The 144,179-nt window shown below is 41.5% G+C and overlaps 1 protein-coding gene and 1 long non-coding RNA gene across 2 annotated transcripts; both read left to right on the forward strand.

The window, feature by feature from the left end:
• Positions 1 to 15,871: 15,871 nt before the first annotated feature.
• Positions 15,872 to 100,006, forward strand: SLC1A3 (solute carrier family 1 member 3). The gene is made up of 10 exons (XM_003899585.4): positions 15,872 to 16,248; positions 17,872 to 18,147; positions 40,621 to 40,758; positions 82,424 to 82,628; positions 85,456 to 85,498; positions 88,302 to 88,594; positions 91,019 to 91,252; positions 91,787 to 91,981; positions 95,580 to 95,714; positions 97,781 to 100,006. The coding sequence occupies exons 2-10, from the start codon at positions 17,967 to 17,969 to the stop codon at positions 97,983 to 97,985; spliced, it is 1,629 nt and encodes a 542-aa protein (XP_003899634.1). The 5' UTR covers positions 15,872 to 16,248; positions 17,872 to 17,966; the 3' UTR covers positions 97,986 to 100,006.
• Positions 100,007 to 101,515: 1,509 nt separating this feature from the next.
• LOC116274881 lies at positions 101,516 to 112,265 on the forward strand. The gene is made up of 3 exons (XR_004183690.1): positions 101,516 to 102,403; positions 102,592 to 102,715; positions 108,833 to 112,265. It is a non-coding gene; the product is annotated as an uncharacterized LOC116274881 (long non-coding RNA).
• Positions 112,266 to 144,179: the final 31,914 nt, after the last annotated feature.

Genomic DNA, 144,179 nt, shown 5'->3' on the forward strand with positions numbered 1-144,179 from the left:
TTCCACAGCCTTAAAGGCATAGATAGATCTCATTCAGGTTTGCCAAGTGTTCCCAGAAGCACTTAGGAAAAAATGCTTATAGATGCTCAGTAAATGTTTGTTGAGTGAATGATTGATCTTAGGAAAACTTTGTGAAAATTTCTAACTAAAATAATGTGATACATGGCTGGGCGTGGTGGCTCATGCCTGTAATCCCAGCACTTTGGGAGGCCAAGGCGGGTGGATCACCTGAGGTCGGGAGTTTGAGACCAGCCTGACCAACATGGAGAAACCCCATCTATACTAAAAATATAAAACATTAGCCAGACATGGTGGTACATGCCTGTAATCTCAGCTACTCAGGAGGCTGAGGCAGGAGAATCACTTGAACCCGGGAGGCAGAGGTTGTGGTGAGCCGAGATTGTGCCATTGCACTCCAGCCTGGGCAACAAGAGCAAAACTCTGTCCCAAAATAATATGAATAATGATGATAATAATAATAATAATGTGATACAGTTAACTGTTTCTGGTCACCAGCAGCCTGCATCCCTATTTTATAGAGACCATTATTGTGGGTGCTTAATACCAACAAATCTCTTCGCAGAGAATACCATGTATTGGAGCACTTTTTGTCCATATCACTATTCATCTTACAATCAACAGAGAGTCTATGTGAATTGATTGGGGAAAGCGTTTAGCCTGTTTCAGTCATCTATATTTGTTTACACAGATGTTTTTCCCCTTGTTCAAGCAGAAGACTGTGGTTCAGAAATCAGAGACGGAAATAAAATTAGGGGCTTTTTGAAGACTGCTGTGTGGTATCCTGCATCCTGGGCTCTCAGCAGGGATGTGGGGTCCAGGGACTTTCAAAGTCTTTCTTTGTGCTATGTTAAGGGTCCTGGTAGAAAGTGAATAGTGCTGAGAGCTTGGGGCTGTGGGAGAGGTTATTATAAAGTACCGGCATCCTACTGTGAGGGCTGAATGTGTTCCCTCCTTCAGGGCTCTTATCTGGAGCGCTTGGATAGAAAGGGAAGAGAACAGAACGCCTGAACTGTTCTAGGGTTGTCTTCAGCCCTCCTCTGGGAAAACTTTTAGCAAGAAACACAAATCAAGGGGAAGCTAAAGAATGATTTCTTAAAAGGGTCTTCAAACAGTAACAGCCAGGCTTTGTTTTTTTCAATTAAGGGGACCAAAAGAAGAAATTACAGCCAATTTTCTTTCTAATTAAGTCCCATGGACCTCCCAAAATACAACACAGATGCTGTGACGAACACTAACGCTCTTCAGTGAAGTACGCTTGAACTCAGTGGCACTTAGAGAATGATTTTTGAAACTAAAAATTTAAAACAAAAACAAAACACAGAGAGAGAGAGAGAGACAGAGAGAGAGAGAGAGAGGCCATAAAAGCTTATTGTAATCATGGCTTGCACTAACCCTTTGGGAGGTTATGCAGTAAAGTTGAATTCTTTTTCATCAGTACATTCAAAGTAAATTCATTCTTCTCTTTCACTTCCAATACGGATATACATTTAAGATGATTCTTCCTCCTATGTGTACCTACCATACTGATATTAATATATCAATTTAAAACTAAGCATTATTTCATATTAGAACATATGTCTGGTGAGAATGCCCATGCCCTAGCATTTCATGAAGCCATGTGTCCCAGGAAGAAGTTATATGGATAAGAAGGCTAAGATGATCCTACCACCTAGAGGACATTTACATTAGGAGGAGCTAGACAAACATTGAAGAGACTTGCTTGACCCAGTGCTGGTCAGTTTTAATGAGGCCAAATCTCATGGAACAGGGGCAGAATGGGCGGAGAGTGGGTGATCAGCCCTGGCTAATTCTAGTTTCAGTTCAGCAAATCAGAATCACGGTTCACAGCAGCAATCCCATGGATGCCATCAAGTGTAACCACCCAAGGGTTTCACCTTGCCTGCTGCCTAGACAGAGCTGATTTATCGAGACAGGGGAATTGCAAGAGAAAGAGTAATTCACACAGAGCTGGCTGTACAGGAGACTGGGGTTGTATTATTACTCAAATTAGTCTCCCTGAGCATTCGAGGATCAAAGTTTTTAAGGATAACTTGGTGGGTGGGGGAGAGCCAGTGAGCCAGGAGTGCTGATTGGTTAGGGAAGAAATCACAGGGAGTCGTAGCTGTCTTCTTGGGCTGAGTCAGTTCCTGGGTGGGGGCCACTAGATGAGATGAGCCAGTTTATTGATCTGGGCGGTGCCAGCTGATCCATCAAGTGCAGGGTCTGCAAAATTTTTGAATTTTGAACCACGTGAATATATTAACTATTCAAAAGATAAATAAAATGGAAATTATTTAAAAATACAAATTGTTCACTCTCCTGATGGTGGTAATGGTTTCACAGGTATACAGCTATGTCAAAACTTATCAAATTGCACACTTTAAATATGTATAATATTATGCCACAGTAACGCTACTAAAAATATGATAAACCTGTTGAAACCCTGTCTCAAAATATATATATATATATATGTGTGTGTGTGTGTGTGTGTGTGTGTGTGTGTATGTCTCCAGTAGAATATATATCCAGTTGAATATATCTTTAGAGATAGCAGGGTCCTCCACCATTCTGCACCATGGACCCCTATCACAGTCTACTGAAGCGCCTTCTCAGATGACATCTGGAGATATATGAAACAATTGTAAGGTGATATGAAAATATCTGTGATTTCTACGGGTGACAAAGTCTGAGTACTGCTAAAACTCATGTGATTTTCTGCCTACATCCATTAGTTGAAGGAATTGCTGAATTTCAACTAAAGGTTAATGAAAATAAAGAGGTACTGTTTCTCCCATTCAAGTTCACAGACCCCTGGAGCCTATCCACAGAACCTTTGTAGGGTGTCTCCAACCCCACAGGCAGTGTTCCAGGGAAAGATCTTGGCATAACCTCAAAAGACAAAGAAATGCAAAGGGTAAAATGTGAAAGTCCGATCAAGTGGTATAGACCCCCTGGGGTTGCTTAAATTAGGTGCCCTCAAGCCTTCAAATTCATAACAGAGAGACAGAAAAGAACACCTTCCTTCATATGGCAGCGTGGAGGTAAGAAGCAGCACCATGTGTGCCCAGCTCCACATGTCACACCCAGCCAAAATCTCTAGGCAATGGGCACATGACTAGCTGAAAACAGAATTCCAAAAAATTCCCCTAGGAAAGCATCCGAAAATTGTTTGGATGACATAATTATTTTCTTAGCAGGTATGTATCTATAATCCTGGGGAGATTTAGAATTAAATGCAGAGGTGAAATAAATAAAAGACAGTATTCTTTGCTTATGCCAAATTAGGGGAGACTCTGAGACTATTTGATGTTTTCAGTTCTTGTAATTTTAAGATAATTTGGCATGTTAGATAGGATTTCTGCTTTTTCCTCCCTTACATCATTATCTTCCTTCCAATTCCTCGATATCTTCTCCACTTCCAGACATTGGAGAGCCCAGGGCCCAGTCCTTATCTGTTCACTAGCTACACTCACTCACGCCCCATAGGAACACTATCTATAGCAGATAAAACCAAATCTAGTCTCAAACCAGACCTCTCCCATGAATTCATTCTCTCATATCTAACAGTTTATTCAACATCTCCCCTCGAGTATCTCAGATTATGACTTCCTGCCCACAAGTCTGTTCTCAGTCCTCCCCAAATCAGTAAATTACAACTACATTCCTACAGCTACTCAGGCCAAAAACGTTGGTTTTAGAGTCATTAAATCTTATATAAAAATTTGGCTAACAAAATGAGGCAGAATAATATAATAGAAATCAGATTAGGTATAATACCAGCTTTTGTAATCGTGTTTGTTGTACTACCATGTGTAATGTTAAATAAAACAACTTTTCCGGGCGTGGTGGCTCATGCCTGTAGTCACAGCACTTTGGGAGGCTGAGACGGGAGGAACACTTGAGGTCGGGAGTTCGAGACCAGCCTAACCAACATGATGAAACCCTGTCTCTACTAAAAAATACAAAAATTAGCCGGGTGTGGTGGCATGCGCCTGTAATCCCAGCTACTTGGGAGGCTGAGGCAGGAGAACCACTTGAATCTGGGAGGTGGAAGTTGTACTGAGCCGACATCACATCATTGCACCCCAGCCTTGGCAACAAGAGTGAGACTCTGTCTCAAAAAAATAAAAAATAAAAATAAATAAATAAATAAATAAATAAATAAAACAACTTTGACCATTTAATTTTTAGTTATTCTACCCCATTTTGGTTTTGAATCTTCTCCTCCATCTTCATTCATTGTCATGCTCCCTTGGCATGATTACACAGAGCTTTAAATTCCGTGTGTGTCACAGGTCCCAAATGTAGAGCTCCAGGTTCACCTCTCTCGAGAATGCTATTGCCACCTAGAGATTTCCAATGGAGATCTATGAGCATTCAGAGCTCTTCATTCCCCTGCACCTAACTTGAACCTTCAGCCCTCCACCTCATTTTAGTTAGTCTATTTACCTCGTTGCTCAAGTCTAAAACTTCAGCTATATCTTTCACAGCTCTCTTTTCTTATTTTGTCCAATTTTTCATCAAATCCTGACAATTCTTCTTCCAAACTGTATCCCTAAGTTGTAGCACTTCTCCGCACATTTATGGTTGTACCTTAATCCAAGCCACCAACAACTCTCACTAGGCCTTTTTCAATGGCCTCCTAGGTAGTCTCTCACCCTGCTAACCATTTTCCACAAATCAGCCAGTTAGCCTTAAAAGAAAAAAAAAAAAGCCATTTCATTCTTCGTGATGTCCTACAATGTCTTCCTATTTCACCCTGAGTGAGCTCCAAAGTCGTTTCCTAAAGCAGTGTGCATTTATTTGTTTGGGGTCTGTCTCCCCCCACCAGAAAGTAAGTTCCATGAGAGTCAAGATGTCCTCTCCTTTGTTCACTGCTTTATCCACATCTCCTTAAACAGTGCCAGGCAGAGTGGGGCTCAAGAAATACTTGTGGCACAAAAGAGAATAAACTGCTGAATGTGGAGTGAAGGCTGGGAGTATAAAGCAGTGGAGGAAGGAGGGAAACACTAACATTTTAGTCTATATTTTGTACACTTTTGCAAAGAGATGTTTTGAAGACTTCAGTCTTCAAAAATCTAAAAGGAAAAGAAAATTTATTTAAACTTGCTAACAAGTCCAAGTTCTATATAACGACTGAAAGGGCAGTATAATAAGATAGCAAAATCTGTGGGGCCACTGTGGGTAGAGCTGAGGAATCTGGAAATGTTAAATCAACTTTAAGAGGAAGAGGCTGGGCGCAGTGGCTCACACCTATAATCCCAGCACTTTAGGAGGCTGAGGTGGGCGGATCACCTGAGGTTGGAAATTTGAAGACCAGCCTGACCAACATGGTGAAACCCTGTCGCTACTAAAAATACAAAATTAGCCAGGCATGGTGGTGTGCACCTGTAATCCCAGCTACTCAGGAGACTGAGACAGGAGAATCACTTGTACCCAGGAGATAGAGGTTGTGGTGAGCTGAGATCACGCCATTGCACTCCAGCCTGGGCAAAACTCAGTCTCAAAAAACAAAAACAAAAACGAAAAAGAGGAAGACCAGGGCTCGGTGTGGTGACTCTTGCCTGTAATCCCAGCACTTTGGGAGGTCAAGGTGGGAGAATCACTTGAGTCCAGGAGTTTGAGACTAGCCTGGGCAACATAGCGAGACTCCATCTCTACAAAAATTAATAAAAAGTTAAAAAATAAGAGGAAGAGCAGATAGAAGCCATGCTGTAGTCTGTATTGACTTTGTAATGAGATTCAAACCCCAGCTTTGACTGGACACTGTATCCCTGAAGAACATCTGTGCCCTTGTCCACTCTTATTTGTTCTTTTCCATTTTCTCACCTTCACAACATCGATTTCAACTCATACAGCCAATGGGCATTTTAAAATGTTCAGACAGCTCCTTTTGAGTTAAGATACACCTGAAGGAAAGGTTTGCTTCCATAAAGCATCAACATATCCAAATAAAGATTGCAATCTCATCAAAAAGACCCAAGAGAATACTTCAAAATGGACAACCAGCAACCAGTGAATTCTGCCTAGCTAGAAGCTCCAGACTTTGAGGACTCGTGGATTTGTGATGATTTTTTTCTGTCTGTGATGAGGAATTGGGAAGATCAGACATTCCTGGTGGGTAAAGGAAATGCTAGAGAGGAAGCTCCAGGATTACCAGTAAGTGTCTCTTGACAAGGGCCAGTTTTGGAAAGGTGGGATTTGCTAATGCCTGGCTATGGTAATGAGTTTGCAGGAAATGACTGATGAAAAGCAGGGTTAACCTGAAGTAAATTTACCCCTCAGCAGGCCTCCTTTCCTTAACTCCCCCCCCCCACCCCCATATTTTAATCAAGAGGCAAAGCCCCTGGCTGGGATTAGACAGGGACCACATTTTAATCACTAAACTTCTTCATAACAATAGGCGTCACGTAACAGTCCTAACTTCCTGGAAGATTTTGAAAGCAGAACTAGGGGGTAAAAAAAACAACTCTGAATCCTTTGGGATTTAGTGAAGGAAAGGTCCAAGTCCAAGTAGCTCTCCAGAAAGGGGAGACTCCAGCTACCCTGTGCAGGGCTTGAGGGGTGAGTTCCATCTTAAACATTACATTTGAAAAACATAGCAAACATCTAAAAAGAAGTTCCCTAATAAAACTATTCACTCTCTTCTACATCTGGTGAAAGGTGCTTCTTCTAGTGTTGTCTCTCTGCCTTGTGAATGTTAGCAATTGTGACAATTTGGTGGATCTATTGTCCTCTAAGACAGGTCTTCCTCTAATGGAAGAGAAGAAAAACCAGGGTTTTGATCAGAGCATAGTGGGGGCCTGTGTCGGCTGATAGATATCTTGGAATATGGAAGAATGTTGGCCACCTGGGGGTTGCTCCCGTGGTATCTGTGTCACATTTGGATGTTTAGGTTTTTTGGTGTGTTTGGTTGGTTGTTTTGTTTTGTTTTTGGCTCATGGAGATTGGGTAATTCTTAGAAGTTCTTGAGGCTGATAGTGTTGTTGGTCGTGTTACTGCTTGTTCTGCCAGGTACTAGAAAAAAGACTTTAGCGTGCTCCAAAGTGCATTAACACAAACTGAAAACTTCTTTTCAACCCAAGAAATGCTGTGACTGCCTTGTCAAGAAAGCAAGGTATACATCTTATTTCAGCTTTGTTTCCACTCCTCAATTTGTCCAGACTTGGAACTCTCTCCTCAGTCTTTTCTCTGGTCTCTAGCCATCTGGGTCCCCTTGCTTGTCCCCTCACAGGACTTGTCGTGTTCCTGCCATTTCTTCCACCCGGCACACCTCTCCCTAGCTACTCCTAACTCCAGAAAAACCTTCCTCATCTTTAGAGTTCTTTCTGAAATGCTGCCTCTTCCATGAAACTCTCTCTTTCCCCCCACAACTGGAATGAATTCGTGTCTGTCCTGTCCGATGAGGGATTTTATGTTTTCATCTCTCTCATGAGGTCTTCCTCTGTCACGTATTTCTTTGCACATGTTTTCCCTACCATAATGTCAGATCCTTGAGGACTGCCACGATTTTGCCCCACTTTGTGTATCCCACCTTCCCTCCAGGGCCTTCAAACATAGTGGGAATCTGTAGAATTCTGAGGGTGGTATTTTTATCAGGACTGTTAGTCCCAGCAAAGCAGAATTGTGTAGCACTTAAGTTCCCAGGCTTTAAATGCAAGAGGACTAGGGTAGAATCTTGGTCCAATCACTCAACCAGCTTGTGACCTAGGCGGTTGCTAATTCTCTGAGAATCTCAATTCCTTCATTGGGAAAGTGGGAATAATAAAACTTAGTAACAATAAGATTGTTGTGACAAGTAAATGAGGCAAATATAAAACACTTGGCATGGTGCCTGACACGTAAGTCTTTTCAAAAAGACTTAATAAGTGGTAGACCTTTTATTATTGTTACTATTACCATTAGCCGTAAACTTCTACGCAGAGACCAAAATATTCTTACTACATGTTAATCTATTTAAATAAATTAAGAGTGATTGCTCTGGAGAGAGGATTTCATGAGCCCCACCAATTCTATCTTTTTCCAAAGACTCTTCTATAAAGAGCAATCACTTTCTAACAGTGCTGACCAATAGAAATATAATGTGAGTTATATATATAAATTAGAAATTTCTACTATCTACACTGAAAGAAGCAAAAAGAAGCAAGTGAAATTAATTGTTTTCTTTGTCGCCCTGGCTGGAGTGCAGTGGCATGAACACAGCTCACTGCAGCCTTGACCTCCCGGGTTCAAGTGATCCTCCCATTTCAGGCTCCCAAGTAGCTGAGACTATAGGTGCCCGCCATCATGCCCAGCTAATTTTTGTATTTTTTGTAGAGACTGGGACTGGGTTTTGCCTTGTTGCCCTGGCTGATCTCAAACTCCTGCACTCAAGCAATCTGCCAACCTTGACCTTCCAAAGTGCTGGGATTACAAGTGTGAGCCATGGTGCCCAACCAAAATTAATTTCAACATATATTATTTAATTCAATATATCTGAAATATTACCATTACAACATGAAGTCAATATAAGTATTAATGAGATATTTTACATTTTGGGGGTACTAAGTTTTCAAAATCTATTGTATACATAACACATAAAACAGCGCATCTCAAATCCTACTAACTCTATTCAAGTGCTCAGTGGTTACATGTGGCTAGTGGTTACCATACTGGGCAGCACAGATTTGTAACATAGAATTTGAAAACCTCACCCTCATAAATGAATCCTGTCATTCCAGGCTTTCACAGAATGTAGTTGGTACTACAAGAGAATGTGTTTCTCTGAAAATGGTTAGGACTGGGAGTGCCAACTCTAGGTTCTGGTCTGGACTCTGTCATTTACTTGGATAACTTTGGGTAAACCACTAAATTTGGCAGTTTTATTTCCTGCATTTGTCCTGGGGCTTAGCTAGCTCACAAGTCACAAAAAATAGGACTGGCCTCTTCAACTCAGTCTGTCTCATTGCCACCTCGCATCCCTAGGAATAGGCCTAAGACCTGAGACAGAAACCCCTAGACATCCTACCTACGGTTGAACTTTTTTTTTTTTTTTTTGAGACGGAGTCTTGCTCTGTCACCCAGGCTGGAGAACAATGGTACTATCTCAGCTCACTGCAAGCTCTGCCTCCCTGGTTCAAGCGATTCTCCTGCCTCAGCCTCCTGAGTAGATGGGACTACAGGCCAGCACCACCACGCCCACTAATTTTTGTATTTTTAGTAGAGATGGGGTTTCACCAACTTCGTCAGGCTGGTCTCGTACTCCTGACCTCATGATCCACCCGCACAGGCCTCTCAAAGTGCCTTTGTGGGTGAACTTTTAAAACAAGCCATGTTTTGAAGAAGATTGATTGATTGATTTTGAGACGGAGTTTCGCTCTTGTCACCCAGGCTGGATGGAGTGCAGTGGTGCGATCTAGGCTCACAGCAACCTCTGCCTCCCGGGTCGAAGTGATTCTCCTGCCTCAGCCTCCTGAGTAGCTAGGATTACAGGCATGTGCCGCTATTTATTAATTGAGGTATCATGAACACTGTGGAGTTCTTGGAGTTTAACTCATCCTTTTCGTTTTTCACCCAGAGGTTATTCCAGTTTATGGAAATTTCATTCTTAGAATTTGAGTACTTTGAGTTACCCGATCCAGTCATTTCCAAATCTTGCCCCAACAACTTGGAACACACTCAGGGTCCAGATGCTGGTGGTTGGGGTTAGGGAAGAGAGAGGAGGAGGGGAAGCTAGAGGAAGGGTGAATCAGTGGCTCTGCCTCCCGACCCTTCAGGTTTATAACTGATGTGTCATGCTGCTTGCTTCATCATGAGATTTGATTGGAACAAAGGGTTAAAAAAATTGAAACCCAGACCTCACCTCACTATTCAGTTTGGAGGAGAGGATCTCCTACAATACCATATTTGCCCAACCTTGCACCACTCAGGTCTCCTGACCCCCAGTCTCCATGCATTTTTCTCTAATGTCACATGACCTATGCTGATTTCACCTGTTGATTATTAAGCGATTTTGAAGAATCTACTGGACTTCAGCAAACAAGTGAGGACAGGGGTAGGTATAAACTAGCCATCCTGCGTTAATTCTATTTCAAGCAAGTGTGATCCTTCCTTCCTGGGGAGGCAGCGGAATGAGGAAAGAGGCTTGCATTTGCTTCTTCTATGACTCAAAAATGAACTGCCTCATAATTCAATGGGAATTCCCTGCCTGGCCAAGGAAAAGGGGATTGTTAAGCATTCTGAAGTCTTTCTTCCCTGGTCTTTCAGCTTAGAATCAATCCATAGGCACGACATTCACAGAAGATGGAATTTTACTCAGGAGCACAGCCCAAGTCTTGAATGTATGTTTTAACGCATAAACTAACTTCATTCTAACCTTACCCCCAGATTACTATAATTGCATCCAATGTCCAAAAGTTATTCCAGCCACTAAGGTTGATTTGTGCTCAAGGCCCAGTTTCCACAGTTCACCCTGTTTTCTCAACCCAAAACTGAATTTTCTGTTGCTTTAAAAATTAGCATATTTTCTCAGTGCCTGTTTCTGACTTACAATAAACAATGCCCAGACCTCCTGCCAAAAAAATGTCCAAACGCGAAATAGTTGCTATAATAGTCGTTTTTGTGATGGCAACTTTGAGCTGTGTGCTTTTAAATTATAATTACTTTTTTTCCTTACAAAAGATGTGTATCTGTCTTGATTGCTGTAATTATGATTCTATACCAGCAAACAGTTATAAAACATTCATGTCATCACTGTGCTTCATAAAACTCATGCCCTTCAATAAGCTTCCTTTGGTGACTGTATTATGTTTGTGTTTAATCTGTGGCAGGGAAATCCTAATGAGAAGCCATTAATCACTGAGTGTATATGAAAATTTGTGTCCTTAACTAAACAGACCAAAGTGGATATGGCAAGCCCGTTATTGGCATGACATGATTTAGAATCAGGAAAGCGACTTGAGAAAAACAATCTGGTCTAACCTAGTTTTATGGATGACATTCAGAATTGGGAAGGGAGAGCATGTGGCTTAGTGACTGCACACATGGGACCAGGAGCCCAGAGATTGAGGTTCGAAACCTGAACTTGGCAGTAAGGAATTATGGCACAAACTGACTTGACTTCTGCATTCATCCTCGCTTCCCAGCTGTGATGTGTAGAATCCACACATTAAGGAGGTGCCTCACCCAGGGAGCTACTTGGGGGCAAGAAAAGGGGGACGCTGACAAAGGCTGTGACTCCCACTCACCCCACATTCAATTAGAGCAGCCACACTGGGATCTATTTTACATTGTAATGATTGAAGAAGGAACTCATTGGCTTTTTTTTTTTCCTTTTAAGTTTGATGTTTACTGACTTCCATTCTCCAAGTCTTAGGATTGGAAATAGACAGATGAACCCTCTCATGTTTGTGACTGTGTTGCATCTGCTTATTGGTGCAGCAACTCTTTTCTGAGCACCTTTCATTCTGGTTCCTGAGTAACCAGTAGTAATCCATACAGGCCCTGTGCTCAAGGACCCTACAGTCTAGACAGGGAGAATTGCAGCACAAAGTGGTAATGACTCTGGAAATTTAAACCCAGGGGGCCTTGGGAGCGCATAGAAAGGGCAACCAAGCCTGTTGGATTTGGAGAGTGGGAGAAGATTAGAGTTGACTCCCCAGAAGAAATGACAGATGGTAGGGCTTCCTTTTAATGTTCTTTCCTTTCTTTTCTGTCTTTAAAAAAACACCTGGGGACTTCTTTTGGGAAAAGATGAGAAATCAATATGAAGAACTCTTGTCTTAGCACTGACTATAATCCTCAGCGTGTTACTCAATCCCTACTGATCTCCAACATCTGGGTCTATAAGTAATAATAGAGTAGAATATACCTCAAAGTATTATCATGAAGATTAAATTAGATAATGTGTGTAGAAGTACTTATAAAACTATAAAGCCTTATAAAAATGTCTGCTGAAGGCTTGAATTCCAATCAACCTACATAATCTTTCCCAGCTAAACTGATATTCTTGGTTCTACAAAGGCTTGACTCATGTTGAGCAACTGGGGAAAATGTCACTTTTCAATATAAATAATAATTGATAACAATAATATGTGTGAAGCCTTCACTAAAAAGCAGACCCTCTTTAGCTTTAGAATGGAGAAAACATGTTGTTTTTTAAGGCATCATTATGTCCACCTGTTGGCTCGCTTGTGATAAAAAGAACAGTTGGTTTAACTTCTCGCCATGTGGGAATCTATCTCGGGGGGTTCCTCTTGCTGGTCTTCACCTTTGTGTTGGGGTTCCTTAGGTTTCTGCCCTTGCTCAGTCCTCTTCTGAAACCTCATCACAGGTCAAAACAGAAGAACTTGCTAGAGCCACATGCTGATAACTAACTTGAGTGAAGTGGGCAGGCCTAGTGGGCTGGAGAGTGCACACTCCACCTACAGTAGGCAGCCTTGGCTCAGTGTCAGCCGACCCCTTCAAGGGCCTCAGTATTCTCAAATGGTGAGTATTTTTCAATGTGAAAGTGAACTCACCCAGTTTGTAAATGCTCCTCCTGCCCCTTGACTTCCTAACCCAAGTCTTAGTCACTTCAAGGCTTTGCATTTTACCTAAAATGAAAATTACTCCCCTGCTTAAATCCTGTGGCTGGCTCCCCGTTGACCAGGAGTGGAGTTCAAGTTGTAAATTTGGCCCCTACTGGCCTGTTCTCCAGCAGGAACCGCTACTGGCTCCCTGCCATGCCACGCTATGCCTGCTATGGGCAGGCACCTGCTAGAAACAGTATACACAATGTGGATCCAGGCGCGGCTGCTTCCCTCAAGTTGCTACCAGTCTTTTTGACAGACTAACTGGAAAATAGGCCTCAGCACACAGCAATCTCATAACTTTCTGTTGGGCCCTGTCCTGGCCCACTGCTTAATAATTACGATGTGTTTATGGGCTCCTTGAGGAAAGAACCTGGTATTTGGAGCACAGTGGTTGCTCAATGTTTGTTGAACGAATAAATGAATGTGATAAAGTTAATTTTAGTTCACCTCTCTGTAGTTGGATGTTTTTAAGCTTCATGTGACTATGACTTTAAAATAAAACCCAGTTATTTAAAAATTCAACTAACTAGACTTCACCACAGGTTTTTTTTATTGTTCTGCTTTTTACATTCATATTTAAGAAGAAAAAAAAATCAAGACAAAATGGAAGACTACTACTACTACAACTACCACAATTTCTTCTACACCTACTGCCTCTAACACATCCACTGTTACACCCTGGGGTTAAGTCGGGTCCTGTTCATTGTCTTAGTATTCTACAATTTCCAAATTCTAGAAGGGGAATTGATATTCTGATGATCCTGAAATGCAAGCTATTTAAACAAGGATTGATTTTAAAACTGTCATTAAATTAAAAATCAACGTGGAAAATATTGAAAAAAGATTAAAAGGTTTTCTAATCCATTTTGTTGCTCAAAAAAAAATCCAATTAACCAGAATTTCCTAATTTTGAATGGTGAAGTTCGACTGGCCTGTACCACGCTAAGATCAGTGCATGCTTATTACCGTAATCTCTTGTTCTTCAAACCAATAAATGATCCCTTTAAGGACAGGTTGGATTTGGTTATTTCTTGTTATACTGACAATTTTTTTCTCAAAAGAAAGAATTTACCTATAACATACTTAATCACACAATGTTCAAAGAAAGATCTTGGCAGATTTTTTCAGCAGGAAGAGCATTTGCTGCTGGTGTTTGTGTTTTTCTCATTTGATAATACTAACGTTAATATGATCCCCCAGTTCTGTGTCTCCCACCCTGAGTAGCTTTGAATGAAATACAGCATGCAGAGGCTTGTTCATAATTTCTTGATCTTTCATTTATTTAGTATTTCTATGAAGGAAAAAAAAAAAGATGTTTTAAAGCTCAAGGGACTTAACTGTAAAGTACCTTTTCGGCAGAAATACTTGTTGAGGAAACCCAGGGGGCCCCCAGGGCATTATTTTTGCTATAGCTTTCCAGAAAGAGAAAGTGGTGCTTAAAGAAATAATTCCCAATGTTTCCCTCCGGACTAAAATTCGGATGAACTCTGAACTGAGACTCTTTGCATCTCATTTTCTCATTAGGTTTTACTACAGCCAACAAAACTTTCAGTGGTGAATTACTTCCCTTCTCAACAGAATACCGGACTCCCATAATTCTACACAAACTGAAATAATGAAATGGTTTTTAACCAAGCTTTAGGGATTAGAGAGGAAAAAAAAAAGTAAAAAAGAAAGGGCACCAGGGTCTTCCCATCTCTATGCTAACCAAAGTGTGGTTTTCCAGCCCTTTTTCTTGCCTATTAAAAAAAATAAAAACAAAAAACGGAAATGCCACTGGGCTTGAAACCCCATTTAAAATCAGATTTCTCTTTCAAGTTCCCTTGCAATACAAATCAAAGTCATTTCTACCAAAAAAAAAAAAAAAAAAAAAGTTGGGGGGGGTTCAAATTAATCCTAAACCCATGGCTCAAATAGGACCTGGTATAGTAAATAAATGCTTTTAAAAGTAGTCATGGCATTGAGAAATGGTTCCATGCACCTAAGCCAGAGGCACCAATGTAAAAACTAGTAATTGTATATTAACACAAAAGATTGAAAAGCATTTTGTTTCACATCCTAATATTATTCCATTCACTTAAAAGAGTTACTTAATATTGACTCTGTATCAGGCATAAGACAGGTTCTTGCCCTCAAAGAACTTATAATTTAGTTGAGAAGCCGAAACCTAACATGAGCTTTAAAAGAAGGATGCAGTACAAAACATGGTATAATTAAGTGTTAAACAATGCAGTATAGATGCTCAGTGACCTAGGAGATCAGAGGAAGGGAAAGGTCACTGAGGGCTGGGAATGTCAAAAGCCTGTATTTTCAATAAGTTCTTAAAATGATAGCATGTTAGAAAGCTGTTGTTATAATTGCTGCTAATTTGTAATTTTAAAGTGTTGACATGATTCACCATTGCTTTCCAACCAGTAGCTGTTCAAAAGGACATACAGTTGAAGGTAAAAGGAGATATTTCTTTATGATCTCCAGAGATTTGTATTGAGGGGAAAAAAGACATACTTTCTTGTTAATAATAGACCAATAATTGAGCATATTTTGCATGGGGAATACTAAATTGAGTGAACAGGAATTCAAACCTCAGGCTGTGATTTTGGTATAAATTTTTGTTTCTAATAAACCATTTTCTTCCTGCTAAATAAGCTTAAAGTTTTGGGAATAAGTCAGCTCAAAAAACTTTTTTTTTATTTTCTAATATCTATTTTCACAATTTATTTTTCTTTTAAGAAAAGTGGACTAAAAGTGCAAGTCACATTCTCAAGGCAATGAGAATTTTTTAGCTCTAAAAATGGTGTGTGTGGCAGGGAGAACATTTAGCATCCTTTAAAATTGAGACATCTGAACAGCAACTTATCTTTTTAAATCACCAGATCTCAAGTGTGCTTTGCACTCTTGGTCTTAAAATGCGTTTCATTTTCTAGTTTGGCAAACATTCCAGTCTCCTTACATTTGCTACCTTTTCCGTCTTTGCAACACAGGCAGTCTGAGCTAAATTAGGTTTGTTATAATGAAGTTTTGAAGTTTAAACTGCTAAAATAGAGGCATGTCCCTAACTTTATACAAGTTTAGAGAATCGTAGTAAGCATTATTTTTTTCTCCATACTTGTCTGCATTCAGGGTCTTCCCAAGAAATGTCAGTTAATTCCCCTATTCGAAAAAGAGGGACTTTTTCGTAACAGTTGTACAACCAGGCTAAAGAGGCAACCTGCAGTAATATGAGGTAATTAAATTTAGCCTTAGAAAAGTCTTTGAAACGTTCTAATCAAGACTTTCAGCTTTCCGATTCTGTGCGCTTTATTTTTCAATTCTTGCTAGTCCCGGTTTTGCATTTCTAATGACAGTGAACTGACAACGCGTGAAAGCGGTCTGAGGAGCAAAACAAAGCCAGCAAGCCTGCTTCTGGTGTGCCAAGATTAATCAATATTCCAGAAACCTCGGGGTTTCCCCCTCCTCCCCTGTGCGGTTTCCATTCCCCGCTCCTCCTTTCCCGGGTACAGACTCCTCCCCTTTTCTTAAGTTGCACTGATAGTAACTTGCAGTTTCAGAGCACATGCACACTGTCAGGGCTAGCCTGCCTGCTTACGCGCGCTGCGGATTGTTGCTCCGTTGTACCTGCTGGGGAATTCACCTCGTCACTGCTTGCTATCTTTCACCCCTTACAAAATCAGAAAAGGTAAGTATCACATTCTGTGTTCCTGCTGGGTTTAATTTCTCCTTTCACTTCTCTGCCGATCTATTTTGCCTTCCAAGCAGAGAAGTAGCCTGAATCAAGGCTAGCCATTTTGGTAAAGTCCATGTTAGTCATCTCACGTCGTGAGAGTGTGGTGTCTATTTATGCCGGGTCCTCTGCTAATTTGGAGTTGAGTCATTCGGGGTGGATTGGGGGCAGACTGTGGCGCGAGATCTAGAAAAGGATCAAAGTTGAGCGGATCTGCTTAAAAGTGACTGGTAAGAGGAATCAGAGCTATTAGTTAAAAAAAAAAAAAAAAAAAAAAAAAGGTCTGGTCTCTCCTACTTCCCAGTCTTCATTTCTCCCTAAGCATTTAATCCGGTGTGACGTCTTAAACAAATTATAAGTCTTAATATCACTGACCCCAACTTGCAATTATATTTAAAAGGCAAACTGTTAAGTCTTTTTTTTCTTCCTGCACTGGGATTTGCTAAAAGCTTGTGAGGAGTCATTTGCGAGGAGTCCTTTGGTTTCCAGTTACCTCCCCCACAGGCGCACACGCTGGCTGCTTGCGTTGGCAGCGACACACAACCAGGGTACGGCTGGTTTTCACTCGGATTGATTATGGGAAGGGCTATGGATTAGAACTCCTGTAAAGCACCAGGAGGAATCCCTTGATTTTTCAGAACAGCTGATTTCCACCAGGAAAGAGATTTACTGAAATGTAGTTAAATAGCGTGAGTGGTTTAAAGAAACCAGAAACCACACGCTGTAATGTTTGGAATGAAAATTGGTTTCATCTCCTCATCTGTTCTAGAAATCTTAAATCTTAAAATGCTAAAAAGTCAGCGATGGTTTCCTTGGAAGACTCCAGCATGTGTGTCACAAAGAAAAACGCTACTTCATATGTCTACTTGTGATAAAAAAAAGAAGCTGAATTGTGATTTCAGATGATTTATAGATGTGCCCAGAGCGCTTTGCTTATTTCATGGAACAAAAATGAAAAAATTACCCTGTAAAATAGTCACATGTATTTCCCGTGTACTGTGGGCACTTGTGTTCCTTTTATGACCATATTTACTAGTAGATATTATTATTTTTTAATGAAGAAAATAGCTGGTTACTTCACTACATATAATAGAGAAACTTCCACCTATCAATATCTTAATTATTTTTATTGACCTGGTTGTGCCTTCAATCATGTATACAGCATAATTTGTCAAGTAATGATTGAGTACTTTCTGTGCATTCAGTTCAATTGGACATTTATTGAGTGTGTACGTTGTGCAAGGCATGGGCTGGGTTCTGCGGGGGATAGGGGATAGGGGTTCTCAGTCAGATCCAGCTCTGAAGAACCCTTTCATAGCCTCATTGGAGGGGGAAGGATGGATTTTTAAAAAGAAAATAGAACATAAGTTCTGCATATATATTCCGAATTTATGCACATTTCCCACACGTGGTCCACTAAAATATGCACACTGCAGCCTTGAAGTCTGGTATTGTGACTCTCCAGTCCTTGATTCCTGCTGAGATTATGCAATTTGCCAAGAGCTTGCCTGGTGTAGAGCAGCACTGATTTCTCACCCCTGGAGGCTATAACTCATGTCTCTTTTTCTCCCATTCTAGCTGTGTTTTCTAATACCAAAGAGGAGGTTTGGCTTTCTGTGGGTGATTCCCAGACACTGAAGTGCAAAGAAGAGACACTCCTAGAAAAGTAAAATATGACTAAAAGCAATGGAGAAGAGCCCAAGATGGGGGGCAGGATGGAGAGATTCCAGCAGGGAGTCCGTAAACGCACACTTTTGGCCAAGAAGAAAGTGCAGAACATTACAAAGGAGGATGTTAAAAGTTACCTGTTTCGGAATGCTTTTGTGCTACTCACTGTCACCGCTGTCATTGTGGGTGAGTCATTTGATTAAAAACAAACAAACCTGTATCTTGTTTCTCTGGGGCATCTGGCTGCCCAGGGAATATTATCAGATGAACTAGTTGTATCAAAATGATAGCCTAGGCTTTCCTCTGAGCTTGATGATTTTTCTCCACAAAAATGACTGTCTGGGCATGTTTGGAAGAATATATCATAAACACATCATTAGGCATCATTAAGCATTATGGAAATCAATTGTGTGAGGAAAAAAATAAATACAATATTTTCCTATTTCATGTAAGGATGAAGAAGCGATAATTTCATCATTAGGCATGACAAAGCAAGCATGCTAGATTTGGCCAAAATGTAATTATATACAATGTCAGTTCCACTTAAAACTAATTTATACAATTAGTACACCTAAAATGAGATGTTGGTTCCTAATATAATTATATTCTAACTGATGCTGACTTGACGCTAAGTATCAAGACTTAGACACAGAGGCCGAATCCTTTATATGTTTGCACTCTGTCACCCAGCAACTGGGAAAGGTAGATTGGGGAAAATGTTAACACAGATCTCTTTCATTCATTGCTTTGCAGAGCCTGCCATAACCAGCTATACCTTTTTTTGAGTCATTTCCATCTCTTACTAATTTAGCAGGGTTGACAGCAATCTGTACTAATAAAATATTACTGTTTTGTTTATTGATCTTAAAAGTTATAGTTTATTACTTACGGGTGGCATTGGTCCTACTTTAAAATATAGCTGAAAAAACCTACTTATTTGGAATTTTTGACCAAACCAATACAGAAATCCTTAGGTTGACAAACATACAAGCCAAAGGCAGGTTGTAAAAATGCTCTAACTTAACCTACCAATTTGCCACCAAAAAAAGAGCCATTCAGTACAGTTTTAATCTCTACTTTGGAGTTTGCCAAGATTTCCATCAACTTTAAAGAAGTAATGATTTAATAAAGATTAAGAAAATTCTGTAGTGTGTAAATATAATTATAACATTTTTCAAGGAAATTGAATTCTTAAATTGTAGACAAATGAAATATAGCAGGAGAGTGTGTCAGAAGACTTCAGATACCTCCCATTTTAACATGATTCCCTTCCATTAGTAATCACTGGTGATAAATGATGGTTCAATTAATTTTAGAGATATTCAAAGAGAACATATCCTAACTGACCCAGAGAAGTAATGGCTTTCCACAGTAGGTTTCCAGGCTTGAACATTTTCCTGGATGAAGTATTTCAGTCCCACATCATCATCCTGGAAGTCAATGCAGAATGCAGTCTGCTTGCCTCAGTTTTCACTCGGAATCAAAGTCATTGCCAAGCCAAGAAATAGCTGCATAGTAATAATTGCAAACATTTGTATAGTACTATTCCAGCTACTCTGTAGGAGTTTTGTTTATATCGGCTCACTTAATCCTCAAACAAGCCTATGAAGCGAGTGGGAAGGTATGATTACTATGATCTTCCTCATTTTGAAGATGAAACTGACTGTGGAGACATCAACCAATTTGCCCAAAGTCACAACACTAGCAAACTCTGGAGCTGGAAGTCAAATTCAGTCTAGTGTCAGAGGCCATTCTCTTAACCACTCTATTCTTCCTCTGCTCTAATGCTAGTTGACATCTTCTAAGAGATGTCAGGAAGAGAAATACCCTCATAAGTTGATGAAGGCCAGTTAGCTAGCAGTGCTGATGCATTCACATAGCATTGTCATTTAACTGTATGATTTACCCAGTTAAACTCAACATAAAACTTACAGTTCTCCTATAGACCGTTAAGCCACATCCTTCTCATTCATTTAACAAATATTCATTTATAATTCATGATCCTGTACATATAATAAATACAGCTCAGTTATACTGGAGTATATTTGAAAAAGACGGAGAAACACCATTCAAAATGGTGTTGTAAACACCAGAAGAGTTGAATTTCTAAGACAGAAATGTTTCATTCAAGAACAGAGGAATGGAAAGTCATAAAACTTGAACATGGAAGACAGATTGATGGAGAAGGAAGTTCCTAAGTGACTAGTACAAAGCAATAACATCTCTAATAAAAGGAAGATAATGCCAGTATTTAAAAGTCTGTTTTTCTCTAGGAGTTCTGGGATCATTCCTTACCCAAGGAGGGCTTTCCTAAGATTTGTGAGAACTGCAATAAGAGTTGGCTGAGCTAGGGTAGATAAGTTGGCCGGGTGCCCTCATGGTTGGCTTTACTAATGGAAACTGAGGAGGCAGAAGCAGCAAGAAGAAGGCACTAACAAAGAAACACATAAAAAGAGCTCATTGACAGTCCAAGAGACCACTGAGTCTACATCAAAGACTTGGAATAGCAAATAGACAACTTAGGAGCAAACAGATTTAGGAGAGAAGGAAGAACCCTTCAGTTATCTGTTAGTGTGTCTTCCACTGAGGGCTCAGTGGATATAAAGGCTCCATTTAGCTTGTCACTGGGTTCCATGTCTACCAGTCTTAAGAGATAGGAAAAGAATGTGTCTGTACACCAACTCTTAATTTATTTGCAGTAGCATAAGAAAAAACAAGAAATATGCTAGCAAGGATGGAGATAATTATTTTCCCCAAAGATGAGATGAGAAGAGCTATATTTATTACCTAGTTTTCAAATTCCTAGGTTTTTATTGCTTTTAGTGAAAAAAAAAAAAAATCATTGGGAAAACCTGTGTACTGGGTTGAATCTTTGGTTCAGTCTGTTTTTTTCTGCCTTTTTGAAATAAAATGTATATGATTTAATGTGTGGAAGTGGAAACTAGAAAAATATTATGATAAAGACATGTGAATCCATATATTCAAAATAAACTAGAAAATTATAAATATTTTGATATCAATTCATCTGCAAGCATAAGCATAGAACCATTTGTACAATTTTATGTAATTTCTACTGTCATTTCTAAGCAACGTCAAAGTCTGAATGTGCCATGCCATGACAAAAGCTCGTGTAACAAGAGCGGTTAGCAATCTGAGAGAACACAGTGCCAAGTTCCACATCCCTTAGAGGGCCCATCATGAAAGCATTAGGTAATGGTCTGCCAGGGCTGTTGTGGACATCTGTCTGACAAAAACCACACTGGGAAGAGTGGTTATTGTCTTTCTTCCTCCAGAAAGCAGTTTCTCCCTTCAGACTATGGTAAGTTGTGTTAGAGTGACCTCAGACATCTCGCTGAAAGAAAGGAAAAGTCCTTTGTCATGTTCAAGTCACAGAACACTGACTCTTTCCATGGCTAGGGAATGAATTACACAATAAAAGTGAGATGTCAGGCCAAACAATAGAAAGAAATGGGTCATAAGATCAGCTGCAAGGTAGGGAGATATTTATAAATAGGAATGCACAGAATTGAGTGGTGGTTTTACCTGAAGGCATTCACAAACACAGTAAACTAGCAGCTTTCTCTGACGTTGGTCTTGGTGCGTGCGCGCGCGCGCACACACACACACACACACACACAGAGTTTACATTTGAGTTATCCTTTTTCTGATGTTCTCCTTGCGCAGTTTACATTTGAGTTCTCCTTTCTCTGATATTGGTCTTCACACACACACACACACAGACACACACACACACACACACTCACAGAGTTTACATTTGAGTTCTCCTTTATATGGATTTGAAAAAAATTGGTGACCTCTCAGGAAAGAAATCATCCTGGCTAAATTTTTATAAAGCATTTCCCTCTGTTCTCTAATACTCTGGCTATGAATTTAAATTGCACTAAAATTCAGTGCAATTCTGTAATATCTCTAGATGGATATACAAGAAACTGGTCAGCATGGCTGCCTGTTGGGATAGGAGCTAGGTGTCTAGAGAATGGGGTGGAAGGAATACTACTTTCCTTTGAGTAAATTTTTGTATTATTTGATTTTTCCCCTTATTTTTATATTATCTACTGATAGCTATTATCTACTAAGTAAATAAGTTAAATTATTTATTTTTAAAAATTCAATGTTATTCAATTTAACAAACATGTTAAATTGTTATGTATCTTGGATGTTATGTATCTTGCCCTGTGCTGTGCTATGGGGACCCCCTGTTCTCAGGTAATTTCATAGGAGACATGGATGAAAAAGAAGATGAGAAAGGAATATCCAAGGATCAGAGGTGGTAATAGAGAAGTTTCTAATTAGCTGTAAAAAAATTTTTAATGAGATCGTATTATGCATACTGTTCTACATAATATGGCATTTTTCTGTGTTGGGACTTTAGAGGTTCCATTTCCTTTTAATAACCACATTAGGAGTCCTAGATGTGCCATCTGGAAAAAAAAAAAAAAGTGTGGCTTTTGATGAAGGTAGATCTGGATCCATGGGCCAGCTGTATTATTTAATAGCTGTGTGATCCAAAAGGAGGCATCTTTGAGCCTCAGTTTCCTGTAGCTATAATATATTTTTGCTATAGTTATAATATGTGTTGCTAACAATAATAGAGGCTGGGTGCAGTGACTCACGCCTGTAATCCCAATACTTGGGGAGGCCAAGGTGGGAGGATCTCTTGAGCCCAGTAGTTTGAGACCAGCCTGGGCAACATAGTGGGACTCCATCTTAAAAAAAAAAAGAAAGAAAGAAAAGAAATAGTCTTGTTGATGTTCACTATTTTGGGCTGGGCAAGGTGGCTCACACCTATAATCCCATCACTTTGGTAGGCCAAGGAGGGAGGATCACTTGAGCCAGGAGTTCAAGATCAATCTGGGCAACATAGTAAGATCTCATCTCTGCAAAAACATTTTTTAAAAAATTATCCAGGTGCACATGTCTGTAGTCCCAGCTACTCGGGGGCTAAAGTGGGAGGAGGATTGCTTAAGCTCTTTATCGCTGCAGTGAGGCTGCAGTGAGCCATGTTCATGCCATTGCACTCCAGCCTGGATGACAGAGCGAGACCCTGTCTCCAAAAAAGAAAATAATAATAATAATGATAATAGCTAACACTCACAATGTATGGAAAGCACAGTTGTATTTAAGTATGTTAACTTTATTTAATTCTCACAACAACCCAGAGAGGGAGGTAATTTTATTACTCTCATTGTACAGATGAAAAAACTGAAGCCCAAATCCTTATCACACAGCTGATGAATACTGAGTGGGATTCAAATCCTCCATTCCGGCTCCAGGTGCTCATTCACCACACTGTTCTAGGTGCTAGAACACCCATTCTGGCTTTACTCCAGCAATTCGCTGAGGGTCTGCCTGAGGTAGCAACGGAAGAGATGGAAAAGAGGGGTTGAACTGAAAGACCACTGGTGAGACTTGGCGATTGATTCAATGAGAGAAGGTGGACTGCAGACCGATGGCACGATTTCTGGCTTAGGTGGCAGAGTGGCTGATGACGCCACTGTTGAAGGTAGGATACAGGAGAAAGATTGGGGCCTTGGGAGTGCACGAGGATAAGTTCAGTTTGGACCTGTTGAGTTTGTGGGGCGGGATGCCACTGAGGTGGATATACAGTGGAAGAAGTTTGTTGCAAATCAAGATTTACAAGGTATTCCTACAATCTCCAAACTGAACGAAGACAGTTCTGTCTTTGGATTTCAAGTGAATAAGGATCAGTGAATTGGGCTATCCTACTGCAAAAGTGAGTCTACTCTGTAAGTGAGTCTATTCTCAGAACAGTTTCCATAACTCTAGGGCCCTCTCCTTCATGCTTAAAAGCACTAATCTTTCAGAAATGCTATAGTGATTTCCGGATGTAACTGGCCAAGTCCGTTAGGTCAGCCAAGCAGGTTAATCATATGGTTTGCTATAGGCTGCTGAACTGAACTGACAGGTAGTGGGACCACACCAGTCAACTGCTTGAGTTCGTGAAGCAGGCACAGTTGGGCACGCACACCTCTCAACTTCCTGAACCCCTGATAGCGGGGCATTTCCACACTGATTGAACAACAGCAATCCAAAGAACGATGGGGAGATATCTGGGTTCAGACTTACGGTTTCTTCAACACTTCCTGGAAATGAGCAGGGAGAGAGGAGCTTCAGGAAGCTGGGAGGAGGGGGAATCCTGAGTCCCCTGGTGTTACCAGAGCTCAGCTGTGCTTTCACTAAGCAGAGACTGGGAGGCAAGGAGGAGGAAGCTGAGGATTTGCAGAGTTTTGCTCTGGAGAAGCCACACTGGGATAGGGTATAAGAACTAGGGTCTGATTTATCTGTGCTTTATCTTCTCCCCTGGGAAGAAAAAATACAGAAAAATTGTCAGGGCTAGTGATGACACATGTGCTGCCCACAGCACATGCATCCTAGCCCTCTCCCGCCTTCTCCAAAAGCACTCCAGGAGCTGCCTCCTACTGTGAGGGTATAGCCCAGTAAGGTATAGTGGAGATCGGAGCCATGTGCTCTGGAGTCAGACAGCCTAGGTTTATGTCCAGTTCTGGGACTGAGCCTCTGTTTCTTCATGTATAAAATGGAATAATTATAAAAACGGTCGCCAAGATTTAAAGCTCAGTTCTGCTCTGTACAAGCCATGTCACCTTAAATGATTTCCCTAAGTGCTTGCCAGGTAAAGTGTTCATAGACATTGTAAACCCCACATCTTTTATTTACATCTCTGATATGGCTTTGAGCTGTCATATGCACTGATTTGATGATGCTGATCTTCTAGAGAGCTATAAGACCCTGGCATTTGGGGAGGCTGTGGGGCAGAGATGGGAGAAGATACTCACCTGGTTTGGGTTTAGAAGTGGCTTCTATTTCCTTAGCTAGAGAAGAGAGCCAAGAGAGTTGTAGGAAGAGCCTTAATAGTTGTAAAGGGCTTTTAGATGCAGAAATGAAAGCCTCAGAGTAAGTGATACCATCATTATCTGTCCCTTACCAATCTGGCCTCCTGAGCAGAACCAGAAAGTAATCCCCAGGCAGCCGTTATCACAGTACACTCCTCAGTGGAGGGGGCGCCTGAGAGCAGATGCCTCTCTTGGGAAAACGGAGAGGTGCTAAGAAATGTTTTAATAAGTATTGTAGTACTCTCAATAGTGAATTTTTTGTTCATACGCCTCGGGGCCAATCTGAGTGTTCACCACCTCCCTGGTTTCTTCTTTCCTCCACCCCTTTGGTGCCTACTGCCCATTAACTGCCACTCTGATCAGAGTGAGGGCTGGCTGGAACCCTGAGAAAACTGTGGCTGGTTTCCAAGAGAGTTGGGAAAGGTGGTTTTGAAGCAGTGGGTAGAAAACTTAATGTTGTTCTAAGCATATCTCTGGATTCTGTTTTGCTCTTTTTCTTCTTGTCAATTCAGATATTGAGGAAACAGAGCAAATAATTTCAAATTTCTCTTTCAAGTAGGTCATCAAATAAGCAAGTGTGTTCAGAACAATTAACCTGCAGTAATAATACCTTTCATTTTTGTGGTGTTACAGTTTACAAAGCACTTTCTGTTGCACTCTCTGTAGCATGTAAGCTACAGCCAGGCCACCCTCCTTCTGATTTGTAGCTGCAAATGTCTGGGATGCAGCTAAGAAAGCATTGAGAGCCTAAAGGTCCTGGGTACGGGCCCGACTCTACCATCAACTAACTTGATTTATGATGTAAGACAAATCTCTGGGTGTCATTTTCTCATCAGCAAAGTAAGTTTGGACTAATGTCTGCTTCCAACTCCAAAATCCTATCTTTTTAAGTCTAGTTTATCTTCCTCTAAAGTATCTGAATATATGGAATAATAAGCAGAGATGTTTTGCTTTATTTTGTTTTGTTTTGTTTTGTTTTATTTCCAGGGCATGACACTGTACCATTGCTAGAATCTTTTTCCTGGATAACCCATTCTGGCTGGTCTCTCCAGTCTAACAAATAGCCCCCTTCTCTCCCTTTGACCTCTTGAGGGCCCCTGGCTCTGGGTCTGAAATCAGTGTTTCCTAGCCAGTGTTTGAGAACACAGTGAGGGCACACTTTGCAGGAGCTCCTTCTGTCCTTCAGTCTCTGCCCGTCTCTCATAAATTAGGGGAAGAAAACCATAGGCTTTTGTTTTTGCTATGGAATAAATAAGATTGTGAAGAGCCTAACTTGTTTAGAGGAGGCAACCAGAGTTTAAGCACTGTCTTTTGCAAGCTGTATGTTCCAGGTACTTGATATTTATGGAACACTAGGATACTATCATTCATCAAGTATTTGCTGGCAGCTAGGTGAGCTGCATCATTGCTGGGAGCTGAGAAAACACACAGAGCGCTTCAGTGCACAAAGTTTAGCAACCGTACTCACTGAGTATAAAAATGATGAATTTTGGCTGCGTGCAGTGGCTCACGCCTGTAATCCCAGCACTTTGGGAGGCCGAGGTGGGTGGATCATGAGGTCAGGAGTTCAAGACCAGCCTGGCCAAGATGGTGAAACCCGGTCTCCACTAAAAATGCAAAAATTAGCCAGGCATAGTGGCGGATGCCTGTAATCCCAGCTACTCGGGAGGCTGAGGCAGAGAATTGCTTGAACCCGGAAGGTGGAGGTTGCAGTGAGCCAAGATCACGCCACTGCACTCCAGCCTAGGTAACAGATCGAGACTGCATCTAGAAAAAAAAAGATGAGTTTTGTGTCAAGCTTCAGTGCTATCAAGATTGCCTAGAGCTTATTCCCTAGGCCAAGAATATTCACATCACTATGCCCTATCAAGAGATAGGCTCAAGAGAGTTTGAAACCAAAAAGAGAAAGATAAAAGGCCCAAAAAGGTTTAGATAAAGGAAGATATACCCTGGATGAATTTAGGGAGGGCGCTCCCTTTTTCCCTTTGTATAACTTATCAAAGATTGGAGGGTAGATTTAGGAGCAGCGAATTGAAAGGCACAACCAAGTTTTGAATTTCAAGACGGGGTTTCTGTCTCCAGAGAGGGCAACTCCATTCTTCTTGTCCTCAGGCTTCTCCAGTTCTCCAACGATGATTCCAGGCTACAAACTGCTGCTTCACAGAGAGAAGACAGCGGGCTGTTAGTGAGAGACTTCTTATTCAGAACCTTGTACGAGGCTCATTTATCCCTAAAGAGAGTAGGGAGAAAAATACACCCTGCAAAGATGGTGCCTTCTTTTATACCCATTGCATTACTTGAAATTTCATCTTTCAAGCAAATGAAACAAAAGCCCGGGTTTCTTGTGCTTGTCTAGAAGCTTGCTGGTGTCTTCAGCTACTTGATGAATGTGAAGAGAAACATCAAGAAGGAAATTATTAGTCTACCAAGAAACTTCTTGTGAAAAAAGTAGTCATGCTTTTATTTATTTATTTATTTATTTTTGTTTTCTTAGATTTGCTGTCTTAGGGCAAATGAAGTAGTTCGTAAGCAAACCTGAGATTCAGCAGACTTTTCAGGGCTTTGTAAGTTCTGACATTGCAATGCTTTCCACGAGATGATGGATGACGAGAAGCTTGTCATCTTTGCAGAGCTGTTTCAGTTTTCTCATTCTTGCAACTTCAAGGGCTACTAATTGGTTGAAGCAGCACATGAGCCTATAATGATTGAGTTCAAAGTTTTTTCAGATTCGCTTCCTTGTCTCCAAAAAAAAAGAAAGCGGTTTGGTCAGAAAGTGATCTACTCACTATAAATCTGAGCACAGTGAATGACTTTCCTCTCCATGGCCTAAACTAAGTAAATTCTTCATTAAAGCAAATTAAAGCAGGATTGAGGAGAAATCAACCCAGACTCAAAGCGACATTTTAGAAAGATGCAGGCATCCAGCAGAAATATTGCAGAAAAGAATCCAGTAAGATTAAAAAAGAAAGAGGGAGAAACAGTTGTGAGCCTTTCTTTTTTTTTTGGCCTATTTTATTTTACTTATGTAGTAAATAAATTTACGTAGTCCAAAATAAAAAAGTACAAAAGCTTGTAAAAAGAGAGTATCATACTGTCCCCTGTCCCCCAGGGTTCCCGTTTATCTTGTTATTCATTTCTCATATGCCCTTGGAGAAATGTTCTGACTATAAAAATAAATATGTATTTATTCCTTTTTTAACTCTTTGTATACAAATAATAGCATGGTATACATAACCCACTTTTCACCTTGCTTTTTTCACTTTACAATATACCTTGGATATTATTCCTTAGCACGTAGAAAGGCCCCTCATTCTTGGGGCTACATCGTATGGGTATACTATAACTTATTTAAGCAATTAGCAATTGATGGACGCTTCTGTTGTTTCCAGTCTTTAGACATTTTTATTTAAAAATAGTGCAATGAATGATCTTTCACCCATGTATCTGTGGATATACCTAGAAGTGAAATTGCTGGGTCTAAAGGTATACTCATTTGTAATGTTGATAAGTATTGCTAATTTGTACCCCATAGAATTTGTGATCATTTGCTCTCCCAAATTGTGGGATTTAAAAAAAGTTAGCCTTGGTACTGTACTGCCTCTGCCAAAGGTAAGCATGAGTGGACTTTGCAGTTTGTGTGGGTTACGCAGACAAATGGAGGAAACTAAGGAAATCAGCACATTGGAAAACTGTAATTTCAGGATTGAATTGAGTAGATGCAGGTATCTCCCTTCTTCTAAAGCCCAAATTTAATCCAGACACAACACCCAAAGCTTTAATTTGTATGTTACGTTCAACTTTTGAAGCACTTTCACGTCTCTTACCATCTATAATCTTCACAATAAACTGTGAAAAAGATGGACCAGGGTTTCAGTTTTTATCGCTCCCTCTAAGCTTTACCTCGCCTCCTACCACCGATTTAACACAAGTTTAGAAAGTGAAACACTGAGCAATGTGTCAAGGGCACTTAGAAAAGAGATTGCCATTTGGCCGGGCGCGGTGGCTCAAGCCTGTAATCCCAGCACTTTGGGAGGCCGAGACGGGCGGATCACGAGGTCAGGAGATCGAGATCATCCTGGCTAACCCGGTGAAAGCCCGTCTCTACTAAAAAATACAAAAAACTAGCCGGGCGAGGTGGCGGACGCCTGTAGTCCCACCTACTCGGGAGACTGAGGCAGGAGAATGGTGTAAACCCGGGAGGCGGAGCTTGCAGTGAGCTGAGATCCGGCCACTGCACTCCAGCCTGGGCGACAGAGCGAGACTCTATCTCAAAAAAAAAAAGAAAGAAAAGAAAAGAGATTGCCAGAAATAAGACTATAGAAGCTAGGATCACCTTGCTCCCAGGCCAGCCCTGGCACTTTTAGGTGCAGTCTTAAGGGATGCAATCTGTCCATTAATAATTCCCCAGAATACTGGTGCTGACAGTCTGAGCACAAATGGGTCTCGGCTGGGCTCTACAGCAGAACATAAAATCAGGAAACAGGAGTAAACTTTACTCTTCATACTGCACAGAGACGTTATCAGTTACTAGAATAGAGGCTCTGAAAGAACAGAAGAGGGAATAGATGGAAATGGGAACACCCTTGCTGTGCACCACCATGTAACACACAAAGGCACCAGGGGAACGTGGGAAATTTTAAACATATTTCATTTCCAGTTTCTACTCACTCATAATAATATTTTTTTTCCAGAAAGGAAGGCAACAAGTCCTGCTTTTAATTGCTAATTCTGGAATAGAATATTTTTTTAAAATAACAACCGATTGGACATTTAGAATACCTGTAGGATTATTTGTAAATTAAATTATCACATCACATAGCCTTTTTCAGTGCAGTTTTTGGAAGAAAGCACCAGGCCTTTCTTAGAACTCCAAGGTTCTTCTGATGCAGTTGTCTCTAAGAGTCACACACCGCGTGCACATAAGTCTGTGTCTCCACTCTACTTAGTCATCAGTCACCCAGGGCTGGCTCATCTGGGCACCCCTTGTGGAACAAGGCTGGGGCAGGTATTTCCCACCTTCAGCAACAGGAAATACCAAAGGACAAAAGAATGAGCCAGGCCAAGGCCCAAATCTCCCAAGGATGTGGGAACAGAGGAGTGGGGGAGGGTTGAGAGGTTGCCTCCAACACCCAGTAGCTTCTCACCAGGAAATGCCTGGAAGTTTGACAGAAACAAAAGACCAGGGACCAGCAGAACTCTTACCCAGGTAGATTCACCATTATGGCTTTGTCTTCTTTGTAAAAATAAGCTAATGCAGCCTGGCACAGTGGCTCACTCCTGTAATACCAGCAACTCAGGGGGTTAAGGCAGGAGGATCCCTTGAGACCAGGAGTTTGAGACCAGCCTGGGCAACATAGTGAGACCCTGTCTCTAAAAAAATTTCTAAAATTAGCCAGGTGTTGTGGTGCGCACCTGTAGTCCTTGCCACTCAGAAGACTGAGGCGGGAGGATCACTTGAGGCCAGGAGTTTGAGACCAGCCTGGGCAACATAGTGAGACCCTGTCTCTAAAAAAATTTCTAAAATTAGCCAGGTGTTGTGGTGCGCACCTGTAGTCCTTGCCACTCAGAAGACTGAGGCGGGAGGATCACTTGAGGCCAGGAGTTCGAGACCAGCCTGGGCAACAGAGTAAGACTCTATCTCTAAAAATAATGAAAAGAAGCAAGTGGAAATTTATGTCCAACAGCTTCATCAAACTGGCATGAGACAGGCTTGTGATTTCTCCAAAGTGGGCCAATTCCTGAAATAGAAATTTCTATTTGATTTCTCAAATCATTATTGCATGCCTGCCATAATAGTTGTAATGGCTAAATTGCCAAAACATTTCTGACTCATTAAATGCTCTCATATGTATTATCAAGGAGTTTAGAATTCATTAACAGAAACAAGTTGAATTAGTATAAAGTAGCTAAGATTTATAATGTTTTTGATGTACATGGTTCTTTTAAAATCAAAACTTAAAGTTCAGGAGGATCTTAGACACCACCCATTCCAATTGGTCTCTCTCATTTTGCAGATTGTTTTAAAAAAGAAAAAAGAGGCCTGAAGAGATTGTGTGATTTGAAGATATGGAAACAGGCAGACCTAAGTTTGCAATCCCATCCTGTCATATCACTTACTGCAATGTGACCTTGGGCAAGTGACTTATTCTTTCTAGGCCTCAATCTTTTCATTAATGGGATGCTGATATTAAATCCTACAGGTTTGATGTGAAGATTAAATCATTTAGATAAAGCATCTCCTACCCTAAGTTACTGACAGGATCAGGCCCAGAACTGTCTTTCTACAGCATCACACTTGCTCTCCCTTCTACTCAAAAAAAACCTACCTTAGGAGCAAATTCGGGATCCATAGCTATCACTCCTCATTTGTGAATTTAGAAAGCTAAGCCTACGAGAAATCATAATTCAGTCAAGATCCAGTCCCACAGACCATGAGAGCGAAATCACATGGTTTTATACAGAGGGGACATTCCTTAGGGTAGGCTACTATGCTCAGGGAGTGCAGTAGGGAATCGGATTTACTGGGGAGCACAGGACAGAGAGATTCCTGCATTCAGAAAGTGTGCTCAACACCAGGTGGGGCCCAGGCACTGGTGGATCCTGCTTATCTGAAAGAAAATAAGTCATGTGTGTTCATTTGTTCAGCAATATATTAAGCACCTACCGTGTGCCAGAAACTGTTTGAGGGGCTTGATATAGGTCAGTGAACAAAACTGTCCAAAAAAACCAAAAAAAATTCTAACTTTGTGGAGCTTATATTTAGCAGGTAGAGAAAAATAATAAGCAAGCATAATAAACAGAAAATTATATTGTATTTTGGAAGGTAATAGGAACTATTAAGACAAATAAAGCCAGCTAAGGGATAAGAAAATTCAGGGTAGACCTCGTTCAGAAAATGACATTTAAGCTAGGTCTTTTTTTTTTTTTTTTCTTTGGCAGGCTCTCTGTCTGTCACCTAGGCTGGAGTGCAGTGGTGTGGTCTCTGCTCACTGCAACCTCCACCTCCCAGGTTCAAGCAATTCTCCTGCCTCAGCCTCCTGAGTAGCTGGGACAACAGGCGTGCACCACCATGCCTGGCAAATTTTTGTGTTTTTAGTAGAGACGGGATTTCACCATCTTGGCCAGGCTGGTCTCCAACTCCTGACCTCAGGTGATCCACCCGCCTCAGCCTCCCAAAGTGCTGAAGTTACAGGCATGAGCCGCCGCACCTGGCCGAACTAAATCTTAAAGGAAGTAAATGTTGTGAATGTGTGGGAATTATGTTTTAGGCAGAAGGAAGAGCCAGTGCAAGGAAGATAAAAGGGGATCATGTCTAAGATGATGGAGAAATGACTAGGAGGCAAGTGTAGAAACAGGTGAGAGCGAGCAGAGTAGGAGATGGGTTCTGAGCAAGGTGGATCTAGGGGGGCTTGCCAGGAGCAGCCACTGATTGCATAGCCTTGGGCTTAGACTGCAAGAGAGGAGGAGTCAGTGGAGGGAGTAGGGGAGTGAGAAGCTGACCTAGGTCTCAGTGTTCTTTCGGGAATAGGCTGGAGAGAGGTGAAGCAGAGGCAGAGAAACCAGTTAGAAGACTACTGCAGTAGTCCAGCCAATAAGGAGGGTGACTTGTAAATTTGGAGGCTTCTTCATTTACAAATTATAAAAAAAAATTGACGCATAGAAGGCAATAGAGTTATCCAGGGTCACACAGGGAGTTAAGGGCTAGGACTAGAATCTCGACATCATTCATTCCTTAAACATTTGTAGGGCATCTTCTCCATGAAGACAGAAGCAGCCTAGTAAGGATGCCCAGAGACTTTTGCATGTTAGGTTGACCTCTAACTGCCATGTATAGCTCACTTGTTAAGTGTGGGTGGGACTTGTGACTTCTAACCAACAGAATATAGCAGAGGTGATGGGATGGCACTCCTGTGATTATATTACAATTATACATCAAATTCTTGTAGCCTTGAAACAAATTAGTACTAGTTTGGTTTTGGTTTTGCTACCTAAATGGAAAGATCATAACTGAAATAGCAGCATGTTTGTCACGTAAAACCAGTGAGTGGTGTATTATCAACACTCTGATTTTCCTTGAGCCACTAAAGTGGACATCATGGTCTCCTTTCTGGCTAGGTATCAGGCTGAGGTTTTTCTGGCAATGGGTATGAATGTCTCCTGGCCTTCCTGTAGCACTAATGCTGAAAGAGCTGGCTGGCTCATCTTGGTCAGGCACTTAGTTTTCTCGTGGTTGGCCTCAGAGTGAGAGGTCTTTCTGTCAAGATCATTGCCTCTACTGCTTTGAGATTTCCTTTTGACATTTGAGCTCCTTTGGAGCACTACCTTGCTTTCTGGAAGATTTTGAATAGTGAGTGATATCTCTTAGAAGACTTTGGTCTGCCAACTTGTTCATGACAAAGTTTGCAGATAGAGGAGATAATGTAGTAAAATTTTACTATTTCAAACTCCAACATTTACCAAAAATTAAGTAGTGTGATTTGGTCTAAATTTTGCTTCAAATTATGCCTCATTCTTTTACTCTTAAATATTTTCTGGTATCTTAATATTTTCAATAGTTTTGTCAGATTAAATGTGGACCAAATTCTTAAAGTTGGTCTTTAGCTTTCAACTTATTGTATGTGTTTGGCCTTAAAGAGTAAACCTATGATATCTTCTTTCTGAGGCTCCAATGTGCACATTGTGTCTTAGTTGAGAAAGTGAGATGATATTTAATTTTCCAAATAAGTATTAGTTGTTGGCCGGGCGTGGTTGCTCACGCCTGTAATCCCAACACTTTGGGAGGCCAAGCCAGGTGGATCACAAGATCAGGAGATCGAGCCATCCTGTCTAACGTGGTGAAACCCCATCTCTACTTAAAAAAATTACAAAAAATTAGCTGGGTGTGGTGGCAGGCACATGTAGTCTCAGCTACTCAGGAGGCTGAGGCAGAATTGCCTGAACCAAGGACGTGGAGCTTGCAGTGAGCCAAGATCATGCCACTGCAACGCAGCCTGGGCTACAGAGGGAGACTCCGTCTCAAAAAAAAAAAAAACAGAAGAAGCATTCATTGTTAGGAAAACAAGGAACCCCTGAAGAACTCCTTTCTTGAACTTTCTACATTAGTAAAGAGAAACTATTTAAGCAAAAATACAATTTTGTTTATAGCATTCATCCAGCACAGTTAATTTTGATCACTTTAAACATTCTAGTCAATATATTTTCTAGATTCTAGAAATCTTGTTCAAATACTAACACTGGAGTAAACCAGAAATCTTAATTAATATTGATAACCAAAGGTGCATGATCTGAATATTGCTCATGACATCCATATATTGTATAACATCACCTAGATGCAAACTTTGCAAAATTTGTTTTAGCTCTAACAAATTCTGCTAGGAAGTTATTTTGATTTTCATTGCTATTTTTGCAGAGTAATCTATAATAAAGGATTTGTTCTTTTGCACTGAGGATCTGGAGTCCATAAAGCTTTTTGTCAGCTGTGGGACTATCAATCAATGTGTTTCAAATAAGTGACCACTAATGGAGCTCAGTTTTGCAAAGGGTGTGCTGCTTTGCCACAGAGAAAAACTGATTGTGGCCGGGCGAGGTGGTTCACACCTGTAATCCTAGCACTTTGGGAGGCTGAGGTGGGTGGATCATGAGGTCAGAAGGTCGAGACTACCCTGGCCAACATGGTGAACCCCAGTCTCTACTAAAAATACAAAAAAAAAAAAAATTAGCCGGGCATGGTGGCACATGCCTGTAATCCCAGCTACTTGGGAGGCTGAGGCAGGAGAATCACTGGAACCCAGAGGCAGAGGTTGCAGTGAGCCGAGATTGCACCACTGCACTCCAGCCTGGGCAACAGAGCAAGATGTCATCTAAAGAAATGGAAGAGAAGGGAAGGGAAGGGGAGGGGAGGGGAGGGGAGGGGAGGGGAAGGGAAGGGAAGGGAGGGGAGGGGAGGGGAGGGGACGGTAGGGTGGAAGGACAGAGCAAAGAGGGATCTGAGAAGTCTGTGCATCAGGCTGTGTTTCCAGGAAGGCATTTTTCATTGCTGGGCTAGAATGTAATCGGAAACCAGAACTGCCCACCAAGACAAGCAGGCTTCGTATTCACTGCGTTTCCTCTTGATTTGATGCTGATAGCTGGTCGACCCTACCTCTGGCTTCAGCTCTAATGTGGCTTGTAGGAGCAGAAAGCTGACAAAAAATGGCTTTTGTTGATTCATTCAGCAATGAGTTGAGAAAAGCTAGCTGCTGACTTCGTTAAGTAAAATCAACACAACTTTTCCTCAGCTTAAGCTCTAGATTTAGTTAATGTCATTCAAAATAGATTTAAAAATGGGCAAAATATTGTGTACCCATTTAGACTCCTTCAGTCAGTACCACAGTTGTTGAGAGGCTGTGAGGACAGTAGAGTGGGTGAGTCTGGACCCTGAAGCTGGACAGTGTGGGTATCAGGTCCACCTCAGCTACTCCATGGACTTGAGTGAGCACATGACCCCTCTTTAAGCCTACTGTGGTGGCAGCCTGCCAGCTGTGTGGTTTTGGCAATTTACCTGCCCTCTCAATGACTCTGATTCCTCATCTGTGAGGTGTGGATAATAATAATAGTCCTGGCCTCCATGCAATGTGTGAAGCAATGTGCTTGTGAGGACTTGGTATCTGCCACGTGGTCAGTGACTAGGAGCTGTTGCTGTTAAGGACAAACGTTGACACGCGTCTTCATTAAGTTCTTCATTAAGTGTCCTTTTCACGTTATTACCAATGGTTTCTAGTGACTGAAAATGTGTGTAGTGGAGGGAAAGGCAGACTATTTTAATTAATAAACTTTATATAAGTTTTATTAAATTATAAAAAAGGATTTGGTATAGCCATTTTTGAAAGTGGCAATACCACTTTTGAGATCTTCAACAAGTAAGAGGACCTATAAAGGGTTCCAAGATGTGCTGGGTGCTGACAGGACATGTCTAGGAGATCCAAGGTTATTCCTCCAGAGTGTTCACCTTGTAGGAGTTCAAGATGCTAAAGATCCAGGAACCAGGCTCTTTTGAGAACTATACTCAGGCCTAGGCTACAAGGACATGTTTGTGTTTGAGAGGCATTAAAAGAGTAAAGGAAAGAGCACTAGGCTTTGTGTAGAATCCCCCCACTCAACCACTATGAGATCTATAAGCTTGAGAAAGTTAACTGACTTCTGAGCATCAGTTTATTAATCTTTAAAATAGACACAATAGGCCTGGTGCAGTGGCTCACGCCTGTAATCCCAGCACTTCAGGAAGCCAAGGCGGGCGGATCACGTGAGGTCAGGAGTTTGAGACCAGCCTGGCCAACATGGCAGAACCCCATCTCTACTAAAAATACAAAAATTAGCTGGGCCTGTGGGTTCATGCCTGGAATCACAGCTACTCAGGAGGCTGAAGCATGAGAATTGCTTGAACCAGGAGGCGGAGGTTGCAGTGAGCCGAGATTGTGCCACTGCCCTCCAGCTTGGATGACAGAGTAAGGCTCTGTCTCAAAAAGATAGAAAAGAAAATAGATACAATAATATCTACCTCATAAAGTTGTGATGAGTGTTAAACACCACCATTAACACATAGTAAGGGCTCAATAAATATTCCCCTTTCCCAGTGTAACCTCATCTGTTTCAAGAGCAGAAATAGTTCGCCTGGTAAACCCAGAAATAGTAAACCAACAAAAGCATAGTCAGGGACAAAAATGATTCAAAGTGTGTCTGAATCTACTATCACTCTAAACAACACTTCTCTTCAAAACTTTTGACGTAAAACTATCCCTTATAAATACATGATGTCTCCTCTCTACAGAGAAGAGATGTCCTGCTTCAGAGAAATGATGCCCTCCTACCACAGAGAAGAGCTTTTAGACGATGTAGGTGTTGTCTTGAGGAATGTAAATAAATAGAGACACATCCTAGAGTAGCTAATTCCATGACTGCACTTCCCAGCAAGACAAGCTTGTTAACTATAAGGAGAGACACACACAAAATATCACTAGCTCTTGAGACTTTGCTCCCCTGACTGTCTTGCATTGTTCTGTTAGATATCTGTTTGGCAGGTAAGATTTTGTCATTCGCACATTACCCAGAATTCATTCATGGAGCTGGCTTACTTTCCCTCCTAACACCTAAATAAAAATTGATGCACTAAGTGCAGGGCTTGAGCGGGGAAGAGGAGAGAAGGTAGTAAAACACCCAAGGAGAGGAAGAGGCTGTATACACAGCCAGTGTTGTTGTATCAATGGGAGTAGAGTTAGCATAGGCTCAGATAAGACTCTGGGAGATGAGATCAAGTGCACCTAGTGTTTAGATAATCGCTTCCTTCATCAGCACTTGTTTGACTTTTGCTCCTAGAACCTATATCATTAGCAGAACAGCTATTCTATCAATTACTTATAAATAAGATAAATTTTTTGGACTAGATAGAATCCTGCCTACCCTTGGAAATATTACTGTATATAAGTAAGTGTATTTCTAATAACAAACAGCCAACTAGGATATGAATTTGTAAAACCAAGCCTGGTCTTCAACTGTCATTTGCAGAATATCTAAAACTCTTAACAGCTTGATAAGTTCAAATTCCAGATGACCAAAATGAGCCCCTTGTGTTTACCGTGCACATGTTTTGTTACAATTGAATGTCAAGTGTTTAAATCCATTCAAATGAAGATCAGAAAACACATAATTCAGTAAAATTAATTTGATTGGAAATAAAACAAAATGTTTGTTTATTTATTTATATGTGATAAAGCACTTATCTTTGTGTGACTAGGCTTTTATGTGAGCAAGCAGGAAAAAGACAGACATAACCAAAGTCTTTTATTAATTGCTATAAGTTATGGATGCTGCTGTGTTAAATAATGCACATTGCAAATCAGAATTAAATGCCTAACCCCAGATTGAGTTCCAGGAAGACTGAAAGTTAAATATTTTAAAAACCAAACAAGTAAACATAGAAAGAAAAATGAATTTAAGATGTATCAAACTTGTGAGGGGAGAGGGAAATTAAAACATATAAACTTATGAAGAAATCACCTAATAAAAAAGGTGTGCAGAGATTGTTACAAAAATGCAAAATACTGGTACATGTTTAATGCGATAATGTAAGGCAAACAAACCAGAAAAACAGTTATAGCAAATATTTTATACATAGACAAAGGGTAATTATCTTTATTATGTAAAAATACTCAACATGTACACACACACACACGTACGTGCCTAGACCCTTAAACGATTAGGATTGAATAGATACTTGGAGAAAATACAATTAGAAAAAATAATCAACATCATTAGATGTTAAGTAAATACAAAACAAAACGAAATATATACTATTTACTCATCACATTAGCAAATTTTGCTTGTTTTAGCAATCTTTTTATGATAATACTCTGCTCCTGGGGGTAGAGGAAATAAAGCCTCATTCACTAGCCAAGCATTAAGCTACCCAGCCAACCCACGCAGAAAGCAATTTCGTAACATGGATTAAGGTAGTCGTATCCTCTGAGTCGTATCCTTTCTCTAAAACTACAATTTTAAAAAAATCCCAGATGTAAAATAGCCTTCATCGTGATATTCTTCATAAAAGTGAAAAATGCCGAACAACTTAAATGTTCAACAACAGAGCGAGGACTAAGTAAAGCCTGATACAGTGAATGAATCTGGTATCAGGAGACCTAAAAGTGATGTTTATGGTGACCGTATATGGAAAAGTATATTCTGTATGATTTCCACGTGTTTAACTATGTTTTGGAACATCCTGCAAAGAGACACACAAAGTGGTTGCCTTTGCTCTGCAGGAGAAGAGGAAACACATAAAAGGGTTAAGAGCCTGGGATCTGGCCGGGCGTGGTGGCTCAAGCCTGTAATCCCAGCACTTTGGGAGGCCGAGACGGGCGGATCACGAGGTCAGGAAATCGAGACCATCCTGGCTAACACGGTGAAACCCCGTCTCTACTAAAAAATACAAAAAACTCGCCGGGCGAGGTGGCGGACGCCTGTAGTCCCAGCTACTCGCGAGGCTGAGGCAGGAGAATGGCGTGAACCCGGGAGGCGGAGCTTGCAGTGAGCCGAGATGGCGCCACTGTACTCCAGCCTGGGCGACAGAGCGAGACTCGTCTCAAAAAAAAAAAAAAAAAGAACCTGGGATCTGAGTCCAAACTGTTTTTAAATCCTAGCTCTGCCACTTGAGTATATTTGACTTTGAGCAAGTTTTCAGTTCATTGTGATTAGGTTTCTCCCTCAGTAAGTTTGTGGTAAAATAGTATCCTACTCCTGGGGTTGTTGAAAGGATTAAATTTGCTGCTAACCCAGGTAACGCCCAGCATATAGCAAGAGCTCAGTAAACGTTAGTTATTTGCTATTTACTTCAGTGATACAACCAATATGTGCAGGCTTTTGTCCCACCTTTCTCCGTTTTCCAGTTCAACTTTTCTCTCTTAACCATATTACTGTTATATTGGAAAAAAGCAATAAGTATTTACCTGAAGGCCCTGAGAGCTGGGTCAGCTGGATTTTTTTTAGCCACATAGATTAAGATTCTTATTAGAATACCACAGTTTAGAGACAAAGAATGGATACTTTATAGTTGGCGAGACCCAAGAATTGAAATTGGAGTTGCAGTGACAATTCAAATGAACTTTGTGTCCCATTTCATAAGAAGTTAAGACAGTTCAGTTTCCGTAAAAGAGTGCTTGCCTCCTCTGGAAAAGCTGTGGCAACCCAGTATTATTCCTGCTTCCCCCCACCACCCCACTACCCCCAGCCTTTAGCTCCTAGTTAACCCAGTGCTGGGCATGCTGCTTTCTCTATAACTTACATGAACCTTTTTCAAGAATGGAATCACATGTTTCAGTAACAACAGCAAGGCAAAAACTTTACAAACATTTACAACACTGGCATAAGTAAATTTTCTTTGGCAAGGAAAGTAAATTAGGGAAAGGGGAGAGGGAGTAAATTTACACTTTTGACACCAATACCTTTATTAATTTCTGAACATTTCAGTAGTTATCATGTAAAATTTGATTTAAATGTAAATTTCTCATTCTAAAAATATTTTAAAGTTTCAGTTATAGAGGGAAAATTAAGGGGAAAATTGCTTTCTCTTTCCCTTATATTCTCCCACATTTTCAGGGAAAATTTTGGGGAGAAAATCTCTGCTCATTTTGGAGTCTTCTCTTGCCAGCAACTAACAAGTCGGTACAATACAGTTACCAAGGCAATGTCAAGACCATGTAGACAGAGGGAGAAAATGTGGTGTGAAGACAGGGAGATGATGAAAATGGACTAACAATGTAAACATGAAGGGTTTTTCTAACTGGAAAAAAAATGAAATCACTCTATCCTTTAAAAGTGGTTATGTTAGCAATTCTAACATCTGTTGTTATAAAGGAACTTAATTAAAATAAAGCCTTTTTTTCTATATCACCTGTTCACGAATGCTTATTTGTTTCCTAATTATGCCCCAATCTTTGTAACTCCGTACTAAGCCAGATCAGAATGAGTTCCACTGCATTCAAGTTAGACAAAGGGATTTTTTTACTTGTTGAAACTAGAAAGAGTTTTTTTTCTGTAAGTTCTATTGGACCATGGATTTAGCCAGACCCTCACAGATAATGACTGCAAAGATAGATACATCTCTTGCTCCCAAAGCAGCACAGATATCTGCTGCTTAAATAAATATGACCACCAGCCAAATACTCATTTTGCTAGGGCTGTTCCTTCTGTTTCAAAAAAGACTCAATTTTTCTGGTTTTTTTTCTCCCCCCTTCAGGTACAATCCTTGGATTTACCCTCCGACCATACAGAATGAGCTACCGGGAAGTCAAGTACTTCTCCTTTCCTGGGGAACTTCTGATGAGGATGTTACAGATGCTGGTCTTACCACTTATCATCTCCAGTCTTGTCACAGGTATCATAAGCAGTTGTTGGTTTGTTTGGTTTTTTTTAAGTGTGCTTATTGCAAAAGATTGCTTAGAAAAGCCAATGCTTTAGGTTTCTGCTGGATGCATGCTCTGTTCTAGAAAAAAAAATGATGGAAAGGAGGCTTTAGTAATGCATGAATGATTATAACTCTCGTATTTTACCAATCACAAGAGGAAACGAATTTAAACAGCCACGTAATCTGGTTCGCCTCACCATGAACGAGGTGCTCTGCTAAACACCACACCATCAGCCTTCTCTGACCACAGTGATGTAGTTGACAACAGCGTACAACAGGTCTGTTTTCTCACCCTCTTATCCCACCCAGATAACATCTGGTTGGACAGCCTATTAGCTATTGATGCAAGAATGCTTGTTCTCAGAACCACCAGGACTTGAGCGGGAGCCTTCTTGGAAGCCTCATCAAGAGGTAATGCCCACAACACTCACCAACTCTGCTGCCACCAACACTTATCTTTTCCTGGTGTACCCGCATGATTTCATTTCCTTCTCCAGTTGCCTCCCACCCCCATTACCTTTTATGCTGGTGGGAGAAGGGGGAGGGGGCGGGAGATTTCCCCATCTGAATATTTTATCAGTGGACACTTGGACTTTTAACAAGTGGAAGCTTTGCAGGATAGGATTCTATTTTCTATGACAATGAGATAACCATTTATTCCTGCATGGGAAAAGGTGAAAAAGTCATTTGTCTATGTGATTGGTGAATCATAGGAGCCAAGAAGTTGCAGAAAAATGTTACTGTACATTCCTTCCTGCCCACTCTTCTCTTTCCCCACAGCACATCTCTGACTTGGAGAAGGAATTTCCATAGACACTGCCCCAGCGGGATGATTTCTGGGTTTGTAGGTAAAGCCCAGAACTCAGGTATTACTGACCCTATTCTTTTTTCCACCCTTGGCTCACTGTTCCCCTGTTGGGCATATACCACTCTGCCTCTATGTGAGCTGGCACTGAGAATCCGTCCCGTCCCAGGGAGTTCTCAAGGATATTTATACTCTCCTTTCAAGATCTCTGTGTAATGAGAACTTCATAGTACAACTCAAAAGTCATGGAGGAACATTCTATTACATGCCTTGGAGGGCTGGCTATTACTTAGACAGGAACTATGTCAGATTTTCCCTCAATGCCTTGCAGATCTCCGCTGGTTTCCACTTGTCCAGGGCCTTAAACAAGTGATTGCATGTACACGTGCTTTCACTGGAGAATGAATTGCCCATAAAACAGTCCTGGAGTTGATTTGGTGTACTTGTTTGTGAAGCTGGGATGGTCCATTGCTGACCAGGGGTAATCACAGCAGCTACAACTCTTACCACCAAAGCTATATTCATGCTGACATGAGGGCACATGCTTATTTTATTATCCATATGCTGATAATTTTCTGGGAAACAAATTATTCACAGAAAGCACTTGTAAGACAGAACCCACATCTGACATTTTCTGTGGTACAGCAGAGTCTCTCCTCACCGTCCCTGCTGGCAGGACATCTGGATTGAGTGCCTGCAGTTTTCCTGTACACAAACTGAGGGGTTCTGGATCTTCTATACTTTCTCTTCAAGGGTGGAACCAATGTTTAGAGGTTTCTGCTTTCTCTTAACCGTGCTGAAAATCCAGTGTTACTCTTTAAAAGAGAAAAGCCCTTATCTGATACAATTAGAGAAGTGTTACTTCCCCTTAGTAGCAGTCCCAGTTGACCACCACCTTGAAGTGGAATTTCCTGATTTTTCTTAATACCTAATAACAAACAACTTTATTGAAGAAATAAGAGCTTTGGTTGTGTAATTTTTCAGGGAAAAAAAAAAAAAACTATGATGCAATCCCTTTGCATGGCTAAAGATAAATTTTTGGTCAAAACTTGGAAAAATCGTCAACATTTATAATATTGTTAAAGAGAAAGGAATTATAAGCTGCAAACAACTAATATAAAATGAACTTTTAAAAATGTAACCTAATTGCAAGTTGAGAGTGTTGCCAAATTGGACCATTAAGAGAGTTTTAGCTCTTACCCAGAACTGTGTTAAGGCAAAGAGCCTGAGGGGCATAATTTAGTTTGCCAAAGATCTTTTTAAGGTGTTAGTCTGAAGTAATTTCCAAACTACACAGTAATTTAGATATTTATGATCAAATGGAATGAATGATTGTTTCAATAAGAATGTCCTTTACGGTTTTGAATACAATAATTCTAACCCAAATGAGGGTATGACCCAGTTGTAATGGGAAGGGAGGAACTTTTACAAATTACACAGACCCTGAGGATCCCTGTGTATACTGGGAAATGTTACTGGAGAATGTGTTGCCTAGGGAAGAAACAAAGTCAGGCTCCATTATTTTAGAGCGGAAAGGCAACCTCAAATGCCTCCAGAGGCCACGTGGGTGATGTATGTCCATGAAGCTGCCCTTTCAGGCTACTCTTTGTTTTCCTATTTTGATAGAGTCATGGATACAGAGAAATATTTCTCTTCAACGAGAGAAGTAAGAGGGGCAAGTATGATGATAAGCGGAGAGGGAACCAACTACAGAACAATATGGCAAAAGGAAGGCAAAGAGACTATTGAGGCAAGGGCCAGATCTTCCCATTTTTCAAGGGTATCCAGAAATCTCAAATTTTTTAAGAACCTGCAGACTTTTTGATACGCTTCACGGAACAAAACACTGCAAAGCAAACACAGTCCATCTACAGGCCCATTCCAACCCTCAGACTACCAATATTGGAACTTAGGTTTGAATGTCAGTGCTATTCATTATGAGAAATGTACTGCTTAACTTGTGTGCCCATGAAGCTATCACCGGATTTCATATGTTGCCTTATCCAATCATTGGCAGTCCTGTGCCAAAGCTTAACTGATAATGTGGAATACACTACTGAACATCATGTTTACTGCTGACTAAACAAATTACTATTGGAAAGCCTCTTCTCTCCATCTTCTGGGTATAACAGCATTGTGTAGTAGCCATTCTGGTCTTTTCTGCACCAGAAGGAATAGTAGAGTAAGAACTCAGGTCACGCTCCCATGGGAAATATTTCCCAGTGGGAAAATACTTTATAGACTTGTTGCTTCTAAGTTCAGTTGTCCCAGGGTCTGTAGACAGAAACTGAAATGCATAAAATTATTATTGTGTTTCTTGGTCTAAGCATTTTATTGTGGAAGATTCTAGAAAACATGCTATAAGTTTAATTGTACTAAAGCCACATTTAAAGTCTGAGACATCTAAGTTATTCATTTTACTTGAAACATCCGTGTTTATGAGTTGTGGCTCTATAGCCCTTGTAAGCCATGTTCCCTTTTCCCTGAATTTGAAACTCCAATCTTTCCAAACATCCCTAGTGTGTATTAGCATTCCAGAGGCTGCCAGAAAGAAGCTGGGAGGAAGCCTAATGGCTAGATTTCTACTCAAGTACCTATTTTTTGAACAAGAAGACTATGCCTATGCCAACACACCACACAATAAAATAGGGGTTTGGTGCCAGTTTCTATTGATTTGGTCAGGATAGGCAGCCAAACTAGAAATTTCATGCCAGAAATATGAGTTGGTTTGGCTGACTTAGCCTGACTAAATTCACTGGATAATAATTAAATGTCACATCTGGTTGTGCTGTGTAGACATAACTATTACCTCCTCACTTCGGAATCTTTTCAGAAACTAGTGCTTTCTTCTTTTCTCATTCTAAGCGTGCATTCCCCCTCAATCACTTACTTCAGAAGAAATCTTTGGTATCACCCCAGTTTTCTGGAAGTGGGGAGCACAACTTTTGACAGGCAATCTCTGTGGAGTTGGGCATGATGTAAGTAAAAGAGGTGAGAGAGGAGTGTCAACACAAAAGTAAAAGCAACAGTGTCTGGGACCTATGGTAGGGCACGCTGGAGGCAGGATTATCAAAGAGATGAAATTTCTCATTTAACATTCGTTCACTCTTTGACAGCTGTTTATTGTGCTCCTACTATGTCAGACACTGGGGATATGTGAACACAAATGTATAGTTCCCAAGAAGATGTATGTTGGGTGCTGAGGAGTGAGCTTCCCTACATCCCTTAATTCACACAATGTATGTCAGCAAATTCCCATTCCAGTTCCAGCTAAAAGGAGATAAGACTCGTTCTCTGTACTCCCAACAAGAGACAAGTTGATTTTTAAGAACATGATTTCAAATCTGGTTTTCCTGTCACAGCATCTTCATTCTAAAGTCAACTAGCCCAAAATTTTCCATCATAGGTACCACCTCAGTCTCATTTACTTAATATTTTGTTTAAACCAATATACTCTTCTTCCACAGCCTACAATTGTTACCCAAAATGGAAACCTCCTATTACTTGTCATGTGAAGGAGATAAGTAACAATGTTATGAAATTGTAAACTGATACAATTGCCTAACAAAGGCTCTGGGAGCCTGTGACCCCACTCCCCAACTCTTGTAGTATTGTTAAATGGCCGGGTACTGTGGCTCACGCCTGTAATCCCAGCACTTTGGGAGACTAAGTCTGGCGGATCACTTGAGGTCATGTGTTCGAGACCAGCCTGGCCAACATGGTGAAACTCCATCTCTACTAAAAATACAAAAATTAGCTGGGAGTGGTGGCATGCGCCTGTAATCCTAGCTACTTGGGAGTCTGAGGCAGGAGAATCACTTGAACCCAGGAGGCTGAGGTTGCAGTGAGCCAAGATCATCCCACTGTACTCCAGCCTGGGTAACACAGTGACACTCCATCTCAAAAAAAGAAATATAAATAAATAAATAAAGAGAGGGGATTAGTAAATGTTAACAAGGTGTTAAATACACATTAGCACCAAAATAAGCTTTGCCTTTCCTGTAATCCAAAGAATCAAATGAGAATTGAAAAGAATGACTTCCTCACTGTGATTTTATATTAATTAAGGTAGGGTTTCCACACCACCAGGACACCTATCGCACTTTGGGAAGCACTGATCTGGTCCAACCATTCCTGCAGTGTCCCTTCCAAACGACTGTCCAGCTTCTTCCTGAACATTTCCAAGGACAAGAGATCTTTGGAACCCATTTGTCCTTAGAAAACTCTAACAATACTTTTTTTGTATCCAAAATAAAACAAATAAATTTAAAAACCAGAAAAACAAAACACAACACCTGCCTGTCTGGTCCTCCAAGCTCTATGATGTGTCATGTATTATTTGGGCAACTTCTTTTCAAATCTATACACCCACGACTTCAGTCGAATGTGGGACTCAACAACTGTTGAAGGCAACAAACTGGAATCACCAGCAAAGGGCTTTCTTATTTAAAAATAATAAATGTTGTACCTCCAAGTATGGTCCTTTGGCTTCAGAGAAACGACAGTTGCAGTAAGATTGAACAGAAGTTTTGTCATTTCATTTAACACAAGAGGGCTAGACAATTCTTAAATCTGGAGCATCTGAAGGGTTTGTCAAGGGCTTGCAAAATGAGTCAAAACCACTAAGAGAAATTTAATATCTTAAGCTATGCATTGCCATGGCTCTGGTGTATAGCTGAGGCCTGTTTGAATACTCTGAGCATTTATGGACAAGAAAAGGAGCTGTAGATTTCACCACCTGCCCCCTCAACACCTACCCATACATTGTATTGAAAAAAAAAAATAAACAAAACAGTATCTCTCTCAGGCTGAGAGGAGTTTCTTTAGGCTTCCCTTTCATTCTCTGTAGAATGTAAGTGATAGGATACCTGTGTCACAAGGTTGTTGTGAGGATTTATGCCTGGCACATAGTGTGCTCAATTAGTGGTAGTTGTTGGTGGTAAGAGTAGCAGCAAGAGCTGTCCTCTGGCGGTTCCCATTGTATAAATGAAAATTCTAGAGCAAGAAGACAGAGCTCCAAGTCAGGGGCACGGAACTAAGGCTCCAGATTCCACACTTCTCATTTGTCTGTGATCCCTGAAGCAACCACTTTCCTATTAAGGTAAATGGAAGAAACCATAAAATTAATCCAGTAACAACATGGGAGTCAGCGAGAATTCCTTCCTCATTACTGGAAGGGATAGGTTTCTGCCCTACGGCATGGAATTCGATTACCTTATCACAGCTGCATAATTCTAAATATTATCATTGGTTATACAACTGCTCCGTCTTTTCTGAGAAACTCAGTCCCAGTGTGTAGCACCCTGGATTCCACGGGCCAGCAAATTCCATATACTGCACCCATGCTGTGAATGGAGATTTTCAGGCTGACCAAAACTTGAGGTGACCAAAACTTGAGTCTCCATCTTAACACTCAAACACACTTCATGGCAGCCTGGAAACAAGGCAATCATTACGAAGCTTCAGCCCAGTTCATGTGAAACCAACTTACTGGGACTGCTTCATTGTCGCTCTAGGGCTAATTATAAACATGTGGGATGGGAAGCTAAGGAACGCCTGTCTAGAAAGGGAGGTTGTATAATGTAGTGAGAAGAACCCATCTGTGGGGTAAACTTTTTTTGCATCATGTAGAAAGTAAATCTGGGTAATTAAATGTGTGTGTGTGTGTGTGTGTGTGTGTGTGTGTGTGTGTATTTAGGTTTTGGTGAGGTATAAAGTCATTTAAGCTATACCAAAAAGAATTTACCTTTCCATTACAGATGATTCATTCAGTAAGCATTTGTTGAGGATTTTTATGTGCTAGGTGCTTCTCTAGGAGCTGAGGATACCAAAATGGAGAAGACAAGATATCTGCCCTCAAGGCATTCAACGTCTGGTTGGGAGATGGACTCATGATTGCAGTATTCATGGTATCAGTGACACGGGTAGTATCATCTCAATGAAGGGACAACTTAGGGAAGGAACGATGCACCAGTCTCTTCTCCTGCCTCTCCTGTATTCGGGCTTCCTTGCTGGGAAATAACTCTATTAGCAGAGAAGAAGGGGCTCTTTTCTTTTTCTTTTCCTTCTTTCCTTCTTTCTTTCTTCTTTCTTTTCTTCCTTTCTTCCTTTTTTTTTTTTTTTTTTTTGCCCTGAATTGTTTTCCTCTCACCCGAGTCTTTCACCATTAAATGCAGAAAGAACCAGAGGTGGGGCCCTGTGAAATTCCCAACAAAAGTCAACCTGGGGAACATGGCCTCACAAATGGGAAGTAAAGAAGAAAAGGTGCTTGACAGGCTTTCAACCACAGAAACCTTCCCTTTCGGAGGGAGCTTGCAGGAAGGGAGCCAGGAGACTTGAGGGTCTCTGGGCTCATGCAGCCTTGCTCCCAGAGCAGGAATCCCCTCTCCAGCTCCTGGAAAGTGGACATGGAGCTCCCCCGAATGCTCCATTCTTACGTGGTCTTAATTATGAAGTCTGTCTTCTGTGAGGTCCACCTATTGGTCCTAATTGTGTTATTTGGCACAATTAGGATGGCAGTTTTTCAGATGGTCTCAGGGAGAACCTAGCAGTCTCTTGAGCACCTGAGCATAAACGCAGTGTCCCAGTGCTTCTTCTGTGCCTATTCTCCAGGCCCTCCACCATCCTGACTGCCTCTCTGCCATCCACTGTGCTCCCAGAGCTGATCCTGGTGCTTCAGATGTCATGTGACTGGGTAGGGACAGTGGCCTAGATCCAGTCCTCTATGAATGCAGGCTGAGGTTGGGTCCACTGCTTTACCAGACATGACAAACCATTGGCTTAGAAGAGTTAAGCTTGTGGTCAACTAAATCTTGCAGAACTGACTGTGGAAAGATTTTTGTGGAAAAAATGGAATTGTTCTTCAATTAAAAGATCAGTAATAACTGGCACACGGCTTTGTTGTGAGACGCTGCTTTCCAGAAGGCTTGAGCCTGTGCAAGTTAGAAATTCTTATTTGCTAATTTCAGCAGCTTCAAGTGAGCCGGTGATTTTGATCAGTTCTGGTTTGGAAGAAACTTTTGAAAAATTTAAAGAAAATGTAAATAAGAAAGGAAAGTTTAAAGTTTCCTTTATCTCTAGGAAAAATAAGATTTTCCACCCTTAACTTATCAACTTAAGTCTCCTTCAGAATGCTGTGGAACTGCAGGTTTCTTCTGCTGATATGATCACTGTTTTCAAGAGAGTGAGTTACCTGATTAATTCTGACTTGGAGGTTTGTCCCTAAGGATTGGAGGTGGCAGGTGAGGGTTGGAGGTGGGGAATGCTTCCGAAATGAGACACCATCTTAGGCTCTTCTAATTTCTAGAGTTCACATTCTGAGAGGATTCACTGTCCCATCAGATTAATTGCACTACATAGAGGTAGTGCCCAGCCCCCAATTCCTGCCCCCTACCCCAGAGTTCTTTAATTAATTGATCTGAAATGGAGCTTGGGAATTGACGTTTATTTGTAGTTCTCTAGATGATTCTATTGTGCGCCCACGGTTGAAAACTACCACTTTACAGTTTTTCTAGAATTGTTCTTTGTTTTCTGGTGCCACAGTCCCCCAGTGTTACTACTTTAGTTGGTACCTTTATTAGTTCAGACACCCCGTGTTTTAGGAAGCCTTCCCTGGCTTTCTCCTGCTAATACAGGCTGGCAGAGGTGTAGGTACTATGTTTCCACCTTATCACAGTTACTGCATCACAATGGAATGTGCTGTTAACATGTCTGTCTTTCTCATAAAGGCTTCTTGAAGGTACTGTGTCTTTATCCGGCACATTCTTTGCATTGCCTAGAGGACAGAGTCTGCATTCTTGGCACAACAAATAAGACCCTTAGCAGCCTTCACAAGCCCCTCTACCAGCTTTATTGCCTGCTGCTTCCCTGGCAGAAACCCTGTCCCTCTCTCAACATCCTAATGCCCTCAGCCCTTCATCCTTACTATGTTTCCCTCTTCCCCAGCTCCATCAGAATTTTTTACCTCCTTCAAAGTTAATTGAAAGCTTAGCTTTCAATCTTTCCATAAAGTTAGCCCTACTTGCCCCAGCTGAAAGCAAGGATCCCTCCCTGGAGTACCTGTCACTGTCACTCATACATTACCAGCACATGCTGTCATGCTCCAAACTAAACTGGAACGTTCCACTAAAACCATGTTTTATGTATTTTTGTGGCATCTGGAGCAAAGTTCATCCTGCCTGAGAAGTGTACCATTTTCAATGTTTTTTTTTTTTTTTTCTTGAGATGAAGTCTCACTCTGTCACCCAAGCTGGAGTGTAGTGATGTGATCTCAGCTCACTGTAACCTCCACCTCCCGTGTTCAAGGGATTCTCCTGCCTCAGCCTCCTGAGTAGCTGGGACTACAGGCACCCGCCACCACGCCCAGCTAATTTTTGTATTTTTAGTAGACAGGAATTCATCATATTGGCTAGGCTGGTCTCAAACTCCTGACCTTGTGATCTGCCCGCCTCAGCCTCCCACAGTGCTGGGATTATAGGCATGAGCTGCCACGCCCAGCCAGTTATTTTTAATCACAAAAGCAATGCATTCTCTATTAGAAATGACACATACAAATATTGATGAGCACAAAGTAAAAAGTGAAATGCTACTATGCTGAGGTAAGCACCGATAACAGTGCTAGACCTGTTGCTGGAGAAGCAGCGTGTGGTAGGGAATAAGTGTTCTGGCTAGAAGGACTGAGCTGGAAGCCCAGCGTGGCCACTTCCCAGCTCAGTGACCTTTGAAGGGCTACTTTATCTCTCTCTGCCTCGGTTTCTTTATCTACACAGTAGTAGTATCTACCTCATTGGATTGTTGTGAATATGCAAGTTAATACTCATTAAGCATACTGCCTGACACACAATTGCTGCTAAAACATCAGCACTATTAATCTTTCACACTCTTTGTTAAAAGCTTACACACAAATATACCACTGTTTTTATGAAAACGGAATCATGTATTGTTCTATAATATGCTTTATTTGGATCGTATTCTCCTATATTAGTACATGCAGATATGCCTTATCACTGAATGATTAGCGTATTTGTAATATTCTGCTCTTTCAAATAATTCTGCAGTAAACTTCAGCAGGTATGTATCTTTGTAGTCTATTTCTGAATGAGTGATGACTAAAAGCAGAGTTGTTAGAGCACCAAGCAAGTGCATGTAAAATCCAGAGAGATATTGCTAAATTACCCCCCAAAATTATTCTCCCAAAAGGTGCTGTTTTCTCCTACTCCTTCAGAAGATATTATCCACTATAAATTCCTTGCAGTTCTATTTAAAGTCATTTTTATTACTCAGGTGGTGCATGAATGCTTACTATTTGTGTAAGTAAAATAGAAAATGCTATATATAAGGGAAAACATGAAAGTACACTGCACACGCACACACGTGCATGCGCGCGCACACACACTCACAAACACAAAGACCCCCAGTATATTGACTTTAATTTGAATCAACTTGTGAACTGATTACCCTGGAAATGACTGGGAACCTGCATTCCATTATAAAAAGACTCTGTGCCCATAAAGACAAGTAAAAAGATGCTGGAGTTTCTGCTAGCAGAAATAGACAGAGAGAGAGAAGAGGTGGGGCGGGGGGCAGCGGGGAAGGGTCTATATCCAGACAAGGATTTCTGTGGCCATGTCATGAATTGTATGCCTCCAGAGGACAGTTTTGTTTTTTCCCTCTGTTTGGCATTTCGTGGTCATTTCATGATAAGCAGAAAGAAAACTTTGGAATAGTGCTATTCTCTGCTGAAGGATTGATTTACCTGAATGATCTTCCAATTTTGAGTCTGGGCAGAATCTAGGGTCCTAAGTCTTAAGTTTCTGCAAATTCATTTTACCAGGCAAGATAGACTTCTTTTTGCTTCTTCATACTGAAGATCCTTGCAATAATCTCAGATCCTCAGGCTGGAAGCCAGTTCATTACCCCATGATGTCCTTCTTTCACTAACCCATCAACTTCTGTACTATCAGTGTAACACGCTTCTCAACTGGACTGCCTCATATGGGGATATAGGCTTGCCTTCTTTGTGTTTATTTTTTAAAACAATTGCTTGAGTTTTCATCCGGGTTTCCTTCAAAGGGAAGAAATCTCCCCTAAATTACCAAACAAGTTTCCTCTCACAAGGCATTGGATTACGGGTGGCCGGTAGCTGAGTTTTGTGATTCTGAGGATAAGTAGTAAGTCAAGAAGAGCTATTGGCTAATCCTTTAGAAGGATTCTATAAGAAAAGTAAGATGATTGTAAGCTTCCTAGATCCAAGCTGTTAAAATGACATCCGTATTACCAAGACTTGTCAGTACTGTGAAGGGAAAACAGAGGGGAACCCCTATATATAAAAACACAGTCTTGTTTCATCTATAATACCCCTGGTCCCCCTCCTTCATCTACATTGCCACCCCACCTACACTCACCACTTCATTATTTTATAGCTGATATTTTATTACATTTTTGAAAGCAAAGGAAACATAAGACAGGTGTACTATTTTAAGATTATATTAACATATTTCATGTTTCTTTAATGCCCCAACACACACACATACACACACACACACACACACACACCAAGGGCTGATCACTTGAACAAATTGTTAACCAATTGACTTGCCTCCCATTTCTGGTATAAGCTTCTGTACCAGTGCTTTATATTAATTACCAAAACCCTCCTGCAACCTGAGCATGATACATCTCTAGTATAGGATGACACAATAAAATATTTATGCTATGAAATTTGGGAACAAAATTTTTCACCATGGCATAATGTACATGTATGGGCACAGATAGCTTTGTATGTTTATTCTGTTTTCAGAAGTCCTTCCAATTCTAAAATGCGTTGTAGTCTGACAGTGCCTCTAATGTTGGTAATTCTTTCTAAGTTTATAACTTTTCCAGAGTTTCTTTCTGCACTTTAAGGTTTCTTAACTAGATTATTTCTAGTTGAGCTGTAATTTCAATGTGTAGTTCTCCAGAGTGTTTGTGCTAAGCGTGGAAGTTTCATTATTTTAAAGCTAACTCCCTGAAAGTATATTACAAATGTTCTACAATTGTAATATAGTGATTCATACCAAAAAAAAAAAAAATCCCTATTATCAGCATACCTAAACTACACACTAAATATTTAAGAAAAAAAAAGTGGAAACATTAGTAGCTTTTATGCTGGAATCTTGCCATTTCTTTTTCAATTTAGAATAGAATTTGGTTGTCTTATCTTGAGACTCTATGCTTCACGACATACCTGAAAGCATTCTTTTGGCATGGATTTGGAAGATAGTTTTAGAGCCAGACATCAATGTAGTAGTTCTCAAGGATACCGAAAATTCATAACATTCTTATGGGTATAATAAAAAATGTTTACATATTGAATTCTATAATATAAAGTAGGAGCACACTTACTATGAGAAATATAGCTCCTATGCAATGTAAAGGTAAAATTATAAGCATATTTCCATAAATAGTAAAAGCTATTGAATCTAAGCATGATTGGCAATTTCAAATGTTCCAATATCATTTAGGCATAATGCTTCAAAGTTTTCAAGCCCTTTTTCTGTTAGCTTTCAGAAAAGTAGAGGACAAGAAAGGATGAAGAAAAATTTATAGGGAAAAATCTTAAAATTGAGAGAATTCAATCTATTAACTTTAATCTATAAACTTTTTTTCTCCGAATGGCATCATTATTTGATTTTAGCAGCAAACATTTGGGTTTAGCTTATGGAAGGCAGATGTCCTGTGGGAACGTGACTTGAAGTCACCATATAACGTCCCACTAAATAAACATCTGAACTGTAACTTGACAGCTACCAAGTGAGGTCAAGTGTCTGAAAGTGCTGTGTACACCCCATAAGCACGTTTTCCTTATGTGAAGGATTCATTTCTAGCAATGCGTATCAGACTTTCAATCACTCAAAACATACTTGCTGCCAAACTTTGCCATCCACCACTAACCTCCATTTGATCCTTAGAAGGTAGAAACTTACTTTACAATAGAAAAAGATATTATTTTATTTGTATGATGTCCTAAAACTATTTCTTGGTATTGATAGACCTAGGTTTATCTTATTTCAAGTTTTCCTTATTTTTTAAGAGGTTTACTGAGATATAACTCACATACATGCAATTTACCCATTTAAAGTGTACAATTCAATGACTTCTAGTATATTTATAGAGTTGTGCGTCCATCATCACAATCAATTTTAGGAGATTTTTATCACCCCAGAAATAAAGCCTGCATTCGTTGACCATCATCCCCCAATTCCCCCACGCCGTCAGCCCCAGGCAAACTCTAGTCTACTTTCTTTCTCTACAGATCTATTTATTATGAACATGTCATTCAATATATGGTCCTTTGCGACTGGCTTTTTTCACTCAGCACAATGTTTTCAATATTCATCCATGGTGTTGCATATATCCGTACTTCATTCCTTTTTATGGCTGAATAATATGATATATGCATATTGCATATACATGGACATGTGATATGTCCGTATAATGGAATATTACCCATTCATATAATGAACATATCACATGTCCATATTCCATATATGACATGTCCATATAATGGAATATTATCCATTCATTAGTTAGATATTTAGGTTGTTTCTATATTTTGGTTTGGTTTGGTTTTTGCTATTATAAATAAGGCTGCTTTGAACATTCATGGACATACATTTTCATTTCTCTTGTGTATTTACTTAGGATAGAATTGCTGGGTCATGAGCTTGAAGTGAGCTGAGATCCGGCCACTGCACTCCAGCCTGGGCGACAGAGAGCGAGACTCCGTCTCAAAAAAAAAAAAAAAAAAAAAGAATTGCTGGGTCATATGATAACTCTTCTTAGCCTTTTGAAGAATTACCATGCCATTTTCCAAAGTGGCTGCACTATTTTACATCCCCAGCAGCAGTGTGTGAGGGTTCTAATTTCTCCACTTTCTTACCAACACTTCTTATTATCTGTCTTTTTATTATTATTCATCTTTTTATCAGGGCGGGTATCAAATACTGTCTCACTGTGGTTTGATTTACACTTCTCCAATGGCTAATAATGTGAAGTATATTTTTATGTGCCTATTAGTCATTCATACATCTTCTTTAGAGAAATGTCTATTCAGATCCTTTGCCCATTTTTCAGTTGGGGTGGCTTTTTATTACTGAACTGTAATTGTTCTGTATATATTAAACTTACACTTTGCAAAAATGCTGGGCACTAGACTATACAGCGATTACTGTACCACTTGTCATAAATCATAGCTATGATCCTCCTTGAGAATTCCTTACTGTAGTTAACACCTGTTCTAAATAAGCACTCTTAAGTGCTTGTTACAAGTGTAACGTGGGGCAGGTGCAGTGGCTCATGCCTGTAATCCCACCACTTTGGGAGGTCGAGGCAGGTGGATCACGAGGTCAAGAGTTCGAGACCAGCCTGGCCAACATGGTAAAACCCTGTCTCTACTAAAGATACCAAAAAATAGCTGAGCGTGCTGGCGTGCGCCTGTAATCCCAGCTACTCGAGAGGCTGAGGCAGAAGAATCGCTTGAACCCGGGAGGTGTAGGTTGAAGTGAGCCAAGATTGGGCCATTGCACTCCAGCCTGGGCAACAGGGCAAGACTCTGTTTCAATAAATAAATAAATAAAGTGCAATGTGAATAATAAAACATTGGTGAAAATCAGTAGTTTTATACTATTATGTACTTTTGAAATAAAACATCTCCACACCTATAGCAAGGAGATATAATAGCCAAAACCAAAAAGGAAATACAGTGGGGCATCATTAGTTGTCTAATGATGATTTTGGTTGTCTTAGGTGTGAGAGGACTCTTGCTCTTATCTGCATGATACATGTTGTAGCTAAAACTTTGAAGTCATAAGATATGTAGTCTAGGTATTGTAATTGTGCATTTCACATTTCAAAAACTGTAAAATTCAAATGTTAAGTCTTCGGCTACACTAAAATAATTGTTGAAATCCCTTAAAATGTAGATGGTAAACTCATCAGTTATAACTTTTTATTGCATTAAAATATAATATGAGTTTATTTCTTTGGTTGTAATGAATAAAAATAAAGTTAATTACAAAAGTAAACCAGGTAACACAACTATTTGAATATACTTAACACTATTGAACTGTACCTCTAAAAAGAGTTCAGATAGCACATTGTATTATGTGTTTTATACCATAATTAAAATTTTTAAAAATAAGTCAGATACAAATATTTTAATGTCAATTGTTTTGAATGGAATATTCTAAATGGTTATTTGCTTATCAGTCTAACTGAAGCACAGTTAATCACTCTTACACTGCTTTGAGTACACTGCTTTGAGTTAGATAGCTGCTCCCCATCCTAAATTTTACTTTCTGAGATGAGTAATACAGACACTCAAGTTAACCAGGATGTTAGTCTGCAGGTCAGTGATCAGGTATCTACAAGTCAAGACATTCCTCAGCCGCCCCTGTGGTTGCCCTGTGAGGTGGTTGGGGGCAATGGTGGGCCTGAGGGGAGATGGCTGCAACAGGAGGACCTCTGGATTACATACCCAAGTTCCCTCTCAGGAATGTGGATGCTAAAAGTGAAGTGCTGATAACAAATCTCACTGGTATGAAGTAGATTTTACAAGGTGCTTTGATCTCAGGCTACATCTCAAATTATGGGGTGGCCTTATTGCTGAAAGTTCTGTGTAGATCTTTTACAATAGTATTGCATTTTACATTCATTATAATGCTTTTTATTATGAGTTCTAATTCCAAGTTAGTTATTTTTAATTCAGAAAGAAAGTAAATATTTGCTTTCTGGAGGTATCTGCACTTGAGTATCTGTAAGGAGAGCCCCTCAAGTTCTGTTTTTGGGGATCCTCCCCTTTTGAAAGCACTAATCGGACCTCAAAACCAGATTTTATCTTTGAGGACTGACTTCCACTGTCTTTTTTTTTTTTTTTTTTTTTTTGACAGAGTCTTACTCTGTCACCCAGGCTGGAGTGCAATGGCGCGTTCTCGGCTCACTGTAACCTCCACCTCCCGGGTTCAAGCAGTTCTCTTCCCCAGCCACCCAAGTAGCTGGAATTACAGGTGCCCACCACCATGCCCAGCTAATTTTTATGTTTTTAGTAAAGATGGGTTTCATCATCTTGGCCAGGCTGGTCTTGAACTCCTGACCTTGTGATCTATCCCCCTCAGCCTCCCAAAGTGCTGGGATTACAGACGTGCGCCACCGCACCTGGCCATCCACTGCCTTTTGACCATCACCAAAAAACGCCAAAGTGAAGCTTGCTGGAAAGGCTTTCTAAGCCAACCATTCTCAGTAATTTTGGGGTTGTTTCATTCATCTTTATTTGGAGTAGGCTAAAATCAGTTGCACATTTGTGGTGAGCATTATGGAGTCCTGTTATTTGAATTATCCATTATTTCCTATTTAATTGGAGAGTTGGGGTTAGTGTTTTCTTCTATCTCATGTCTTGAATTCCCAGCAGAGGCTGCAAAAAATTTACTTCTACTTCATACACCAGTTTATCATGATGCAGATTATTGCTCATTTTCATTCTTGAGTAGAGCTACAGGTCAAGCAACTTCTTGCACTGATATTGATGTCCTCTTTCACATATATAAGTAATGTATGTAGTGATTACAAGACATTCCTTTTGTTCGTTAAAGAAAACTCCCAGAAGACTCTTTGGAATAAGCTATGTATAAGCCACTGAATACTCTTTAAAGAAGCAAACCTATGTCATTAAGGGAAAGCTAAAGATACGTAAGCTTTTTGAAGTTGATGTCAAGGAAGGCAGCATTGCTTGGTTGGTGCAACTGCCGGAGATAGGACAGACAGATTTGACCAAGGACAATCTGGAATTGTAAAGAACGCTGATAGAATATTGCATGGACAAGTTTAGATAACAAGGGCTGGCATTTTTCACTAACACTTGGTTTCCTCTGTGTGTTTTTCTTTTTCAGATTTATCTTTTCTGTGTTGAAATCCAAACAAGGGACATAAAATAACCCTCAAAAAATATAAACACAATATCCAAACTTTTTGGAAATTTAAATGTTAAGTATTATTCAGTAATGTCTGCCCACTGTAGCTGGACAAAACCACATTCAGGTCTATGTGTCAGCTTTGTCCCTCAGCCCTGTGATTTGCTTTTGGTGGCTCAGGGCCACCTCTCCAAGGGCAAGCTGCATGAAGGCAGACAGCGCGTCTCCATTTTGATGAAGCTTTGCAGTCAAGCTCCTCAGTGTGTGTTAGAGAGGCATAGTGGTCTGCAAGGGTATGTTCATGTCTGTAACAATAATTGACCTCCCTAGTGAAAAGACAGGATTTTCCCAAGGAAAATAGTTTGTGGTGTCATATTTGTGGTCTCTCTAAAGAGACAATTCCATAAGTGGTTCCTAAGCCTTGGAAAATTCTCTTTTGCAATAGTACCCACAAATAATGTTCAAAGAGCTATTTTTGAAGAAAGGATTCCTCACATTTTTGCAGGTGTAAGTCATTCCTGCCTCAGTGGAGTACAAAGAGTGACGTGAGGGAAGCAGACCTGCTGGCAGGAATTTTAAAAGTATACTATATTTGTCCCACGTTAACTGTGCTTCTGGGGTAAAAAGTCAGGGATAGAACTGGTCCTGTGGGATGTTTCTCATTGAAACCACCTCTATTCCAAAGCCCTGGTGTCACTAGCCAAGATGTATCTCTTCTAATAAAATATAGGTCTCATATGACAACACATTACAAAACACACATTTTCATTTGTATGTATTTATCTAGTCTATTGGAAATGTGTGGTTCTTTTGTAGTTTCAATTAGGAGTCTAATTTGGTCATTTTCCTCTTAAAATACTCTTCAAGTCCTGTGAGTACTCAACAAACACTTACCATTGACCAATTTCTATTTCCAGCCACATACTGGTCATAATGAAACCTACTTAGAGGATTTGAATGAAATAATTTAAATAGTTTCAGTGTATGAGAGGCAAAATTATCTGCCATGAATTTTTCTGGAGTAAAGCATCCTCAGTCCATCCAAGTAAATGTTTTCATTTTTTGACGTTCAATCAAGAAACACTCAAATTCAACTGTATTTTTTGTTAAGAAGAATATTTCCTTTGGCATTCAAAATGATCCCAAACATTGCTTGAAAGAGAGAAGTGAGGAGAGAGACCACATGTATTAAAGCATATTTAACCAGTTCTACTTTGGCATGTTTTGTTTTGCCATTCTACCTATCAGTCTTCTCACACTGAAGAGCACTTATAAACATTAAGATCGAATTTTCATCTTTCGTGGAAGGAGCTTTTTGTCGGCATTGGAAAAAGGGAGATTTGGGTCAGATTTTGACTGAAGGGCCATTTCCTTAGCAAACATCCAGACTCCAGGGATCCATTTTGTTTTATTTTTGCCACTGAAATCAGTTTCTGAGAAAAGGCAAAAGTCAAAATTATCAGGCTTTAAAAGAGAGCAGTTTCTTTTATCACAATTTGCCGCACTAACTTCGTGGCTTTTTGTTTGTTTGTTTCTTATTTTTGATTTATTCCAATATTTATTTGGAGGAGACTAAAATCAGCTGTAAGTGTATGGTGAACATTTTGGAGTTAGGGTTAATGTGTAAGCCATTCTGCATTTCTCTCATCACGTAGATTTTTATTTAATTAAGGCATTCATTAGCATGAAACTTACTATTTGGTGTCTGCTTATCTCTTTTTTTTTTTGCGGACCAAGCATATAGATGTGCAAGGAACAGTGTTTTATTATTGTAAATACCTTTCCATGATTAAGAGTTTTTTTATGATTATACTGTCTCAATGTTGAAAGAAAAAATTTTAAAGATTTGCATTGCAATTTTTCTACCTATAGGCAAGACTGTACCACTCTGAGCAACAAACTTAAGTTTCAGAAATTTAACTTAGGAACTTTTCAAGGAAATTTGAGATTTGTGTCAAGAAACCTTTTTACTAACGATTAATGTAATTTGGAACACGGTTCTTAAATTAATGTGAATGTGCAAAATCTACCATTTTTGCCGCCATAATAAGTCAGACTTTGTACTACTTAGAAATGCATTCTGTCCCACATCTCATGCTGTCCATTCCTCAGAATAGTTTGGGAGTTTAGCTTTTATAACCTTTGGTTGCCCTTGGAAGGTATTTATGGCTTGGATGGGCTTTGTTCATAATCACACTGTTCTTATAGGATAACCCCCCTGGCCTTCCTGTGACACTGAGCTACCGATAACTTCTCACGTGTCCAGATAATCCAAATCCACATTCAAAAAGTGCAGCATCATCAAGACAGACTTGAACAGGGCTTTTTTAGTCATCAACAGGTCATTAAAGATAGCACATCTCACTATTTTTCCCTTCAACTACATACATTGTGAAGACTTAATGGGGGAAGGTGTAAGATTTTGATCTCTCGTGATCCTAACTGCATTAATGACCTGTAGTTCAAAGGTTACTAAGATTGCAATAGAAGAAAAAAAATATGAAAGCAAAAAAATTTCCCAAGAAACTACCACAAGTATATACTTTTATACTGCATATAATGAACATTCCTGACTGTACAGTGCTGTTATTATAGTCCTTATGTATGTTTAATTATAAAAGTCACATATCTACCCTACTTGAATGAATGTATCTGATTGACTCATTGGTAAAAGATTCTTTATCTCAGCTGGGCCTGGTGGCTCACGCCTGTAATCCCAACACTTTGGGAGGCCGAGGTGGGTGGATCACCTGAGATTGGGAATTCGAGACCAGCTGGACCAACATGGAGAAACCCCATATCTACTAAAAAAAAATACAAAATTAGCCAGGTTTGGTGGCCCATGCTTGTAATCCCAGCTACTCCAGAGGCTGAGGCAGGAGAATCGCTTCAACCTGGGAGGTGGAGGTTGCAGTGAACTAAGATTGTGCCATTGCACTCCAGCCTGGGCAAGAAAAGCAAAACTCCATCTCAAAAAAAAAAAAAGATTCTCTATCTCTATTCCGTGTCTCTATCTCCACACCCAAAAAGGGACAATTGGCATAAATTCCTATTTTTAGGTTTCCCAAAGGAAAACACAATCCTATGTTCTGTTGGTTGACAAGACTAAGATTGAAAAGTGACATACAAAGTAGGGCTACTGTCTTTCTATAGTTTATTATTTGTCTCCTATAAAGGAAGATATTTGTATTTCTTTTAGGAACTTCACTCCAACAGATTTATTATTAAACAATTCCTGACTGTGCTGAAATAATGAGGTATAGTTCACTTTGAGAAAATACCCTAAAGAAAAGTCCTGATCATTGATTCTCAAAATTTTTCCAGTCTCAATATACTTATGAGATAAAAAGTCATTCTTCTCAGTAATTAATAGGAGTTAATATAACCCTTTGGTTTTGTGTTTATTGTTGGTGTGGAGAGAGCAGAAGGAGCTATGTTAATTTGCATGGCTTTTAAAAACTCTAAAGATTATTCTGATATCTGGATATTCGTTTTGCCCCAGTCCTCAACCCTTAAGTGAGATGGGCCTTCCCAATTGAGAATCACTGTGTAAGTTTTCCAAAAACAATTAATTATAATATGTTCCATCATGGATTACTTTAGTGAACTTAAAATTTGACTCAAAATTTTACAAGCATTGATTTTACTTACAGAAATACATTCGTAGGCAGATGTGAAATTTTCCTATGGGAATATCAGTCTACTTTATTGTTTTGGGGACATCCAAATCTTAGTGTAGAGGCGGGTGGGGAAACTAGATTAAATGTTGGGTGAACTTGTTTACCGTTTCTACCTTGACCTCTGTCAGATGAGGGTGGAAGTCCTCTCTCCTGAATACAGGATAGAGATTGTCGACAGTCTGAGGGAAAGGCTGCTTTCTACTGGGGTCATTTATCTATCTGTAAAAGAGGATTTTTCTCCCCTTTCATGTAACCGTAATACTCATTATCACTTGTTAAAAAATAAATAATAATCCTTTAATAATGCCATCCAGCCAATTTTCAAAAATCCTCATTTCTTTTCTTTCTCTTTCCACAGTTTGTTTGAATCAAGCCACATTCATGCATTGAATTTATTTGACAGAGTCTCTGAATCTGATAAGTTTGCAGGCTAGCTCTCACATTCTCTATTGCCAGCTTTATCTCTGTCTTCCTTTCCCACCCTTTTTTTTTTTTGTAATTTGTTCGTTAAAGAGATCAGGTTGTCAGGTAAAATTAGTCTTCCACAATCTGGATTTTGATGATTATATCACCATGGTATTGTGTAACATCTTTCTCTTTCCCCCAAACTGTTGTTTCTCAGTCATGAGAGATAGATACAAGCATTAAAACTATATAGCTGAAATGGCCTTGAAGATCCTCAGTAACCACAGCTTTTAAAAGCTGATACAAGTCAATTGGCCAAAGGATATTGAGTTAGGCAGGGCCAGTCTTGGCAATGCAATTGCTGCTTCCTCAGACCCATAAAAATTATTCGTTTTCTTTGAAAATGGGAAAAAGCTACAGGATAAGTCATAAGGCATAAGCATAGCTAGAATTGTCTGCAAAGTAAGCTTATACACATGGTAAAGGCCTCATGATTCTAAGCCTGTCTCCCAGGCTCCCTTTCAAGTTACCAAGATTTGCAGAGTTACTTCATTTATTATGAAGATGATGAGTGCGTGCAGAACAAACGTATTCCTGGTAAAAGAACATTAACATGATGGGGAATGCAGCTATTTTAGATGTGATATACAAGAGTAGGGAAACTATTGAAGTTTTTTTGTGTGGTTTTTTTTTTGTTTTGTTTTGTTTTGTTTAAAAAAAGGAAATATAGAAACTAGGGGCTAAACTAGACACTTGGCCCCTCCTTGGGCTCCTTCCCCACACCAGGCTTGTTGATTCTACCTTCCTAACTCCATTGACCTCTGCCATGGCCACCATCTGCACCCTAGTCTGGGCAACATCATATTGATCCTAATCTACAATAACTTCCTTTCTAGTCTCCCTGCCATGCCCCTACGCCGTGCTCCAGGGTCTTGCTCTTTTCTTACCTACTTTTTTTGCACAAAGGTAGCATGTTCTTCCTAAAACTCAACTCTGGGCTCGTTCCCCACATTGCTTTTGGAATAAAGACCAAACTTCTCACATGGCTCCAGCTTGTGCCTTTCTGTCTTATTTTTCATTCCTCCTCCCCACCCTCCCACCCCCAGCCCCACCCCACTCCCAGCCTAGTGTCTACCTGTACTTTTTTCCCCAGCCTCGTCACCTGAAACCCCTCCTTACTCTCAGGTCTTACCTTGCATGTCATTTTCTCCAGGAAACATCTCCTACACACACAGTGCAGTTAGGCAGCCCCATTGCCAGTCTCCACCTCCTCCAGCCAACTGTGTCATGAAAACAGGGACCATTTTGTTCAGCACTCCATCCCTGGGGACAGACAACAATCATTTCCTGAGATTCCAGAGAGTCTTAAGTTATTTTATAAAGTGTTGTGACAGTCTCCACTTTCATGTTAAAAAGTACTACACACTGCATAACATTTTTCAGAAAGGGTTATTATAGGAGAGCCGAGGGTCAAAGTTCCAAGTATTACACTGCTTCCTTGAGCAGTGCCAGAAAAACCAACACCGGATTCTTGACTTAGGGAAATATTGCACCCTACTGCCAATTTATGTAGTTGGCTTTTTGTCTTTTTAAACAAGCAAAGGGAGCTTTGCCATGCTTTTCCTGGAAAGATTCACTGATTCAGTCCTTCAGTTAATATTTAGTGGAATGGCTTCTAAAGCCGTGGCATGCAATTCTGCCGTAGGACGAGAGTCGTGTGTGCCTGCCATTGAAAGCAGTGAGCGTTACATGGGAGTTTTCTGATTGCCAGCTAGTTTGCTTCCCCGACAGGCACTTCCAGATATGAGGAAAGATTTATTTTGGCATTCCCGGCTCCAAGTGAAGTGAGTGCACACACACATACACACACCACACACACAACATTCACTCTCCTTCAGTGCTTAGGATTATCATCCTCTGCCTTCAAAGTTGGTAAATTGAGTTTACGCTACCGCAGAATAACTGGCTCTTGGTAATTTTCAAGGGGAGAAAGGGCATCTCTCCCTCCCCTGCAGCTGAGTACAACAGCTTAAAAATAGAACAATGTGTGTTTGGTGTGTTCTTTTCATCCTCTGCATCAATAACAGGTGTACAGTTACAGACTGTACAAAGAGCTAGATTCACGTCTTCTGAAGCCTCCAGAGAATTCCCAGAGTTCCCCACAGAGCAAGAACTGGGCCTAAAATGTTTAGTAAAAAGAAAGTAACCCAATATATCTATGTATTACTGACACTGCTGTCTCACATGGCTTTATTCTTCTCCTCCCATAGTGATCCTCAGATGTAAATGCACAGTGGAAGAAAATTTTACCAAGAACAATTCTTAGCAACCTTACATACCCACACTTTCCCCAAAACAAAATAAAGTTAATACCTCTAAAAATTGAAGTACAGAAATTGGTGTGACTGCTGTAAATAGCAAGCTTGGAAATGCTTTGGGTGAGGGTACAATACTGAACATTCAAATGCTTCTACTGAAGAATGAAGGTCTAGCTTCATAAACCCAATGTGAGAAGTCAGATTGATTTGCTAGTTTGCTTTTTATGCATTTTCTAAGATGTTTCTTCTTGTTTTATGACCTCTTAGAAGCACTGACCTCATATTTGCCTTGTGATTGAATGCTTTGCCCATCTTGCCGCACATCTGTGATCATTAATGGTACTACTTAATGAATAAGTTAGCACGTAAATTTGCAATGTGGAAGCTGCATCCCCTGCCAGCACACTTCTCAGCAGCTGCTTACAATTCTTTCACATTCCCTCCCACGAGGAAATGGTTCATAACAGAATTGAACAGATGCTAGGTGTTTGGCAGCATTGTGAGCGATACTGGTTTTCAAAATGTAGGTTATTTCATGTCAGATAATTACAATTTCAACAGCTTTTAGACCTTTAGTGTGTTGCGGTGTTCACATAAATACTTAACCTCTGACTCCACACTTACCCCTCCCAAGTTCCCCTAACCTATTTATTGGTTCTGACAACACCACTACTAAATTCTTGGCACTCAAAGTCGAATCTGGTAAACACGCATGGGCAGATCTGACTTGGCACTAAAATTGCTCCTTCTTTCTAGATGAGCTTTTACAGTTGTTCCTGACAGTAGTCAAGTGTTGCCAGAACTCCAATGTATAGGTTAGTAGAGTTTCCCAAGTGCCTCTCTCCCAGGCCCCTCGCTTCTGACACTCACAGATCTCTTCTTTCTCAACCTGATGCACTGTTCTGTCTCATGGAATGCTGTACTCCCCCGGACCTGTGAGCTTTGAGAGCAAACGCTAGGTTGCATTTCTGTCTAGAGCTCCTGAGAGTGGCATACAATAAGTGCTAAATAAATGCATCCCAAATGAGCTGAGGATAATTAGCTAAAAATAAGGAAAATATTAATGTTTTCTTATTATCATTATTATTTTTTTTGAGAGAGAGCTTCACTCTATCGCCCAGACTGGAGTGCAATGGTGCGATCTTGGCTCACTGCAACCTCCACCTCCCGAGTTCAAGTGATTCTCCTGCCTCAGCCTCCTGAGTAGTTAGGGTTACAAACACGTGCCACCACATCCAGCTAATTTTTCTATTTTTAGTCGAGACAGGATTTTGCCATGTTGGTCAGGCTGGTCTCAAACTCCTGACCTCATGATCCACCTGCCTCGGCCTCCCAAAGTGCTGGGATTACAGGTGTGAGCCATCACACCTGTAATGAAACACAGTGAAAATGGTTTGGGCATACAGAAAATGCTCTGTGAGTGGGATGAGCCAATGGAAATGTTCTCGTGCTGCAAAACACTCGGCGGTAGATGAAGGGTGGTTTGGGTATTTTAATGACTGATTCCCTGCTTGTGGCTATCCCATTCACTTGACTTCTTAACACAGTTTATCTCCCACTTGAAATGTTTTACCTTTCTCCCCATTTGAAAGTTACTCCACACACATTCATGAAGCATTTTACAAATGCTGCAGCCTCCATAAGACTGGATGCTGATACACTTCTCAAGAGGCACCATTTCCTTTCTTTCCCCTAGCAAGCCTTGTATAGCTCTGTCCCCTCACTGCATACACAGGAAACAGTCCTGACAGAGCATCTGCCATATATCTTCATGCTTCATTCCCTTCCTTGTCCTCATTGCATGTGTGCTCTGAGTTATGCATGGCTGCTATTGTCTAGCTGAGGTTGTTAATTCATTCAGTATTGAGGCCCTCCAGTTAGCTGTGCTAGGTGCCTAAGAAGGAAGTCACAGTGCTGTTAACCATAGACTCCAGGTCCTGCATCTCCTTCCTCTGCAGGGTGAGGAGATGTTTGCATCTGAAAAGGTGAACAGGGGCCAGGTGAGTGGTGCAAGGGACATTCACTCCGGCTGCACTTATTTGTAGTAATTCCTGTTTGGTTTTTAAGATCACAAACTTCTGGAGCTACCAGTTGCAACATTGACTAGCTGTGGGAGAAGTCACTTTAGCATTCAGGGCTTGTTTATGGAGTGGAAATAATAGTAGTGACAGTAATAAAAATGTTTGTTGTGTGTGCCTCCTGGAGGACCTGGAGGGGAGCTCATGGGGAATCATGGCTGTGAGCGTGATGTATGTGAATCTATAGGCATTGGCTAATGTCAGTGACTACTACACTCTGAGATTCTGCTTTAATATTACAAACACCAACTTCAAAAGCCCTTTTGGCTTCTTTGCCGGAGAGTATCAGGTGTAAGGTCCCTCTTAGAGCTTGCATCTAAGGTCTGCCCAGAAAGGATCATTTCCTCAGCCTTGGCTTGGGTCAAATGATGGCATTCTCACTGGCCATGCCCTGGCTTTGTCACTAATTGTTAGGCAGTTTCAGAGATCGTGTTGCACGTTACTTCACCCCCTTTCTGCTGACTGGCTGCCTCCTGGGTCCTGCTTACTGCAGTTCGTAGATGTTTCTGAAAACTGCTTATGGGTGACCCTGAGTAAACAATTAAAAGTCACTGTATTTTCTGTTAGAATTAAAAAATCAACCTTGCCAAGAAAGCTTGTGACCTTGTAAAGATTGGGAAAACTCCACTTGTCATAAACTTAACCAGTTTCCGACTCATGTACTAAAGCAAAGCTTTGGGCCACTTTGCCTTATCAAAAAGCCATGAAACTTTCATTCTGTCTTAGCCTCACCACTAACGAGTGGCATCATTTTGTACATCGTCGAGCCTTTTGGATTCCTTGACCTCACTCACCAGACCTGGAGGGTCCCGGCCACTTTTTGGCATTTAATTTTGACTTTCTGATGACAGAATTGGTTTCCAAGGGTGTTTGAGATTCCCTATGGGATTGTGTTCTCTACAATCAAGTTTCCATTGCATTAAGATGAGTGCAAGTTAGAGGCAACACATCACAGGGTTTACTTAGCCTGGAACAGAGCTGGATGCATGTTTGCTCCTCAGTAATTAGCTAAATAAGATGTGATTTACATCAGAAGCTGTAAATGACTGAGAACATTGGTGTTGCAATAAAGATTATACTTGTTCTACATTAAAGTACTAAAATCCTAATTGTGATTATAGGTTCATTCTCTTTTTTTTTTTTTTTTTTTTTTTTTTTGAGGCGGAGTCTCACTCTGTCGCCCAGGCTGGAGTGCAGTGGCGCGATCTCGGCTCACTGCAAGCTCCGCCTCCCGGGTCCGCGCCATTCTCCTGCCTCAGCCTCCCAAGTAGCTGGGACTACAGGCGCCCGCCACCGCGCCCGGCTAATTTTTTGTGTTTTAGTAGAGACGGGGTTTCACCGTGTTAGCCAGGATGGTCTCGATCTCCTGACCTCGTGATCCGCCCACCTCGGCCTCCCAAAGTGCAGGGATTACAGGCGTGAGCCACCGCGCCCGGCCTATAGGTTCATTCTCTAATTGGTCAGTGACTTTTTAATTTTACCTGCCATAATAACTGCTAGCAACCACTGGGTACAAAAAATATGCTGGTTATTGAACAAATGTACTTGTTATTCCTTCTGCAAGGTCATCGTTATTATTCCCATTTACAGATCAAGAAACTACGTCTCAGAGAGGTTGCATAATGTCTCAGGGTCTCCCTGCTAGCAAGTAGCTGAGCTTGAATTCAAACTCAAATCTACGTGTCACTAAAGCCCCCTCTCTCTAGAGCCATGTAACCCCTGATGTGGTATGTGACCTGTAGATTAGTACTGGATCAGTTTATAATGTTAAGGTACATTTGTTGCCTTAAGTCTTTTCTCCACATAAGCTAAATATTTTTCATAATTTTTCTGTACTCATGTACTTAGCCCTTTACATCATGTGTAGTTGATGTATTACCTGGTGAGTCTATGACTTGTCTAATTGTTTGGTGAGAATCTGACTTGTCTACACAACAAAAGAACTCCTTGAGAAGAGGAGCTACTATTTGTACATTTGCATTCCAGCCCTAGTTGCGGTGATGAACTCTTGCTATAGTACGTTACAAAAATATGTCATTGATTTGTATGTTGAGTATAGTTGCTTTATTATTTTCATCTGCTGAATTTGCAGAATTTGTCATTCATCATTCATTCAACAAAGCTATATCGAGTTCCTGCAGTGTTAGTCACTGGGCATATAGTAATCAATGTAAACCATCATGTATTACTATACTTGAAGGGCTGTGACCTGGAAAATCACTGATATGTTATTCCAGAAGGAATAAAAGTGAAGATGAACTAAAGGCATGTACTTTAAAATAATGGACTTTTTAATAATCATTGTAGCACAACCAGAAATTTTTGCTAATGAATTATCCAATTAACTTTTCTGAAGCCTAAAATAATTATGCTATCATTTCTTTTGCATATGAATAACTTCTGTTTGTATTAATCCTTGATGCATTTACATCTCTGCCCAAATGATATGACATTCCTATCTAGTAGGGAAGGATATTTATTAGCTTATTCTTCTCTAGATTGATACTACTGATTCTTTTAGGAAAAGAGAGTAATTCCTAAAGTTACAAACTCAGGCTAACAGTGTTCTCACAAAACATCTTGTAATAGCTTCATGTGCTATAGGGAATCTTTTTTGTTTAAAAAGTGCTCCCTTTCTATAATCACTTTTTGGCTGTGGAATTCCTGAAACATTGTGTTTTGGTTATTCTGAAAAATTCTGAATCTTCCCTAATACCTTTAGTAATAAAATAGGACCTGATAAAAATCATGAAGTGTCTTTGAATCTGGCTGAATATCTAGACTTAATGAGTGTTTAAGGCTCCACGTCAACCTGCAAAGACACCTGGTGAAGCACGTTTGTGTACTTCTCAAAAAAACCCTGTCCTGTTCCATACTTTAATCAATGACTAAACAACATAGAAGGCATCTACATAGTGTTTTCATATGACATAAGCCCAAAAAGGATGGCTTCCACTACATATGCCTGCGATCATGATTCAGAATGACTTCAGTAGGCTGCAATGCTGGATGGAAACCAACAAGATGAAGTTGAGCAAGGAATAAGTGTACATTTCTGCTTTTAGATTCAAAAGGCAATTGCGCAATTACAGGATGGGGAGCAACTGAGCTTGGCAGCAGTTCATGTGACTAAAGGCTTAATGTGAACCAACAGTAGGAAGTGGTGGCTAAAAAAGAATGAATATAGCTGTGTGCTTCCTCAGTAGAAATATTAATAGTCACTGTACTCTGCACTGACCACACTGCATCGGGAATAATCTGTTTCATTCTGTGCACCTTCAGGAGAGACTTTGACAAAGCAGAGTAGCTACTAAGAGGGTGTTGAATCCAATCCAAGATACATTTATTAGACTCCTGTTTTGGGCAGGCAATGTGCTAACCAGGGCAGGAAATAAAGATACAAAGAGACATTGCCAGTCTCTACGCCCAAGGAGTTGAAAATTTAAATAGAGAGCCAGACAGGTACACTCATGACTATAAAACAAAGCACCCCATGAAACCAAGAAGCACAAAGAAAGTGTTGTGGGAATTCAGGGGCTGGGCTAGTGGTCAGATTTCCACAGGAAATGAGGACGAGAGCAGAGGAAGCCTTAAGAGCAAAGAGACAGAGACAGGAAAACCCAAGCCATGTCTAGGGAATACTGAGAAGTCTGGGTTGCCTGGCAGAATAGGGTAGACCTGCGTAGGAAATGAAGCTTAAAAAAGATTTGGGCCAGAGTGTGAGGACGTTAACCAGTAGGCAGTGGGAGGCATTACAGGTTGGTGAGCATCTGGAAATAATGACACATGAGGATCAGTTGGAGAAATGATGCATATTGAGTCTATAGAAAAGAAGACCAAAGTCCCCTGGTAAACATATATCAGACTTGCTTTGGGTTCCTCCAGAAACAAAAGTGTATCTCAAAGGGAAAGTGTTAAAAGGAATGAGATTTTAGATTTCTAAGCAGTTTTTTTGTTGTTGTTGTTTGTTTGTTTATTTAATCAAAGCTGCCCAATGGTGAAGATTTACCATAGAAGATTGTGAGGACCATTGCGGTGGGACTCAGAGAAAGTTTGGTAACTGACACTCTAAATAGAGTTGGGGGAGGAATGCTGCAGCTTCACCAAGTGGCCTGGGCATTCTAGGGATTACCCATGGCCATTGCAATGTGTGATTATCCATGGTTGAGGTTTTTTTCTTTCTTCTTTGACTTCAGACATCTATTAGTATGTCATTTTCTGAATAAAGCCACCATGTTGTGACTCTCCAGTTCAATGAGAGATGTCAAACTAACTCCAGTGCAGGTCCCAGGGCTGTGACAGTAGCCACTCACCATGACTGTGGCACTTTACAACTTACCCATTTTTTTTTTTTTTTTTTTACCGTGATATATGGCTTCCTTTCAAACATGATTTTAAGGAGATACTGTCACAATTCCACATTGAGTAGATCAAATGCAAATCAATGATTGACACCAGTCTAGTGTGAAGAAGAATTTGTTTTATAGAAAATCTCCAAGACAGCAAGCATAGTGATCAAACAGTGGGCTCTGTAGTTGGAGAGACTTCAGATGCCAGCAATGCCACTTACTAGCTGTGTGATCCTGAGTGAGGGACTTAACCTCCTTGTTTCCTAATCCATAAATGCAGAGTGACCATTGTTAGCCCCCACCTTGAAGGGTTGTTAGGAGGGTAAAGGAGGTGAAGCACTCAGCACAGTGCCTGGCAGTAGGCTCTAATTTGACTGAGTTCTTATGGTTTACAGTGGTGTTTAGTATGGTTTTCAGAGCTAAAAATACTTTTTAAAAAACAAAAATAAAAACATCACTGTCATCACATGCCACATATTTTTAAGGCATCACATATGTTAACTTATTGAATTCTCAAAAACATCCATTTGCCAAGAGAGTGAGGGGTTACATACCTTGACCAGTCACAAGCTAATAAGTGGGAAAGCCAGGATTCAAGCCAAGCAGCCCTGGGGTTCACGCTGATGACAACCATTTCCTTCCAATTCCTACCAACACATTTCCGTTTTCCTCCGATTCCATTCCAAATCACTCTGCTGGATAATTTGATGTGTTTTATTTGTTTAGGCCAGTTTCACAATTTTTTTTTAAGTTCTATTGACTGTAGAAAATATATCAAAGGCTTAATGTTTATGTCCTTTGCCAGAGTATCAAGAAGGTCCTTAATAAATGTTGAAAGAGTACAGGAATAAGTAAAAAAATTTTAATTGTAGGAGTAATTAATAGTCACTTTTAAAAGAAGCACGTTATCCTGAATGTCACTTAACTACCTTACCAACTCATTCCATTATTTGTGATGAGCCATAGTCCTTTGAATCCTTCATTTAAAAATAATGGTTTTGTATCTGACTTATCTTTACCTTATGTATAGGTATTCTATTCCATACTTCTTTTTAACAACAATGTCCCCAGTTCTATCACTCACTGTCTTTTTAAATCATTTAGTGTGACTATATTTTACTCAAATGTATCTATCCACCAATTGTGTTTGTTCCAAACCCTGGTGACTGTGTCTTCATCACTCACTCTATTCCTAAATTCCAGATTAAACAATTATTTTACCAACCCGTCTCATGCAACTCAGGTCGACCAAATGTTACTTCCACATCCTTTCTCTATACGCCTTCCTAGACCCCTGAAATCTATTCAGGATAAGTGAAGTTTGCTATAAGGGACTGTCCACAGTTTTCTTGCATAATTTTTGGGATTCCTAAATACCCCTTGATTTAAAAAAAAAAACATCGGAATATGAAGCTGAGAAGAAACTACATGCATAGGTATTACAAAACTAAAGTAGAATGTGCAGAAACAACTCCCTCCTAGAGAAGGAAGAAAGCTATAAAAGTGTTGTGCCACTACTTGTGGAATATATCAGCAATTATTCAATTCCATTGCTGCCCTTGGGCCTGGGGGCAAAAATGTAGCTTTTCCTGTTTCAAGGGAAGAATGTTCTCTTACAATGGTAACCAGAAACGAGGGAAGACGACCAATTCTAGAGTTTACTACAACAGTGTTTTCACTCTATGTAGTGACATTGCTTTATTGTTTGACTCTGGTAGCTGAGACAATAATCTCCCACTCCCTAGGTGAGACTATTCCTTTGTAGGAACTATTCTTTTAGATAAGAGCAACCGATGAGCTTTCAAATGCTGAGAAAACTAATCAGAACTCAAAGGGGGTGCAGTTGGCCACAGCCCAAGAACTATGCTGACTGAGATAAAAGCCCCTTCTTAACTTTTCTCCATCCCATCTTCCTTTGCTTTCTCGTCTCCCTTCCTTTCTCTATGTTTTCTCTTTTCTCTTTCTCCTCTTGTCATTCTCTCAACTCTGTCTCCACAATCTTCCCTTTCTCCTCTCCTCAGCCCCAGCTCTATCACCAAAGATTTCATTTTGCCCACTCTCTTTATGGCCAAAGTGTGGACCTGAATTTTTAAAATGTATTTTCTTACATAGTAGATAAGATTCACATCGCTGGATTTAATTTTAAAAATAGACAAAGTGGTGGCTCACGCCTGTAATCTCAGCACTTTGGGAGGTCCAGGAGGGCCGATCACCTGAGGTCAGGAGTACAAGAGCAGACTGGCCAACGTGGCGAAACCCCGTTTCTACTAAAAAATACAAAAATTAGCCAAGCATGGTGGTGGGCAACTGTAATCCCAGCTACTTGGGAGGCTGAGGCAGGAGAATCACCTGAACCTGGGAGGCAGAGGTTGCAGTCAGCTGAGATCACATCACTCCAGTCTGGGCAACAGAGAGAGACTCCATCTCAAAGAAAAAGAAAATAGAAAATAGACAAAGCGAACATGTTTTATTCCCTACTTGCTTTTTTTCTTCAAAGAAATACATCTGTTTGAAAAATCTTAATTTCAGTTTCAAGCAACAAACTTAACCTCAGTCCATTTCAGAATGCTAAGGTTGGATTCTGGTTCCAGAATCTTTGCAGAGTGTGGATGAGCACAGGTGCGTGTGGCCCTTTTGGCCACAAGAATCTGCTGCTTCCCAGCCTCATGGCTGGGCCTGGAGTCACACTCCTGCTTCGGCTGTTCTTTGGCAAAGCAGGGCCAGATTGCATTGATCTTTAACATTCATATATTGCTTTCAACTTCTATGAGGCTTTCATTTCAATTCCTTTTCTTCTGTGAGGGACAGGCCTTCCATGGGAAGAAAGGGCACCCCTTGAGTCTGACATGCTCTGCAGTCAACTTGAGAAGTCCTTTGGTTAATTTTGGACAGGTCAAGCCTGGTTGTGGAATTCAGCCCCATTTAGCTTTCTGCCAGCTAGGAAACGTGCTATCTCGATCATCTTCCCAAGACAGTCATGCGGGAAGGTCTTTTCCCTAACAAGAAACACAATCCAAAGTAAAGACGGCTTTTGTGGAAACTGCAAGCTACTCATCCAGTGGTCAGTTGTAAACCATGATTCTTTTGGGATAAAAAGGGAGACAGGCTGGGGCTCTGGCCCTCAAAGAACTTCCTCTCATTAAACCAAAGCAATTTGCTGCTCTCCCCAGGCTCTTACTGTGCGTGAATTCACCTACTTTTCCCGCCACCATCAGCGCTCCTGGTGCTGCTGGTGAACGGGCATCACGGGGAGACAGGGCTTTCCACGTGATAGAGGTTTCTTTCCAAACCCAGGCTTTACAGGTAGGTCCAAGGGTGGCTTTCGTCAGCCTGTTGCCCCCACTGCCCAACACACACTTTGCTTTTTGCTGCTATTTTCTGTGGTCCTGGGTTTCTAAATCTTGGCAAGAGGACAGTCATTCCTTTGTGCTCGGCTGTTACAATGAGGTAGCCAAAGAAAGGGTCTTGGTCTGAGGCTGTCAGCTGTTACTAATCACGACTCCCCGGCCCATGGTGGGTCCCGCTCGCCTCTCCCTCTTGCTCTGCTTAGCACACATAAAGAAGATGAATTACTCTCTGGTTCCTCTTCAAAAAAGCATATTGTGCGGCACATTCCAATACTGTGAGCGAAGGATGGGCTCATGTGAAGGGTAAATGGGTATCCAAATCACCTCGCAGCGGGGCTCGCGCCGGCAGCTGTGGCCTCTGAGAAGTGAATTTCAGGGCTGCGCCTTCTGAGAGTTTCCGGCGACCTTGCTGAGAGGGAGAGGAAGTCCCTGCGGTGGCCTCTCTGGCAAACCACATTACTGGAAAGATCGCAGGGCTGTGTTAAGCTGTCATGAGAGTCAACTGAATGGTCAAGACCAGCGTAGAAAGAAATAAAGCTTGACCACTCAGAGGCCGCCACGGGCTGCTTACCCCGGAGAGGCAGTCTTCATCCCAAAGGTTAAGCCAAAGGGCGCTGGAAGTTCTTTGATGTTAGAAGCAGCAGTGGTGGAAGTTGTGCCTCAGTTTCCTCTCATTGCTTCCGAATTAAAGTTCATCCTCAAAGGACGACTGTAGCCAGAAAAAAGGGATTGTCTGCTTAGTCCTATAAGACCGAGGATACAGTGATTTATTTGACTTTTTCTGCCACTAATAACATTGTCTTCGCCACTGATTTTTTTCCACTTAATCTTTCAAAAGAGAATGTTTCTCTTTTCCTTTTCTGCACTTCTTTTTCTTTGTTGTTTTTGATTTTGTTTTTTAAGACGGAATCTCGCTCTGTCCCCCAGGCTGGAGTGCAGTGGCACGATCTCTGCTCCCTGCAACCTCCGTCTCCCAGGTTCGAGCAATTCTCCTGCCTCAGCCTCTCGGGTAGCTGGGATTACAGGCATACGCCACCACGCCCGGCTTTTTTTTTTTTTTTTTTTTTTTTTTTTTTTTTTTGTATTTTTAGTAGAGATAGGTTTCCCCATTTGGCCAGGCTGGTCCCGAACTCCCGACCTCAGGTGATCCACCTGCCTCAGCCTCCCAAAGTGCTGGGATTACAGGGTTGAGTCACCGCGCCCGGCCCTGCACTTCATTTTCTTAAGGAACACTAGAGCTCGAAGAAAAAGACGTGTTGACAAGTTTTAAGGGTCAAATTTAAAAATCAGTTTCCCTGATAAATTATGTGCCATCACACGTGGCAAATCTGTAAGGAACACTTGGTGTTTTCATGCAATGTAACCTTATAAGGCTAAGCCATGTTATAGGCTAATAAAATGTCATTTGTGATATTATAAACAGCCATAATGAGAAGGAACCTTTGACCAGGGTGAAAACCCATGTGACAATGCTTGTGACTGTGAATTCTGCAAAATAGTTCTCCACTCTTCATGGAGGTGGTTTCATTCTCTTCACCAAGAATCACCGATAAAAGTAAATTGCCTTCTTTGCTCAAAATTCCATAAAGTGAACCTTTCTAAAATGTATTCCCTTGTTACGATGTCCATAAAACTTCTGTTCAGGCGAAATGACCCAATACCAGAGATCAGTATCCTCATTCTGTGGTCTCCACTAGTGAGATGAAGCAAGTTCTTGGGTATGGTGGGCAGTCCAAGATCACAGGAAGCAAAGATGGTAGGAAGGGAAGACAATACATAGTTCATGGTTCCCTTTTTTTGTTGTTGTTGTTGTTGTTTTCAGACGGAGTTTCACTCTTTTTTGCCCAGGCTGGAGTGCAATGGCATGATCTCAGCTCACTGCAACCTCTGCCTCCCAGGTTCAAGGGATTCTCCTGCCTCAGCCTCCCGAGTAGCCAGGATTACAGGCGTGCACCACCACACCTAACTAATTTTGTGTTTTTAGTAGAGACAGGGTTTCACTATGTTGGCCAAGCTGGTCTCGAACTCCTGACCTCAGGTGATCCACACTCCTCAGCCTCCCAAAGTGCTGGGATCACAGGTGTGAGCCACCATGCCCGGCCCATGGTTCCTTTTTAAAGCCTCTACTATTAGCCAAATGGGGGCTTATGCCAGTGTTTGCAAACTTTTTTTTTTTTTTACCAGAAACTACAATAATAAATATATTTTGTATTGCAATCTGGCACTCACACACATACACACAAGGAGCTGAAAAACATTCTCACAAAACAATACTTACCTTTACCACATGTGACCTACTGTGATATTTTCTATTCTCTTTGATTAATTGATGAAAATACTAGTTATGACCTACTAAATTGACTTCATGAAGGCACACATTTAGACCACAGGCCACTGTTTCATTCCCTTCTCTGTATTTCTGTTTTCATTTATTCACTCATTCACCTGTTAACATATGGACAGATAGAGCTATAGCAGTTACTTCTATAGGCCCATCTGCAAGAAGGAAATATGCTAGCAAAAGAGGGAAAATAATATAGGAGTACCAGAGAGAAGGCAAAGGAAGGGAAAGCAATAGGGTGCCCATTCCATGGTGGTGAGTAATAAGTGGAAGTTTTCCAGCCCCCTGGGCTTCCTGAGCAGCTTAGGGCCACCTTGCCGGGAACTCATTCCCAGCTCTGGAAATGAAACTCCGGGTGACGCTGGGTTTGCATTGACACTCTTTCCCCACAAGGTTTGTCTCTTATTGTTCCAGACAGAATGAACCTCATTATTTTGGATTAATTGGGGTAAGATCAACCAAAATTAGTGAGTCAGAATTAAAGAGTGTTTTAAACAAAAGCAACTTTAGAATTTGTAATTCATATAGTAACCCAATCTAAGTGTTAGAAAAAAAAAAAAAAAAAAAAAGCTTGTGGCCTTTATCCAGCATAGCAACAAAAACACTAAGAAGAATGGCTGGTTATTCAAAAAAATGATCATTGAGCCCCTCTCTGTGCAGACACTATGCTAGGCACTGAGGCCACTGCAATGAATAAAACAGATGGTCCTGCTCTCTTGGCACTAAAATTCTGGCAGCAGGAGACATAGAATAAACAAAACTGTCCTTTATCAAGGACATACTTTATACCATGTAAGTATGTTTTCTCTAATCTTGCAATGTAGGTATTGTAGTTTATTTTCTACATCAGAAATAAGTCTTAGAGGTGAAATAATGCTTTGTGAGCAGTTTGTTTATTATGTACCTGTTTAATGAGTAATAATAACACCTAACATTTGTTGAATGCTTACCATGTGCTGAACACTACTTTAAGTGCTTTCTATATGGAAGCCCCTTTAATGCCAGTGAAAACCCTATGAGGGAGCTTCTATTTTTCCCATTCTACAGAGGAGGAAACTGAGGCTTGGAGAAGCCACATGGTACCAGAGCCAAAAGTAGAATCCAGGTATTCTAACGTCAGAGTCTGAACTCTTAACCACTATGCCACTGTGTCTTTTAGATTACATTCTAAGGTTATCACCGGCTTACTAACTGCGATGCAAAATTGTGACATAATCATTCTTTACTAACAATTTGGTATCTAACTTTTAAAGATTTGTCTTCAGTTCCAGAACCCTTCGAATCGTAGCACTTTGCAGTGTTTTTACAAGCTAGTCTATAAAGGGGCCACAAGAAAATATTTTTGTGCAGAAAAACAATATAGTTCTGGCTAGAGAGAGATTTGAAGTGACTTTCTTTGTGCTCCCTCACCACCCCTCACTGCCTTTCCTGGGTGAGTTTTTTCACCCTCCTCCTCACTCTCTTCCTAGGATGGCAGTGTACCCTGGCCCCAGCAGTGGGCAGCTGCCTAGGACACAGGGGCCCATTTTTCAATCTGTAATTATGAAGTATATTGTATTTTTAGAGTTTGATTTTCTTATTAAAAAAAATATTGTATTCACATGAATACTGTACATATTAGCGCTCATCCTTGCTTTCCTTGTAAGTTTGCGCATCTTGAAATTCTAGGAGGGTTGAGAACAGGCGGCTTTCATTAGATGCATGTTTGAGAAACTCATTGTGGAGAAGGAGTACATCTAAAATAAAATAAAAACTGAAACAGAACAATTTTCTTGAATCAGCAGTTGCCGTCACTCTTTTCTGTTCCTCCTGGACCTGGTCCAGTGGCCCTGGAAGAACAATGAAACATCATGGGGATAAGTGGGAAGACAATTCAAAACAGAAGACTGCTTCTCTAGATTTCGTGTTTCAAAACCAGAGACGGGAATTGTTGGGGGAAGTACACTGTTACATGTTAATGTCCAAGTCATAGATTTTCAGCAGACGGGAGAATAAAATCATGCCAATGATGGAAACTTGGGAACTTGACACATTTTATGTTGTCTTTTAATACTTGATTGAATATGTATTTTATTTATCCAAGAAGTCATATTAATTATTATACCAAAACAGATCTAATTTACAATACAGTCTTACAGAGTACCACATAAACATTTATGAAACATTCCCTCTCTGCCCCTAAAATCCCATGAATTTGGTGCATATTTGTTGCGACAAACCAATTGCCAAAAGCCTATCTTTATAATTACCCATTTGCTCAAGAAACTCTCTTCCTTTCCTCTCTCTTCCATGTGACTACTGCCTAAAATACTCAGGTGTTTGAAGCAAAGTTTTAATCTTTTGCTTTCTAGAAAGCATCTTATTCCCTCTCCTTCTGAAGCTTAACTCATTGTTGAACAGAAGTAGGTTTGGAGAAATGATTGCTTGCTTGATAAGTGGTTATTTATGGGTAGATTTGTAGAAAAGAAAATAAGACTCAAGTGCTCACAGCAGCCAGCAAATATGCACGGGTCTCCACCCTCCATTAAACTTGCTCTGGGCTGTTTTTCTAGGAATGGTGAAGAATTTGCACTGATATTATCAGCTCTCTAGCTAGTCCTTCTTGTGGCCAGTGTTAATCACCTTGATCTTAAAGTAGGTTTAGGGAATGTTGAGTAATTGGACAGAGATTTTTCACAATTATATTCCTCCATAGAATTATCCTCAAGCCAAGTGGCTCATCTTAGCAATTAACTAAAATGCAAGAAAGTTAGAGAAAGTCAGCATGGATAACAAGCAAATGAAACATGGGTGACTCCTGGCTTGTCCATAGAAAGAGAGGTACAGCAGTAAGAATACTGTCTTGGAAATGTGGGTTCAAATCCCGCCACTGCCATTTATTAGCTGTGCAACGCTGGGCAAGTTATTTAACTTCTCTGGTCTCTTGTTTCTTCACCTATAATATAATATCAACAATATCTGCATCATACAATTGTCATGGAATTAAATGACTATTATCATCAATCAAAGATAGGACTTAGTGAGTGAGTCTTTGGACCAGATAAAAGTTAACTCGAAATGTACAAAGCACACACACAAATGTGTCATTGTAAGTGAAAGAGCCATGACGGTACTTTAACAATAGTACAATATAGTATTTCTTTGGATTTCAGGGGGATCTTGGTTCTGTAGGCGGGTTGTTTTCGTATTAAAGATGTCATGATGTCTTGAATTGGGCTAGTTTAGCTAAGCCCAGATCAAATGAAGAAAAAGAAGCTAGTTAAGATCATTATCTTTACCACTTGCTCTGGAATGTGTTTCTCAAATACGTGTTTAGATGAATGCATGACTGTCGTAACACACTCCCACAATTACGTACATACCAAAGTAACTTTCTATCTTCCCATCACCCCAGTGCTCTTTTTTCCCATATATTTTAAAGTGATAAGGCTCAATGTAAACTTCCTCCTTCCCAAACATTTAGGGCAGTTCCTGCCAAGCGCCCCGTTCTACAAAGTGATTTAGTACTTTAACTTCGCTCCAGACACTCTGACATCTCTGGTTAGTCTCTGGTGTAAAGGTTAGTCTCTCATATTTCTTGAGGTTGGGTAAAGGAAATGGTCACAGAGTTTAGGTGAGGGTGGGGAAAGTGATGCCCTGCTCATTTGGGGTTTTATCTTCTAGAGTTCTTCCTCCATTTTCCTGATGCCACCAGTATTAAGGCCATTGTGTGTGAACAGATTGTACACATCAGTCCTGCTGTTCCCTGATGACAGTGTACCACCTTGTTCCTGGTGGTCTCATTCGTTTTACAAGCCAGGGTACCTGGAACAGAGGTGGTAGAGGTGGTCAAGTAACTCTGTGTGGGACTTCGATCCTCCTTTAAGGGAAGGACCTACATGGAGATGTGATTAATGAATATACTTCCCTTACCTTTCTTGGCTAAAACAATAGCAGCTGTTGTTTTTATTATCTTTCAAAGGATAAGGGCCAATATGCAGAGGTGGCCTCTCATTTGATGATTGATTCTCCTTCTGTGCCTTTTGGGAAAAAAAATGCCTTGATGGTTGTCTTTAGCTATTTAGAATTAGAAAGTATGAAGAAAATGCTTTCATATAGGTTTTTACTTTAAACATGTTTTAAAAACCTATAAACTTTATTTTCTAGAGTCAACAGCCCTGTAGCTGTGGGTACTGGGATAACTTTCCCTATCCCTCTCCCCATGGTGTGAGAAAGGACATATAAGCCTCATCCTTTGTTTGCCACTTTGGTTTCCAGTGCTCTGCCTTGACCACTTAGCACTCTCTCCGAATAGCTGTAGGTCGAGAATAGTGGGCAGGAGCGTCAGAGAAGAGTTGGCGTGAGAACGGAACAGCACCACAAAATAGAACGCGAGAGGGAAAAAAGCATCTCGGAGGAAGAAAATACTGCCGCCTGGTACTCCCTGGTACCCAGAGATATCCGGCGTATTGTGCTTACACCACTCGCCGGTTCCACAGGGAGAGAGCCGGAAGAATTGCAGGCTTTGGTGGTGACAAGTTCAGGCACTCATGGGAAAGAGAGTGGGCCCCTTCTGAGAGAAATCATTTTGAGCACAGCCAAGCCAAGATATTTTCAGATGTGATTCAGACCTGAGAATGAAACTGCTGGGGGATGGGATACTTCGGTTGGGAACAGATTAGCCCATTTTTAACATAGTTGAAGTGTTGAAGTGGTGCCATCCTAACAAATGAATACTTAGCCCCTGGTTTCGAGAAAGTGGCCCAGGATAAAAGAGGCTAAGTGCATGGCATCAAAGCCAAAGCTGGCCTCCTTATCTGTGGGAGCTACGGTTGGTTTTCTCAGAGGCAGAAAGTGCACTGAACCTAGTTACGTAAGACCCGAGTTCAAGTTCCCACTCCATTCCACTTCGTGTTAAATCCTTTAGACTGTTACTTCATTGCTTTTTAATCTGTATTATAGGTTGTTCAAAATAAGAACATATGAAATACTAAGGGCTTATAATGAAAATTATAAGTGATACGTTTCAAATACAAATGAAATTATAAAATGAAGGTCATGGCTTCAATTTCCACTTAAGCTAATTACCTTTATATTAAGATTTTTGAGCAAACCCAACCAGTTATCTGGCAATTGTAGACACCATTTTTATCAGTACTTTACTTTCTAAATATGCAAATATTTAGAGTTTGCACAACCTGTACATATGTTTGTGTGAACAGGGCCACTAGCTAAATATTAAACCACCATTAGAATTTGATACTCATTATTGAAATACAATATAACCTTTTAATACATTTGTGGAAACACCATTTTAAATTGTTTTTAAAAAACTCAATTAACTGTAATTGGATTACACTATAATTGGATTTTAGTGGGATTGGGGAGGATAAAGAATGAAGAAAAGTGAAGATACAGCTAATAAAACAGAAGAGCTCATATTAATATAGATAATTTAATCTTTTGAGAGTTTTGTGTCTTTTCCAATAGTTTCTCAGTCGAAAATGCATCAAACTGTGTTCCATTAGCTACAGCCATTAGGAAAACCTTAAAAGTCATGCCTCCTTTTTTCTCTAGGATGACACCTTGCCTGAGGCAGACTTTGAAGATGTCCTGAAAATGAGGGAAAGAGGGATGTTTAGCATGAGATGAGGCATCTCAGACCTGTGGGACAAAGTAGAAGAAGACAGGGTACAAGAATGAGAACTGTGCCACGATAATTTTTAAAAATTTTTTGATTGGATGAGATGAAATAGCAGAGAAACTATTTGAGAACCTTATAACCCAATGTCTACTTTAAATGCAAATTGAAGATAGATCAGCGGGTGATCAGAATAATAGCTTAAATTGTACATTAAAACATTTTAAAAAAGACTCCCAAATACATATATAAAATAATTCCTTTGAAAGAATTTAATGGCAGTTAATCTGTGTGTGAATCACCACAGTGCTTGAACTTGAAGTAAACTTAGATTATCCTGCCAGAAAAATGTTTTAAGTATTTCTTTACACACACATGCACACAGGCACACTCACACACACACACTACTCACACTCGTAGCTTCCCCAACTAGTGGTAACCTAGGAAAGAATCTGATGCACTTTCAGACCATTAGAGAACAGTATTGATTTGGCCATGTGAAATCAACTCCTGGGGCAGAAAATGAGTGACTGCATGTTCACTGACACCGCTGATGCCTCACCATTGTAGCCTCGGCCTTTTTCCTTCACCTTGTAAAATTTGGGTCCAGGTTCTCACAATATGTACGAAATCCCATTGCTGGGTGGGATGAGGGTAGGGGAGTATAAAGGAAATGCTGTTCCCATTGTCTTCCACTGCAGAATTCCCTGGACTGACTTCCTGAAAATCTTCTGTTTGCCTCCACCAGGAATGGCAGCCCTAGATAGTAAGGCATCAGGGAAGATGGGAATGCGAGCTGTAGTCTATTATATGACTACCACCATCATTGCTGTGGTGATTGGCATAATCATTGTCATCATCATCCATCCTGGGAAGGGCACAAAGGAAAACATGCACAGAGAAGGCAAAATTGTACGAGTGACAGCTGCAGATGCCTTCCTGGACTTGATCAGGTATGTCCTTGCAAGCCCGTCCTTTGGGGTGTATTTTCACCATCCAGATCCTCTTACTGGGAAGCTAATCAAACCCTGGAAGGGGTGTCTGACTGAACCAGCCTTGCCAGGCTTGAAATGAAGGTCATATATCTTTACTTCTTTCTTATAGAAATTGAAGGAAGGATCCATTTTCTGATCTTGTATGAGAGAGGCGAAAAGAGCAAGGAGAAGATATGAATTTTGAGAACCTTGCCTTTAGGATTCAGAATCTGGTCACTGAGCTCTCTCAACTATGCAGCTCACCTTGGAATTTTAATAATTCTTAACCTATTTTTCTTAAGTGCTGTTCTTTAAGGCTAGTTTTTATTCAACTATGCCCTATTCTTTGGACCCTTCTGATTTAGAACTTGTGATCAGTATCATTGCCCACCATGCACAACGCATTATACACAATCTGGTTCCAGAGGGACTTTAGAGATCATTTTGCCAAACCTGTCCCAAGGTTTTCCTTTCATAATATTTGTGGAGAAAGAATTTGGCAGGTCTGTAATAAAAGAATAAAGGATGGTTTCTTTAGCATTGTTTTACGTACAAACCATACATTGATTACAGATGAGTCTTATCTACTACTTGAAGCAGACTTGGTAATAGAGTCAGCCTTATGTAGAACTGTGAAGTAAGTCAAAATTCAATCCTGGCACCTTCCTGCTTCCTCTCCCCTACACACCTGCCCTTGCTCAGTCAGGTCCTGGCAGGAAGCATACCACATACTCAAAAGGAACCTTGAAGAAGGTTTGCCAAGGTGCAGGCAGCCTTAAAGGAACCTACCAAGGATGGTGAGGCCCCAAAGCACTAACAGTAAGAAACTATTTTGTTACCACCCTTAGCTATGAAGGAGCAAAAGAAAGGAGGTGTTATGGAACCCAGAAAGAGCTATAGCCTCGGGAGGGAAGGGCCTCAGGAACCCTAAATAGAGGAAGGAAGCTGCCACCAAATCTGTCAAAGAGAGCTCTAGGAGAATATAGACTCCCTCTGCCCTGTGATCTGTTAGTGCATGTCACTAGACAAACCCAATAGGAGTAGGAAGCCAGAGGGCAAGAGAACCCATGTGTTGTGGTCCACAGAGGCCAGGCTCCCAGGGCACAGACAGAATGGAGAGTGAATCTAGAAGGACAAAGGAAAGCTATCTCATAATAGGCTCTAGATCCCCCATCTGCTTAGCATTCCCCCACCGTTTAGTCCCTCCCAGCCTGTTTTCCCAAAGACTAGCTATTTCCTCCCAGCTTTTCAGCTAACTTACCTGCAGAGTGACTGGGCTGTCAATTCTAGATACCTGTGTAAAAGGCCCATTCCCCATTGATCATCTGAAGGAAATTCCTCCATTGCATCTCAAGGAATGGGGCTGTGGCAGGTAAAGTCAAGAGAGGTTTGGGGAGCAGAGGGTACCTTCAGCAGCACCTCTCAATTCCAACCATGGGTGACTTTCTACCATCTCTATGTATGTAAACCCTGCCCAAGGGGCCTCTTCTTCAAAGTCCTTTTTCAGGGAGTTAATCACAATGATCTGCATGTATCAAGCCACCCTGTAACATTACTCCATGCCAAGCTGACATTCAATAGCTATGTTTTTATTTAGTTCCTATAATTAATTAAGGCTTTTCACTATTTCTTCATGAACTTTACCCTCAGATCGTTTAGATTAGAAGTATTTTATTATATTACATTTTCTTTCCCTATAATTGTTACTCCTTGTTTGAAGAATTAGAATCTCATCATCCCCAGTCTGATTGATCCATCAGAAGACTGTGTTTCTGCCCTGCCTTGCTCCAGTGACAAATGTATCCTGCTCACAATCAATCACTTGGTTTGAGCATGTATCCTGGAATCTTCTGAATGCACATTTCTATCAAGGTTGATGGCAACAACCCCGTAGATAGATAAGAAGGAAAAGAAAACAGGATGGTCTAGTAGGAAGAAAGGGACAAACGTTTATAATATTAAAATATAACTTTGGTAACATGCAACTGCTGGAATCTTGAGCTTGAGATAACTGCCGGGTCATGTCTCCTTCTCCCACAGTCTTTCATCTTGGAGCCCTAATGATAGTTTAATCCAATCTCCTCTTTAAGAGATAAGTCAACTGAGATATAAATGGGTGCCATGACTTGGCCAGGGTCACACAGCTGATGACAGACTTCCCAGCCAGAGTGTTGTCCCTCACTCTACCGCCTACAAACATAAACACTGCTTTGACACAGTCTCTGAAGAAGTAACAAATCCTGCCACATGGGCTTCAAGTTCAAATTTTGCAGGTCATCTCTCCATTGGCTACCAAAGAGCTGCAGAAGCTTTAGCAATTCAGTGCCAAACCCCCGTTCCCCAGAATGCCTTTGGGAGACTTTTGGAGAACAAAATTCCATAGGCTGACCATGGCTTTTGATTCAAAACATTTGGTTCCTAGACACATGGCACAATAACCAAAAAGACCACTGCTGAACAATACCTTAGTTAGCCAGAAAGCTAACGATAAAAGTCATTTCCATTCTCACTTTGATTATTCCTAGCAGCAGAGTTTTTAATAAGATAATGGCTGAATCAAGAACCCCATTGGCTGACAAGAGGATAAATGAGTCGAGTTTGGACTCCCCTGAAAATATAAACTACATGGGCCACACTTAGGGAGGACCATATATTCCTTTTCAAGTCGTAAAATCCACTAACATTTTTCTTTTTCCATTTGTTGCTTGGTTCAATGCAATCTTTACCCTACACACAATGAAACAGAATTTAAGGAGCAAACTTATTACTTGGAAAATTTTGCAAGTGACTATTATTTTCTTTGCAGGAACATGTTCCCTCCAAATCTGGTAGAAGCCTGCTTTAAACAGGTAAACACTCTACAGACATTAACTCACCTTTGAAATTCCTCTTTTTTATACCAAACCAAGTGGGACCCTCTTTCCCCCCTCATTTCTCTGCTATAAGAAACACTTCTCTTGTCAACCAGATTAAAAACATTAGTGTTTTCTAGGAATTTTTTTGGGAGGAGATGGTCTTACCTTGTATTGAAGGCTTAGTAGTTGCCAGACACTGTGTGTCTTGCATACAAATAGCTCATTGAGTCTGCTATTGTTAAGAAGGCTAATCACAAGACCCTCCCCCCTTCCTATCCCACAACTCCCTGCTGGCAAAAGCCCATCAACCAAGCAAACACCAATATAAAATATATTTATAACTTGCCTTAAAGAAGATTAGAGAGATTATTCAGATTTCTGGGTTTGATTTAAATATCAATGGACTGGTTTTTTTTTTTTTCAAGTCTACCAAGGACCTAATGGACTCTAAAGGAGAGCCAAAGCAGAAAAGAATGGCATCATCACTTATGGAAATCCTGCTATATGCCAAGCACTAACATTTTTTTTAGTCCTCACATAAATACAATAAATATCATTGTCTTCATTTCACTGATGGGGCAGTTCATCTATATGAACTCAAGACAATTATGTATCATGCACAAATTCTCACAAGTAGTAAGTGGCAGACTCCGAATTCAGATTCACTGTGTTGACTCCAAATTCTGTCTGCTTTCTGCTACTCCATTCTGCTTCCAAGAAAGGAATATTCAGGGTGATGAGACCCCGACCTGGAGGCTATAGTGAGGTCCAGCTCCTTTTAGCTCATATGCAAGCAACTCTTGGCTCTGTGTTGTGGATACAAATACCTTTTACTATTAGAAGATAAAATCAATAAAGCTCACTTTAACCTCACTTGAATATAAGAACTTTGTTGCCTAAAATATTAAAAGGGAAACAGACACTCTGGGTTAAATAACACTTCCCAAACATTTCTCCATATGGTGTCAATTCACTCCTGTTGTAATTCCCTAACGCTTCTGCTTAGGATCCGTAAAACAAACCAAACAAAACCCCAACCTAGTAGAAGACTGTGTTTTACACATGTAAGTCTCCCTTTGTTTTTTTTTCCCTTGTAATAATTTTTAAGACTATTTTTAATATGTAATACATGCACACATTGAAACATTCAAACCAAATTCTTTCTTTTAAAATAAATAAGCCTGAGGCCAAAATCTAACTTTCTTTGTTCAAAAACAACTATAACTATAAATAATAAGTGCCTTTCAATCCAACCAGCCAACTCCAGCACCATGGGGCTGACATTCCAGTAAGTCAGCTGGCCCTGGGTGATATCAAAAATGTTGATTTCCAGATCTTTCAGATAGAAAAAGTGCTGACTTGTGCAGATTGATTGTGTTTGATTTGGATTTGCATTTACAGGATTTTGAAGGGAAAGAAAATCTTTCTCTCCAGGTCTAGTTGGCTTAGACCAGAACTCTAACAAGGTTGCAGTTTCTGTGCATACTGCAGAGTGTAAGGGGAATGCGTTAGAGGCATAAGAAAGGCTGATCAGGATTGAAAATCTACCCTGGACAATCCACAAAATGCATAAGAACCCAATGGAATAAAGAAATTTGAGAGTCGATTGGAATAGATGAATGGGGCCAATTTTTTTGTTGCTTGAAATTACCAGTGCTACTAACTGTTCAGGAATGTGTGCATAGTATTGACAGCTGGCCATGCCTTTGTTTGGGAATAGTTGTTTCCCAGTGGATAAGAAAGTTTTCCATTAACCCTCAGTAAAGAAATGACCAAGCACTTCATATACAGCAGCACTTTCTTCCCCTGGATTCTAGAGTCACTCACCATCCATATATTATTACTCTTACTGGTGCTTTCCCTACAATCGCTATCAAGATCAGGAATTCCACTCTCATTAAAATCACAGAGGGATGAGCTTACTTGTTTCATGTGGCCAGCATCTCCTGACTGGGGCATCTATGCAGAAACTGAATAGATGATGGGAAAAAAGACCATCTCTTGAGTTAGAAGTGAAATCCCACTATAGACTTGGAGAAGGTGAGTTGTCCTCACCAACTATTAATCAGGCACCTATTCTTAAGAATTGATAACATCAAGAATGGCTTGGAGACTGGTTGTTTAGGGATTTTTAATTTTTAATACCCACTGAAATCTCTAAACAGGTCTAATCCCTGAAGGGCTTTGTCATTGAGCACCGTTAGCAGAAATTAGTACAGTACTTTAAAATTTGCAAGATGTTCTCATACATTCTGTTTGATTATCACAACAACACGGTGAGGTAGAAACAGCACAGTTGTTCTTGTTTCACAGCTGTGGAATATGAGAGAAAGGATACCAGGTGATTTATCTATTATACCATAGCATAATCCCCACAGAAGGGAAGAGGACTATTGTGAATATTTGGGTTTATGGTTTAAAACAAAAATCCCATTATAGTCATTTTATTAGGGTTTCAGAAGAAAGCAAAAGCAGATGCATGTGTTCAGTCCAGCATCTTTAGCTGGATATCTCTTTCCTGTTATCATTTGTTATATATTTGAGTGAGTGTGTGTGTGTGTGTGTGTGTGTGTCATGATTTGTATGTATTTCAGTATGTGTTTCTGTCTATGTTAAGAAAGTAGTAGGGGTTTGCCACAGATTAAAGAGAGAGAGAAAGAGAGAGAAAGAGACTTTCTATAACACTAGTCTCTGAATACAGAGTAATAAATATCATTTTAGAAAATTTGACAACAGGAAAATATAAAGAAAAAAATAAAAATCACCTTTAATCCTCATTGTGCTTTTTATTTTTAAGTTTAAAACCAACTATGAGAAGAGAAGCTTTAAAGTGCCCATCCAGGCCAACGAAACGCTTGTGGGTGCTGTGATAAACAACGTGTCTGAGGCCATGGAGACTCTTACCCGAATCACAGAGGAGCTGGTCCCAGTTCCAGGATCTGTGAATGGAGTCAATGCCCTGGGTCTAGTTGTCTTCTCCATGTGCTTCGGTTTTGTGATTGGAAACATGAAGGAACAGGGCCAGGCCCTGAGAGAGTTCTTTGATTCTCTTAACGAAGCCATCATGAGACTGGTAGCAGTAATAATGTGGTATGTATTTCCATTTTCTGTATATGTTATATACGAGATGGTTATTGCCATCAACATGTGTTCTGTACTGAGGAAGGTACCACGAGTCAGGATGGCCAATTGCAGTGATCTCACTCTGGTAAGCACAGGAAAATCAATGAACCTCTGGGCCTCTAGAGGCCTTGAACCTATCTGCAAGCCTCTCCTAATAAGTTTGCTTCCTTGTTTTCAAAGCCTGTCACCTCCTTTTACCCCAGTGCTGATGGAATCTCATTCCTCGTTTCTCCATTTTTTATCTAGTTTTTCATTCAAGACCTAATTACTGAGTGTCTACTATATGCTAAGCATATAGTACCAGGCACTGTGGATATAGCAATAAAGAAAACATACAAGGATATTCCAGATCTTACACTCTTTTAAAGGAGACAGACAATAAACAATTCAATCAACCATATGCTTTAGTCACAGGTGCTGTGGAAAAATAAAATAAAATAGCAGGTAACTAGGAGAAGGCACAAAATTTGCCTTGGATGGTGCAGAAAGGCCTCTGAGGAGGTGACATACTTTGTTAAGACCTGAATGAACAGAGGAAGAAGACACACCAAAGTGCCAGAAGAAGGGTGTTTTCAGTAAAGGGAAAAGCAAATGGAGAGGCCCCTTAGGCCATCAGGAAAACTGAGGGCTCCTCATCTGTTTCAGCCCTAAGAAAGAATTGTAAATGGCAGTTCTGCTGCAATGTCTAAAGGATTCACAGGAAGTATTATAAAATGCCAAGTCACAATTTATGACAAAATTTGCTTTAATAAAGTTGACAGCAGGAGACAAAGAAAGAGACTATAAACCCAAGAGGAACATTGACCTTGGAAAGTAAACTTGACCCAACAGGGAGAAAACCCTTTGATTGACTTAGGCTTTCTGTGGAGGTTGCCTCTCTTTCATTCTTTATTTTTAATCCAGGCTCCTCTGTGGCACCTGAAGCAGGAAAGAATCCATTGCTAAGAAAAGCAGTCCCTCACCAACATAATTAAAAATGCGCTTGTCTTTAATGCCACCAAAGCCCAGAGAAATCCATTTTTCAGGAATTTGTACAAGATGGATATGAACTTGGGCACAAAGACAGATCAGAATGTGGTCTCCACGGGAGCCCCCACTTGGAAGGCTCCTTTGAAGTCCTGGCAGGAACGAAAGTGGACATTTCTCTTCATATTATTAAATGCCTCCACCTTTCACCTCTTTTATGAAAGAAGCCCATTCAAGGCCCCTGAATGAATCTCACATGCAGCTTGTCTAGCAGTACATTCGCCTGCACATTCAATGCTCAGTTACTATATTTCTGAAAACAGGTATTCCTATGATTTCCTGGCCTGGGTTCTCAAAGGACTTTTGAAAGAAGCATTATATTTTTCGATTTGAAACAAGTCCTCCATAGTTGCCAGGAGACCCTTCTCCTTAAGTGTGATTGGCTTCTCTGTGTTTGGTAATGTGAGTTTGGTTGTAGTTTCCTGCACATATGAAACAAAGAGAAGGGAAATCCAGGCAGCGAGGTCTTTAAGCAACCTCTGGGTTATTTCAACTTGTAGAAGTCATTTTGAGTCTCAGTTGCTTTTTCTTGCATTGTCTGCAGGAGGAAAGCTCACAATGGCAGTAGCAGCCTGTGGGGAACAATGACTTCATTAGAACACCTATAACCTGATTGTGATAGTACATACATGCACATTATTAAGTTTAATCATGAATTTACTTTATGGACATCTTCTATTTATGGCAAGCAGTACTAGATTTTCATTTGCACTATAACAAAATTTTCTTTTAAAGTAAATTTACTTAAGTAAAAAAGATGATTGGAAGAATAATACTAAGTAATCTCGTAAGTGGTATGTAGATATGGAAAGGCAATAATAAAAGTAGCCCTTGAGAAAGAGAACTGACTGCAAACCTGAGACACTGGCGTACCATCGTGTGCCTCTTGCTTTAACTTGGGAATTAGGCTCTGATGTGGAAAATGCTTCCAAAAGTCTGGATGTTGGTGCAGTGGATTCCAGCAGAACAGGACACTTAGCAGGGGAGCAGGAGGCAGAGGGAGTGAGTGCCATCTGAGGACCAGAAAAGTGACCCCCGTGTAGTGAAAGGAGAGCTGTCTAGGAAGACAGAGGTGGGTATCAAAAGCTCTGTATCTGCCTTTTTTCCCAGGTTTAAGAGAAAAATATTGTGTCCTAGAGCAATTCTGAGGGAGGGGAAAGCCCGATTCTGCAAGAATCAGGGGAAATTCGTACTTACAAAAGAAAAAAAAAAAAGAAGTCCACAGTTTCTGTAAGTCCTAATGGTATCCTGGGCAGGAAAGTTTGGCAGTCAACTCTCTTTCACTTTTTCTTATCACTTGGAAATTTCTGTGGACTAGCTTGGTGGAAACCAGACTCCAACCGTGCTGGTGTTGCTTCTCCCCAGGTACGCCCCCGTGGGTATCCTCTTCCTGATTGCCGGGAAGATTGTGGAGATGGAAGACATGGGCGTGATTGGAGGGCAGCTTGCCATGTACACTGTGACTGTCATTGTTGGCTTATTCATTCACGCAGTCATTGTCCTGCCACTCCTCTACTTCTTGGTAACACGGAAAAACCCTTGGGTTTTTATTGGAGGGTTGTTGCAAGCACTCATCACTGCTCTGGGGACCTCTTCAAGGTATGTATGTATGTGTGGAAAATGAATCTGAAATGTTACCTTGAACCAGGGCCCCTCAAGTAAGGTGTAGGAGGAGCCATTTTATTCTGGGTTTTAAACTTCCAGGAATGATGAGTCAGCTTTCTCACTTCTCATGCCAATCACACCTATTTGGGATTCAGGGAATGCCTGGCTACATATCTTTTGCGGGGATGAATTGGAAATCAACTATCCTTTCCCGCCCACTTCATCTCTCTTTAGTTGACATCTGCCTGAGGGAAAAGAGGCAGAGTGACTTGGCACAGGCTGTCGTGATGGGGGCATGATCACAAGTGATGCCTCACAGAGAAACCCAGAAGCAGGAGAGCTGCCAAATGACCCCGTGAGGGGACCACACTGTTCTTAACCCGCTCCCCTATTTATATAAGTGCTGACTCAGTTCCCATTAAGTTACAACATGGGAGAGGAAGGAACTGTCTGTCCCAAAGACCAAACACACAGACAGTCAGAAATACCAGGATGCTCAGCTGATGTGCCCTGTTTCACTGTTCTCAGTTCTGCCACCCTACCCATCACCTTCAAGTGCCTGGAAGAGAACAATGGCGTGGACAAGCGTGTCACCAGATTCGTGCTCCCCGTAGGAGCCACCATTAATATGGATGGGACTGCCCTCTATGAGGCTTTGGCTGCCATTTTCATTGCTCAAGTTAACAACTTTGAACTGAACTTCGGACAGATTATTACAATCAGGTACAAGGAAAGAGTTCTATACAACCCTTTCTTAAGAATGCCTTTAAGGCTGGGAGCAGTGGTTCACACCCATAATCTCAACACTTTGGGAGGCCAGGGCGGGTGGATCGCCTGAGGCCAGGAGTTCAAGACTAGCCTGGCAACATAGTGAAACCCTGTCTCCACTAAAAATACAAAAATTAGCCAGGTGTGGTGGCATGGGCCTGTGGTCCCAGCTACTTGGCAGACTGAAGCAGGAGAATTGCTTGAACCCAGAGGCAGAGATTGCAGGGAGCTTAGATCGTGCCACTGCACTCCAGCCTGGGGGACAGAGCAAGACTGTATCTCAAAAAAAAAAACAAAAACAAAAAAAAGAATGCCTTTAAAAGACAAGAGGATAACCAGGGTTGGGAAGGGGATCCCACATAATCAAGAGGTGGGGATTTGGGGTAATCATTTTATATTTAGATATTTTCATTGTTTTCTTTTTAGAGTATAGATGTATACACTTATTAATAACAAGGTTCAAAAAATATAGATATGTATAAAGTAAAAAGGGAAACTTGCCTGCCATCATCTCGCCCCACATCTTTCTGTAAGTGACCATTGTTCATGTTTGATTTGGAAAGACTCTTCCTATGCATAGACATGCACACACTTCTTTTTGGTAGTTAGTGAAATTATATTATACATACATGTTTGCCTTTGACTGGTTTGCTTGTCAATAGACCAATAAATATGTCTACCTCATCATTCTTTCTAATGTCTGTAAAATACATAGTATGGATATTTCTCCTTTTTAAAAGTGTTAGATTATACTTCAATATTTAAAAGCATTAAAATAGGTTAGCTTGTATATATACTGCCATAAAATAAAAAGTTAGATGAACTTTTTCTCCTGAGTGAGTTTTTTGTTTTTTTGAGATGGAGTCTCACTCTGTCACCCAGGCTGGAGTACAGTGATGCAATCTCGGCTCACTGCAACCTCCGCCTTCCGGGTTCACACTATTCTTCTGCCTCAGCCTCCTGAGTAGCTGGGACTACAAGGGCCCGCCACCACTCCCAGGTAATTTTTTTGTATTGTTAGCAGAGATGGGGTTTCACCATGTTAGCCAGGATGGTCTCGATCTCCTGACCTCGTGATCCACCCGCCTCGGCCTCCCAAAGTGCTGGGATTATAGGCGTGAGTCACCGCGCCGGGCCTGGGTGAATTTTTAACCAGTGTAAGATAGATGACAGACCACACTGACAAGTAGTTCAAGAATCTGACTTTTGTGGAGAATTTTTTAAAACTATTATATTTGAGGTGTTCAGTGAAAAGTTATTTTCCTTTCCATACCTTCCCCCAGTCTCTTAGTTTCCTTCTGTAGAGGCAACCAGTGTTACCTGCAAGTTTCTTCCGTGTCCTTCCAGAGATACGCCAGGCATACCCTTGTGCATATGCAAATATAATCCCTCCTTTTTACTTATTAAAAGTTATTTTGCACAAGGTCCACTTGAGTCTAATGGCAATGGGACGCTTTCAGACTCACAATCCAGATCAGCCTCTACTCTTCACTGTTGTGGGGTTTTCAAAAAATTGTTATTAAAAGTACATTTTGGAGAGCAAAATAAGTCAGATTTGGGGGGATTTTTATCACTTAACATTTTGTTGTGAAATTTGCCCTACATATAGGGAAGTTGAAACAATATTATAACAACCATCCTCTACCAGATGGAAAAATTGCAAACGTTTTGCCATTTTTGCTTCTTCTTTCTCTGTCTTTCTCTGCCATTATGACATTTCACCTGTACGTAATTCAGCATGCATCTCCTAAGAACAAGGATATTTTTCTACATAACCACAATAGTAAGAATCTTAAAAATACTTCCAGAATATTCAATCTATATTCAAATTTCCCCAGTTGTCCCCCAAAACATGTCTTTTACAGCTTTTACTTCCAGACCAAGTTCAAATCCGCATTTATGCCTACATTTGGTGTCTTAGTTTCTTTTCATCTAATCAGTCACCATACATTTGTTATGTTTATTTAGAAATAAGTTGTTAGACTCTGTGTATGTTTTGTGTTAGTAGAAAATGATGATAGTTGTAGTAGGGTGCATTGGAGTAAAAAGGACAAGGCTGATCAGGGCCAGAGGTCACTGACTGACCTGGGGGTTCTGGGAACCTCAGGCCCAAAGTAGTTACAATGGGACTGAGGAGATCATTATCTCAGCTCACCTGTAACCCATACTTTGGCATATTGATTGAAAGGCTCTGAGTTGTAAAAAAGGTTCAGTTGCATGTGACAGAGTTAAAAATAACAGTAAGAGTGACAAACAAGATAGAAATATATTTCTCTTTCATGCAGCACAGCTCTGCTCCACAAAGCCTTCAAGGCTGATTGATAGGTGTTCTGTAATATAAGGGACTGAGTCATTTGAGTGTTATCATTATCCAGGGGATCCGGGATGACCTACCACCCCCAGATTTTAGCCAGTGGGAAGTGGGGAAATGGTATACCCTGCAAGTTGTTCAGTCACTTCCATGCATGTCTGACTGGCCAGAACTTAATCTAAGCTTCAAGGGAGGTTGGGAAGTGTAGTCTTCATTCTGGGGAGCAATATACCAGCTAAAAGTTCCAGTACCTTAGAAGGGGACCAGTATGGGGACCATGAATACTTTCTGTGCCAGACTTAATACTTTATTAATACTACTTATAACTAGATAATACTTTACTATTTATAAAACATTTGCTTTGCAAGCCATGTCTACACTGCCTTCATAAAAGGTATTCCTAATACTATAAAACTTTGTGCATAAATCATTTTGCTTTTGAATTAACTAAGCAAACCAAACTAAGAAACCAAATTTGATTCTTTTGACAACATTAATCATGAATGTTCAGTAACTTTACAACCCTCCACTTGGATAGGGGAATTATTGGAAAGAAATTATTATTGTAACTCTACAGAATTTTAAACTTCGCCTTACAAAATACTTTCAGGGATGTTAAAAAGTGTATAGCTGCCAGTTTATTTTAAAACAACTAGAATAATAGGTCCAACTTCACAAGGGTCATTGTATGAGGACCAAATGAGATAAGCCACGATTAGTATATCAGAAGACACATAGTAAGCATATGATAAATATTAGTTAGCATGATGATTAGTTCAATTTTTTTTTTTAATCTCGTTTACAGGCTGGGCATGACGGTTCATGCCTGTAATCCCAGCAGTTTGGGAGGCCAAGGTGGGTGGATCACTTGAGGTCGGGAGTTTGAGACTAACCTGGCTAACATGGTGAAAGCCCGTTCTACTAAAAACAAGAAAATCAGTCAGGTGTGGGGGCATGCACCTGTACTCTCAGCTACTCAGAGGCTAAGGCACAAGCATTGCTTGAATCCAGCAGGAAGAGGTTTCAGTGAGCCTAGTTTGCACCACTGCACTCCAGCCTGGGCAACAGAGTGAGACTCTGTTTCAAAAAAAAAAAAAAAATCTCATTTACTTTTTTCCTGAAGCACATCCTCTTGTGTTACATGGCAAGTCAGGCATTGGCACCGCGTGTATTTTGCAGCGTATATGCTCTACCTGGGGAGCTTTGTAAAAGTGTTTTCTGTTCTGGTACTTCTGTTAACAGCATCACGGCCACGGCTGCCAGTATTGGGGCAGCTGGAATTCCTCAGGCAGGCCTGGTCACCATGGTCATTGTGCTGACATCTGTCGGCCTGCCCACTGACGACATCACGCTCATCATCGCAGTGGACTGGTTCCTGTGAGTATGCTTGGCCTGCATTCTGACTCACGGTCACAGGGCCCACCTCTGTCACTCCAGGGCACCAGGCAGCCTGGCACAGCTACAGAAAGAACTCTGAGGAGAGGGGCCACTCGGCCCATAGTTAAATTGTCCTCACTGTCTGACCCCTGGTCCTTATCTGGAGACCGAGTCCCAGCCGACATGTGCACTCACTCCCCTATCAGCCTGAGGGGCACATCTGGCTGCCACAGATCTCACTCCATAAAGCCATTCAGGAATTGGGAAACCCGCTGTCTGCAAAGGCAGCATAAATCAGCAAGGCTGTTTCTGAGTTGCACAACACAACGCCACAGCAGCTGGAACAAAGCTGCAGGCCCCGCATGCCAGCTCAGGCCCTGCTTCTGTGTGCTTCCCAATCCGGTGGGAATGATTTTCCCATCCTAGCCCAACAGGGTGAGGCTGAGCCATGCCGACACTGGGAAGAGACCCAGTCTCATTAAGTGGAATTGAGTTTTGGATCTGGGAAAAGTTCCAAGAAATGTACCCTCCACACTCTCAAACTCTAACCTCTACAGGCCCATCCCTGTGCCCCCTTTCCTTGCTCTTCCAACTGGCATTCTCTGTGCCTTTTCTCTTGAAAGTTTACTTCCACTTTTGAAAATCTTTCCCCAGGATGCCCAAAGCAAATGCCTAGAACACAGTAGGTGCTGGAGTTAGCACAACGTGTGTTCACTGGAACTGAGACCATGAAAAGAGCTTGACAGTGTGTGTGAAGCCCCAGAACGGGCAGAGAGGATTCACTTACGGGGACCTGTGTTTGTGTCCTGACCTTGTGTGAGACCGGGCAGATTACCCAACCACCCTAGGTTCTACCTCTGTAAAATGAGGGTGCCTGTGTCTGCTACCTCCAAGGGGTACTGTAGGCTTCAGTGCAATGATGCCTAGAAAGTATGCAGCCTACTGTCTGGCCCACAGTCAGCATCGGTTAACATGAGCACTCTCGTATAAAGCTACAGTTCTCCGCAGTCTTTGATCTTTACACTTCAAAGTTATTGAGCACTGAAATAGCATTTCATCTATATGGGTTGTATCTATTCATATTTATCATATCAGACAAACATAAATTTCCATTTGTTAATTTAGAACACGTTTTATTTAAAGGTGACAATAATAAATTCATAAAATGAATAAATAAAATGAATTTATCATCCTTAAAAAGGTTACATATGCTAACGTAAATAGCATTTTTTTGTAAAAAATAAACATTTTTGAGCCCAAAATTTATTTTATTTGTTTATTTACTTGTTTTGAGATGAAGTTCCATTCTTGTTGCCCAGGCTGGAGTGCAATGGCACAGTCTTGACTCACTGCAACCTCCGCCTCCTGGGTTCAAGTGATTCTCCTGCCTCAGCCTCCTGAGTAGCTGGGATTACAGGTGCACACCACCACACCTGGCTAATTTTTGTATTTTTAGTAGAGACGGGCTTCACCATGTTGGCCAGGCTGGTCTTGAACTCCTGACCTCAGGTGATCCACCTGCCTCCCCCTCCCAAAGTGCTGGGATTACCAGCTTGAGCCACCGCGCCCGGCCTCGACCCCAACATTTAGTGAAAAGAATGGTACTATTTCATATTTTGCAAGTTTCCTTAATGTCTGGCTTAATGCAAGACAGTTGGAGTTTCCTAACTGTTTCTGCAGTTTCACAACTGCTTCAGTGAGTTGTGACATCACACATCATGTAGTCTTTGCAAAACTCCACTATACATTCATGAGAAAATGAGACTGAGAGGGACAAATGATATCTTAGTATTATTTTGAGAATAGCTGAAATAGAAGGCTCATTCCCCACTGTTGGGACTCTCACTCCAGTCAGACTAATAACTGAATATTCATCATCTATATGGCCTTATAACTTTTAATAGCTACTATTATGAACATTATGTGTCTATTATGTAATCTTGCAGTTGGTAGACACAGCGAACTGAATTTTAAGAGGTGCTTCGCTGGCCAGTTCCTAATGTAAGTTGAAATCTTGTGATGGTCACGGGAGCCTCATTTTTCCCTCCTCCCCACCCTGCCCGCAGGGATCGCCTCCGGACCACCACCAACGTACTGGGAGACTCCCTGGGAGCCGGGATTGTGGAGCATTTGTCTCGACATGAACTGAAGAACAGAGATGTTGAAATGGGTAACTCAGTGATTGAAGAGAATGAAATGAAGAAACCATATCAATTGATTGCACAGGACAATGAAACTGAGAAACCCATCGACAGTGAAACCAAGATGTAGACTAACATAAGAAATGCTTTCTTGAGCACCAGGTGTTAAAAACCATTATAAAATCTTTCCATCTCATTACAGCTCATTCTCTCCAGCAAGCCCCTTAATCCCCTTTCCTCCCTTCTGATAAGATTGGAAAGTAATCCTCCAAAAAACAAGGGAGGATTTTGGGTGGCCAAAGTGTATAATTTTCATCCCATAATTGAAATTTTTACATCATTTCATGTTAGTCTTACCTAATAAGGTACCAAGATCAAAAATATTCTGGATCAGATCTTACAAGTTTATGTGGCACACAATCCTATAAATGTGATTTTTTTTATATAAGTTAAACAAATAGTAGGCTAAAAACATTTTATAATCAACTTTTGAGATTTAAAAATCTTTCAGAATACAATTGAGTTTTAGTTTCAAAATGTTAACAACTTGAATTACAACCGGTTATCAGTTGAACAGTAAGATTTTGTCCCTTTCTCTTCTGACTGGTATACTGATTTCATTAGTAGCTAGGTGCACATATACATCTAGCACAGCTGTGAGGAGAGACAGAGGCAGTTTCCATGTGGCCTTGAGTAAATCCCATCTCACCTCTAGGCCTCAGTGTCCTCATCTATAAAATGAGGGACTTCCCTAGATGTCTTCGTGGTCTCTTCCAGCCCAGACATCCTGTCATGTCATGAAAGCGCCTGCCCTCTATTTCCCCTCAGAACACCCTGTACCATCCATGGAGCACAGGGCTTTCAGAAAGGACACTTAAATGGGAGTGAAAATTTCTAAGGACAGGATGGCTATGTGTGGTGGTCACCAGGTCCTGTGTGCAAAGTGCAGGTTATGCAAGTTGCCAGGCAGGAGGCCATTCCAGGACTGGGATTATTCGTAAAACCCTTTGCCCAGTTCATCCCAATGGGGGAAGTATTCCCTTCTTACTCTGGGAAGAATGTCTCCCGCCACTCCTCAAACAGAAGAGAAGGTAGCAGCTAGCAAGGGTGCTTGTGGGCACACCATGGAACACTAAAGAGCTAGGAAAGAGTTGAGCACAGGCAACATTATAAACAAAGGATTTGAAAACACCAAGAGTACAGGTCTTCTTTAAGGAAGAATAAAAAAGAGGTTCATTTTTTTGGCTTTTTTTTTTTTTTCACCTGAAACACTTCTCTTGAGTCCAAAATCATTCCCCCATGAAGTCTGCCTACCAAAACATAAAGACCACTTATATATTTGAAAGAAGTCAAACGAATGAGCTGTCTAATAGAAGTCCATGAGTTGAGTGGGTATTTTTTATTTGAAAGTGCTTTTCTTTAATCAAAAGTCCTTAGAACGAGAGAAACAAAATATTTCTGTTTTGGAATCCCACTTATCAAATCATTCAAAACTTTCAGCTGGAGTGGGGTTTGCTTTTGTTTTGTTTATGTCCATAAGAGAAATGGTAGAAGATGAATCAGTATGAAGACACTGTCAATGAGGTTATGAGAAAAAACAGCAGGGGCATTAGTTTCAGGCAAGGCAGCTCCCAGGTTTAGAGATTAATTTTTACCCCCTAAGGAATATCCAGTCAAAGACGCTGAGTGGGAGCTGTCAGGCAGTAGCAGCTGTGTTTGAGTTTCTGGCTGAAAATGGTGAAGAATGGACTTAATTATGCTAACAGACTGAAAATCTAGACATACATCCTCTGATATACAATTAGAGATATTTTTATATAGACCCCAAGCATTCTGTGTATAAAAGTTAACATTAGGCTGTGATGGAGTAACCATTTAATGTCGAGGCTCTATTTGGGAAATACACTACAAATGTTAATGTATGTGGCTGTCATCTTAAGATACTAGTAGAGCAAAGACTTAATCATATCAACTTAATTCTGTTACACAATTTTTTTACATACTAACCATTTCTTATGGAAAGATCCTGTAGGGAGCCCATCCTCTCACCAAGCCATCACAAGCTCTGCATACACATGCATTCAGTGTGGACTGGGAAGCATTACTTTGTAGATGTATTTTGAATAAAGAAAAAAAATAGTTTTACATTAACATCTTTGCATGTTGTTGTTATTCCTCTCCTCAAAGGAAAATACATTTTCCATTCATGGAAATATTACAGTAAGCTCAGGGCAGTCTCTGGAAGGATCCCGTGCAGCAAGGTAAAATCTTGGCAGAGCCAGCTGGGGGAGCCAGCCACAAGAAAATAAGTAAGGACATGCTCTCCTGCTCAACTCCAAGAACTGGAGCTGGAAACGGGAGGAGGTGAGCGGAGCACTTTGCTGTAGCAGACCGTACTTCCTTGTCCATGTCAGATTCAGATTTCTCACATGAATTGAATCATTTCCATGTTGGGATTAGAAAAGTGTGATGCCACCACGGGCCCTCCAAAAAAGTAACTTTCTGTCTGACGCTCAAATTAGGTAGATTTATCTCTGTGATTATTACCACTATTTGTGAAAAGAGCTAACTAAGATCTCAAGGGATGCCCAGAAACAGTCATTGTACTAGTGAACTGCTCTATTCATTAAGAACAACTTATGGATGACTACTTTTCATCATGCTTTTTAGTAAAAACTTGGCAGGCAATATCATGAAATCCCCAGATTGAAGTAGTATCTGGAGACTATAATCTGACCCTCTCTACCTGCAAGTGTCAGCCATCTAGAGGAAAGGCTCTTAAATTGGATCCATGGACCCCTAGGTCATCCACATGAAGAGTTCAATAGGTTCATCGCCCTTGAAGTTGTGGGGAAAGTTTTGTGATTTGCCTTTTTCTGGGGGTAAAATTCTTAATTTCCATCGGTTTCTGTAACAGATCTTACGACTAAAAAAAAAAAAAAAAATTTATAAATTGCTATGTTTGAATCATACATCCTAACTTTTGTGAAGGCATATATGGTATTTACATGACCAGTTTGGGAAAAGAAAGGCTGCTCACAGACTGAGGGAACCAAGCCCGGCCACCCTGAGCGGATCAATATTTTCCCCCTGCGAAATGTTCTGGGAAGTGCCACATAAAATCAATCCACTGCTAGGAAGTGTGCCCTTCTGCCAGGACCATTTTCCTCCCTTCTGCAGCCCACGCTAGGTTTCTAGGTTTCGGCCACCTCCACAGTGCAGACCTGAGAAACAGGTCATCGGGCTGTGGGAGGTCTGTGGAGAGGCCCTTATGGTCAAGGGAAGTGCCCCTCATCCAGAGTATGACAAAGAGGGTGGAGAAGCGGGCCTTAGATCCCTACAAGTGGTAGTCACAGATGTGCTCACAAATGGAACTATGAAAAATATTCAGGTTCACATTTTTTTGTTTTGTTTTGTTTTGTTTTGTTTTTACGATACAGGGTCTCACTCTGTGATTATGGCTCACGGCAGCCTCGAATTCCTGGGCTCAAGCGATCCTCAGCCTCCTGAGTATCTAGGACCATAGGCTCACACCACCACGCCCGGGCTAATTTTTATTTTTGTTTTTTGTAGAGACAGGATCTCGCTATGTTGCTCAGGCTGGTCTCAAACTCCTGGCCTCAAGCGATCCTTCTGCCTCAGCCTCCCAAAGTGCTGGGATTACAGGAGTGAGCCACTGCACCCAGCCTCAGGCTGACATTTTTTTTTAATGTTTCTTATAAGTAATCACATTTAACAAAACGTTTAAATCCTACCCTCAGAAGTTAGGGGTCTATGTCCTCCTGTATCCACATTCATCCTGGCACCACCACGGTCCCACCCAAGCAAGATTCTCCTTTTCAAGAGAAAAAAATCTCATTTTACCTCATTACACCTATAAGTAAAGGCATAGAAAAAAAAAGTAAAATCCTTGACTCATCATCTACACCGTGCTGAGAACAGAAGTGTTAGTTCTGTTAGCTGAAGGGGCCTGGAGGAAGCGTGGCGGGAAGGCTGGATCCCCGCTGCAGGGGCTGCGGGGCTGCGGGGCTGCGGCTGCCTGCGGGCCGGGCAGGGCCGAGCGCACGCCCTCCTTCCGGGTGGCCGCGGGCCCGAAGGCCCCGAAGACCCCGGGCTGCCATCAGTCAAGCGGCCTCCGCAGCAGCCGCGCTTCCCCTTCTCCCACCCGGGTGGTCCCAGAACTGGAGCAACAATGGCCAGCTCTGTGTGGCCGCGTCCTGGGGCCAGAGTAGTCTGGACGTGTCACGCCAAGGGTGGGCTCCGAATGAATACGCTGACAAAGTAAGAAGGAAGAGAGAGCGAGGGAGGTGATGGGCAGCGTCTGAGAGGGAAAGCGGGAGATGAGAAATCTATGGGATCCGCGAGGCGGCGTCCGGGGAGCGAGCCTCACAGTGGCCACCAGGGGGAGTCCGGAGCTCACCTTGGCCGCTTTCGCGGGGAGCCCCAAAGGATGCTGGGGCACTTCCTCTTAGAGATCTCACTGGGGTAACATCGAATTCCAAGTCTGCAGTGCGAAGAGGGAGCAATCTGTGAAAGCCATCAAGCCAGGTTTAAAATTCCTCAGTGCCCCCATGTCACTTTTCCCTCTGTTCACCCTGCTTCTTCAATAGCCTCCCCAGAGGACCCCCTTCCTTTCTCGGTATCCTGTTTTGTCTCCCTTGTGTCTCACCTCTCTTCTCTCCCATCTCCTCTTCTGGATTCTCATCTCCCCATTCTGTCACTTACATGTTTTGCAGCTACAGACAGGTACTCAGAAGGTGGCATGGTAACATTTCCCTGCAGGTCAGGCCTCATCGTGCCCACAAAACTGCTGCCTCAACCTTCAATTTTGAAACATTCACAGCATGCTGAATTCCTCATGTAAGTAGGGTTGTCTGATAAAATACAAGACACCCAGTTAAATCTGAATTTCAGGTAAATAACAATGTTTTAGTATAAGTATTAAATAACAATGTGGTGGTATCAGTATGCAAAATACTGCATGGGGCATGCTGTAATTTTATGTGTTAATCTGGCAACCCTCTAGACACGTGAAATGTGGAACTCAGAACAATTTATATTTGCTTCAATGAAACTGATATTATAGGTGAAAGAGGTTGCTTGGAGTGGGGGCATCTTCATTATAAAATCATCACCCCCATTTTGAATTTCTCTCTGAAAGCAAAAACATGCTTTAAAAAGCAATTTAGATCTAACATTTCCTACTATTAATTGCTCTGATGACATTATCACTTATGTGCTTGTAAATCTTGTGGCCACAGTTAAAAACCTTGATGAATCACCTTTAGGATTTCACAAAACTGTCTTGAATAAATTAAGCAATACCTCAGTTATCCATAGTTGAGATATTTAAGACTGACATCTGCTTTTGTTTTCTTCACTCTCCTATTTTCTTCTTTCCTTCTCTCACTCCTTACTTCTACCCTCCCCACTATCCCAACGTAAAATATTTTCTGTAATCCATTACAGAGCTGAAAAATTTGGCATTCACATATTGTTCTCCAAAGACGGACACATTTTTTTTTCATTTGGGGGTCATCTATTAGAAAAGCACCCATATTTTTTTCATATTGTGCTATTCAAACTTGATCATTTTCCAGTCTCTGAAAGTTGAGAATGAGGCATTTTTCAGTCTCTTCAGGGAACTCCAGCCTCCATGAATGGGAATCATTCCCACAAAAACCCCCTTTTTAAGCCAAGTCTGAAGGATGTGAAAAAGCAGGACCCAACTGACACTGCAGAAGGGGAACAAAATCAAATCATAAACTCTTTCCAATAATGGCATATGCAAAATCATGTAAAGACGGTAGTGAGTGTCCTGGATGATGGTGTCAGATGATAACTTTTTAACTTCTTTTCCAACTCTTTAACTTCAGAGGATCATAAGCCCTGGAAGCAGCCAGCCAGGAGCTTCCAGACATAGCTGTCACAGGGGAAAATAAAGACCATTTGGAAGTCAACTCAACCCTGCACAATGAACTGATGACTGGCCTCCCCTGGGGAGAACTCAGCACGCAAAGATTTTTGTCTGCAACACAAGCCTCTGAACGCTATAACCAAATTCCCCTGCCCTTGGCACTCCGGTGCCTCAGTGAGGCCTTCTTTCATTTAAGCCCATGAGGAGCTGTTAGCTAAAGAAGTGGAAAACAAACATGAGAAAGTCAGCAGGCATGTTAGAAGACTCACATGGCTAGACTAAAAATAGCTTTATGCTTCCTAAAACTTAAAGGTCTGCTTTAGAGCAGTGGTTGAACTCAAACTTCTACACAGGGGTGGGTTGAATCCACACCTGTTACACCTGAATTCTTAAGCAGTTTACAGCCCCTGGCTGGTCCACTCCCTGCACCTCCGCATCCTCATCTGTAGATTTGGGGATTGTATGAAACCTACCATCTCCAAACCAACTTTCATATCAAGTGTCTGTATATTGGAGGGGATGCTAGAGTTAAAACGCTCCTTAGTTAAATGGTCAACTGCCCTTCGCATATGATAGGTGAAACTTCAACTTCCCCATCGTAAATGGGTATCATAATACCTTCTTTATTATGGTGTAATGAGAATTAAATAGATAATAACTACATATAAAATTCTCAGCACAGTTCCTGGCACTCAGGGAGATTCTTAAGATGTTCACAACAACCTCGGCTCAGTAGGGAGGAAGAGGCACGGGGTGACGCTAGAGGAAGGGAGAATGGTTCCCGGCGCCATCTGGGCCTGCTGTGAGCTGGAAGGAACTCCCCGAGGAGGCCACAGACCTACATTGCCCGGGGGGGGGACGCTTTGCGGAGGTCGTCACCCCTGGAAACCGGCATCATGAGACACTGCCAGGCCTCTTCACGGAGGGGCCCGGGCCTCTGCGCCCGGGGCGGCCCGGCAGCGCCTGCTCGCCTCCGCACAGGCTTTTTGTCCCGCGGGCTCTCCCAGCGGCCCCGCGCTGCGTGGCGGTTTTGTGAAGGGCACAATCCGATGTTCTGAGGAGACCACCCAGCTTCCTCTCCCAGAGTCTCCCAGAGAACAAAACCGCCTCTCCGTGTGCCAGCGACCTCCCCTTCTGCCAGGCCCCCTCCCACTGGCCTCCTCCCTGCCCTGCCAAACGGGGACGGAGAGTCAATCGGCCCTGGCCGGGTGGGAACCCAGTTGATGGTGCGCTTATGAACTGTCCTGAGCGCGGGGACAAACTCTCTGTGCCTGGGCCGCTGCTGCCACCCTGCGGCCAAGACCTTTCTCTAGGCCCCGATGGCCCAGAGCAGCCCAGACCAGACCGCGTGCAAACAGGAACGCTTACAGCAGACTCCCCGCTGAGGGGCTCACGGAAGGCTGGAGAGCCAGGAAATAGTTCGGAAGTCTGAAGGAAAAAGGAACTCATGATCTGTGGTCACAGCACTGACTCTCAAAATGTGGTTCCACAACCAGTATCAGCATTCCCTGGGAACTTAGAAATGCACATTCTCAGAGACCACGCTAGACATACTGAATCATAAACTCAGAGGGTAGACCCCAGCAATCTATTTTTTGGTTTGGAGGAGTTTTTTAGAGATGGATCTTGCTGTGGTGCCCTGGCTGGAGTGCCGTAGTTATTCTCGGGCACAATCATAGCGCACTACAGCCTGGAAGTCCTGGGGCTCAAGTGATCCTCCTGCCAAAGCCTCCCAAGTAGCTGGGACTACAGGTGCATGCCACCTCACCCGGCCCAGTCGTCTGTCTTAACAAGCCGACCAGGGGATTCTGAGGCACACCCAAGTTTTAGAACCACTGGTCTAGACTCTAAAAAGAAATGGAAGTCAGAGTTGACAGAGCAGGACCCTAATCCTGACTTTACCTATGAGCTGTGTGACCTTGGGCAAGTTTCTTAACCTCTCCGTGCCTCCTCTGATTCCTGTCATGATGAAAACTATTCCTGATTTCCAGGATTGTTGAGGATTAGATCAGAAAGAAAGGTGAAGTCACTGACATATATACGTGCTTGATAAAAGGTGCTTGCTTCGGGTGTTATTATAATGGGGTCATAAATGTGCCCACATTAACACTAGAATGTACAGAGAAAACACAATTCCTCCTTTCATTTATTTAGCAGGTATTTATGTGATGCCCACTGTAATGAGCAATGTCGATAAAGCCCCTCCCTCCAGGGAAGTACATTTTAATATCTGTGTAATATAGTGTGCTATGGACTGAATTGTGTCCTCCCATCTTTCACCAACATTCATATGTCAAAGCCCTAACCCCCAATGTGACTATATTTGGAGATGGGGCTTATAGGGTTAAATGAGGTCACAAAGATGAGGTCCAAATCCGATAGGATTGGTGGCTTTCCAAGCTCTTTCCACAAGCACACACCAAGCAAAGGCCATGTGAGGACACAGTGAGAAGGCAGCTGTCTGCAAGTCAGGAAGAGGGCCCCACAAGAAATAAGTCATGCTTAGAGGGTCAGAGGGTCAGACAGAGGCATCCCAGTGAAAGCAACCCCGTAAACTGATGTATCTTCCTCTCCCCACACCTCTGCGAGGCAGTTCATCCAGCACGCTGCTTTTGAGCATCGATGTAGCTGAACTACACAAGCAGGATTACTCTATTCTTAAAGATTCTCAGTTGCTGGTTTTAGAACTTAATCCCCCTTCCACATTAGAAATGCCCCCCTTCAGTGATTATAAAGTTCTCCTACCACATATAATATAAAAACCTTCAAGTACAGAAGGGAAATATAGCCTGGGCTGGCACAGTGGCTCACACCTATAAACCCAGCAACTCGGGAGGCCAAGGCAGGAGGACTGCCTGAGCCAAGGAGTTTGAAGCCACAGTGAGCTATGATCGTGACACTGTACTCCAACCTGGGCCACAAAGCGAGACCTTGTCTCTAAAAAGAGAGTGAGAGAGAGGAAGGAAAGAAGGAAAAAAGGAAGGGGAGGAGGGAGGGAGAGAGGGAGGGAGGAAGGCTGTTGTGTAGCAGGTACCTCACAATGATCCTGTGAATAGACATAATTCTCTTCATTTTACACATGAAAATGTTGAGGTTCAGAAAATAAGTGACTTACTCACGGTAAAATCGCAGTTTGAGTCTCTCTCCAAATCCAAAGCAGGTGTTTTCCCCCTTAGACTGTTTTAACCATGGAAATTATGTCTGGTCAAGCACTGCAAGCCAAGAACTTCATCTGAAATATACTGTGGTATAATCTCCTAGGCCAGTGGTTTTCTTTTCTTTTCTTTCTTTTTTTTTTTTTTTTTTTTGAAACGGAGTCTCGCTCTGTTGCCGAGGCTAGAGTGCAGTGGCGCGATCTCGGCTCACTGCAACCTTCGCCTCCCGGGTTCACGCCATTCTCCTGCCTCAGCCTCCTGAGTAGCTGGGACTACGCACCTGCCACTACACCCAGCTAATTTTTTTGTATTTTTAGTAGAGACAGGGTTTCACTGTGTTAGCCAGGATGGTCTTGATCTCCTGACCTCGTGATCCGCCTGCCTCGGCCTCCCAAAGTGCTGGGATTACAGGCGTAAGCCACTGCACCCAGCCTAGGTCAGTGTTTTTCAAACTGTAGGCTGTCAGTTTAGAGGGTCCCAATTAGCATTTTTTAGTGAAAGAATAGAGCAGAATAGAACAGAAAATATCACATGTATTAAAGTATTGTTTCAGGAAATTTTTATTATAATTGTGCACATGTGTGTATAGGCTTCTAACTTGAGTAACTTCCATTTCATGAATAACAAGTGTAAAGCCACAGTTCCAAACTTTTTGTGATCAATAACGAATCACCAATCAATAATTTTTCCACCCCTTGAATTCAAGAGTTTGAGTGCCTTGCTGTTTCCAGAACTGATCACCTTCAAGGAGCTTTTATCTTCCAAATACAAATTGTTTCTTAGGAAGTGATGCTGTGGACTTGTATCTTAAAGAGCCAAGTGTTCTACCACCACACATTTCCAAATTCAGTTCTGCGTTCTGTAATATACGTTCTTCTGACCTAGCTCTCCAAAATCACCCCACACTGATGAATGTGAAGATGGGCACCACGACCAAGTTAAGCTTCTCTTAGATAACCATGCCTGCTGGTGCTGCTTGCCAAATGAATAAGCGTACCCTGGCACCTAGCTCTGTAAACAACCAAGTGGAGGAATCTCTTGTTAGCACTGACATCTGGTGGTCACTGAGAGGCCAGCACCCCAGCATCTTGAACTTAAAAAAAGTATCCACCTGGGAACCAGGACGAGGAATCAACTCCAGCAGAATTGATTCCTCATCCCCCTCCTCTCCTGGACCACCTGCCTTCTCCATGCAGCTGGACTCAGCAAGGTGGAGGGAAAGAGCAAGGTTTAGAGTCGGATGCAGCCAGGGTCCACAGCCTAACATGTGATCCTGGGTAAACAACCTAAACTCTGTGAGACTCAGCTGCAAAACTGGGATAAGAAAACAATCTACAGTGGGCATTGGGGTATCTTATTTAACTCTCAAACAACTTCTTTGATGTTAAGTTCCAGATACCTATTAAGCATCCAAATGTTGATTCCCTTCTTCCTTCTGTCATTTTATTTAAGGCATGCTCTATTCCTTCAAAGTCTAGAGTCCCACTTTCTTTCTATCTTTTTTTTTGGTCTGGCTTACTCCATTGAAATAATAGCTAATATTCATGAAGTGCTTACTGTGAGCCAGGTGTGTTTAAGAGAGGTACATCGTTAAAATCGAGCTATGTCAGCCTTCTGAAGTCAAGATTATCATCTTCCCTCTGTTTTATTGACGAAGAAAATGAGGTGGAGTGAGTTTAAGCAGGTTGCCGAAGGCCACAAGTCTTGGGACTAAATTTTTAAACCCAGCACTGTAGCTCCAGAAGGCACACTCTTAACCTTTGAGCTAAATTTGACTCTTTGCATTCTGTTGTAATAATAGCTAATGCTTATTGATTATTAAGTGCTGAGTTCTTATATATATTATCTCATCTAATCTTTACAAAAACCTATGAGATAGTTATTATCATTATCTTCATTCTACAGATGAAAACAACTGGAGTTAAATGATCCGCCTGAGGTCACGAAGTCAACAAATGGTGAAATTGGAATTCCAACTTGGATAGTTGGATTCTGTAGTCTTTGGCCTTAACCATCCTTCTCCTGGAGGGGATGCTGGAGTCATGTAGTTCCAGCCTCCCAGTGAGCCTGTGATCTTGAAGGCAGAGCAGTCTCTGCTGGTAGAAGGCACTTCCTTGCCAGATGGTTGATGACAGTGATAGTGATCTGGCTACACTGATGAGGCTAGTCCTGCCTTTGTGGCTACACAGTCCTGCAGTTTCAAGGAGAGTCAATAGAAAAGGCCTCAATGACTCTCAGGTGACTCTCAGCGGATTTCCTGTCCAATGTCTAAAGGCAAGGGACAATAATACTGACACTAAGAGAGCTCTCAATTCAATGTGTCATCCCTGACATGGATTCTTGTCATTCCCTTAATTTAAACTCTCCAGTGGCTTCTCATGGCTCCAGGATAAAGTATAAATTCCTGCGTGGAGTGTCAGGGCCTCTGATTACTGAACCCCTGCTTCCTTCTCCATCCTCATTTGCAGTCCTCGCCTCTGTTGGAAGGAAAGAGCCACAGAACGAACTTGCCCCCCATGGCACTGTGCTATCGTAACTCCAGGCCTTAGTTACATATGCTGGTCCTCACCTGGAAACGTCATCTCCCTACCCCAACTGTCCCCTCGCACCCCAAACCACTCAGTCCACCTCCTCGCTGACTCCAACTCCTACTTCACTGGAGACAGCAGATGCTTCAGGAAGCCTTTCCAGACCCCTCTTTGTTCCCCTTGGCCTCCCGGGTTACTGATATCATGGCAGAATGTGGTCTGTCTCCCACCAACTATATGCTTCTTTAGGGCAAAAAGTGGGTTTTTTTAAAAACCATTGTACCCCAGTGCCTGGCACAGAGTAAAAAATACATTTAAGTATATATATATATATATAAATTTAAATATATATATATACACACACATATATGTAAAATGGTGAATTTCAAATGACCATTGTTAGCATCTATTTGAGTGCTGCGCACTTCCCCTTCCATTCTTTCCCAGTACAGGTGTTATTGGCATTTTTGGTGAGACAATTCATAAGGTGGGATTGCCCTGAGAATTGCAGGCATTTGACATCCCTGAGTCCTAGACACCAGATGCTGGTAGGTCCCCACCCCTCTACCATCCCCATCAGGCTTTCTCATTTTCCACCTTTGCATCCTTGTTGCTGTGACAACCAAAAATACACCTTCACATATTTTTTAACGTCCTCGGAGAAGTACCTTCCTTAGAACCACTGTAGCTATAAGGTGTTTCTGATTCGGACGGAACATACTTTCCTTGAATCGGGCATTCACAATGTTTATGGAAAGTTTAATGCCATTGCTTCTGTATATTTCTTTATACATTCTGTATATTTATAATGCCATTGCTTCTGTATATTTCACCTCTAATGTCATTGCCTGTCATGTGTAAGTTCCAGGAGACCCTCTTGGGTGACAGTGAACTTGAGCTGTGTAGCAATGACATTATCATGATATGAGTCTGCCCATGATGGGGATAAAGAGTAAGGAGGGGAGAGGAACCCAGAAAGACAAAAATGTTAATCACATTGTCAGGGCACGGATGACAATAGTATTCACCTTTTCTACTTGACCAACTTAATGAAAACAGTAAAATTCTTTTGGGGGAATTCTCAGTATCCATTGTTAACATCCATTACACAAGCAGTAGACATCAGGTCTGGGTCAGGAGCAAATGGCTGACCTGAAGAGATGCCTTATGTGCTTTGAAGGTAGTGCTGGGAGGGCTTACAAGTTATGTTGAATATTTGACATTGCTGATACCCAGTTGTTTTGGGAAAGTAAAAATCCTTCCTTTGATTGACTGGTGGTCTCAGTTTTCTTCTCTACAATGGGGATTTTTTTCTTTAATGCTTCTGTTTCTAACTGGGTAGAGCAAGGAGAAACCTCAGGAATTTCAGAAATAAATGTACCATTCACCTTTCTATTTTGAAGGCTAAGTCAGGCCTTGTATCTTCATGAACAGTGTCAGGACATCAAAGTGTTAAGTATGGGACTCTGTTATGAAAAAGACCATGAAACTCTACCATCATTTCTTTTATACTTACAGGCACTGATCACTTTAATCAAAGATAAAACACCTTGTTTAAAACAATTAGCTTTGACGATACATGTATAAGCAGAACTTTAAATTGTAAATGTGTTCATTTTCTTCTTCCCTACTACACATATTAAATAATAGAGACAAGAAAAGTAGGTGGAAGATGATTCCAAGTAATTTTCGGGCATTGTTACAAAGTGAAGCTGGTGAGATTTTTGTCTTTTAGACAAATTCAAGGAAGCCCACAGAATAAATCTTCTTTCAGGAGTACATTTTCACTTAGCTGTCCTCTAAGTAGAAATGCATTACTCCTAGAAAGAAAAATGAAAGTTCTTCAACTGCCGAAGACAAAATGACAGATTTGGCTTCCAGCAATACATTCTTGACAGCTACTAGAGTTTCAGGAGAAGAAAACAAGAAAATTAAATTTGACAGAAATGAAGAGGGGGAAAAAAGAAGGAATTTTTTCCAGTTAGCATCTCAATGTCTTGGAGGGATTTTAGGGCAATTCAATAACAGACCACTTAGGCATCTCCCCCATGTTCCCCTATAGATGTGAATGTTATTTTAATGGAGCTGCCACCCTATAGACAACAGGTGGTATCTACACGTGAGTCCACGGACTGACTGCATGATGACTTGCTCAAGAGAACTAGAGAACAAACGGGAGCCACGACCCGCTTGGAAATGAATTGTACAGCTTTCCATCAGACTTCATTTCTGTAAACTTAAGAATATACTTCTGCAGAAATTTTGCAAAAGCCTGTGCTCAAGTTTGGGCTTCAGATTGAGGAGCTTGTTTTTTCCATGTTTGGACAGCAGTGTGATCCAATATGGCAGGAGCTATTAAAATGTAAATTAATATAACTATGTTATTTAAATCAATTACCTAAATTAATAGGTTGATTATATTTAACATGCAACTAAAAGGTCAGTTCTTCAGCCACACTAGCCATGTTTCAAGTGCTCAAAACCCACATGTGGCTAGTGGCTACCACATTGGACAGTGTGGATACAGAGCATTGCCATCATGGTGGAAGGTTTTATTCACTGAGTCATCTCTGAGCTCAGGACAGTTATGGACAGTGAAGGGTGGGAATTAGGAGTGAAGTGGCATAAAAGGAATAAGCTGGGGAGAAGAGGTTGCAGCGGACTTCTGTGAGCAATCAGAAGGCAATTTGAGTCAAGAAATAATTGCTAGCCTAGGCATGGTGGTTCATGCCTGTAATCCCAGCTCTTTGGGAGCCGAGGCAGGCCAATCACTGGATCTCGAGAGTTTGAGACCAGTCTGACCAACATGATGAAACCCTGTCTCTACCAAAAAATACAAAAAATTAGCCAGGTGTGGTAGCACATGCCTGTAGTCCCAGCAGCTACTCAAGAGACTGAGTGGGGAGGATCACTTGAACCCAAGAGGTGGAGGCTGCAGTGAGCCAAGATCGTGCCAAGGCACTCCAGCCTGGGCAATACAGCGAGATCCTGTATTTAAAAAAAAAAAAAAAAAGGAAAGAAAGAATTGCTAATTGCCAAGGCATAACCACAGAACCTGAGGGAAACAGAGAAGAATAAGAGATGTAGTCCCTGCCCTCAGGAAATTCAGAGTAGGACAAAAGAAACAGAAATACTCATTACAAAACCACTTTAATACAAGTTCCAGTGCCAAAAAGGACATCTCAGTAGAGAGTGATCGAGGAGCTCATGGAGTTATAAACAGGAATTAAAGATGAGATCATTAAATGGCTGAAGGATGGGTGAAAAAGGAGACCAAGGAGTAGGACAGGAGGAGAGGACTCCACAAGGGAGATGACAGGGATTGGAGGGAAATGCGGGGGTATAAGTGCTGGCAAACACAGGCTTGATGTGGAGCCAGGCAGGCAGAGGGTATAGATGCCCCAGGATTACCAAGGACCGCTTTTTATTCATCTCTCACCACTACGTTTGAAAGACACTTATTCTTATTACCGAAATGATGGAACAGACACGTGCTTTGGACTCAGAAAGTCTTGGGTTTTCACCCTAGCTCTACTACTATGTACCAGCTATGTGACCTTAGACAACTTACCTACCCTCTCTGAGCCTACCTTTTCTTCCTCATATACAGAACTGGGAAATGATAGCTATTTCTAAATATGGTCACGAGGATTAAATGATGTGTGTAAAAGTGCTTAACAGAGTGCCTAGCACATAGTAGATACTCAACAGGGTTAGTTTCCCTTCCCTTTCCTGAAGGCAGTGGCTATGTCTGCAGACTTTGGGGGCAGACTGCTTGGTTAAACTCCACTCCGCCTCTCATGCTGGCTGTGTGATAAGTGGGCATGTTGCGTTCCAACAGAGGCATTCCCAAGTGACAGGTGAGTGTGGACATGTTACAGCTTAAGCCTGAGCACATCACTGTTTGCAGCAGGAATGGGAACTATTGCCAAAATCACTTGGTAGGATTCCATTCACACTTCTTATGCTAAGGATAAATGTTTGCCAGTTAATCTCACAGTAACAATTTGAGAATGATGGGGAAAAAATCTTGAAGCAACCACTCAGAACAATTGGTGAGGGAGAGGAGGCATTCAATAGGGTTTTATTTACACTTGTATGGTCAGATCTATTGCAATCTGCACCCGTAGTAACACCTCACGGCACTCCCTATTGGTTTACACTTTTAGAACTTAATCATATACATGTTGGGTTTACGGTGTTATCTCCTCTATAACAGATCATCTGCTTCCTTTTCATTTATCTTATCTCCCAAGCCAGTATCCAATTTTCTTGAAGGCAGAAGCTGAGTATATGCTCTTTCTATCCCAGGTCATACCTAGCACAGTCTTGAACTTGTTGTAGAAAGGAGAAAAAGAGAAAGGAAGGAAAGAAAGGAGAAGCTTGTATTCGTGCTTGAAATCTGAAATAAATAGATATTTGATAATAAAATGGCCATACTGGGTAAGACTCACACGGTCCATTACAGTCTAACATTTGGTGTCAAGTGCTGTGTTGTGGCACAGTCTGGGCCATCTTCATGTCAATCTCAAATAATCAAGACTGTGTCTTGGAAACATGCTAGAAAAACCCTTTAAGGTTCTGCAGTCATTACTTGTTCTAAATTATTTTAAAGAGATACCATAAATCCTTTTGCTCATATTTTGTATGTTTTTTAAAATAGTATATGAATTCATTTTCTTGTAAAAGATTTGAAAAATAAGGAAATATAAAAGTAAACCATAGAAGTTGCCTTCACACTTTCATCTCACTCCCACTCCCCTGACAAGCCCTGTTAACTATTTATTGTGTTTCCCTGAAGTAATCTAACTCACTAGGTTCAAGTTAGATCCATGCATTCATTTCCTGTGGCTGCTGTAACAAATCATCATAAATTCAATGGCTTAAAGCAACAGAAATGTATTCCCTCACAGTTCTAGAGGCCAGAAGTCCAAAATCAGTATCACTGGGCCAAAATCAAGGTGTTAGCAGGGCCATTCTCCCTCCAGAGGCTCCAAAGGAGAATCTGTTCATTGCCCCTTCAGGCACTGGCGGCTGCTGACAATCCTTGGCTTTTGGCCACATCACTCCCCTCTCTGCCTCCACGGTCACATTGCCTTCCCCTCTCCTGCGTGTGTCAGATCTTCTGCTTCCTACTTAGAAGGATCGCACTGTGATGACAGGTAGGGCCCACTGGATAATTCAGGATCATCTCTCCACCTGGAGATTCTTCATTACACCTGCAAAGACACTTTTTCAGTATGTCATAACATTTACAGGTTCCAAGGGATTCGAATCTGGTATCTTCAGGGGCCATTATTCAGCCCACTCCAGTAATTTGTTTCATTTTTTGAAAAAACAGTGAAGTCTTCCTTCAAAAATTAATGACAATAGTAATAACAAAACTGCTGTCGAGACCATGTTCATGTTACTACAACTAGGAAAAGCTAATATTCTGATGAATCTCTAACATCCCTCACCACTTTCCTCTACTTAATTATACTCTCTTTAAGGTCATCTGAAAAGAGTGGGATGTTCTCAGGTAAATATGCAGGTAGTAATTTAAATTCAGTGCCTCAAGATAATGTTTTTAACCTTCCTTTCTGTCTTCCCTTTCACAAGGGTAACTTAACTCCCAGTGCTCCCAGCCCCTTCCATCCTGTTGCATCAGTTTCAACTATGGTTGTTCCAGCCTCATTGTCAGAGCACGTGATGAAAGATCATTAGCCTCTGATGCAAGGCTGTGCTCCCTCAGTGCCTGAATAAGTTGGCTCCGTGCCCCCATGTGGGAACCGGGCTGCCTGGCGGTGGACCATATGCCAGTCCCAGGAGCCCTAAAGATTCTGACTTCGAAAGCAATCTTCAGGGCTTTACCTGGGAAGCAGAAGAACTCTGGAGGACTCTGTACACAGGTGAGTTCACTAGGATCGTAAGCAAAGTGGAGGTAATGTACACTCCAGAAGGAAGAAAAACCAAAACAGAAACCCCAGCCTCCACTGACCAACCTTCCTCTCCTGATTTCCCAGTGAAAAGGTTGGATCTTCCAGAGACAACCTGGAAGTTCTTGCCTGGGGAATGTACAGTGTAGAGACTTGGCACTTTCATTTTCTCATGTAATTATGCATTGAAAATGATGCTTAATATTGAGCCGATAAGGAGAAGTTGAGTTCAAAACTTAACACCTTCCCACATCTTATGCCCTTACTCATCCTGGCTCCATCTCACCAGTATCTATCTTACTTTGGGGAAGAAGGAGTTAAATTTCAGTGTGAAACAACAGGTCCCAGAACTTTCATTTACCACCAGTAATTACTGCTCAGGGAAAGGATAAATAATAATAATAATAATAAAGCATAACTCCAATTCCCCATAATCTGCCTGCTAGTTATTTTCAAGTGGCCAACATGATATTTACAATATATTTTAAGTCAAGCATGAAAAAGTTAAGACTACCAATAAACTTTATTATTTGGAGTGCTGACAAAGAAAATAATAAAGCAATTAAACACCATGTCAGACCGGGTTCATTACACAAATATGCCCATCCTTCTGGAGGGCTGTTGGGTGGAATAAGTGAGGTAATGTATCTAGGGTGCTCTGCACAGTGCCTGGCAAGTGGTAAAGGCTTGATAAATAGCAGCTAGTGCTATTCTTAGCACAACAGTGGGGCCCACATGGAAACTCCACCCAGTAGTAGGCAAAGGGAGGAAAAGATATGAGAAAGAATGCACTGTAAGAGGTGAGGAGGGAAAGAAAGAGAAGAAGAAAAAGAGAGACCAACAATCAGGCAGACAAGTCTTACAAGTTTCCAGCAGGATCACTTCTACCCTGGATGCATAATCCAAAATGACCATTTTATCTGATTGTTAATGCCTCCGATTGAGCTAAAATTGTTATACTTTTTATTTATGTCACAAAACATTTTCCAACTGTGGAAATACAGTTAGCTCTATTTATTTTCTTTTCTTTACAAAAATGAAAGACTCAGGTGATGATTTTTTTTCCACTCTTCATCCCTGAGATTCATTTCTGGTTTTATGGTTTCATGGACCATTTACCTATCTGGAATATCTGGAAAGTGTGCCTGATTGGGTAAAACTTTCCTTTCCTGGTCGGCAACAAAGACCTCCCTTGATTGCCATAGTGAAATGAGTGAAATCTGCACCAACACGCCTGCCCTTTCAATGTGCTGGATTAAAATAAATTGATGACATTCATCACCAATCTTTTGCTGGAGAGAAGGACATTAATATTCTTGTGTGCTTATTTGTGTCCTGTATTGGTCCATGGAGAATTTGAAGAGCTTTTCAACAAGAACACATACAATACTATTATAAGTTAGAATAAAGAATCAGCAGCAACAGGGGCAAAATAAATAAAAATAGAAAGTTGAGACTGAGAAAAGCCCATTGTGACTGAAATTTAGCTGGAGAGAAGTATCGAGGCAGCCTGAGCAGCAACCTGGGAGCCAGGGCCCAGGAGGCCAACCTGGGGATTGGACAGAAGGAAACAGCAGGAGCCTCTGGAATCATCAGGAGGACTGCAGGGTGGAACACAGAGAGGGGAGGTTGAAAAGCCTGAGAGTCTGGACAGAGACAGCCAGTGAGCCAGAGATACCTAACTTTGGTCTTGTTATTGCAACTCAACTCCGCCCCTCATCCCCCTTTAGTGTGGCCCCAGGGAAATACAGATTACTAGTTTCCAGTCAAGAACTCATTGTGTAGGGAGCCTGAGATGCTGGTTAAAGGGAGATCCAGATGCTTTTGAGGTCAGATCAGCAAGTGGCAAAGGGAGTATCTGCAGGGTCCCCCGTGAGCAAAACCAGGAATTTCCTGGAGAAACAGAGTCTGCTCTAGCATGGCAACAAATGAAGGCTAAGCTTGCGGCATTCTATACCATGGGTCATGGCTCTGATACTCCTGGAATGGAAAATACTTAAATCGGATCTTACCAGTCATTCAGCAAGGTCACAAAAAAAGTCTCAGAAATACCCTCACGAGCAACAGCTTCCCAGTGAATCTGCCTGGATGAATTAACTGCACAATGTGCCCCCAGAGGAACTAGATGAAGAAGCCTGCAGCAGGCGGGTACTAGATATGAGGCAATCCATTTTGGAGGACATCTGCCAAAAGAATAATTTTCAATTTAGAATGGTTAATATTGAATCACTCTTTAAAAAAGAAAAACAATTAGCTAGTAGGACCACCTATGTGTGGTAGACCCCTCCTGGTCCCTACTATGAGGCTACAGATCAGCAAACTGGAGGGTTTGCATGTTTGCATTCTCCCGTCATCTGTAACCAGGCATCTGGGTGACTGCAAAGAAGTTTCCAATCATTAAAATATGTCTTTGCAAATAGGTGACAGTGGCAAGGCACAAATCACAAATTTATCCAATTTCTTAGCAATCTCTTCTTGCTTGGCTAACCCTACTTCTTACAGAAGTATGAATATACTATGTACCAGGCTTCCTATCACATCTGAATTAATAGCATAATGATTTTTGAGTGCTATGGACCTTCCAATTGCCACTTCTGATTAAAAAACTGTGCGGGAGGAATCCACCGGGGTACCTCTTCCCCAGTGTCCTTGTCCTTTATTATCTCAGGATAAGTAGAATAATGACCCCCCAAACATATCACATCCTAACCCCTGGAACCTATACATATGTTAGGTTACATGGCCAGAGGGGATTCAAGGTGAAAGTGAAATTAAGTGGTTAATCAACTGATTTTGAAATGGGACATTATCTGGGGTTTTCCCAGTGGGCCCAGAGTAATCACAGGGTCCTTAAAAGTGGAAGAGGGAGGCAGGAAAGTCAGAATCAGAGAGATAGCATTGCCAGAAAGACTCAACTAGCCTTTGCTGGCTTTGACGATGGCAGGAAGCCTCTAGAAATCAGAAAAGGCAAGAAAACAGATTCTCCCGTAGAGCCTCCAGAAAGGAACTCAGCTCCGCCAACACAGTGCTGATTTTAGCCCAATTTCTATTTTCTCACTGTAAAATAGTAAATTACACCTTACTAGTATGTTATTTCTCCCCAACTGCAACTCGTACATAACCGGAGAGTTCACCTCTCTCTCTTCCCAGATGGCAGTGGTTCTCCAACCTTGGCTGTGCAGCGAAATTCCTTGGGAATCTTTCAAAACACTGAATCCTGGGGCCCAGACCCAGAAAGTCTGGCTTAATTGTTCTGGAGACTGCCCCAAAATTAGGAATTTTTAAAGCTCCCCTGACAATTCTAACATGGAGGTGAGTTTGAGAAGCACTGTCATTAACTCCTCAGTGTCTCGACAGTTTTCAGTGTCATGCTCTTCATGCCATAACTGTTTCCTATCAAAGGCTGATGAAAGAACAATAAAAGATATAAACTGACATATAATTATTGACAGATTTCTCTCCATAATAATGAGAGTATAACCATGATCAACAGTGGAGAAGCCATACTTGAACCTTGTTTGCTTCTCATATAAAATATTGGCATAGGCCATTGGGTCCCTAAAGCTCTACATTGATCAGAGTTTACTTGCAAAGAACTGAATCCACTGTAGCTAGTTTAAACAGGAAAAATATTTACTATAGGATATTAAATGGCTTACTGAATCATTGAGAAAGTTAAAGAAATAGCCTCCAAGCCATGCTTTCAGGAACAAAAGCCACAGGGTACAAATGGTTACCTTGGAGCTTCTACCTCTTGTGTGGTGTGATCAGGAAGCAGCTAGCTCTGGAATCGTACTACCCCCACTATGATGGGGAAGCTGCAACAATGCAAAAGCTGCCATATCAGGAAGTCGCACCTACTTGCCATGACACACATCAGCAGAAGGAATGCCCATGGCCAGCCTCTTAGTGCTCATCAACTCAATTATCAGACACTGGTATCTATGTTAATGCTGGGGAAAAAAAAAAATCCCTCTATGACTGTGCTTTCCAGAAAAAAAAAAAAAAGCCAGAGCAGCAAAAGTACAGCCTCCACCTCACTTCTGCTGTCCAGATCTTGCAAAAATATGTTTAACTGGCTCGAGTTAAATGGCATTCAAAACTTTAGCTGCAAAAGAGTCTGGGAAAAGCAATTTTTTTACTTTCTAACTTTCCTAGTTGAAGAAAATTCTCTAGAAGAAAGCTTGAGTGGATATTGAGCACCAATCCACCATAAATTCCATGGACTGTTCCTCTAGCTTTTCAACATACATGCTTACTTTCTGCCTGTGTTCAAAGTTCCTAACTGTCCCTTGTACTAAAAAAAAAAAAAAAAAAAAAAAAAGCACTCACTTCCCTTCAAAAGGAGAGACCCAAAGTCCTCTAACTCTCTGCATCTATCTTTGGGTGATATTCATTTCTTCTCTAGCTCAGTCACAACCCCACCATAAATCCATTCATATGATATTCTATAAGATATAAATTACCTCATAAAGTTAACCAACAACAGTAAGCCATTTATAAAATTGTGAGGATGAGGGAAACGAGAAGAAGAAAATGGCTAATATATCCAAAATATACACAACAGAGAAAGGAAGAAAATATTGATGTTTATGATAGTTCTAGTTATTGTCACAAGGCTGTAGTTGGCACTTATAATTTTTTTCCTCCACAACCCATTATAAGTTACTTTTGCCTCAGTCAGCAGCATAGCTGGGCCGGGCTACTTATCTGGTGGAGTCACCCAAATCTTCATTCCTAGTGGCTCTGAGCCCCGGTAATCCTGATTATACTAGATTTCAGTAGTCTGCCATTAAAAGTTGATATTACATATGTAAATTAGATATACAATACTAATATAAGGTAACTTTTACCAGTGGGCATGACGTTACTTTGAGGTGCCCCACAAGATCCCTTGGGTTCCAAAAATACTCTTTCTTAGTACTGCTATATAACAGCAATCCTATTTCCCCTTGATAATTGGGATTAATCACCCTGCTGACAGAGTAGTGACCCCTCTTTTGCCTGTTGGTTCAACAACACAATTTGTCCAAAATGTTCAATGGCAATCTCAAATTCCAATCCAATGAGACAAAGTGGCATCATGGGCATCCTGATGTTTTCCATTGAGAAAGACACAACATTGGTTGGGTGGTATTCCTGCTAAAAGTGCATCCCCTGAATCTAATTGTGAGGAAACAACCCGTCAGACTGGGGAAAGAGGTTTACAGACATTCACAAAACAGGTCAATGTGTCCAATTTATTTTTCAGCAATTTCTCATCAGTACATGGTTATTGTGAACAAACATATAAGTCACACATATCCTCATATTCTGTGCCCATCCTGTAAGTTCTAGTCCCATATGTCTTCTGCACTCTTTCTTGACACCAATATTCCAATCTTTTGCCTTCCACATTTCTGATTACCAGCTAATCCAGTGCCCATTAGCTATTACCAATGAATCTGTGTTGACCTGGACCTCTGAACATCTTTATGTTTAGGCAACATTGACAAGTTCTGCCCATTGAGAGGTTTTCTTTCCCCCACTTCAAGATCACTTCAAGTGGTGCTATAATGCTACATCAGTTGACTTCCAACTGACACAAGAATGTCACGCAGGTGCATCCACAAACCAGGCTTGATTTTTTTTTTCTTTTTCAGATAACGTGTTCATTGGGCCCTCCAAGGAATCTATAGGTGTTGATTGAGGGAGAGGGTGATGCAGCAGGTGATGCCCTAACACCGTGAGCCTCCTCTCCCGGCTCGTACAATGCACTGTGTTTTCAAGACCATGTAACAGTGAAAAATGAAGAATGAGAAGACCCATTCTTATAGCATAGTTAACCAACTAACACCCAGCTCATGAAAAGCAAACCAGGACTGTTTCTCAAAGGGAGAACAGTCAACTGACAAATAGGGCATGGCTTTGCTCCACAACCCCAAGGAACTACGCTGTAATTCTCCTAGAGGGGTTTGCTACAGGTTCCATGCACCATCCACATCTGATACAGACACTTCAGCCACTATTAGATCAGCTGGGTTATTAGGGCCAAGTGGTAGCACTGCTTGCTCTTGCTCTGCAGTCTGGACCATCTGAAAAGCCTTTTAATACTCTGGGCCCTACTCAAAGTTGGTAGGCATACAGGTAGCTTAGTAAATGGGTCCAAGCAGCACATCCAAATGTGGTATATATACTGTCTCCAAAAGCCAAAAGAGATCTGCCAGGCTTGTACAGTGGAAGGTGCAGCAACTAGCCTTTTTTTTTTTTTTTTTTTTTGGCGGGGGGAGCGGGGGAGTCTCTCTCTGTCACCAGGTTGGAGTGCAGTGGTGCGATCTCAGCTTACTGCAACCTCTGCCTCCTGGGTTCAAGCAATTCTGCTGCCTCAGCCTCCTAAGTAGCTGGGACTACAGGTGCGCACCACCATGCCCAGCTAATTTGTGTATTTTTAGTAGAGACGGGGTTTCACCCTAGTCTTTCACTTTGGATGGGGTATCCCAAAATGCTCCAGGCCACTGGCCTTCTATCAACTTTACAGGTGATGGTTCCTATGTTCCCATGATTTTTTAAATATCCTCCGTCATGTACACATCTTACCAAGAGCATATGCTGCTTCTTTCACCAGGCCCAACAGAATGATGTCATTAATGTAGTGAACCAGCATGATGTTCTACAGCATGGTGTGATGATCAACGTCCCTGCAAACTAAAATGTGACTGAGAACCTGACAGCTGACACAGCTCAGAGATAAGATAGGGATAATGTACTACATTTCTGTGAAGTAAAAGACAACTGATTCTGGTATCTGTACTAACTAGAACAGGAAAAACAGTATTTGCCAAATTTACGGCTCTATACCAGGTTCCAGAAACTATATATTAATTTCACATGTGAAACAGCAAAATTGGAGTCACCATCTGAGAAAGTTTACAGTAATCTATTGTCAATCTCCAAGACCCATAGTTTTTCTGTAAAGACCAAATATGTGAGTTTAATATATATATGAGAAGAATCATCATCCCTGCCTTTCTCTGTTATTTCCTTGAGGTTGTAGTATTTTTTCTTGGAGGGGATGGTGTCACTATTTTGACAGGTGAGGTAGTTGCAGCTTCCACTGGACCCTTGACAGTTAATAACCTTTACTCCTCAAAACCATTCTCCAGGTGCTGAAATGTGTGCTCCAACTATGCATTCAGAAGTTCAGAAAATAATCACAAGATGGCTTCACAAACCCTCTAGGATCACATCACTGAGAGATAAAAATCAGACAGGAATTCTACTCGGAACCTCTAGAGAAACACAATGACATGTTTGGTCTCAGGGGATTAATGTTAATAAAAATTAGAATTCAATAAGCCCTCAAAAGTCTTGGTTTTTCCCTTTTCCCTATGCAGAGTTAAGTTGTTAAATTGCTACAAGTTTCTTTGAGGAAGGTTAGGAGGAAGATTTACAGCACATTCTCTTAGTAAGATCTCAGGATCCTGGCTTCCTCTTCATTCAATGGCCATAGATTTATAAACCGCTTAGTCTAGAAATTGAGTGAAGTTGGGCCTATGTTTTCCAGATCTACAGTATTTTTTTAATTAAATTGATCCTGATAGACTGGCCATCTACTCATTCCTAGAAACTCAATGACCAATTAACTTACAACAAAGATCAACTTGCCACTCCGATCCTGCTGCCAGTAGCTGCTTCCACCATGCTTCTGGCATTCAAGAATTGCTACTTGGCTTCTGCCACTCCAGCATCTCAACACACCCATTAATATCAAAATGCCCATTTCAATAGCAGCATTTTCTATCTTCACTCCTGGCCTACAGAGGACTTCACTGCAATACTTTTCAAGAATTTGTTTCTCACAATTGTATTCTCAATGCCTTGGTGAAATGAGCATCCTTGGTGTGTAACTGGGACATACATGAAACATCCATTCCAATAGTTCTTCCTCCTAAATGTTTGGATCCCTCCCCATATGCTATACCATGAATTTTTGACATCTCAGTTTCCACTTGCCACCACAGGGTCCTGTTTCCAGTCAATCAGGCAGACTAAGTTACAACCATTCCCATCTGTATCAACGAGAACAATGAACTTATACCAGTAAATCAAGCCAGATTTAAAGGTTTGCGTCTTCCTCTGTGGCCTAGATTCTTCTAATCCACTCCCACACCTATTCTCCAGGTTTTTGCTGATATAAAATGGGCAAAATCTTGCAGTTCTTTGAGTGTGTAAACTTTTGCTTCTTAAGATAGGCATTGTCCTTTTGGGGTGTGCTGGGATTTGACTCTAATTATAGGTCTAGAGCAATGAATGGTGGGAGATGAGTACAGGAAGAAAACTGGCAGCCCCTTGCATGGAAACCACTTCAGCAAGGCCATTCCAGAGTCTCTAAGGAAGGATAGACCAGCCTCATCACACAGAGGAGGAGAATATGTGTCTACTGACAACGGAAGTTCGATGGACTTTGGAGGACTTGTATACTCAGGTTCAGTTGAACTCACCCAAATGGCTCCATTTCACTTCTCAGGGTCTCACCTCTTCCCAATCAATACCCAAACTTTCATGTAAGTGACCTAGTGATGCTGTGAGTTCAGACCATCTTTCAACCCACAGGATCAAACTGCATGTGATGATAGAATGCATCAGTCCTATGGCTACATGAAATAATTGATTATTCTAGAAAGTCATAGAAGTTCCTCGGTCCTCAGACCATACCTCATACTAAAAACTTTAAAATCCTTAGCATATAGTTTTCTTTCTTAAAGCTCTCCAGTGTAGGCAGAGACAGCCATCCAAATCTAGTCTTTGTTTTCCTCATTTTCTCCATAATGATTAGCAGGCACTCAGTCCACTAAAGACTTCTCTTCACTAGGCATTTCATTCCAAGTGAGCAGTGAGTGATATTTTAAGTAACTATTTTGCCACTGCATGTCAAGCACTGCAAGCATTCCATGTTCTAATGCTAACCTAATCATTGTTCCTTTCAAATCCAATCAGGTCAGAAAACACAAATCCAGGTTTCCAGTTTCTTTAGAGTATGTTGTCTGTAACCCTCTTGTCTGTAACCCTCCTGGCAGCAGTAACAGTCATAATCAGGGTCCTATTGCAGAGAACTTAAGCCATTCTAGCAAGTTTAAGCATGAAGGGATTATAGAGCATTAAAAAGCTCACTGAATTATTGGGAGAGCCAAGAAAACAGACTAAGTTTGAAATTTCAGAAGTGGCTCCCAATGTCACGTCACAGAATTGGGTCACCAAGGAAGCTCTTGGGTCACCCAAGATTAGGAAACCACCACGTCCTAAACCATAGATTGCCAAAGTCAGGAAGCCACCCCAGTGTGGAAGTTTTCATGGACAGAAACTGTCTCCATGTCATAGCAGGGATGCTTTAATCCTTGCTTGCAGAAGGAGATCTCTGTGACTCACCTCTTGACACCCACAAACTTCTGCTAACACTGCCATAGAAAATGCAAATGCCTTCACAAGCAATTCCAAAAGAAAAAGCAGACACAGCAAAAGCATGGCCTCTGCCTGATTTCTGCCTTCCTCGTCTTGCACCAGTGCAACATAATGGCTGGATTTCAATCACATCCAGAATCCTGAGGGCAGGGGTGTGCAGGAAATGTGGTGTTTGGTTCTCCAGCCTTGGCAGTGCAGGAAGGCATAGTAGAAGGCAAGTGAAGTGGGGCAGATCTACTAAACCCATGACAAGTGCCAAATACTGAGTTCTAGTCTTAAGCTCCAACAAAGAACCCATGTAGATGTAACTCTGTTTGCAATCAATGTGTCCACAGCTTATATCTCTTTATATTCCCCATGTAACTGGTATAATCCCTTGACAGTTATATGTAAATTATAACTTCCAATTGATTTCATGATTGGTTTAGAATATGTTATAACAAGAAAGCCTTTTTTTCTGACTGTTGACAGGATCCCAGAGGGGCTTCTGAATCATCTAAGTAACAGTAAATTATATTTGGTAGCATCACAGTTTGAAGCACACTGTGCAATATACTCATTTCTGGAAACTGATATAAGGAACAAAAACATCCCTTTTTTCCATTCACTTCAGAAAACAGAGAGTTTACTGTCTTAAGGAAAGGCACTTTCATGGCCTCTTGCCTTGAAGTCAATAATGTGCTGTACCCAAGAGTCCCAGTGGGGATGAACAGTCTATCTTCTCCAAGATATCCTTTCTTATCTTGCATTCAGCTGTCTTGAAACTCCTAAGGTCTCTGGAGTAATCATTCTGCCTAAGACAGAGAACATCTTTGTGAGTATTTCCCAGAGGAACAACTGACCCAGAGAACTATGGCCCCCTCCTTCAAAGTCTGCTCTGAGCACCAAAATCTATTTGGATTATTTAAGTATCCAATTCACACAGTGTGCCAAGTATTGGAGAGAATCTACACCTTGCACAGCCCACCTGCCTGCTCAGAATTTCGGATATCAAAGGTCATCCTGTTCACCCCCGTGCCTCCAGTCAGGACTATGCCAAATCATTTCTAGTCAACAGAAACCAGTTGTGACTTGGGAATAACATGAGACACTAAATAGCCATTTTCTTCTCCTCAAACCAAGTATCCCTTGTTAGTTTCTTTCTTTTTTTTTTTTTTTTTTTTCCAGACAGAGTCTTGCTCTGTCGCCCAGGCTGGAGTGCAATGGTGCAATCTTGGCTCACTGCAACCCCTACCTCCTGAGGTTCAAGTGGTTCTCCTGCCTCAGCCTCCCCAGGAGCTGGGATTACAGGCATGTGCCACCACGCCTGGCTAATTTTTGTATTTTTAGTAGAGATGGGGTTTCACCATGTTGCCCAGGCCGGTCTTGAGTTCCTGACCTCAGGTGATCTGCCTGCCTTGGCCTACCAAAATTCTGGGACCACAGACATGAGCCACCACACCCGGCCCCTTGTTAGTTTCTAAACCATTGATTGAAAGAAAACTAGCTAAGGAAGCTGAAAAAGTTCAGTTTCAGAATCCCCAGAGATCTTGCCAAGGCCCATACAGGCCCAGGTAAAGGATATTTCACTGACTATTGTGTCTTGCTCAAAAAAATCTAAGGACTTGGGAGGCAGCACAAGCCTGGTAATATGGCACACATTGAAGCAGGCAGACCAACTCTCTCTCTAAACACAAAAAAGAAAAGAAAGAAAGTGGAGATAATTATTTTAGTAATTCAACAGCTCCCCTCCTGAATTACTGCAATAATTGCCTCCATCTTTAGTGGAGATTGGATTGTAGGCTTAGTAGTGGCTCTAGGCTTGGATCCTAACCATGGTCTTCAGGGTAGGGTAGTCTTCCAGTCCTCCACTCCTACTGCAAACTTTATGCTCCTTGGCAATGTGAGTACAACCCTCTCCGTTTTCTTTCCTTAAACACACTCATATCCGCTCCTGTTTAACCCTAAATTCTTAGGGCTTGTCCATCAAGCAGAGCCAGGCCATGGAGGGTATTGGCTAGAACAGAGGTTATGGCTCCATAGGAAGGTGTTTAATGTGGCATTATTTTTCAAAGGAACCATGGACAGTCAGATGCCATTTCTAGTCCTTTATAAGAAGTCAGCAAAGGAGTAAGAACAACTCCCCAGAATCTCTTGCTAGAATCCTGTCTGGCCCTCAAGGCAATCTCAGCTCTGTCTTGAGGCTTTATGGCATCCATCTTTGTCTCCCAACTCCTCCCAACATGCACCAATGAAGTCCTCTGCATGTTCTTGCCTTTCTGACCTAAGTTGTGCCTTGCACTCTCCCTCTTATCCCTGTACTACCCCTAGCACACATACACACATACACATATGCACACACATGCACATGCATGCACATGCACACAATCTTTTGCCCCCACCGCCACACACACACTCCACACACTGATCTTTTGCCATGACCCCAGTGGTCATAAAGAACAGCAGCTTGGAGCTTGTGTGGGTTCCAGTTGTGGGACCATTTCTGAACTATTGGTCAAGCTCTATGCCTCAATTTTTTAATCTCTAAAATGAAGATAACAAAACATCCATTACAAAGAGTTGTTTTTGAGGTACTTAGAAAAAATGCCTGGCGCAACACATATTAGCTCTTATTATTATGGGACACGGTATCTGGGATGGTGTGTGCTGGCCATGCCCATAGCTCCCTTCAGAGAAAAGCAGTCACAGGTAGTCCTTTCTTAAGATGCCATAGCTAATGTTCATTGAATTGAAGATGAGGACCCAGGCCAAAGAGAGCCACATACAAGTAAACAGAAATGAGTAAGACCAGTTGCCAAGGAGATAACTCTGCTTTAGATGCTACCCAATGGGAACCACCACTCAATATGGAGTGCTCTGATCAGAACTTCTCTCTTAACATTTTTTAATATAAAAGCTCTCAGAAAATAAAACAAGAGAGGCCTGCTTGGAAAGAGATGAAAAGATGACCAGATCACTAGCAGGGCCATCATATTCTGAATGGCAATGATTCACTGAGTTATCCATGAAGCCCACTATGTACATTTAAGTCTGGAAAGCAAAGGATCCAGGGATGGCATTGATGCTGAGATAATTTCCCACATTTCTTTTCTTCTGATGTATCTTTTTCTCAAAACCTATCCCTAAGCGGTGGTTTTCAAACTTTAGTGTTAATAGGAACCTGTGAGATTTGTGAAGATACAGATTCCTAGGTCCCCCCGCTAGAGACTGTGATTCAGGAGAACTGGGATGGGGCCTCAGATAGGGCCACTATTTGTGGCCACGCAGCTTACTCACTGCACTCCTCCAGGAAGCACATTCATACTGACTGTGATGTGAATGCCTCCTGGGAGTCGTACAGTACCCAAGCTGCCCCCCTGAACGTGGCAGCCGGGAGTAACTCTATAGAAGTGGCTCCAGGTTCACAGTAAGACATACTGAAGGTAACCTGGATACTTTGTCACCTGAAAGAATTCGGGGCCAGGCATGGTGGCTCATGCCTGTAATCCCAGCACTTTGGGAGGCTGAGACAGGCAGATCACTTGAGGTCACGAGTTCGAGACCAGCCTAGCCAACATGGTGAAACCCCGTCTCTACTAAAAATACAAAAATTTAGCTGGGCGTGGTGGCAGGCCCCTGTAGTCCCAGCTGCTTGGGAGGCTGAGGCACAAGAATCACTTGAACCCTGGAGGCAGAGGTTGCAGTGAGCCAAGATCATGTCATTGCACTCCAGCCTGGGCGATAGAGTGAGACCCTGTCTCAAAAATAAATAAATAAATAAATAAATAAATAATAAAAGAATTTAGCAAATACTAGTCCCCTGTTGACCTATTGCACATCCTAGTCACCACTCATAACCACACAGTATCTACAGCTGGCAAGGGCTTTGGTAGAAAGGGAAAAGGTTAGGCAGAGAAAGGACCAGCGCATTTGTGTTTCATTATATACAGGAAGTTTCAATAAGAGACTTAGAGTTTAGTCTAAATATATGTCCCTTCTGAGTGCTACTGGCTGTGAAGCAATCGGAATGAAACCAAATACAAAGAGCATGGAATGAACCGCTGCTGAAAACCTTACAACACCCTGAGGCACCGGCATTGTGCTCCCTGCTCCCTGCCCCTCATTAAAAATACTGCTTTCCAAGCCCCATTAATTGGTGAGGGTCTCAATATAGTTAGGGAGTAGGAAGACTCCACAGGGCTTTGAAAAGATAATTGTGCATAGAGAGAAAGGATTTATCATCTACCAAGTGAGCTCAAGTCAACAGGTTTTGCAGAGTACTGTTAGAGGTTGATAGGATAAAAAGGAATTTAAAGACTCCACCCCCAGCTACCCAAAGAAACTGATGTCTTTCATGGGGAAGGGGGACACAATTAAAACATAGAAACACATTGAAGGACAAGGAAGAGATATGTCATGCGGTGCCAAGTTACTGAGCCTGTACATGCAATTAGAGTTCAGAAAACCAAGAGAACAGTGAGGCTTCCCAAAGCCACATGGAAGCAATTGAAGAATATTCCAGTGGCTACTTTTGTAAAAGATTTGAAAGGAGAAGCAGACTTGCTCACTTTTCTGCTGACAGAGCCCGGTGCTGGATGTGGCTTATGTCCATTTCATGTTCTCTGGACCTCACATGTTACTCCAGTTTTCCTGAGTACACCTCACTTCTACTGCGTGATTGCCAGGGGCTTCTCAGACGCCTGGCCTGGAACACCTATGCGAATCACCCAGCACTTGTGTGAACCTGGCAGTGTGAGGGAGTTAACACCTGGAGTTGATCAGTTGATCCTTGACCAGCCGAGGGTGGGAGCTTGTGGATGCCTGTCCCCATCGTGTCCCTTGAATAGACAATCATGAGATTCATTCTTCATGGCTGTCAGAGAGTCCCAGGAGGATCAGGCTCCAGTTTCCCATGACTGCAACCAAACTTGATAACACAACTTTGTAGGTATTGGTTTCCCTTCTTTCTTTGTTTCCTCCTTCCCAGTCCCCTACTCCAGTTCCCTGAAATCACTTCCGAAAATAACCTACTTGCACACAAACCCTTGTGTCAGGCTCTGCTTCCTGGAAGGAATTCAGGGGCTATGACAAGCCCCTGGGAATATGATGAGTTCTGTTTTTTAGAACTCAAATACTTTCTCAGTTTGCAGTGAACTCTGACACAGGGTTTCTCCCCAAGCAGTTTGCCCTCTAGGAAAGTGTAAACCAAAATGTACTATAGGCTTGACTTAGAGGTTTAACCAAAAATGAGATTACATTTTAGGAAGGCCCAGGATATGAGGCCAAGGAGCAGAAAGGAGCATTTTCTATTTCCTAAGTCCCTATGATGGGCCAGCACTTTATTAATGATTATGTAAACCTGACTAGGTAAGTAGAATGATCTGTCTTTTGGAGAGGAGAAAACTATGGCTCAGAGGGAAAAGGAAGTGACAAAAATTATAGTCTGAAATCAGTTCTAGGGACTCCAGAGCCCACATCTGGTTCATTTCCCTGATGCTGTCTCCCACGCACTATTCATTCGCGGGGTTAGGCACATCTCTCAAGTATGTCAATGGTCTTCAGTAAGTTTTTTCAAGTGTTGAACTGGAAATCAGTGATCTGCAGCAATTAGTTGGCATTTTAAGCTCTCCAGGTTGAGGGATAGAGTTGGCCCCTTAAAAGAGCATGAACGCCCGGAACACTAGAAAGCTGCTTATATCGGGCTGCTACACTGAGAAACTGAAAGCCAGCTTCAGCTTGGCTCTGAGAAATGCAGGGCAGCTGTCTGGCTGGTGTACAACACAGAACATGTGTCATGCCTATCATAGCCCTGGGCTCAATGCTGAGCACACAGTAAGTACACAAGAAACATTTGCCAAATTACCTAAAAGCTCTGAGAGCCACAGCTCCATTTTCTTTGTGTTGCAGGTCACAAAACACACTTCTTTGCTGTCTGCACTGTGCGCCATTCATATCTTTTACATGTGGACCACCAGAATAATAAGGACCTAAATGCATTTATTAAAGCCACACAATAGCATCTTGAGTCTGAGAATCTTCTTGTGCTCACATAGCTCCTGGAGCATGATAACTCACAGCTTTTTGAGTTGTCACTCTATCTTGCTCCTGCACAATGAGCTAGATCCCTGCTGCCTCATGTCATCATCCTCTGTACTTTTCCTGATTCTGTGTTTATTTACTAATTGGCTGATTCCAGTTGTTTTTTATTGACTTAGAAGTCAACACAGGAAAAGCAATTCAAGTGCAGGGTATTGAAAGCCTAGGTATACATTCTCACACTGCTTTCTTTGGTCACAGTGACCATGTCACATCTCTGAGACCGTCTACCCTCACTTTGCATCTCCCAACCTTGGAGAAGAAAGAATCAGAAACATTTAAGCCCCCTGCAGTGGACATGCCACATCCATTTGTTCATTTGCATTTGCTGAGATAGAACTACGTGATTTTTATACAATGAAAAGCAGGGACTCTAATAACTGATATGAATTTTTTTGAGCACTAGGTTGCCAAGGAGTTGGGATGCTATGCAGTGTTTCCTAAACTACGGCCCTTCAACCAGCTGCGTCTGAATTTCCTGGAATGACTGTGAAAAATACAGATTCCTAGCCTCCATCCCTGATTATTAGTTCAGAATTTTGTTCGTTTTTTTGTTTACAAGCCGACTGATTGCTAACCAAGAGATTCTCGTCGCAGTAAAGCTTGATACCCCCTAGGTCTATGGAGACCTGCAGGGCCCTATGTGGCCAAGCAAAGATTTTATTGGTGCACGTCGCCTCTACCTTGTCCACTTCAGAACTCTCACCCAGCTCTGGCACCGTGTCATCTAATCCTTCTTCATTATATGAATTTGTGAATGTACTGGTGGAGGTGAAAAGAAATGAAGAAGAAATATTCAAGAAATCACAATCCAAAAAGTTCACTGATGGACTATGAGAAGGAAATTGACCCAAAAGTAGACTACGACAGGAAGTCACTATAAACACATTATGCCTTCCAGCTATTTCCCACATCTGTGTCTGGCTCTCAGAAACTTCCCTGCAGGTACCCCATTTTGGTTCCAAAACCACAGTTATCCAATTACACTCTGGAATCAAGGAAGAGCTAACCTAATTTTCTAATTTCCATTGAGAGTGTAGGAGAAATTTGGCTTTGTATAAAAGTTGTGTGTTGTATAAATAATAATACCTCCTTATGTTTGCAAAGTAATTTATGGTTTCAAACGTCATTTAAGGACAGTGTCTTATTTAAACTTTTCATTGTTGAAGATACCAAAATTATAATTTGGTATCTACTAAGGTAAACAGCAAGCCAAGATTTGATTGCTTCCCCCCAGGTAATTTCTGTCAAACACACAGAGGTCTTAAAAACCAAATCAGAAGAAATTCTTCAGCGAGGGCGTGAGAAACATGCGAACGCTGCCTCACAGGCTGAGTTTTGTGAGATACTTCTAATCTCCACATATATAGTCGACAGCAAAAAAAAAAAAAAAAAAAAAATCATGATTTGCCAAAACGAAAATTAGCTTCTCTGAGTCACTGTGTTTGAGTGTATAAATTTTGTTAATAAAAGTACCTGCTATGGTTTTGGTTCTAGGAGACATATCATGTCTTAAATCACTTCCTGAATGTATTCAAATCCGCCTGCCAAAGAAAGGTTCACTCTCAGACATAATGCTTTTGACCACAAATAAAGTCTCTGCCATCTGTTTTCACACTAGGAAAATGCTATTTGGATTCAGTGATGAAATAAAAAATCCTATTCACATAAATCCAGGTCTTGTTCTCTTACCCTGGGATACCTCCTGCTGAAATTACAAGAAAAGGAACTTCGTTAATTAAAATGATGAAGTGTGAACATATGTTGTTCAAGAATAGCAATACCTCCACCTACATCTCCAAATTATTAATATTCATATAGCCCTTGGTTTTTATTTGTTTATTGGAAATGAGAGCTCTTCACAACCAGGGCTTCAGATATCATCATTTTATCAGGCACCAAAATACATGAGGGAGGGGATGTCTTTATTTTTACAGCCCCTTTTAGCTTTGTGCACCAAATACTTCAACGATATTTATCACTGCTGAGTATCTTCTTGAAATGAGAAAACACAAGCAGATTAGGACACTAAAGAACTAGAGAAGGGAATTTAAGTTTGGGTAGACAAATGAAATATTATCATGGTTGAGAAAGGTGGATTCTGGGTCCCTAAATCTCACCCCATTGATGACCCCTGCTCCAGGCACAGAGAAGGACATGACTTAAGGGAAAATGCATGGTCAGCACAGGCTGGAGTTTCAGTCTCAAACTTTTAGCTCCAACCTGGGGAGCTCGGGAGGCCCCCTTTTCCTCTGAGCACCAGAGCTAGAGTGAAGGCAGGTGGAATATCCTGTTACCCAGCTCATTACTCCCAGCCCCGACCATGTTCCTGATAGGAACATCTTGCTATTTTGCCTCCAGAAGAGGAAGTATGAGGATGTATGAAAATGTGAGCATGTGTGTCCCCTAAGATACCTTTCCATGCTTCTTGCTCCTTGCCCCAGCCAAAAGGACATCCAAGGAAGTTGGGGGATAATCAGGCCCAGAAGTGCCCTGGACCAGACGTTCCATGATCTAGCACATGCGAAGGAAAATACTAAGAAAGTACACATGGAGAAGACGAGGGATACAAGGTGTTTCTTTCCAACCTCTCTGCTTCTCCCAGCAAAAGCCCCATCCTCTAGCCCTCAAGCATGCTGGCCCCATGGAGTGTAACTAATTCACAGCAGCATCCCTCCTTCTGGGGACAGAGTGTTGGGTAAGGAAGTGTGAGGGAGCCATAGTCTTTGAAACCTTATCAGCCTAAAATCTCAGGGTCACACACAAGTCAGAGGCACTTTTCTGCCACCCCTCCTTCTGACCCTGGTCCCACCATTCTCTCAGGTAGAATGCTCCCACCATGCTCTCCCCCTCTATGTACCAGATTAGTCCAAATGTTTCCTTCACGTCATCTCTCATGTCTATAGCTTTCCATATTCAGTTTCCACCCTAATTCACATATCAGGATTATTACCAGAGACTCTGTTACTGGATTCCTTGACTTTCCCATCAATTATTCTATCTCTCTGCTTCCAAATGACTCTTCCTAAGTATCATTGTCTTCGTGCCATGCTTACATACCAACCTTCTGTAGTTCCCATAACCTACAGATTACGATGCAAGGAACTATTAATAGCACAGATTCTGGAGCCAGTCTCCTGGAGCTCCCATCCTGGTTCTGCCACTTATTAACTCTGTTACTTTAGGCAAGTTACTTAACCTCTCGGTGCTTCAGTGTCCACCTCCTAAAATAAGATAAGATAGTATATACCCCATAGGATTGATCTGAGGATTAAACGAGTTAATACAGAAGTGTCTAAGCAACCAGGAAGTGGTAGCTATTATCACTCTTGTTACTGAATGTGGTCCCAACTTCTCAGCCCAGCATCTATTGGGGCATACAATCAGTACTCTGAAACTCTTGAAATTGTAGATGCTATCCTAGGGGTCACTAGCAGCGTCTAAAACAAATTAGAAGCCCACTTAAGGTGATAGTCATGGTGGCCAATGAGTCATTCTCTGCTCTCACGGAGTAAAGATTTAATTTGAACTAAGAACCTTAGGAGAAATACAGAAAGCTGGGGAGGAGAGGTGGTTTTCTCTCCCCTGCTGTTCCTGGGGACACATGTGATGCTCAGAGAAGCCAGAAGGGAAGATTCGAGCTGATTATAATCTAATGAGGCTGCCAAATCAGTTTTACTTTCCAATACCACATAATGACTGGTGAGTCTCATGGGCCCTGAGCCAAGATTATTTTAAGTGGTAGCATTAGCTGGGTCAGACTGATCAGCCTCTATGGGGAATACTTTGGGAACTGTCATCTTCCAAGCCAGTGCAAGAGCAGCCTCTGCCACTGAACTGATGGTGATACACATGGTATTTGGAGGGCAAATCTGATTCATATGCAGTAGCAGTAGACAGAAGAATGGTTAAAATGAAAGGGAGAGGAGAAAAAGAGCAAGAGACAAGCATAATACAGGAAAAAAAGAATAATACAGGTAGAATAGGAATTACATAGAAAGGGGAAGATCATTTTTTTAAAAAAATAAGGGCCAGGCATGGTAGCCTATAATGGTAGCCAGCACTTTGGGAGGCCATGGCTGGAGGACAGCTTGAGGTCAGGAGTTTGAAACCAGCCTGGGCAACATAGCAAGACCCCCATCTTGACAAAAAAATACAAAAGTTAGCCAGATGTGGTGGAACACACCTGTAGTCTCAGCTACTCAGGAGGCTGAGGCAGGAGGATCACTTGAGTATAAGAGTTTGAGGCTACAGTGAGCTATGATCATGCCACTGCACTCCAACCTGGGTGACAGAGACCCTGTGTCTAAAAAGTAAAGAAATGAAATAGAAAATAAAAACAAATGGTAGAAATAAAAGGAACTGAGTAGTAGGGGGCAGAGGCATGTCTAGGGGAGAGAACTAGAACTGCCAAGGGATTTGAGTGTCTGATGGATTCTGAAGACTGAAATATACATGACCCCAAAAAGTAATGTCATTTGTAAATATTTGTTAATGAGCTTAGTGAAGTGCTACATGGAGGAATGATCTGGCCAATGAGAACAATGTGCACCAGTCAGTTGGATTCTTGAAGCTGCCAGCTGGATTCTTGAAGACCTCATCTTCAGCCACAGCAGGTGGCTGGGGGCTAAGAGTTACTTGGGACTTTCCCAATGCTCTAGTTCCTTCTATCTCTTGGAAACAAGTCTGGCTCAATATGTTCAGCAGCCCCACACAAATCCATTGATGTTGCCCAGAGGAAGTGTGGATCTGGGCTTGTTGACCCCACGGTTAGCAGCAGAAGAGCAGGGCCTCTGCCTCCCCAGCCAGGAAGCCCACAGTCTTGGCCACATGATTGAAGGAGGTCTTGGCAGCATCTGACACACCTCGGGGTAATGAGTTAGCCACCCCAAATTACCGTGTCTCCACAAAATAGTCACTTGGGGCCACACAACATTGTGGAGAGACAATGAAAGAGCTTCTGTGTTTGAGCTATCTTTTCCTCATATGTGAATAATTTCACACACACACACACACACACACAAAGAAAACAGCTTCTCTCTGTCACCTACTGACTCAGGAACAAGGATCAGATTATCTCTTAGATACCCACCCCAAAAAGAAATAAAAATCATGAAAATATGGGTAAATACCATGGTGGACATTTAAATGAAGCTGAGAAAGAAAGCTTTCTCTGTTTAGACATTAATTCAAAATGGATGGCTGGAGATGGATGCGTTTGTTGAAAATAAGGAAGAGGAAGAGAAAGGTTAGTAAATAATAGGTCAAATCTTCAGCCTAGAGGGCACCACTCAGTTTTCTTTTGTTCCCCCTTAGGTTTCCTGGTGTAGCTGTGCAGTTGCAACGTAGTTTTGTTTTTTGGGTTTCTTTAAACCTACAGCGGTAAGAGGGACTTGGTGGCGATGGACTGCCATGCGCTAGGTCCTTAGAGGGCTCTTGAGTTTTTCCCACCTGTCTCCAACTCCAGGGCCACCACTCTGATGAAGCCACTGCCATCTCTGACCAGCTCCCCTGCTGTGGCTTTCGCTCTCTCTCTCTTTACAGCCCACTCCACACAGCAACAGCCAGCATGGCACTTCCTGTTCCGGGCCCCTCCCCCTGACTGCACCCTGTGCTTGTCCTTCTCGGCACCCTCCGCAGTGTGTAAAGATCAGTATGTAGGGTGATTTGACCAACGATTCTCTCCTCTTAAGTATAAGTAAACCCCTAGGGCAAGGACTGCTCACCAGGTGCCTGGTAGCATGCCCATCCCATAACAGGCTGGAGCTCCTGGGTGTGTGGGAGGGAGTAGGAAGGAAGCAACAGCTGCCAATCAAAGGCCCGTTTGGGCATGTGACCCTTAGCTAGCCAATCAGAATCCTTTCCAGGGTTGTAGCAATTGAAGCAGTTGGTTGGGTTGTCTGTCTTGTCTTGGATTGGATTCTCCCAGAAGGAGATCCTGAGTCAATGATTCAGGTGCAAGTGGATTTCTTCTGCGAGCCTTTCTTTAATAAAGCACTTGCACCTGAATCATTGACTCAGGCTCTATTTCAGGATCTCCTTCTTAAGGGAGAGGGGGAAGCAGGATCCAGAAGAAGCAAAGCAATGGAGTAGGCATGGGATCAGGAAGAGAAGAGGGAGGCTGCCGTGAACCCAGCAGACCCCCTTTCAGGCTGTTAAGGAGGAGGATTCATACGAACATGAAGGTGGCTCAAGTAGCTCTAAGGTCCCTTCTCTCATTTCCTGTCCTTACCCGGGCGGTAGGCTCTAGATAAAACGCTGCCCCACCACCTGCCTGGGCTCTTGTTTAGGCTCACCTTTCATCCGCCTTCTCAGACTCTGTCTGCCTCAGCTGAACCCAGAGAATTTGCATTTTGCTATTTTCTATCTGCACTGGGTAGCCTGGCTCCAGATGTTTGGGGCAGCAAATGCAGAAATTCCAGGCAAACGGGTCCAATAATTCTCTGCTTGGCTCCACTCGCTGCATCCCAGGCACCAGATGCCTCACTGGTGTCTGCTTACCTTCCTGGGAGGCAGATCCACCGCTCAAAGATAGAGCCCAACGACAAGACCCTGTACTTATGGAGGCCTTTTATTTAATAACTCATTTCATTGAAGGAAAAATCTGGAATCTACTAAGACCTCCTGATATTTTTTAATTAACTAGAAATTTTGGATGTTTTCCTCAATATTTTCATCTAAGGTGGTTCAAATGACAATGGAGGGGAGACTGTTTTAAAAGCATGTTACTCCATTTCTTTCATCCACCTCCATCAATGATAATATGAGTTATCACTCTTTAATATTAACCATGTGGCAGGCTTCATGCATTCTCACGTACATTTCATCCTCAGGCCTGGAGAAGATAATTTCATCAAAGTCACACAAGTAGTACACGGAAAGGTGTAGATTTGAACCTGGGTCTGACTGCAAACCCATACTCTTTACTGCTTCTTTCAACTTTTGCCAGCAATCATTTCTTATAGACTAAATGCCAGAACCTAAGCCCAGGATTCTGCAGTATACAGAGAAACCGGATGTCTTTTGAAATGCTTCAGAATGGTTTCTATAGTACGTATCTGAGCAGCATTCCGTGACCAAAGGATGCCAGATCCTTTGCCCCTTGTGTTACAGTTCATTCATTCATTCATTCATTCAACAAATGCTTATAGAGCACTCCTGTAAGGCATTATTCTAGGCACTGAGTGTTTGTTATTGAACAAAAAGGATAAAAAAAAATACCTCACTATTCTCATAGAGTTTACATTCAGGGATGCAAGGAGGGTGAAACAGGAGATAAGAATAAACATTAAAAATTAAGAAAATTTTGTAGTATGTTAAGAGGTGATCACTATGGAGGGGAAAAGCAAGGTAAGTGAAATCAGAAGTGCAATTTAAATTAGGGTGGTCAAGTTAGGACTCCCTGCGAACGTGACTTTTGAGCAGAGTGCAGGAGGTAAGGGAGTGAGGCATGTGGCTATCTTGAGGAAGAGTGGTCCAAGCAGAGAGAAGAGCCAGTGCAAAGGCCCTGAGGCCCATCCAAGAAACAGTGATAAGACTGGTATGGCTAGAAGTGAGGATAATAGAGATGATGACACAGAAGTAACAGTAGCCAAAAGGCCAGAAATAAGAGGCACTGTTTTTATGTCTTGGTCTCTTGAAGATCAGTAATGTGGTGGCTTCCCCAACACCTGCTAAGCCCTCAAGGTCTTTATATATGCACCATTTTCAGGATTCCAAATGAAAAGAACAGTATGGTCCTGATGGTACCAATGGGCAGCTTCAGCTGCTTAGAGAGCTATTTCTATCCCATTCACCCCACTCCAACACCCATACCCTTCAATTCAGTCTTTCAAGAAGCTGGGTTGACCAGAAACCGGAAGAGGCAAAATTCTCCATCCCTCAGGCCATCTGCAGCTGCCACCTCTACATGCCTTTCTTCCCCACAGAGCCTGAGCACTTCATCCCTTCCCTGAGAAAGTGCCCTCCAGAGTCTACTTACCCTCCTAAGAACAGTGTATCAGTGAGTGAAAAACTTAGTTTCGCAAATTTTTTTTACAAAGTACTTTCTCCAAGTAAGGGAGGCTGAATTTCCACTGGGAGCTAACGTCATTAATCAGAAAAGTAGCAAAATGTACCAAATGTTAGGGACAGACTGTCACATAATCAGCAAATGAGTAAGAAGTCAGGGGCCAAGGGCAATACCCAGTGAGGTGCAAGTTTGGGTTGGGTCTAGTGGTTTGAGGACAGTCCCCTCCTTGGGAATCCCAACTTGTGCCTGAGGATGGGCTCCTGTTGTTTAAGGGCTCTGTGCCAGGCTGGACAGATGTGGCTGTATGCAAATCTCACTGCCATAAGTACAGGCCACCAGTGCCAATGTTAACTTACTGGTAGGGGGAAAGCAGAGCTTTGTTTCCCATGGCTTTGTAGAGTGACATTGTCACATGTCAGCAAAGAATCCTTTTTCACACGAACACATTAACCCCACTGCGACTCTCACTTGAGGGAATGTAAGACAGCCCATCTCTTCATTTCTGTTTGAGATTCAAGCTGATCGTGAACATGACCGAGCATTTGACTTCGAGCTGTCATCCACAGCAAGAAGTCAAGGCCTTTAACTGCAAGGTCAGAGACTCGAGGTTGAATCCCAGTTCTGCCACGGAACAGCTGGATGACAAGTTACCTTAAATTCTCAGAGTCCCCTTCTTGTAGAAAAATGTGGCTAAAATTATACCTCGAAGGATTGTCATGAAGATGAAGCAGGCTGGCCCATAGCACCTACTCAGATAAACCCTTTTGGAAGAACATCATTCAGGATACTCTGTGGGCTGCAGAATTAGATGACACATTTGAGAAACTGAGGGAAAATATGGAAATGTCAGTGATAATCTCCTCAGAAACATGCTGTTTACTTTCAACTCCACTCTTAGATCCCTGAGCATCCAAGGGAAAGTAGGATATTCAGCCTTCAACCAAAGACCTTGCAAGAATGTTTCCAGACAATCTCAGGCAAACCCCAATTTTGATGTCCTTTCTTTTGCTGAGCATATTTTATGGAGAAAAAGACACAAATAAATTAAAAGTTTATTCTGATACATCATTCTCTAAAATGACTCTGTGGAAAAGACAGCAAGGAAAAATCTTTAGGTAATCTTTCTTTCCTTGACATTAATTCACATAACATAAAATATTTGATTTCAAAATATTCCCCACCCAAAAGGATTAAAGGCAACTTTAGCCAATGTTTGTATAAAAGTCTCCTATTTCTTACAGTTTTAGACCTTTATAAAGATGTTTTATGTGAAAAAAAAGATTCCAACATTTACTGGTTAATATTTTGGCAAGAAATGTCAGAAAGATCTTGAGTAAATTCAGGGTTTTTTCCTCTTCAGTTCTACTTAACACTCTGAAAGACATGAATGATTTCCAGGATTTACCACCAGAGGGCACTAATGCAAAACTGAGTCACAAAGTCTCATACCGTGTATTTGGCCTCGCTATCACCGAAATGCTTCTTTTTAAACAAAATGTTCCCCTCTTATTTAAGCAAAATTTTGAATACAAATGCCTCACATTAGCACTGACTGACTACATGCAATCATTCATATAAAAGCATATTATTCGGAAATAAAAAGAAAACAAAAGTTGTTTTCTTTTTTAAAGTCGCAGTTTATAAAATTAAAAATAGGGTGGAACTGAGAACATGTTCAGAATAACCATGCCCTCATCTCTTGGGCTTGCTTCTCAGAGTTCTCTAGCTCTTGCTGTCTGTACCACTGCTTTGGGTTTTGCATCTAATAAGCTCCAGTGAGGCTGTACTGCAAATAACAGAGTACCTAGACCAGATCTGGATTTGAATCCCAGCTTTTCCACATAATAGTTTCGTGACCTGGAGAAGGTCTCTGTGCCTCCATTTCCCCACCTGTACAATGGAAGCAGTTAAAGCTTGCAGAGCTGTGGTAAGGTGTAAGAGATTATGGTTACAAAGTCCCTAGAACATTCTGGGTACCTAATTCAATGCTGATATTTCGTGGGATTATATGTGGGATTCCTGTACATAAAGATGCTAAGAAAGAAGTACTATTATTATTCCTGTATGACAGACATGGAAACTGAGGTTAAGTAATATCCTAAAGGTCATAGAACTAGTAGTGAGCAGGGAGAGTTACAAAACTTACATTATTTTGACTTTCCACACTGCTTGCCCTCGAAGGGTAGAGGAATGGGTGGGCAGACATTGTATATTAGGCTTCTTTGTACCTGCAGGGCTGACACACATGATAAGTTCTCAGTGAATGCACGGTGAAGATGATGAATATACATACATGGCAGATTCTGGGAAAAAAAAAAAGGAGTAAATACAATTGCTCTGAAAGATCAAAAGGGCTTTACCAAAGCATGGTATTGTTATCACCATTATTATTAACCATGATGATTAAACGCATCACCAGTTTGGCAGATTGCAGGATATGCAGATATGCAGACTGTCATTTAGCCTAACAGGTGATACCTTCCCAAGAAAGGGAAAGAAAGGGGAGCTGAGCTAAGGCCCAGGGTGCTCAGAATTTCTGAGGCAAGAGAGGAGCTGGGCCTGTGCAGGGAGAAGGACCAAAGGGGACAGTGGGCACCTCGCAGGTGAACTGGTCAAGGGTCCAACAGGTGGCCACACCTGGAAGAAGAAGGGCAGGCAGTAACAGGGCACCAGAAGCATATTCTAACAATGTGGCATATCTGAAGGGGAATACTTGTTCCCAGCCAGTCCCAAAGAACAGTCTGAACTTGATGTGGCTTCAGTCCTGGAGCCACTGAGGGAGATGTAATCATTGCTGGCCTCCTGGCCTCTGCATCCATCCCTGTTCCTGCCCCCGTCATAGTTCCTTGCTATCAGGGACTGTGTCTAGCCTGTCTTTGTATCCGGATTGCCAAGCCTAATAGCTTGCTCAGTAACTCTCTACAGCCTGAAAAATGAAGGGCCCCATGCTCTCCACCACCACCCCAGGAGGAGGCCTTACCAGCATCTGTCCTAAAGCATCAATGTCAAGTGTTTTCGGCTCTAGCACCCTCAGAGCTCTGAGACCAGTGTTCTCTGGCTACACAGGCAGTAAGAAGCACAGGCTTACAGCAGGCCAGACAGAAGCTAATTACAGCAACCTGAACTTGCCACGACTAACATGCTTATTTAATTCAAGTGTTTGTTTGTTGACCTCCAGAAATCAAATACAGAGGCCTCACAGGCCAGGCCACCACTGGGGCCCTGGGAGCGATGTCTGTGTGCAGAGCAATTACACAGGCTTGCAACCAGGCAGGGGTTGGGTTGCATGGTGATACCTGGAACATTATCCAGTCTGGAAAGATGTCAATTCTGTGGGGAATGTGGTTCAACCTGGGCAGAAAATGAAAGGCATGAAGCTGGCCATGAAGGCTGTTAGCCAGTGACGGCTCTCCTGCAGGAAGGCTAATTTGTGGAAATAATAACAGCCCCTTTCACCAAAAACCTACTATGTATCAGGTCCTTTATATACATGATTACATTTATTTCTCCCATCTTTGTGAGACAGATATAATTATTTCAGTTTTACAAGTTAAAAAATTGAGTTTTTTAGGCAAGGACCAGGTTAAATAACTTTTCTAAGGTCAGATTGTAATAGTAACAACAGTAACAAATATTTTCAGGGTGTTTACAATAATTCTGAGCTGAGCACTTCATATAATACCATTTAGTACTCATACGAATCCTATGAGGTAAGGATTATTATTAACTCCATTTTCCAGATGAGGAAACTGAGACTTGGGGAGGGTTGAGTCACTTGTCCAAGGTCACAAACAGCTACGATATGGCAGAGCCAAGATTCCTGTGATGATAATAATAGCTAACATTTAAGGCAAGAACAATGCTCCACGGCTTTTGTCATTTCAGTCTTCACAAAAACCTTGTGAGGTAGGAATCAGTATGCTCATTTTATAGATGAGGAAACTGAGGCTTAGGAAGATGAAGTAATTTATCTAGGGATTAAAGATTTTGACACAGTCTTACCCCAGCACTGTAGCCTGAAATCACTATGCTATGGGGCTCCATGGGCTAGAGCTTCATTAGAGCATAAGGAGTGAAACTAAGATTCAAACCCAGGCTGTCTGGCTTCAAAGCCTGTAATGCTTTCTGGCTCAAGGTTGTACAATTCTCCAAAAGAAGCTTTTGTCTGAGGGGCAGCAAATGTTCTTTAAGTCCAAGCATATCGGCACAGGTTGCTCTGATCTATGGGCAGTTAAAACAAGCTTTCAAAAGACTGAAGGCACATGGAGCTAGAAGGAGACTGGAATAAGAAGGCAAGGATGAGGCTAAAAGTTAAAGCATGTCACTCAAATCAGCAACCAAGCATCCCCATCCTGAACAGAGGCAGCGAGATTCCGTCCAAGCATGGGCACTTGGAGCAGACTTCAGTTACTGATAATAATGATGTTAATGACTACTAATATTTACTGAGCATTAAACTGGGTACCAGACACTGTTCTAGGTCTCTACATGCCTTTCTTATCTATTGTATCTCCATTTTACATACAAGCCAACTGAGGCTCAGGGTCCTTGAAGACCTACCCAAGGTGACTCCAGCAGGAAAGGCAGAAAGCCAGCACCCAGATTTGGATCTCACTCTAGAGCGTCCAGGCTGGGTTCTTTCTGCCACTTACGTCACCATGACCCCATGGTCATGAACTAATGTAATGCCTCAGTTAATTAGACTTCTTCATCTACAAAATGAGTTCATAAGTTTCTCTTCTTTTCATAGGGAGAGAATGTATGAAGGCAGTTCTTTAAAAAAAAAAAAAAATCCCAAAGGCATTAAAGTTTTCCAAGCTGTCACTAAATAAATGATATTCCTGTTACAGGAAAGAAGCAAGACCTTTAAAGAGGACAGCCACAGCATCAACACAGCATCAAAAAAGATAACATTTCCATTGTTTGTTTGTTTATTTTTAAGACGGAGTCTCACACTGTCACTGGTTGGAATGCAGTGGCTCGATCTCAGCTCACTGCAACCTCCACCTCCTGGATTCAAGTGATTCTCCTGCCTCAGCCTCCCGAGTAGCTGGGATTACAGGTGCCCACCACCACGCCCAGATAATTTTTTTGTATTTTTAGTAGAGACGGGGTTTTGCCATTTTGGCCAGGCTGATCTCGAACTCCTGACCTCAGGTGATCTGCCCACCTCGGCCTCCCAAAGTGCTGGGATTACAGGAATGAGCCACCGCACCAGGCCTCTCCATTGTTTATTGTAATAAATTAAACCCAAAAAACATGAAATGGAATTGCCTCACTTT

This window comes from Papio anubis, chromosome 5 (assembly GCF_008728515.1).
Source record: "Papio anubis isolate 15944 chromosome 5, Panubis1.0, whole genome shotgun sequence".
NCBI classification, from domain to species: domain Eukaryota; kingdom Metazoa; phylum Chordata; class Mammalia; order Primates; family Cercopithecidae; genus Papio; species Papio anubis.

Coding starts and splice junctions, on each gene's coding strand:
- SLC1A3 (XM_003899585.4), top strand. CDS start 17,967: ATGACTAAAAGCAATGGAGAAGAGCCCAAGATGGGGGGCAGGATGGAG. Junction 18,148..40,620: donor TGTCACCGCTGTCATTGTGG/GTGAGTCATTTG, acceptor TCCCCCCTTCAG/GTACAATCCTTGGATTTACC. Junction 40,759..82,423: donor CATCTCCAGTCTTGTCACAG/GTATCATAAGCA, acceptor TGCCTCCACCAG/GAATGGCAGCCCTAGATAGT.